At 39.9% G+C, this 144,179-nt stretch overlaps 1 protein-coding gene across 7 annotated transcripts; it reads left to right on the top strand.

Moving 5' to 3' along the window:
* The first annotated feature begins 33,010 nt into the window (after positions 1–33,010).
* Positions 33,011–112,725, top strand: CSNK1G3 (casein kinase 1 gamma 3). 7 transcript variants are annotated; one of them, XM_089491582.1, is made up of 17 exons: positions 33,011–33,061; positions 48,208–48,429; positions 49,613–49,714; positions 51,180–51,254; positions 53,384–53,815; positions 68,089–68,129; positions 73,276–73,345; positions 84,041–84,189; positions 85,872–86,106; positions 87,806–87,891; positions 87,994–88,078; positions 91,594–91,742; positions 93,425–93,520; positions 94,287–94,382; positions 98,839–98,945; positions 100,395–100,418; positions 110,395–112,725. In XM_089491582.1, the coding sequence occupies exons 5-17, from the start codon at positions 53,638–53,640 to the stop codon at positions 110,447–110,449; spliced, it is 1,371 nt and encodes a 456-aa protein (XP_089347708.1). In that variant the 5' UTR covers positions 33,011–33,061; positions 48,208–48,429; positions 49,613–49,714; positions 51,180–51,254; positions 53,384–53,637; the 3' UTR covers positions 110,450–112,725. The 7 variants fall into 7 exon arrangements, with proteins under 7 accessions (XP_089347708.1, XP_089347734.1, XP_089347729.1 ...); XM_089491566.1 differs by lacking the exon at positions 33,011–33,061 and adding an exon at positions 33,253–33,446; XM_089491588.1 differs by lacking the exon at positions 33,011–33,061 and adding an exon at positions 34,371–34,706.
* The last annotated feature ends 31,454 nt before the right edge of the window (positions 112,726–144,179 follow it).

The following is a 144,179-nucleotide window of genomic DNA, read 5'->3' as shown; positions in this document are numbered from 1 at the left end:
ACATAGTGCAGCGAGATGTATTGAATCACCGTTTATCAGATAGGACAAGCTATTTAAGGAAGAGAGGAAGATGGAAAACAGCATCACACAATCCATATCCCTCAACCACAGAATAGCAAGATTTCATCTGATCTAAATAGTTCAGATATTTTCAACAGTTTTGCAGAAGGTGATGAGATTTTTATTATTCGGTGTTGTTGGGGCGGAGGGAGGATGACTGCTTGGAAATTTAGTGAGGTGAGATGGAGCAGGAATAGCAAACTTTGAAAACAGCTGGGATATTTCTTAATTCAGGAGTGAGCCAAACCTAAATCCCAGAGGCTTGTTTCGTCTGACACACTTGTCTTTCTCAGCAGCTGGTTTGGAAGTTATGACTCACATACAGGTCATGCCCAACATAAGATGAGTCACACCAAAAAAAACCCATCCACCTTGTTTTAAAGAATTAGTAGGAGGAGAAAGAAACAGATTGAAAAGGCAGAAGAAGAAGAAGAGAGAGGAAGAGAAGGAGGAAAAGATTGGGTGGGGTATGTGAAGTGTATCTTACATTGCACTTCGAGATTTGTCAAAGGCCTCAAAATGCTGCTAACCTTGCTGATCTGGAAAGAAGGAGAAGGAGGAAGATTAAAAATAAAATATTTATATTCTGATCACATTCTGTTCTAATTGACTGATGACATTCAGATGAATTGGGTGCAAAGATTCTGATACTGAATTATCTGTGCCCAGATTATGATGTGCATTTAATTTATAACTTCACAATTGTTTTTCATTGCAGTACAGTGTGCTCGCTTCATACGAGGGCACTACTTACGCAGTTTTCAGCATATGCTGAAAGCCACGCCAGAAGAAGGTTTGGCACACCCCAGAAGAGGTAATGGTGTGCGTGCCCATGGGGCTTGAATGGAGCTTGAGCATACGCAGAATTCCCGTTATGAGAGGGGATCCAGAACAGGTCCAGTGCGTAAGGGAAGGGCCCACTGTACTTACATTCATGTACTTGGTACACAAAATTGCATTCTTCCAGAATTGTTGTCTAATATTCTTTATATATTCTTCTTACCGTAGATTTGCAGGATTGTGTGCATAGACGTTCTGATAATTTTGATGCACTTCATAACAACGTGGTGGTGGAGCAACGTTGCCCAGTCCTAATGATGTCACAGATGCGTGTGCCCACCCACACAGCGGGCGCCACAGCTGCGCAGCTGCATACACATGCCTGTTAGCAGAAGCGGCATCATAGGGCTGTGTCGGAGCCCTTATGATGGCTCAACAAAGGAGCCGCTCTGAATGTGCATCTGTACAGCCACATGTGGATGCTGCTGTACAGCAATGAGGGGCAGCATTTCACCACCCATGTGTACTGGGCCATAGACAATTATTGTCTGCACTGTTATGTTTTATGGGCAAACATTAAAAGAATGGAAACCGAAACCATATAGTACAGCAACAGAATGGGAACTTGTGTACTAATCAAACAAAACACTTGAAACTGGCCTAATTAAAGCAAGGATGGGCAACTGTGGGCCAATTTTATGTCCCAGACACTACATGGACTATTGAAAAATGAGTCACTTTTCATCCAATTATTAATGATTAGGTTGGATCTATTGGTAGATAAATCTTATATATTGAGCCAGTTAATATGAAAGTTCATATATGAAACATCATTTCCTTTCTCTGTCTAAAAACAAATTGAAACATCCGAGAACCTCTCAGAGAAAGCCCAATTGTTTACTGCAAGAAATAAGAGCTGTTTCAGTTGCTGCTGAGAATAAACCTGGGTTTTAGCTCACTTGCCAAGTATTCCAAGGAAGGACACTCTGTCAATAAGTGGAAATGTATTGCTCTAACTTGCCCATTTTGCAGACCTGGTGTTGTCTTTTCCTGGATTTTTGCCCAGCAATGTTCTCTTTCTGAAAAGCCTTTTCAGTTTTGTATGAATGTGATATCTGACAACAGATGACAATCCCTGACAAGGATTACAGGAAGAATTTGCTTGGGAAGTAGGGAAATATCATCTGTTAAATCCTTCTGTGATTAGTTCTGCTACTGTTTATTAGTATTCTATCACACAGTTTAAGTATGGTACTTTGTGTAGCTACAAGCTCATAGTATTTTAGTATTTTTATATAGTTTTAAACAATGTAAATCTGGTTATCAGTTTTAGTCAGAATTTGGGGCCATATATCCCCATGTCATTAGTGAATGTGTGGAAGGAGAAGTCGGCCTTCAGTTGCTGATTATGCGGTCAAGATTCTTGTGCCTACCTCCACACATAATCGCATACAGTGTAGCACCTTTAATTTTATTAATTCCTCCAATGAGCTTAATGAGAGGCCATTGGTTCTTTTCCTTGTCCACTCATTGCAGCAAGTCATAACTCCATAAATTTCATAGCTCAGTGGGGACTAGATCCTAGGTTTCCCAAGTCCCAGTCCAGTACTTTAACCTTTACTTCATACTGGATCTCAGAGGAATCTTTGTTCATAGACATTGCACTTCATACATGGGTGGGTTCAGGTAGTCTGACAACTTTGTGATTGGTCAGAAGGAGCAATCGTACTGTTCCATGTTCTGTCTGCACACTGCATACAAGTGACAGAATAAACTGGGCTTTTCTGTAAGCACACTTTGGATGTTGTTGTTGTTATTACCACCACCAATGATACTAGGTTACCGATGGGATCACTTTCTCCCACATAATCTATCTCTTATACTTGGGTCCTCTCAGTGATATTTATTTCACTTAGCCAAAACTAGTCTGACAACTGGTATCTAGAGAACATTTTCTTCAGCCACCTCCAGACTGTGGAGTGATATGCCATGGGAGATTCATTGTCTGGATACACTGCCCGAGTTTAAACAGCAGTACACACCAGACTCTTCTGGCAGGCCTATTCAGGGTTTTTTTTAATTTATGAATTTTAAAATATGTATTGGTTGCTTTTAATATGTATTGGTTTCATATGGTCTTTTAACTGGTCTTATGTGTCTAATTTGTTGTTGTTGAGAGGTGGGAAGATAAGGAGGAGGAGGTGCAACATCTGTGCTAGAGGCTGAGAAAAGATGTCACATCACCAGATGGAGACCAAAAGGCAGCTTGTCCATGACTGTTGGAAGAAAGACCTCTCAGTTGTTCACAGTATAGCTTGGTGTTAAGCCCATTTTCATAAAATGTTGTCATATCTGAAAAAGCTGGTAAAGAGAGCTCCAGACTTCCATACAACTTCAGAAAGGATTTTGTTGGGGTGTGAGTATTATAGCAAAAACAACAGCAGAGATTTGAGGAATGTAATAAAAACAATACTTAACAGAAGTCTCAAAAACTGAGGCAAAACAAAATGAATGGCATAGTACAAAATCCTGATATAGCAGCATGGAGAGCAAGATTCAATGAATGCTCCCCAGACCCAGTAGATCCACAAGGCAATTATACCTTTCTAATTAGTTAATACAATCACCTGGTTTACTTAGCTTACTACTATGGTCTACACCTGCCTGCTCACTAGATTCTCATCCAGTCACAACTTATTACCTGGACAGATTTCAGATAGTGTCTAAAATGGTACACTGAGGTGCTGGATCTTTATAATGAAATGAACATCTCAGGAATTCTGCAGGTGATAGTATACCTTTTAGATATAGACAAAGAGATGTGAGTAAACCCTGCCAAAGGTTCTAGAAAGAGAAGGAGGGAAGGAAGAACAAACTCATAGAGCAGTAATGGGAAGGAAGAATTAATATAGTATTAAACAGGAGGCTAATTTTTAAAAACAATCAACAAGCCACTCCATTACTAAAAGAAATTGAAGACATAAAAACGTCTCTTGACATGCAAACTCTCAGAATGCCTCATTGCTTTTTAAAGCATTCCAGAAAATGAATACATATTATGTCTAAGGCCATCACAGATTTGTCTGAAATTGCTCTTGGATATTATTTCTGAATTGGCACCATGAAAAAACAACAAAGGATTTTTTACTAACATCCAAAAACAATTCATCGAATAGATGTTGATGAACTCAAACACAAAAGGCTCAAATACAGATTTATTGAACCTTGTACTTATACCTTGCATTAATGTCAATATTTATAGCCACAGTGATAACTCATGAATACCAGAAAATGCACTGTACCATTATTGCATGTCAGGATATTTGAGCTTACTCATTTATTTAAAATTATTGATGTTGTGGAGAATTCCTCTGTACTATGACTTTTCAAAGCAGAAGATGAGCTAATTTTGTGTGTGTGACTTTTGGAAATTTAACCTGGCCACAAGTTCTCACCAGATGACCTCCCTGCACATAAATTATAAGTAGCATACTGGTGTTAGAAAGAGATGCATGGTTCCTTCTTTATGGTATGAATTTTTACACTTTACTTATGTCTTTGGATGTGAATTTTTAAAATATATGTGGGATTATACAGAGGATCATCCCTCATGTATTTAATTATCATACATTTAAGAATTACCAATGTAGTCCACAAATGTTTATATACAAAAGTAAGTAAAGGATACTATTTTACTAACCAATGCGTTAGAGATGGATCTGTACAGAAGACTAAATGGAAGTAACGTAGGGGTGAAACAAACGATTACGAAAGGGTGGTGTGATGCTGCCCCTGAGAGAGCTGGATTGGGGCTATGGTAACCACAGCCCCAATCTGGACAGTTTCTGCTCCAAATAGGAGCAGAAAAAAGTCTGCTCCTAATTGGGGTGGGGAAAAAACTGCCCCTTCGCCTCTAGAGCCAGCTTTTTGCTGGCTCTTGAGCAAGTGGCATCTGAACTCCACACCCCCAAGCCGACTAGTAGCCAACTTTACCGGGCCATCTGTTTCATCCCTTAGTTTTATAACTACACTCAGTTTCATATGATAGGATAGAAACCAACCAAAACAAGCTTTATTGAGTAAGAAGAGAAGGAGAACAATGCACTTTTAGCACTCATGAGAAGAAACTAAATTAAATATAATTTTTTAAAATACAAAATTAGAGATGCAACTGTTCTATTCAAAGCTCAGCTAATTCACCATAGCTAAGAGTCTAAACAGGTGCATTAACACCAAGTTTATTTTGCTAAAGACAGAAGGAGAGAAATGAAAATATTATTTTGGTAAATCCTTGCCTTTATTTCATTGTTACTATTAGAATACCAAATGTGACAGGAAAATCACATTCTTTACTCTATCAACTCTTGTTTCCAGAAATCCATCTCAGTTACCGATTCTGGATATCATCTTTGCCTACCCTCTCTAGGAAGCGCATGTTTCTAATTGTTGCTATTATTATCCTAAGCCTTGTAAAACATTTATAGAGCTTTGTAAACATCTATTGGGCTTTATGGAATACAGATAAGCAAATTCAAGCTCCAAACGATTTACCTTATAAACTGGAGGGGTTAGAGGAATCTTCACATAATGATAGATAGACTAGACAGACAGACAGACAGACAGACAGATAGAGGACCTCTGTTTGTAGAAAGGACTCTTATCTCCTATCTATTCTTCCATTTGTAGAAAGAACTCTTATCTCCCATTGCAGTACCACTAGGAAATGTAAAAGAATGTTGAAAATAATATAAAAATGTGTTTACATAGCAGCTAATCAAGCAAAATGCTTAGCAATTCACCAGGGCCTTCCAGAACCATATGGCCATGTATAAATTTAAGTCTCAGGCTTCCTTGTCTATATTCAGCATCTTTAGAATAAAGTATTTTTAGAATTTGTCTAGCTCTCTTTGAACTTAGTAAGAAAAAAATGTTAAAAGATTTTTGTAGCTAACCAACCTCAAAGACACAGGAGTAATATCTAGAAGATTTCATGGGCCTACTGCTAAAAATGACTCTTTATGGTGAATCATCTGAGGCATAACAGATACAAGGACTGAAACTGGTACCATCACATCATGAGATTCCAAACCTTCCACCACAACTGCTGAGAAGGACAAAAGAAATGTATGGAAATTCACAAGAATCTGATTATCTATACACTGAGTACTTACAGACATTATGGCTAATTTGTCAGTGGAAGCCATCATGAAAGTAACATGTTCTGACTGCCAGAAAAGGAGAATAGCAGACAGAGACGGGTGGTAGAGAACTTACTCTCCGGATATGAACTTGCAATTGCAGTCCAATTCAAGAGAAATCGAGTTTCATCTGAGTTAATCATGAGCTGCTTATGTAACCCAACTATCTGCACATGGGTTACAACACCACTGGAAGATTGAAGAAAGCTATTAGACATGTATAATGTACTCCTGAGGTGTATTTTTCTCTCATAAGACCAGAGAAATAAATGTTGCTACTGCATCTGGTAGCCTCATGTTTCCACCAGCTTTTGAGCGGCATGCCTAAAATTTCCCATTGCACTGGCAAGAGTGGGACAAAGACAAGGTATGCTATACCAGTGCACGCATTGCCCAGCCAAGCCCTTGGACAGAAGAAAATATTACAAGGGCCAGGCAGCTATTGCAAATTAATATCCTTGTTGCCGTACTCTATCCTGAAGCAGCTAGGGGCTAAGCCAGATCATGCTGCTACCATATCTTCCTGATGGAGGCTCAAAAAATGGGCAGCTTTGGATGCAACTTCAGGTCAGAGTTTTGGGTTGGGATCATCAAAGTTTTGGGCCCTGAAAAGCCCAGAGCTGAGGTGTGCTCTTCAGCCCTGTGACATCTCTCAGCAGGATTTTGAATCTATCATTATTTATATGTTGAAAGTGTTTACGCACCATCCTTTGCCCCCAAAAGGCTCACAGAGAGACAAATGGTTAATTTCAAAGTTCATCCCAGTTTGTTCTGGAGCCAAATGTGGGCTTCTGTTCTGAGTCCTTATCTGGCTCTGAGGATGCATCTGCACTGCAGAAATAATGCATCTGCATTGCAGTTTGACACCACTTTAACTGCCATGGCTCATGCTATGGAATTCAGAGATGTGTAGTTTTGTGAGATATTTAGCCTTCTCTCTCAGAGCTCTGGTGCCACAACATGGCAGTTAAAACAATGACAAACTGCATTATTTCTGCAGTGCAGATGCATCCTGAATTGATGTTAAAGATGCTCCTTGTAATCTGGACTCCAAATTTGTATGTCATGCAAATTATTCTACATTATGCAACATGCTCTAATTTGCATTCTAATTATGCAAATCAGACACATTAATTGTTGCTTGCCTCCCCCACTTCATTTCACATGTCATACAACTGTTTTCAGTTACAACTAATCTGAAAGAAACAGTATAGTGTACTGTTTAAAGCGTTGGACTTGGAGCAGGTAGATCCATCTTCAAATTTCTGCTTACTCATGGCATTATCCATGTGACTATGTGCCACCACTGTGTGTATATGTGTCTTCAAGTTGCCTTTTGACATGATCATCCCATGAATTTCAGAGGGTTTCTCAGGCAAGGAATACTCAGATATGCTTTCATCAGATCCTTCTGAAATATAGTCTACAGTGCCTAGTATCCAATAGCAGTCTCCCATCCAAGTCATAACCAGGGTTGACTCTGCTTAGCTTCCAAGAACAAATGAGATCTGATATGACTGCTATGGAAACTGATTGTTATGGGGGAGAGGTAAACCATATGTTTGTGCATGTGTGTGCGCTGTAACGAAGTATCTTGAAAAGGAGGGCTAAAATAAACAAATTTATTATTATTATTATTATTATTATTAAAATGTGTGTGTATATACAATCAGACCTCCATATTGGCAGGGTTTGGTTTTGCCCCCCCCCCCCATCTACCAAAAAATACAAACCCTCAAGTCCATTACTGTTAATGGATGCCAATGTGCATCACCCTTCATGATAAAGGGGTGGGACCATTCATGGATGCGCCTATCTATGGATGGCTGTTTGCCAGTACAGAAGGCTGACTGTATATACACATACACACATTCTTATTTGTTAGCTTTGATGATGTGCTACTTGAATGATATAGTCTGTGTCACTGTGGTTGATCCTTAAGGTATCATGCTTAGTGACATTACCAGGGTCTTCTCCCTGTGACGTCACAAGGGATCATCCCTGAGTTTCAGGGTCTGGCTCTGAAATCTCCGTGCCTGGGTAATCCTGATCTGGCAACACTAATCATACTCCCAGATTTTCTCTCAGTCATTGATAATAATAATTTTAAATTCGTTATTCCATATCTGTCCTGGAGCCAACAGCAGTTGGGAGCAAGTATTTCACTGGGACTGCAGTATAGTGAGGAAAGAGTTAATCTTCCCTCTCCATACATTATTCTGATCCTGACTGGGCAGCCGTGCCCCAGAGTGTCTTTTTAAGTTATTAAAAGTAAACACATTAATTGCAATCACACAATTAATCTCACATCTTATCTGGCCCCTGTAGAGGTCATGGCCATATCTTACTATCCAAGCACAAAACAGGTTATAGAACCTCATAATTAATAATGTCTTTTTAACATGCTGTCAATAGGTGATAGCTAAGCATATGCCGCTTTCTAAAATCAATGGGGCTTAAATGTGCTTAATTTTTGCTGGGCTTGCCCACATATTTTATGCTCCAAGATAAACTTAGTAGAATACTGTATAAAGAATCATTTGATTATATTTGTTTATTTAGAGTATTTATACTCCTCTCTTCAGTCAAAAAGACTCCTTAGCAGTTTTTGAATTGTTGATATTTCCACCTAAAAAGATAGGAAACAAGGAAAAAGGAGTGGCAGTGTGGGAAGAAATTAAGTCCAGCAGGTACTGGCTTAATGAAGAATAAACTGTTTTCTGAACATGGTTCACAGAAACAGGATGATTTGTCATTTTTAGTTTTATGCATATTTCGCCATTTCCATTAGATTTTGTTATACAAGGACAGTAACAGAATATTAAGAGGACTTTATTTTTGGGTGTTTAAATTAAAAAATGAAGAAAGGGGAGAATACACAATAGCTTATCCATCTTAAATAGTAGTCACAAAAATGACTTGTAGCAATAAGCTAAAGAAAAAAAGCTCATTAGCTTTCCAAACAGAAACAGTGGAGAGGGAAGAGAATGTTCTGTGAACACACACACAGAGCTAAGGATGTGTACTTTTTTGCCTGCAGTCTGTTAGAAACTGCCTATTATATAGTATCCTCTGTAAGATTGCTGCAGTGCATGAAATTAAAATTATGCTGTAAGAGGAAGTACACTAAGGAGAAAACACTGGGGTCAGATACTGCACCAAAACAAAGAATTCAGCAGCCGAATGGCTGAGAAGGTTACAAGCACTTGCAAACCTGGAAGTTTTCTCCATGGTTGTGGGGGTGTATTGAGAATCAACAATACTGAAAATGGCAGGTGCCAAACCACATAAGACTGCAAACATTTCATTTCTAGGAAGGAAGTACACTAGCAAGAGCTTTGAAGATGCCCTGCCGTGTAGTGATTTATGCAGCATATGGTCTCCTGTGGTAATGAAGTACTGAAGTCATTCTTTTCAAAAGCAAAGTATACAGTTCAAAGCAGCACAAACTTTTACCCAGAAAAACACTGCACTGACATATGGGGAAACAGAAGTGATATAGGTGGACAGATGGACAATTTACACTGATTGCACTAGTTTGAATGTAAAAGAGTAAATACAATGCACATTCAATTAAATATCAGTAACGTGGCATGAAATGGAACTGTTGATTTCATAATACAGCACTCTACCAACATTAACAGTACAATCTCCTGCAGGTTTATGCAAAGGCAAGACATTGAATTCAGAATAGGCCCTAGTCCAAGTTAAAAATGCATAGGATTATACCCTATAACTACCTTTATTAAAAATAACTATACAAAATGTATTTTGTAAAAAAAAATGCCTTCACTTTTAGCATTACTAATGGGTTGATCTGATTGGTTTGCATGCCATGAGTACCAAATGAATAAAACAAGAGTTTTGTTGGCAATAACTTCAGACATCCATTAACTGACAGTCTTCAAAGAGCTGTTTGCTAGTAGTCTCCAAACTATAGGTGAAATCAGAAACACAATGTTTACTTGTAGTATTAAACCGAGGGACACAAAGTCAGAGTTTCAGATCAAAATACAACAGTCTTTAAAATGATGAGGTAGGGTAGAGGGGAACAACTCAAAACTATTACACTGTACCACATTGTTCCAATATTGTTGTTGTTAACCGCCCCCAAGTCGATCCCAATTTATTGCAACCCTGTGGATGAGACATCTCAAAGCCCCTCCTGCCTTCCATTGTTCTGCTTAGGTCCTGTAAATTCATACCTGTGACCTCCGTAACTCAGTCTATCCAACTAAATTGCTGTCTTCACCTCTTTTTACCTCCCTCCACCTCCCCTAACTTTATTGTCTTTTCTAATGAGTCATACCTTCTCATGATGTGGCCAAAGTATGGCAGCCTCAGTTTGATCTTGGCTTTCAAGATTTCAGGCTTGATCTGTTCAAGGACCCATCTGTTTGTCTTTTTAGCTGTCCATAGTAGCCTTAACACTCTTCTCCAGCACCACATTTCAGATGAATTTATTTATCCACTTTCTTCACTCTCCAGCACTTGCATCCATACATGGTGATGGGGAATACAGTGCCTTGTACAATTCTAACTTTAGTTCTCAGTTGTGTATCTTTACTCTTTAGTATCTTGTCTAATTCTTTCATCGCTGCCTTTCCCATTCCCAGACTTCTTGACTGCAGTCTCCATTCTGGTCGATGTTTGATCCAAGGCATGGGAACTCTTTTACTATTTAAATTGCCTCACTGTCTAGGTTAAATGTGTGTAAGTCTTCTGTGGTCATTATTTTTTGTTTTCTTTATGTTCAGCATTAAGGCTGCCTTTTCACTTTCTTCTTTAAGTTATTAAACTTCTTTATTAACCTTCTTTAATAGTTGTTCTTGTTGTTGTTGTTATATTCATTTGTATCTCGCTTTCCCCATTTAACAGTCTGGCTGCAGCTCTTTGGACCAGATGAAGTTTTTGAACACTCTCCAAAGGCAACCCCAAGTAGAGCATGTTTCAGTAGTCCAAATGAGATAGCAATAGCAGCTAGCAGCTACATTACTATACTGCCTCATATTGAACTAAGCAATCTCTAAGAGGTTTACAATTCATTTTAGCAACCTCAAAAATGCTAGGCTGAATCGACGCTGGAGCCCCTGGGTGGAATTGGACTCACAACCTTGTGACTGTGCATGAGTGGTTGCAATACCAGCATTTAACCACTGTGCCACCAGGGTTCCCTGATGTAACTAGTTATGTAACTAAGGCATGTACCACCGAGGCCAGACCTGGCGTTTCAAGGAACGGACACAGTTGGTGCACAAGTTTCCAATGTGCAAAAGCACTCCTGGTCACTGTGGAGACATGGGTGTCCAGGTTCAAAGCTGAGTCTAGGAGTACTGCCAAACTGTGACCTTGCCTCTTCAGGGCGGATGTAACCCCATCTAACACAGGCTGGATCCCTATTCCCTGACCTGGCTACTGACTGACCAGGAGCACTTCTGTCTTGTCTGGATTAAGTTTCAGTTTGTTTGCCCTCATCCAGTCCATTGCTGATGACAGACACTGGTTTAGGACTAGGACAACCTCCTTGGATTGAGGTGGAAAGGAGTGGTAGAGTTGAGGAGTCATCTGCATATTGATGGCACCTCACCCCAAAACTACGGACGACCATTCCCAGCAGTTTCATGTATATGTTGAATAGCTTAGGGCACAACAAGAACCCCGAGGGACCCCACAGGTCAATGGCCAGAGGGTTGAGTAGGAGTCCCGTAGCACCACCTTCTGGATTTGCCCCTCCAAAAAGGAATGGAGCCACTATAAAACAGTACCTTCAAGTCCCACTTCAGCGAGGCAGCTCAGAAGGATACCATAGTCGATGAGATTGAAAGCCACTGAGAGGCCCAGTAGAACTAACAGGGATACACACACCTGTCCAGTTTCCTGTGTAGATCTCCACCAAAGCGGCCAAGGCTTTCTTTGTTCCAGAGCCAGGCCTGAAACCAGATTGAAATGGATCTGAATGATCTGTTTCACCCAGAAATCCCTAGAATTAAGAAGCCACCACAGGTTCCAATACCTTGCCCAAAAATGATAAACTGGATATTGGCCATTATCCATTATAGTGGGAATAAGGGATGACTTTTTCAACAAAGGCCTCACAACAACTGTCTCTTTTAGGCAAGTTGGAATGTTGCCTTGTTTAAGTTGCTCCAAGTCTGTGATGCTTTCTGCTAGTAGCACAGCATCATCTACATATCTTAGGAGCTTATCACATGAACTTTAAAACCAGCTTCAGCCTCCCAGGCTGGAGCCAGACGCACAATGGAGGCGGGGATTACTGCATGCTAAATCGCTGCCTAATTGCCGCCTGTTATCAGCCCCGGTCCAAGTCGGGTCCCAGCCGCACTCAGTCAGTACTTTTCAGAAGTTGGAAATGTTTGGGCCCAGGCTGATGGCGAGTGGCAATTAGGCGACGATTTAGCATGCAATAATCCCTGCCTCCATCCTGCATCCTGGCTCCAGCCTGGGAGGCTGGAGCTGGTTTTAAAGTTCATGTGATAAGCTGCTTTGATTGCTGATAGTCCTTCCTCCTATTTTCACTCCAGTTAAGTAGAGTTCCAATATAACAATACATATCAACCCATCTGCATTTCTGATACATACATACAGATTTATAGATATTTATCTCCTGCTGTATCATAATATGTATGAGCTGTCTGGATAAAGGTTTTGATTTTGATTCAAAAGGGGCAAGATGGCAAACAACCAGTTGAGGCCATTCCCTTCAGCATAGTCTTAAAAAAGTACAAAAAGTTAAAAGTACAGAATTTTAAAAATGATGAAAAATAAGCTAAGAAATATTGGACTGTTGGAAAAATGTCAGGAAAAATTATATAATACATGATAATAGCAGCAAGAATTATATATGTGAGACATTGTGAAAAATCCCGACATAAGAGGAATGGTTATTGAAGATATCTGATTTAATAAAAATGGACAAAAACTTTTAGAAGACAATTAGGAACTTTGAAAAAGATTGGGAAATATTAGAATTATTTGTGTCATGGAAGAAAGAGTCTTACAGACAAACAACAAGATAAAATAGATAGAAAAAAAACTATTAAATAACGAATTAGGTAGAGTTTCATGTAAAAAAATACACACAGAGAAAATGGAAAACTATTACAGAAATAACTAATATTGGAAAGGCAGGAAGTCATAATTTTAATAGGAGTCGGTCATTGATACTGTTTTTTGTTAAGTGGTTTTGTTGGTAATAAATGTGTTGACAGGTTAACTAGAGTAGTTTAGACATGTTAGATAAATAATACTGGGAATATAAAAGGTAAAAGGTGACTGTAGAGTTTGTGAGTTATATATGGATATATTAAGGATGCTTGGATGTAAGTGATTGTCTATTAAATGTTGTTAAAATATTATATGTGAGAAAAACAATAAAAAGTATTTTAAAAAGAAAAGAAAAATAAGCTGATACAAACTGATTTGTAGTAGGCTTATTTCAGTGTTAGTATCTTAAAGTGTATCTCAAGGAACAGTGTGTTTCTTTTTAGTAGTAGGTACCCAGACCCAAAAGCCAAGAACTTGTCTCATTATCAGGTTAGCCTATTTACATGAAAAGAAACTGAAGATCTGATCATGTTTGAATTTGCTTTACTAAAAGTCATGTTTTATGTACCCATGCTTCATTTGCAGAATGAACATAAAGAGCAAATCTCCCGTGAGGGCTGTGTATAGCATTTCTTTCTTTTCCCACCCGCAGTCTGGATACCTCTTTGGATATTTACATAATTTAGAACATGTGAGTAAAAATCTGTTTCAAGTTATTTTATTTTGTAGTGCCATCCCCAAGTGACATTATGTTGGGTGGGAAATAACAGAGCACAGACCTATCAAGACATGGAGCTCCAGTTCCCTATGGCTGACATGTGGAAACTGCTGTTTCAAGCTCAAGGCTACAACCCTTTTGTTCCTCAGTGGCTGTGAGAAAGCTAGAATCAGAGGTTTGAAAAGAATTTATCTTTATATCTTGGGCAATTAGAGCCAAAGAATGCACTGCAGCTACATGTCTCCTTGTGCCTTCAGTTTGAAAAAGAAAAATGGAAACGATCAAAGCACTCATATATATTTAAATAAGACACAAAATGTAAAACAACTTCTAAGTAAGTGGCAATTTGTTGTTTTGAATATACTGTACACTTGCAACAGAACAGTGGGTCAGATGTTAAGATGCACACTGTCAACAAATCATTAAATGGGGCCTTAAGAAGCAGAACAAAGGAAAGTGACAGCTGTCTGCATAGGCCTCCTAGGATTAATATTACTGTAATCTAGGTCAATCTCTGGTTCTATTAATTAGCAATGCTCGGAGATGTTTGCCTCTGTCATTACTTATATCATGTGTCAGTTTCCCCAAAACTTACAAAAAGTTAAACAAACGTTTAGAATACATACTAAGTTTTGGAATCAGGATAGCCTACTTCTTTCATTTATTTAAAAAATTCAAATAGTGTCACAAGAATATATAAATTTATTTCTATCTTTTAAAATCAACCTAAATCTTATTTTAGGTCCACCACTCTGTTACTGAAAGCCATCCAATTCCAAATGAACACTGAAGCTGGTACCATTCAGTATAAAGAATATCCTTCAATATTCAATCATATTGAATATTGTTATTAGTATGGATCTTAATTCCTGCAGTTTCTCAGCAATTTGCGAAGACTGAGTGAACATAAAAACATATAAAGCCCTAAATGGCTTGGGCCCAGGGTACTTGGAGAACTGCCTCTCCCCATATAATCCACCCCGCACACTCAGATCGGCTGGGAAGCATTTGCTGAGAGTCCCAGATTCAAAATACGCTACAACATTGTGTAGAGCCTATTCCATCTCAGCTCCTCTGCTCTGGAACGCGCTTCCCAGTGAGCTCCGCTCGGCCACCTCCCTTGACCGGTTCAGGAAGGAACTAAAAACTTTCCTGTTTCAAAAAGCTTTCCCCTAATTCCTTTTCCTGTAGCCTCCTTCCTCCCCCCCCCCCCCCCCGTTATTATTTTTGTTGTTGAACATGCTATGCTAGCTGGATATTGTGATATTGTGAATTGTACTGTGATTTTAATGTATATTTGCTGTTTATTGTGTTTTATCCTGTAACTGATATTGTTGTAACCCACCTTGATCTACGGAAAGGCAGGCTATAAATAAATATTTTATTATTATTTATTATTTAACATGAACTCTACACAACATATTAAATCAAAAGGTTTCTTGTTAACTGAATTATCCCTTGATGGAGTAGAGGTCATTCAAAACAGGGAAACAGGGGATTGTCAAAGGCAGCGCATTTTTTATTATTCTTTGGCCGGTTACAGACCGGCACTTGGGACGTCTGCAGGACGTCCCATTTTAAAAAAGGGGCGTCTCTTCTAGTACGGACTCTGGCCGTATAATATGGCGCCGGTCCACATGGCCGGCGCCATATTTACGTATCGGACGCTGTGCGTCTGAACGTGTCGCGGCGCCTGTGATGTCGCGAATGCGTCCCTGGCGCCTCGCGACGTCACAGAGGCGCCGCAGAAAGAAGCTCCATTTTGGAGCTTCTTTTTTACTCCGTAAGGGAGCCGCGCGGTGTGGCTGCGACGGCTCCCTTACAGAGCAAACGGCGGTGGCAGACCGCCTCAAAGCGGCGGTCTATAACCCGCCCCAGAATAAGCATAATTGGATTTTTAGAATACCAGACTGTTACATAAACACAGGTGCTAGGTTTAGACTCTTCATATATGCAGGACATAGGCCTTGTCTGCATGGGTCAAAGACCTGTTACCTCTCCATTCTGACATCGTCCTATTTGGATGATGCAGGGCCCAAACCTTAGTTCTGGTGTGAGCAGTCTAGATGATGTCCAGCATGTTCCACACCAAAACTGGGGTATAACAGCCTTAGAAAGGTTTAAAATAATATATCTGGATATTGTCTTCTGGAAAGGCCTTGAGTCTTCTGTCCCTGCACTGCAGCAGCTGTTTGCATGTCCACCACTACTATGGCTCACTTTTTTTGAGGTCATAACGACGCATCCAGCCTTCTGCTAATTTCCAAATGCCTTGTTCTGACCTCAGAAGCAAGCAGCCTGTGGTGGCAGCAGAGGAGCTAGGTGGGCAGACAGCTGTGACAATGTGGGAACAGATGGTCAGGTCAGCTGCGAGGCCAGGATTCTCCAGGCTGCCCCAGGAGTATGCTGGCCATTACAGGCAAGGCCCAAGTCACTGTCTATCCTATATTTTCCAACTGAGTTTCAGAGCTCACATTTACTCAAGAAGAAAACTTCAGTCTATAATGAAGGAAGACCTTCATCCAAGACATGGGTGGGTAATTTGGTGGCTTCCAGATGTTGTTAGGCTGCATTTCCAACTGTCTCTCACCTACACAGTCAATGCCCAAACGTGATGGGAACTGCAGTTCAGTCAGACCAGGAAGTCGATACTGTCTGAACCCTTGACCTCAAGTGACAACTAATGAGGATGTTGACCAGGTAGATTGCAGCTGAGAGCAAATCACACAGAGCAAGGATAATCATCTGTATCCCACTAGATATTTTAGGCCTACAATTACCATCTGTGAACATTCTGACCTGCAGCCTCCATTAGCCTATCATCTTCTTGAAGTTGTAGCCTCCCAAAACATCTGACGGCTCACAGTTGCCCACTTTGCCATACAGCAAATAGCACAACACAGGAGGCCTTGCTCCTATCTTAAACAACTTTTCACTTGAACATGATGAACAAAATATAACCTCTCCTCATGAAGTCAAGGTAATAAGGAGGATTCAGAAGTTGAAAAATTGTCTTTTAGGTATAGATCTAATAATTTGCAGCCTTAGAGGCAAGTAGCAAAAGTATGAAATGGACTCAGAAATCCAATAGCTACAAGTCAAGTTGAATCAAAGAGGGGAAATATGATCATTTTGGATTACTTCTACTACATTCAGAGATAGCTTAGGGAATTGCATTAATGTCAATCATAGTGATGAGAAGGATGTGACAATGATTTAGATGGGCAGTCTGGGCGAATTTTTTTCTAAAACACTGAAATACCAACCATATGTTCTGAGCTGGTTTCTTTAGATCTCTAACAGCACTGATTTAAATACATTAAATACTGTCCTGATATTACTGATGCAATATTAGCATCTCTATAATGGTACTGGATAGATAAACAAGTATGGAGAAAGTATCATTGAATCACATGTAAAACAGAAAAGCCTCTGATTCCTTAATGCATATGTAGGAATTGTATGGCTCTTCAGATGTTGTTGGACTGCAATGCCCAGCAGCCTAGCCAGCACAACTAATGATGAGGAGTGTTTGCAGGTGCATCATCCAGACGACTGTACAATTCCCATGCCTGCCTTAGGGTTACACTCAGTAAATACAAAGCAGCTATAATTAATCTTACCAAATTACATTTCTTAGCAGATGGGGAGCTGGCTTCTGGAAATTCTGGAACAAGGAGAGTAGAGTTTATATTCCCTTTGTTCTAAATAGCAGCATATCTTTGAGTTTAGACAGCAAAGGAAGGACATTAGGGAACACTGATTTCTACTAGCTCTAGCTAGCAAAATTTGTTCCTATGTCTTGCGTGCTCCTGGATCTCTCCCGAGTTTCTCCTTTGTAAAGATCAAGTGAAGGCTGATACAGTGCATGTACTCTTAGTTACAGTACACACTATCATAGTTAAGAGTCTTTTATAGTTAACAGATTGTTTAATAGTTAATACCATAAGTGTCTTTAATAGTATTGGAGCAAGAAGACAGTGTAAAGTTTCATCAGGCGCAATTACACAATTTCTCCTCTCTCAAAGCCACATTTTAAGGGCTATATTCTGCCCCAACAGGCAAATTGGCTGGTCAGTGGAGAGTGCTGTTGTTGTTGGCACGCAGAACACTGAAGGATGGCGTTGGTGTGTGTATGTAATGGAGGAAATGTTGTGTAGTTCCACCTGGAAGAACCGTGCTCTGTGACTTCCTGCTCCAGGATCTGTTAATTATTAAAGATGCAGGAGCCCTGTCTTGTACTTAAACTGGCAATCCAGATGAACAGTTATCCCTGCAAATCTTGTCCACATTCAGGAATGATCATGAACCCTATGGTTTAATGTCATGTAGATTCCAGTAAAAAAAAAACAATAACAAAATAAAATCTTGCACAAGATTGCATTTGCACATTCAGGTGCGAGCAGCTAGCAAAAGTGCTTTTTATCAAATATTTGATCTGCCACTTTGCTATTGCAGCAGTCAAATGGGTCCAAGGTAACCTCTAGCCTCGATTATTGTCATGAACTTTACATGGGAGTTTATCACACAGAGGCAAATCTCATGCAGAAATGGGATTTTAAAATCCGCTAAACACCCGCAAATTCAGGTTGTTTTTCAAACGTGTTGGCAGAAAGTGAAATAACGTGACAATAATCCGAACCTAAAGCCAACAAAAAAAACACTCCTTTCATCTTTCGGAATTTCCTGAAATTAAAAAGGAGCAGGTTTTGTCAGCTTTCCAGAAAGGTTATTTTCGTGTCATTTCTCTTTCATCCAAATGTCATCTGAAAAACAACCTGCATTTGCAGGGTATTTCTACTTTCTGTTTGGGTTAACCCCGAACATAATGTAAAAAACAACCTGCAAAAGCAGGTTGTTTTTGCTTTAAATCTAGTTTAAATCTAGTTTCTGCATGGGATTCGTTCCTTGTGATAAACTGCATAGGGTTGCTGTTGAAAATAATCAGCAAAAAAACCATTGGCCCAGAAGGCTATTGTGATTTGTGAGATTACGAGGAAAGATTGTATTATACCACAGCTGATATATTTGTGTATTTACGTGATTAATATTCAATATTTTTCACCCAAAGAGGACTCAAGGTGTTTTATGATTTTACAGAGCAAATGCAATAGCATAAATACAGTAGGTCTGTCATATCGGTGGGCTAGCCATCTGCAGACTTGAGCATCCACAGATCTCGCCTCCCCGTTATTGCCAATTGTGGCATGGCTGCTGGAGTAGCTGCATTCAGATCACTTCCCATTGACTATAATGGTGCTTGAACATACACATTTTTACTCATCCATGGAGGGTGTGTGGGAACCAAACTCACACAGATGGAAAGGGCACACTGTGTAAACTAACAATGTTCTAAAACGCACTGTGGAAACAATCTAGTTTCAGACCACTTTAATTGCCCAGGCTTAATGCTAGGGAATTCTGGGAATCGTAGTTTTGTGAGACATTTAGCCTTCTCTGTCAGAAGAGAGCTTTGGTGCCACAATAAACTACAGTGGGCCCTCCCCTTATGCGGGGATCCATTCCGGATCCCTCCGCGTAAGGGGAAATCAGTGTATGCTGGAGCCCCATTCGAAGTAATGGGGCTCACATCTGTGGTACACAGTGGCAGGGCAGTGTGCATGCGCCACAGGCGCATGCCCCATTAGTTATTGCGGGGCGCATGAGGGGCTCTTCCAGCGTGGCTTTCAGCAAAAGTAAAACGCGGGCGCACTGTAAAGTTCCCAGGATCCCCTAGCACTGAGTCAGGGCAGTTAAAGCAGTCTCAAACTGGATTCTTTCTACAGTGACTTTTGAACCAATAACAAATAGAACATGAGATGAATAAAATGATAAAAAATTAAAACACAATTTAAAACCACATTAATCAAAAGAAAATACAGTACCCATCCAGTTATAAAAGCAAGGTCAGTTGCCAAATGGCCATTTAAACAAAAAGGTCTTTGCCTGCAAGCAGAATGATAACAGGGAGGAACTGTTTTATTTATTAAAATATTTATATCCCACCCTTTTATCATGAGCTCTCAGAGTAGTGTACAAACAAAAATCATCTTAAACAGTATGATGCAATATTGAATTTAAAACAATACAAGTAAAGACTAAAAAGATATTAAACAATATAATAAATTAAAACAGGTTAAAACTATTTTAAACCATGTAAATCTACATTTATCAGTTAATGTCCAAAGGCCTTGCAATGAATTGAAGGCATGAGATAACCAGGCCTTGTGAGGAGGGCTTTTTCCAGTGTAGATGCCACAGCAGAGAAGCTTTCTCCCACGTCCTTCCACAGTGCATTGCTCCCACTGGTGTGAAACAGAGGAGGTTCCTCCAGTATACTAAAATCCTCAGACAGGTACATATAACATTTCTCAACAGGTTGTTCCAGAACTTGGAAAAGGTTGGGAGGGGGCAGACTGAAAGAAAGAGTTTGGGAGATATTCTGCTTTTGAGGGCTTATTTTGTTGGATTCATTTCTAGTGTCATTTCATGACAACCTGTAGAGTTGGGTGTTTGTGTCTATACGGAGAAATTCCCCTTAATTCCTCCCACTACATCCTGTTTACATAATGCAGAGACAAAACCCTGAATTTTCATAATACCTAAACCTGCTTTGGGGCTTCCTCCATCTAATCTGCATTTAAATAAATCACGTTTTGCTTTGGGTTTTTGGCTCTCTTTGCAGTGACAAAAATGACTGCCTTCACTTGTGGTCTCCGAGAGCCACCCAGTGCCACTGATGTAGGCCTGAGTCACTCTGAGGTCAGAACAAGGCAACCAGTGTTGATAATATGGCTGGATGCCTTGTTCTGACTCAGCAGTGGCACTGGGTGACAAATGGGGGCTGAGTGGGAAGACAGTCATCCATCATTCACTGCAAGAGCTGAAAGTCCACAGCAAAAGAGAGCAGATAAGAAGTATTTTCCCAGCACAGCCATGAAATCCACTGGCTGACCTTGCGAAAGCCACATGCTCTCAGCCTCAGGTGAAGGCAATGGCAAAACCTCCTCTGAACCAATCATGCCAAGAAAACCCCTTAGGGTCACCGTAAGTTGGAAATGACTTGAAGGCACATATGACTACAAGAAGTGTATTCAGGGGGAATTAGGGGTCAGAATACTCTGGGGACACCTGTTAAGTATTTCAGAAAGTGAAAACAAGCCTTTGGTTGCCTGGAAAGGATCTCTTAGGTATTATAATTTCCCACATGAAGGTGTTCGAAAATATCTGTCAGATTTCAGGCCCTCCATGCTGCTCCTCCACTACTGAATGCTGCTTTGAATTAGGAAGGGCTTTCTTAGAACTATAGCACATTTTTTTAGCATAAGTAAGGATGGTATTGACTCTATTCACCAGGAACAACTAACTTCACAATTATTACAACACAGACATTTTGGAAACCTTATTTAATCTCCAAATGTATACATTCACCTTCTTCCCCAAGATTTCATAATAAAGGCCCCTGGCCATGTAATCCCCTAGTTATACATCTGTAAAATATCATGCTCTTCCTGTTAGCAAAAAGAAGTAGAGGAGTCTACCTTCTGTGGTAATAAACTAAGCTGCAATGCACAAAGCAGCACTGATTTGATTACTCTTTGATTACTGATTTGATTGTTGGTTATCACCTTTAAAGCCCTACATGGCTTGGGCCCAACCTATCTAAGGGATCGCCTGCTTCCATATAATCTGCCCCGTACACTCAGGTCCTCTGGGAGGAATTTACTACAGCCCTTAAAGACCAGATTGATGGCGACCTCCCAGAGGACATTTTCTGCAGCCGCTCCCAATTTATGGAATGGCCTGCTGGACAAGATCCATCAAATTACCAATCTAGAGAGCTTTTAAAAAGCCATTAAAACGGATCTCTTCCAGCAGGCCTTCCCGGAATAAAATACTCGGCCACAAATAAGACTTCCCTATTTATCGAACTCTGCTCATGGTTATTGTCTGGATTTTAAAATGTTAGTTTTAGTTTTATATTGTTTAATTTTGTTTTAAGGGGGGTACTGTGCATATATGGATGTATTTTGGTCTGTTGTCCGCTGCTTTGATTGCTTGGCACAAAGCGGAATAAAAATAAAATTTTTATTATTTATTATTATTATTATTACCAGTTTAGATCACAGAATCTCGGATAGAACAAACAATCATGAAAAGGAAGGGTGTTGATTGATGTATATTTGAAATAATAAAAAAAGAAGATCTCTCATTTGTGCTCTGTTTTATAATCTGAGCATACTGAGAGTATGAGGTTTATTGTGTTTTCTTGAACAGAATCCAGGATGAGGCACTGGCAAGAATCCAGTCAACAATTAAGCATGCTTAAGTTCCACTGAAATAAAAGGAGCCCAGTAGGGGATATGCTTAACTGTGCACTGGATTGCAGCCATTTGCCATCTATCTAGGACAGATGGGTATTGGTGCTAGGGTTCTTGAGTATGCAAAATGATAAATGAGACTGACTTGGACTCCACCCCCCCCCCCCCCCAAGAAGGTATTTTTTAACCATATATGTATCAGAATTTTTTTAAAAAAAGTATGAAGAATCTTTCAAGAACCATACAATACTACTGTAAGTCAGCCCCATGTATAAGCCGAGGGCAGGTTTGGGGGTCAAAATTATAGATTTTCATATGACCTGTGGATAAATCAAGGGTAAAACCTAGGGGCATATAACAAAGGATCGAAAGAATGAAGCAAAGGAAAACAATGCCAAAGAACTTACAAAATTTCAGCAGGCATAACTGTTTATACTCACACTAAAGGTTGGATGGATTAGAGAAAAGAGGAGGGAACAATGCTTCCAGGACAGATTATACTCTTGCCTTTCATCAGGGGATGCTTCCTTTTTTTAAAATAAGTGTTAAAAGTACAGTCTGCCCTTCCCTTATGCGGGGGATCCGTTCCAGATCCCCCCGCGTAAAGGAAAAAATTCGGATGCTCAAGCCCCATTCAAATGAATGGGGCTCATGCCCATGGAGGTGCGGCAGTGGCGTGCGGGGCGCATGCTTCAGGAGCACGCGCTATTGTTTCCTTCTGGTGCGCGCCTCCCTCACTTCTGTAAAACTATACATTGACCCATGGATAAGTCGACTCAGAGTTTTGGGGTTATTTTTTTACTAAAATTTCTTATACATGAGTATATACAGTAGTTTCCAATTAGTGGCAGTGATGTTTAAAAGTTGTTTAAATTATTTGACAGATGGAAAGTCAATTCAGTATTGCTACAGACAAACCGTCATGAGTTCCTTGTGACAAGAAAACACTAACTCCTACCTCTTTCATTATTTATGTCAAAGAACAGCCATTATCAGATAATTTCACGTTACGTTTTGTCAGCTCTCTTATAGGTTCCTCTCTTCTCAAGGAAAGAATCTCACCTGAGCAAGGAGCATCTAGTGAATGAACCATCTCCAATTCTACCCCAGGCCCTGCCAAAAGGAAGTTCCTCAGGGAATCAATTTAAGTATCCCTCTGTTGATTCCTATTCATGATTTTTCTGGTAGGCAAGAAGGGTGTTTTTCTCCTGAAACCTTTTTATCCCAAGGTGCCACCTTTGACAGAGAAGCAGAATGAGAGGAGTCACAAGAGGCTCAGGCTGTTGGCCTCAATCTGGTCCTCCTGGGAGGCCAATCTGGACTCCTGGGCCGTTCCAGATGGCCATGAGGCCTTTGCCATACCACCATCATTTGGTGATTTCCTAGGTTTTAAAATAGCTTCCCCTCCTATTCTCAAAGGTAAGACGGCTTGGCTACTGGCAATAAGAGCATCAAGCTAAAATATGCTGGTATTTTTGCAGCATTTAGCATTTTTGATCCTGCCCACCACTGGGATGTGGCCCCTAAGAATTTATATGAAACTGAATCCCTCGATCTCTAAAAGGTCTTCACTTTGGCTTTACTAATTTTGACAAACTGCAACTTGCATCAGCCCTATACAGCATAGCCCACTGGGAGTTGCAGTTCAGCTCTGTCTGAAAGGCTGCAACATTCTGACCCCTGCTTTAGGCCAAAGCATCCCTGAACTGGGTCAGTGATACATACATTTACTAAAGCTAGAGAGAATAAGAACTGAGTTCATTTCTCCTAACTAGAACAACAGACAAATCTTCATTTTACTTTCCTCTCAATCCTTGGACACTTTTAGGCTGCATGGTCAACGGAGATGCCTATGACACCCTTCCTATGTCCTGTTACAAACCTGTGTTAGGCTCCTTTTCTGACTCACCTGCATCCACACCTCTCCTTCCTGCCCTCCCTCAGCATGTACATTAACAATATCCTCCAAGAGAATCTTCACAGTTGACTGTTCCTTTGGCTCTTGCTTGCTTAGGATGCCATTGACAGGTAACAGAGCTTGTGCTCACTTGAGCTTGGCTCTCCTTGTGGCTGGGAAGAAAGAAGAAGAGGCATTGCATTTGGGCAACTATTTAACAACTTTCTCTTCTAACAATCATAATTTCAAAGGGACTACAAGAAAAAACAGAACCTTCATATTTTAGCTTTCCTCTGTTACTGTCTGCATCTTACATTCAGTCGGCTACCAGTGCTGAAATAAATCCAGTTTGGAATCTCTACTTTGAAGGGGTTAAAGTACCATGTTCCAAGCAAAATACCCATTGTGTTAGCCTTTCTTCCTAGACTAGGTGCCTGCTATTTCTATAGTGGGCCCTGGACTGATTTCATGATGAAACAGGTAGCGTTTGCAGCAAGGAATTCCACTTAGAAATACGCTAATTTAATCAGCACACGTACAAGTAAAAAATGCATTATATTTGCTTTGTCAATTGCAGCAAATTATCTCTTGTTCACTTGTTTTGGAATGTCCCAGTCAATTTGTATGCATTCTATTATGTCCCTCTTTTTCGTGGACGTCTACACTTTATACACATGTGTTTCACATTAGTCGAGCTGCCCAGACATTGGCCATGATCCAACAAAGCTATGCACATAAGTAGCAAAAAAACACTTATACAGTTAGAGATGAAGCTTGCCTTGCAGCTGTCAGTACATCTGAAGACACTAAGCTTCCCACTCCAGTAGAACAAGTTCTTTCAAGGAGCTTTTGGCTGGCTGCTTGGATGTTGTCCTGCACAGTCCTGCTGTTACCTAAATCATTATACCTCTTTAGGCATTTGCCATTCGGGTATGTTAAATTTTAAAAATTATTTTCTTCAATTTTTTTGCTTCCCAAATACACCAAAGGGGCCCCTAGAAGTGTGTGAAGGGCATTTCCACAATTTTTGACGTGCCTTTTGGAACCTCCAGGGTCTGAAGCAAATGTTTACAAAAGTTTTCCAATTATTTTTGGCCTCAAAATGACTCCTAGGGGCTCAGGGAGGCAAAATTTTATTTATTTATTTATTTATTTGTTTGTTTGTTTATTTATTTATTTATTTGCAGGGGCAGGTGAGGTGGGGTGTGTGTGAGATATTCCAAGATTTCCAGAGCAACTAATGCAGCCTCCTAACCTGCCTGTTGCCCATCCTTGGGCCAGAAATAATAATTTTAAAAAGAGAGCAGGCAGCAGAGTGAAAATACAAACTATGGAGCTCAGATTTATTTTTAAAGGGTGGGAGATTAGGAGTATGTCTATCAAATATGGAATAAACTGTGTAAATGTAGTAATAAATTATAGTTAGCATAGCAACTGATGTGATACTCTTTATTAGAAAAAAGCTAAGAGTGGCTCTCTTGAGTACATCTCTGAGTCACATCCCTCCAATACTTACCCTATTCCTGCTTGTGATACACTGCAAAGCCAAGATGTGATGAGTAAGCAGAAGCAGCAGGAGCAAAACTGCGTGCTGGATATTGACTGTTATGAAGACAGATAGTTGAGCAGCCTGAAATATATTCAGGGCTTATGGTAGATGTATTTCTTATATCATATTTGCATCCAGACTGTATTAAAACACAGAAATTACAAGGGAACAATTCATCCAAGCAAAAAATCCAGATGGAATATGAAGGAATACCAGCCAGCTAAAACAGATTATAAATTGCTTTATGTACCAAAATGGTTAATTCATGTTGCAGTCAGTGTAACATTTTACAATCAGTTTACAAGTAATACTGTCAAAATGCCAGACAACAAATAGTAGAATTACTGGATAAATATGACAATTTCTCTTATTTCTGTTCCTTTTACCTTCATGCAGGAATTATATTAGCAGTGTCCTTCAGCTAGTTGTAAAACTGAAGAACAATTTAGGCTTGATTAAAAATGTGCTTTACATCCTGAAGGGTTTAGATTAAACCATCCCGTAGTCCTGTTACATCGGTGACTGCAATTCTAGAGTAATTTAAATGACACTCCTATGTAGTATACTTCTAGCTGCAATAAAAATCTTCCCTTAAAAACGGAAGGTAACACTCCAGCACCAATAATCATGCCCACATTTCTCTATACCTCTGCTGCTACCCACCAGTCATTATGTTGTACAACAACACTCTCACATAAAGATGGAGAGGAAGAACCAATCACTTTGCTGCAGCAATAGAGAGCCCATGACAGTATAATGGAACCCTGTTAATATCTTTTCCCACACAAAATTCATGGAGCACACTGACAAGAAAAACTCATTGTACCTTTCTTATCAAGGTCCTCTGTGATCCTCTGGCAGGAAAAGCAGCAACTGATATGGCAGTTGACAGGGCTACAAACTCCAAGGTTTTCCCCTGAAGAAAAAAAAGGCCTTCCCAAAGGGCACAGGAAAACAGACACATCTGGATAGGGAAGGATAGACTGTCCTTATTGTAACAGATTACCAGCTCCACTGGGATGTCTGCTTATAAAACCTGTAAGTCTAGATCCAGAAGAAGAACTCAATTCCTATCACTATGCCAGTGATTATACACACAATGTATTTTACTTAATCTGTTTCTAGACTGCTTTCTTAATCTAATGATATCTTCAAGTAGTATGCAACAGACATATTTTTAACAAATGTATATATTAAAATGCAAACTTTAAAATAATCATTTAAAATAATGAGTAGTTAAAGCATTTAAAATCATTTCTCAAATTGGACAACATTGCCCCTTTTGGGAAAGCCTGGGCAAAGAAACCAATCTTTAGCAGCCACCTAAAACCAAAACTACCTCCTGAATAACTGTGGGGAGGGTGATCCGAAATGAAGGCATCACCAGAGAGAAGGCCTACTGTATTTTTGGGTTGCTCCCATGCCTATCTACAGCAAGGGAGCAACAGACAGTACCTCCTCTGATGTCCTTAGCAATCACACAGGTGTATCTTGCAAAAAGTCATCTGGCATTTTTGCCATACTGTGCATACAAATTGCTATGTCAATTTTAATCTTGATATTATTATTATTATTATTGGACAATTATTACTTCACAAAGCAGATGGGGTTGCTAATAATGAGAAACAGCAGCCCAGCTCTCCTGTCTGATGGATCTAACACTCCGCAATCCCTCCTTACCCTGACTCCAGTCAAGATTGGGGTGCCACTGTGACTGGTCTTATGATATGGGATTTCCCTAATTTTGGAGGAAATGTTACAGGAAGAACCCACAATGAAAAAAAAAACAGTAAAAAATGATAGTGAGGGCAAATAAATAAACAATCTTACAACTGTGGAGGAGAGGCTTCTTACCTCTTCTTCTTGTACTTAGCATAGGAAAATATATCCTTCCTTCCTTCCTTCCTTCCTTCCTCTATGCTGCCCATCATACAGTGACGCCAGGACTTGTTTCTTGGGAGATCTTTTCAGAGAAAGGGTTGGACGCTGCCTGATATTACTGATGACCTATTGCCGACCTCACTAAATCAATTAGAATCAAGGTCTCCACCTTTGCAGTAGCAACCTGAAGATTCACAGCAAAATTTTAAAGGCATCAACAGTGGACTGTAAAAAGGACATCAGTTGTGTTAGGACCAGAGCAGACCAGTGTGAAAGAACAGTCCGAGTCCACTCCGGCCACAAGTGGGTTGGGATCGCGCCAACTGCATGGCCCACTCCTAAAGGGCCATGGCCTCAGGACCCAGCCCTCACTGCCAGAAGCCAGATTATCCTGGCTTCTTTTTGCTCTGGTCTAAAAATCTGGAGGGTGGCTTCGGGCTGCTTTGGAAGCATGCAACACTTGAATGGTACACGGTCCTCCAAAGTGGCTGGAAGCCACTTCATTTGGCTCATCTGTTCCAGGCCATAGTTTCCAGTGTCAATGTTAGCCGGTAGTGATACAGCCATCCCTCATCCATGGATTCAAGCTTGAAAATATTCATATATATATGTGTGTGTGTGTGTGTGTATAATTTTTATAATAAATATATAATTTTATATATATACTAGCCATGGATTCAAGTATCCACTTGGTATTGTTCTTATTTCCTACGTTTCATGTGATTCCTTTGAAACACACAAGTAAGTATTATGGTTGTCTTCAACCCATTTTAGCTGGTATATTATATTAACATAAATGATTGTAATGAACGTGCCATGGGCAAATAATTCCAGTCATTGTAATAATTTAGTATAGCAAACAACTCTAGCATTGGTATAGGGATAGACAGCATAACACTGCCCAATGTGGTGGATGGAGGACAAATACCTTTTAATAATTAATAAATGTGCAAGAACAATGAAAGGCCAGTGTATTTTACTTTTTTATTAGCTTTAAAAAAAACACCACAGCACAGAAAAACAGCCAGTACCCCAAACATACGCCTCCCTTAAAATAATTGGCAAAGCAAACAGGTCACCACTGGGAAAAGGAAGAAGCTTTCCAGAAGACAGCCATCTGGCAACCCCACTCTAAAGATGAAAAGACTGTCCTCTGGGAATACCAGAAGGTTAATCTCCCCAGATACATATTCATATTTCTGTGGGAAAGCAATTGGCCTCAACTGCTGAGAACCAATCTATGCTCACTTGGGAGTAAACCCCATTCAACTCAGTGAGTTTTATTTCTCAGCAAATACAATTGGAAGGCAATTTGAAGCAATGAACTTGTGAAAACTGCTTGGGATACATTTATTATTAGCTATACATGCACAGAATTGGGTTAGGGGGCTGTAATCCAGTCTACAGTGTTTATAGACAGTGAAAATCCTTTATCCAGAGTTTGGAATTAAGTTGCAAGTAATGACTTGAGAGTTTTGTAAGGAGACCACAATGCATCTTAAAAGTAATGCAAAGGATGGGAATTAAAGGCTCTTCCAGACTGGTATAAAGAAGTGAGAGTTTTCATGACATTGCTCTGTGGATTTTATTAGCTGTTTTCCCCTCACATTCAGTAGTTTCTGGGTGGGAGGGGGGGCTGTTTATATTGATCCCTAGCATGAACCTGCATCACAAACCCATTTTAAAACCCATAAACAGATAAAATTCCTTCAGAGTTGTAGCATAGCATTCATGGCTTAAAATATTTTTTTTTTAAAAATATATACATTCCAAAAAGCAAAGCTTCATTTTGCCGTTTTATATAAGGGATGCCATTTGACTGCCCCATTATATATAGTGGGACTTGAACATCCACAGATTTTGGTATCCGTGGGGTGAGGGGAGGGTCCTGGAACCAAACATCAGTACTACAGTAGTGCAACATTAAAATAGCATCTTGGCACAATTGTAGGGCAATGGTTCCCAAACTTGGGTCCTCCAGATGTTTTGGACTTCAGTTCCCAGAATTCCTCACTGTTGGCCAAGCTGGATGGAGCTTCTGGGAGCTGAATTCTAAAACACCTGGAAGACCAAAATCACTGTGTAGGGTGTATTTCAGAGGAAGGAACTGGCAAAACTACCTCTGTATTCCTTGCCTAAGAAAACCTTATGAAATTGATGGGGTCGGCATAATGTTGGCAGGGAACTTGAAGGCACATTGACACAAGATGGAGGTGCCATCAACAAGGAAAATGGCCAATTGGATGAAGGTGGACAATGAAGGTCTTTGGATAGCTTCTCCAGACTTTATCACACGGAGGCAAATTGGAGGCAAAATGGTTAAATCCCGTGCAGGAATGAAATTTTAAAATACGCTTTTGCAGGTTGTTTTTCAGATGCGTTGCCATCAATGAGAAATAACGCAACATTAATAAGAATGCAAAGTCAACAAACACACCCTTTTTTACCTTCGGGAAGTTCTGAAAGTAAAAAGGAACAGGTTTTGTTAACTCTGCATTGGGATTAATGTCGCATTATTTCTCATTGATGCAAACGTTGTCTGAAAAACTATCAGCTTTTGCAGGTTATTTTTAATTTATGTTTGGATTAACCCTGAACATCGTGTGAAAAACAACACGCTTTTGTGGTTTTCCCCACACTTTAAATCAAGTTTCTGCAGGGGATCCGTCCTGTGTGATGAACTCCTCCCTCAAGAACTAAGTCAGTGCTTGCCAGCTTCTCCTGGACTTGATGTTATCTCTCTCGTGGTGTTCATAGCTAGTGCTGGCCTCTGCCAGGTTAGGCTGGTGTGCCAATGCTACCAATTCCAGCAAACACTGAGGGGGATTAAGGGAACCCCTGCAACTCCACTTCCACCCCACCATGTCTGTTTCCTTTGGAGGACAGAGCTGAATGTGCCCTCATGACCAGATTTGGGGCCCTAAATTGGTTTGCTGCCTCAGCGGCAATGGAAGATGCTTTGCAACTCCACTCCCAGTCCAGTCAACTTCTGCATGTGAAATGGGGCAGAGGTGCTGACTTGCTTCAGCGAGGAAAAAGTTGGCTTACGGAAATGGATTCTTCTCCTCAAGAGCTCACACGGCAGTCAATCTGTTTGTTTCCTAAGGACTTTATCACACGGACAAAAAAAGACAGGAGCAATATCATCAATATCGCTCAACAGTGTGAAGGTTTTTACACGACGTTGCATGATATCACAATTATGCTGCGATTATCGCAAGAAGAAAGAGGAATTCTAGTGCCACTTTGTATTTGCGGATTTTCCAGTGAATAAAAGGCGGCTCTAGAATTCCTCTTTCTTCATGAGATAATCGCAATGTTCACACTATTGCGCGATATTGATGGGAACATCCTGCTATGCTCCCGTCTTTTTGGTCTGTGTGATAAAAGTCCTATGATGCCCCAAGTGCTTTGAGTGTTGGACTAGAACACTGGGAGGCCTGGGTTCAAATCCCTGCTGTGAACCATAGAGACCTGCTGGGTAGGGTGACCAGATGCCTTAACTGCAAAGGAGGACGAGGCACCACAAAATGTAGGACATTCAAGAAAAATGGAGGGCATTACCCAACAAAAGCTAACAACACTCCTATCAATATAAATCCCTGCTGCTTAGTCATGCTCAAAATGGAGGACATTTTGAAATTTCTCCTGGACAGAAGCTTGAAGTGTAGGGCATGTCCTGGAAAAGGAGGACATCTGGTCACCCTGCTCCTGGGTGACTTAGGGCAAGTCACACTCTCTCAGCCTGAGAGGAAAGCAAAAGCAAACCCTCCCCTCTGAACAAATTCTGCCCAGAAAAATCCCGAGGCAAGGTCAAAATAAGTCAGAAATGACTCGAAAGCACACAACAACAACAACAACAACGAGCCTTTGGATATTTCATTAGAGAAACATGTAAAGAAACCAGGCCTCGAAGTGGGCTGTTGTGTTGCTGCTGTGTGCCTTCAAGTCGACTCTGAGGTATATTAATTAATTAATGTTTAATATAATTTTAACAGTGCTATGTTGATTTATGTAAGGGACAGGGACGTAATTCATATCTATTGTATTGTATTGTTTTGTGTATTTTATTTTGTTCTTATTGTAACCCTCCTTGATTCCTTATTATTATTATTTGTGGAGAGCTGACAGAGATGGGCCAGCCTAGTAACAACCAATAGGATGCGAGCTGGCGACAGCCAATCAAATCGAAGGCTGGAAAAGATAAATACTGTAGTCAGTTAGTGACAGTTGGGAGTCAGATAGGGTTTCAGTTAAGCCCAGAGAGGGACAGTTGTTGTGAGGGTCCCTTGTGTTGTGAGGCAGGGACCCTTGTAGTAAAAGTCCAGAAGTGAGGGGAAATAATACCTTAAAGTAACAGATATATGCAGTATCTTAATAAGCAAAACACTGTTCAAGCCTTCTTTCGAATAAAAGTTTTATTGTTATTAAATTACAAGCTTGTCTGTGCCTGAAATAAATAACTGCACTACTAGGTATTATATGGAAGTATATTCTAAGAGGGGAAAAAACATAAGCCGTTTTGGTGGTTGTCGTGACAATTTCGTGGCAGCAGTCATGGGGTGAAAAGGCCCAGGGCACTGTCATTAGGTTACAGTTGTAAACGGCTTAGACACTGTTGGTTCAGTATGAAGCGGTATATAAATGAAGCTGTTTTGTCATAGAAGAAACTTAGTGGTGGTAATTAAAGTGGTCGTGACAGTATTCTTGGCAAGTTTCTTCACTGCCACACTCTGAGGCTGAGACAGTGTGACTTGCCACCCAGGGATTCGAACCCTGGTCTCCAGAGTCACAGCCAGATGTTCAAACCACTGCCTCCAAGTACTTGGTGCTTCGTTTCAAATGAAAACACACACACACACAAATCACAGCTTAAAAATGACCGGGCACAGAAAAGCATCCTGGCAAGCTATTTAACAGCCCTACTCTCAATGTCATATTGAGGAGGGAGCAAGCTTGTTTTCTGCTGCTCCAGAGACTAAGACCAGGAGCAATGGATGCAAGCTCCAGGGAAAGAGATTCCACCTCAACATTAGGAGGAACTTGCTGACAGTAAGGGCTGATGGACAGTGGAACACTCCTTCCTGGGAGTCTGGTTGAGTCTCCCTCCTTTGAAGTCTTTAAGCAGAGGCTAGATGGACATCTGTCACTCACAGGGGGTGCTTTGATTGAGAGTTCCTGCCTGGCAGAATGGGGTTGGACTGGATGGCCCTTGCGTCTCTGCCAACTCTGCGAGTCTGATTCTCTCTGAGGCACACACTCTCAACATGAGGGGGATGTGCGCCTTTTTAAAACCCTGATTGGCTAGAACCCCCGTCTTTCAAATCAAGGCCAGCCAATAGCAGCCCACCCCCACTGAGCTTTCTCTCTCCGCCCCCGCCCCGTTCTCATCCACAGGCTCCTCCCCTTTCCCGTTGCGTGACACTAATCCCACCCACCCTAAGCCCCGCCCCTTATCTCTTTCCCTGTGCTTGTTGTTTTTTCCCCTCCCCTCCGCCTTTAAGAGAACTCCTCATGGCCGCCGAACCCTGGCTCGTGTCTCCGCCCCTTCGCGGGTGGCCACGCCCCCTTCGCTAGGCCGTCGTAGAAGAGGTGAAGGAAGGAAGGAAGGGACAAGGGAGATCAGATCGCGCGAGCCACTGGAGGAGGAGAAAGAGGTTGCGGTCGCGCTGCTGCTGCTGCTCCTCGCTCAGGTTCTCCGCCATTTGCGAAGAAGCAGGAGGCGGACGAGGAGGAGCTGAGGCAGCATCGCAAGGCCACGCTCCCAGTCGCCGCCGCCGCCGCCGGAGGCTCCTCCTCTTCCCTCTCTCCCCGGCACCAGCGCCACCTTCCTTCCCTTCCCTTCCCTCCTTCCCTTCTCCCGGTTCCTGAAGGAGGCACCTGCGCCCCTCCGCAGCGGGAGACGGACAAGGCCCCAGGCGGCCTCCTCCTCCTCCTCCTCCTCCTGCTCCCCTCTAATTCTGCTTCTTCTTCCAAGGTAGAGCCCTCCGCCTCAGGGAGCGAGGAGAAGGAGCCGGGGGAGGTTTTGCTGAGGAACGGAGGGAAGGTGGAGGAGGAGGAGGAGGAGGAAGCGGGATGCGAGGCTGGCTGGGTGGCGCTCTCTCGCTCCCTCGCTCGCTCTCCTTGACCTCGGGGCACAATGGACGTCGAGGACGGCGGCTGAATGGAGCAGGATTGGGGCCCTCCCCTGGCTGCATGCGCATATATATATATATATATATATATATATATATATGACCCTCTTTCAGCTGCTCCATGGCCGTGGCATTCTGGGAACTGTGGGAACTCGGGCGACAGGGGAGGCAAATCTTTGCATGCTGTGGGAGAGGCGGCATAGAAATAAAACGTTGGTCGTTGTTATTATTATTGTTTACAGAAAGCCCCGCAGTTCCCAGGATGCCACAGCCCCGATCCCAGGGTTAAAGTGGTGGTCAACCCAGGCTGTGCCTTCAGTGCGGTGGGCGCAGGCTTTTCTCGCGAGGGTTGGGGGTGGCTGGTGAGAGGGGGGTATACACAGAGGCCACCCCCGACCCTCGGACTGTGTCTTCACCTGAGAGAAGGACGCCTCTCTAGGAATCTCTAGGCCCTCCAGGGCAACTCTATGGTCAACATCTGACAGACACTGGCCATAAACCCTAGTGGAGTGTCCTCTCTAGGAATAATCTCTAGTGTGTCTTTCAGGGCAACGTTTCGTTAAAGCTGACCATAGAGTTGCACTGGAGGACCTAGATATTCCTAGATAGAACATTAATCAAATCCATGAATAATCAAAGCCTCAGATATGGAGGGATGGGTGTATTGATCTCTCTTGCTCATTTGTTTGTTTGTTGTGTGCCTTTGACACCAGGCGTGTTTTAGTGTCCCATAGCATATATATTAAGCCGGAAACCTCCCTGGGAGCCAAGATGACCAAAGCGAGGCTGTCCTACTTTGGCCACATCATGAGAAATCAGGACTCATTGGAAAGGAAACCCGATAATGCTAGGAAAGGTGGAGGGAAGGAGAGAGAGAGAGGAAGATTTCATGCTAGGTGGATAGACTCCATTGAGGAGATTATGGGCATGGATTTGCAGGATCTAAGCAGAGCAGTGGAGCACAGGGGTCTTGAGGGTGTCTCATCCACAGGGTGGCTGTGGGTCAGGGTCGACTTGAAGGCATTTAATAACAACAACAACAAAGTGTAAGCCAGATCTGGCATCAGGTGGGAGCAGCCACCTTGCTGTACTTTCCTTGCTGGGTGAGTCAGTCTGTTGTTGATGTTGTTGTGCTGATGGTGGAGTAAGGTTTGGTGGCTGTCATTATGGTGGCATTTTTAATTCTTTTTTTTTTGGCCAGTATGCGTAGGGTGATGGAAAGGACTATGTGTGTGTGCATCATAGCATGAGGGTGGAAATCACACACACAAACATAGGTGTACTCTCGCGTGTATTTGTGTTTGTAGGGTGGAAGGTAAAAGGGTGAGGAGCAGGTTCACTCTTTGGCTGCTCTGCCAACCAGAAAAGCAGAAGGGAATTAGTAGCTTAATCTCCTTCCTGTGAGGGACGAGCCTCAGCGGACGGGATTTATTGCCGTGATAAAGGGGATGTGTGTTGCTGTGTGTGGCTGCTGGCCCTCCCTCGCCCCTTCTCCCCGGATACGAAGGTAGGATGGACGGCCTGTTTGGATGGCAGATTCCTCTACTCGAAAACAGGCGGGTTTCCTGTTCTGTTACAGCTGCAGATGCTTGACAACAGCATTGCAACCAATCCTTTTTTTTTAAATCCCATGTTCCCATGTGTCTGGTTTAAAGATTGGTTTATTAAGTAACTGTTTTGGCTGGGAAATTAATACCTGGAACTAGTGTTGGTAGTTAGAACTAGTATGGGTACATTTATTTGGATTCCTTTCTAAAGTTTGCAATGATGTATGCTTTAACTGCACCAGGAGTTTTACCTGAACCTGCCATATTCAGAGTTGTTACTTGCAGTTTTGGTGTGTCATATCTGGATTATTTGGTTGGTCTGATGCCAAGCAATTTAAAATATTTCCTTTCTGTCCAAGAATGTAGAAGTTTTTGGTGCTCAAGAGCTATACCTTTGATTTAATTTTCTGTTATACTTCTTCATTTTCATCAATGGAAAAACATGCCATATATGTCAGACTACAGAAGCATAATAAACCAAATCAGCACATCTTTATTGAATAGCTGCTCTGAGAGCCTTTAGGGCTGAAGGGCAGGGTATAAATACTGTAAATATAAATATAAATAATAGATAACATGATTGTTTACAGAGTGGACACTGGCCTTATTTTCATTAGAGGCTCTTTATGCATCATGTTTTAGCCCCTGTAAATAATAGGTCTGACTTACATACTTGGTGAGAACTGTAGTGTTTAAAGCAGCGATACTCTTTAAATTTTGAAGGTACCTACAAAAAATGTTAACATGTGAAGTTACACTTCAATAAAACTACTGAAGTAGTAGTTTTGCTAAGACTCTAGGTCTTGATTTATGAGGAGATATTAACATGTATAACACTTCAGTATTTTCAGCAGTGTCAAGTGCTTATTGTTCATGCTGCCTTCATAACAGTTGTGTCAAGCTTCTCCTTTTTCTGTTTGTAAAGCAAATCAGATTTAACCAGATTTCTTGCTAGACTGTTAGATAAGGCTGTGTGACAAGTTCTGAACCTCCTTCCTTGTTTTAATACCTGCCATGTAATAACTTGCCAGAAACTTTTAAATAAGACTTTTTTCTTTCTATCAAAGTCTGAAAGACAGTGACATAATTTTGCCTATAATCTCCTACATCAATCAGACCCTGAACCACTTTCAAACTAAAACTAAGGAATTCTGCAGAACAACTTCAGAGGGGCTTTTGGTTTTGTGGCTGCCAGAACCTTTTACTTAAAAAGCAGAGAGTAGGTGTGCTTGGATGTAGCAGTATACCATGCTGCTGGGAAACTCTAGTCATTATGGAGGGGCAGCATTCTGGTATGCACTGAACCAAACATATAAAACAGACTAATATGCAACAGTCTTTATATTCTAGTAGGTATAAATGTAGAGTGTTACAATCATTTGCTTCAATTCCAGATTGTGATTGTGGTGAAGATCTCAGGTGGTTGTAATATAGCTGCATAATAACTTCAGGATTTAGTTGTGATACATCCATCCCCTAGCTATGACACAAAGATAATGGAAACACATTTGATATGCTATAACTAGATTGTCTGATAAAGACTTGTATCTTATCATGATAAAGTCATGCTTACTTTAAGTTACTAGGAGTGGAAGCAGTGGAAAGTAATTGAAATTGCCTTGTAGAAATTGAGATCCTTTTAAGAGATTAATAATGTACAGGTTCACACATTGTTAGAAGAACAGAAATTATGTGACTTAAATTTAAGAAAAACATCTTCATGTTCTGCTTTGATACAGTTCCTGCTTCAAGTTGTCCATATTACGTCAACAGTAGTATATTTCTTTTTTAAAAAACATTCAGCGTGGCTGTTGCCTTGTACTGTATATGTAACTAAAATGTGACAATATTTAGGGTCTTTTTGTTTTACTCAACAGATCACTCAACAGGTGCCTTCTTTCTATGATGCAGGCCAAGCTCCTGTACACATTTATCTGAAGGATATTCCATTGAACTCAGTGGGTTTTACAGTGCCTTTATCTTTCCCATATCTAGAATTGATTTGTATTTAATTGGCATTGTTGCCACTTGAGGTATACAGGATACTCAACACCTAGAAGGTACAAAAGGTTTTGTTGTGACACAAAAATAAATAAAACAGACTAACATCTGTTGGCTGCAAAAGTATCATTCCCTTTTGCGCTGACATATCAAAATATGCTGTGGTGCAACCCTCTGCCTCTAGATGTCATATAAGTACAATAATGGAGTCCACCTGTGTGCAGTTCCATTGCCACATGATCTCATATTAAATAACATGTTTCTGTAAGAGTTGGCCGGAGAGTATTTTTAAACATGGAGATCAAGGAATTACCAAAAGAAGTACAGTGCGCCCGTCTCATACACGGCGCCTTTTACGTGGCTTTCAGCTTACACTGAAAGCTGCACAATGGGATTGCAATGGGGTGTGCCTGTGGCGGGCGCACAGCACATCATGCACAACCCCCATTATTTTCAATGGGGCTTGAGTATATGCACTATTTGCCTTATGCGGAGGGGTCCGGAATGGATCCCCCGCATAAGGCAAGGGTGCATGGTATGAGATAAAGTTGTGCAGAAGTACCTATCAGAACTGACACTTAATTTTTTAAAATTATGAACATTCCCTGGACTGCCACTAAATCCAACATTACAAAATTGAAAAAAAAATAGCTTAGTGGGTTGGTCTTGACTGTCCACCAAAAATCAATGACCAAGTAAGGAGGTCATGAGTTAGAACAGCAAGAGGGTAATGGTAACTCAAAGAACTGACAAGATTTATGGCTCAGATGGTAGAAACTGTATGCTCCACAAAGCTCAGCTTTACAGAAGAGTGGCAAGATGAAACAAACTGATGATGAAACAAGCCTGTATCAAAGCCTATCTGGAATTTACACAAAGGCTTGTGGGAGGTACATCAAACCTGTGGGGAAAGGTGGTCCGATGAGAACAAAACTTTTTTTTTTGGTTTTGCTATGGCATCTTATGTGTGGCACAAGTTGACAGTATACATTGTGCTGAGAATACCATTCCCATAGTAAAGCATGGCAGTTGTTATAATAATAATACATTATATTTCCCGCCTCTCCCTGTGGATCAAGGCAGGATTACATCCGATAAAATAAATACAAATACAAAAATAAATCAATAAAATACAGTGCTACCTCGGGTTACGAAATTAATTCGTTCCGCGGCGCCGTTCGTAACCCGATACATTTCGCAACCCGAAAAGGCTTTCCGTTAGCGCTGGAAAGCCGCTAGCCGCGCTTCGCATTTGAATTTCGCGCCGAAACGCGCCGAAATGAATTTCGTAACCCGAAAAATCTTTCGTTACCCGGAACAGTTTTTTCCAATCTAACTTTTTCGTACCCCGGAAATTTCGTAACGCGATCAATTCGTATCCCGGGGTACCACTGTACTGACATTATTAATAAAATTGCATGACAATCATAGCAAACATGGCAGCCATAATCAAAGGAGTGGAACATTTTATTTAATGAGGTTCCTATACAAGGTTGGGTGGGTAAGCCTGCTGGAAGAGATCCGTCTTAAATGCCTTCTTAAAAACATCTAAGGTGGTAATAAGACGGATCTCTTCTGGTAGGCCGTTCCACAGTTTAGGAGCAGCAGCAGTAAAAGCTCTATGGGAAGTTGTTAATCTAGTCATTTGGTATTCTAATAGATTCTTCCCAGATGTTCTGGGAGTGTGGGGCGGATTATGTAGGGAGAGGCGTTCCTTCAGGTAACTTGGGCCCAAGCCATATAGGGCTTTAAAGATGATAACCAATGCCTTATACTGCGCCTGAAAGCTAATCGGCAGTCAGTGAAGAGACTTTAACACAGGTGTTATGTGGTCAGACCTAGATGTACCAGTGACCAACCTGGTGGCCATATTTTGGACCAATTGAAGCTTCCGAACTTGGTATAAGGGTAGCCCCATGTAGAGCACATTACAGAAATCTAAATGAGAGATTACCAGTGCATGTACCACTGCCTTAAGGTCCTTTTTGTCCAGGTAGGGATGCAGTTGGCATATCAACTGAAGTTGATACAAAGCACTCCTGGCCATCGCATCTACTTGAGATGACAACTGTAGGGACGAGTCCAGGAGCACTCCCAACCTGCGAACTTCGTCCTTTAGGGGAAGTGTGACCCCATCTAGGACTGGTTGACGAATCCCCTTCCCTGGACTTGGGTTATCTATCGAGAATACCTCCGTTTTCTCTGGATTCAGCTTGAGTTTGTTTTCCTTCATCCAGCCCATTATTGACCCAAGACAGGCATCCAAAGGAGAGATGACACCTTTAGTCACTGCAGCAGTCGGAGTCATAGAGAAATAGATTTGGGTGTCATCAGCATAGTGATAACACTGTGCCCCATGTCTCTGGATGATCTCACCCAGCAGATTCATGTAAATGTTGAACAGCATGGGGGACAGAATGGCGCTTTGAGGGACACCAGAAGTCAGCTCTCTTTTAGAAGAGCAGCTGTCTCCCAGCATCACCATCTGGAATCTGCCCAAGAGGTAGGAATGGAGCCACTGAAGTGCAGTGCCTCCAATTCCCAACTCCCTCAGGCGTTCCAGAGGGATATCATGGTTAATGGTATTGAAGGCCGCTGAGATGTCCAAGAGCACCAACAGGGTCACACTTACCCTGTTGATGCCCAGACGGAGATCATCGACTAAGGCGACCATGGCAGTCTCAACTCCATATCCTGCCCTGAAGCCAGTTTGAAATGGATCCAGATAATTGGCTTCCTCCAAGGCAGCTTGAAGTTGGAAGGCAACTGCCCTCTTGATTACTTTGCCCAACAATGGTAAAAGGGAGACCAGTCTATAGTTATTTCTCACCAGAGGGTCAAGGGAGGGTTTTTTCAAGAGCATTTTGACCACCGCTTGTTTTAATGTTGATGGAAATTTACCCTCCCTGAAGGATGCATTGATTATGGATCTTAATAAAAATTTCACTGCACCACCTCCCTGGGTGGTCAACCATGATGGGTGGTTATAGGAATTATTTTCATTAAAATGGGTTGGGAAATTAATCACAATTGAGGCAAGATGGGCGGAGCCAAATGTGGGACAATTGTAGAGTGAAACTTATTTCAGTCTGCAAAGTGCCTTGAACCAGAAGGACATTCATTTTCCTGCACCACAATGATCTTAAGCATACTGCTGAAACAACACTAGATTGCTTTAAAAACAATGTCTTACTGGCTGTATGTTTTGCTGGCAGAGTTAAAGCCCAATTGGGAATATATAGTAAGACTTGAAAGTTCCTGTTCACCAGTCGTCCCCTTTAAACTTGACAGAATAATTTTGTCAAGAATGGGCAAAAATGGTGGGATCTAGATGTGCAAAGCTAACACAGGTTTATCCATGAATAGAAATTATCATTGCTTGCAAAGGTGCATGTACCAAGTATTTACTCAGAGGTGTGCATGATTATAATGTAAAATATATAAAATGGCAAAATCAAGATTAGCTTTTTGGAATTTATATTTTTTAAAAAATAATTTAATACTCTGGATGGTTGAATCCATGGAGAAAGAATCTATGGAAACGGAAGACCAACTGTACCAATTTACATTGCAGAACTCTTGAAGACAATTAGACTGAGAAATGGTAACAGGCCCAAGGCCTTCAAGTGAACTTCACAGTTCATGTATTTGAAAGTAATTTCTCACACTTAATTCCAGTATCTTATCCACAAGATGGTTCATTTAATTGAAGTGTATGAATGTTGATAGTTCTACGTTCACAAAAGAGGAAAGCATCCACCAAATGCATCAAAAGGCGAAACTACATCACAAGATACTGTTGATTGTTTAATAACAATCAAACATATTTCAGGCAAAAAAGTATTATTCAGGAACTATTTACAGAAAATTATCAACAGCATCTTCAAGTGTAGACCCTGTTTGTGGTACACATAGTTGTCTATGGGTACGAAGCAGCATGTAGTTGTGCTAAGAAAAGTACTAGAGAGCCAGAATAGAGATTTCTCTTTCATTACATTGCTGAGAATGACACTATTTCCCTGCCCTCAGGCTTACAATCTAAAGAGACAATACACAAAAGGAGAAGGGAATGGCAGTGGGGAAGGGGGAAAGTCCAGCAGATCTTCTCCCTCTGAGGCCTGGACCATGGCAGATGGACTGGAGGGAGGGCCCTTCTTCTTACTCTGATTAGGTCCAATGGAGCTGGCCTGCCCTTTTCTTCCTCTCGATGGTGGATGGAGGGGGAGGGCTCTTCTTTCAGACAAGGCCTGATGGAGCTGGGTGGCCTTTCTCTCCCTGTGAATGATGGTGGATGGTGGGGAGGGCTTTTCTTTCAGGCAAGCCCTGATGGAGCTAGCTTGCCTTTCTCTCCCTGTGGATGATGGTGGATGGAGGGGAGGGCTGTTCTTTCAGGCAAGCCCTGATGGAGCTGGCTTGCCTTTCTCTCCCTGTGGATGATGGTGGATGGAGGGGAGGGCTCTTCTTTCAGACAAGCCCTGATGGAGCTGGGTTACCTTTCCCTGTGGATGATGGTGGATGCAGGGGAGGGTTCTTCTTTCAGGCAAGCCCTGATGGAGCTGGCTTGCCTTTCTTTCTCTGTGGAGAGACGCCATATTACAACCTGGAATGGTGGGATATGTTCCACATATAATTAAGGAATAAGCTTTAAAGAAGATTTAGGCGGGATACAGACCGCCCAAACAGGGCGATCTATCCACACCTTGTTTTGCTGTGCGAGGAAGCTGCAGTGGACTAACCGTACTGCTCCCTTGCGCAGCAAAAAGAACCCTTAAAAGCGGGTTCTTCTTGTGGTGCGATTGTGATGCTGCAGTGCGCCAATGGCGCACTTGCGGCGTCACAATGATGCGGGGATGTGCAGACGCTAAGAGTCAGTCATGTCAAAATGGAGGTGCCCGTGTGTACAGGGTGCCGCCATTTTGACGCTCTTGTCACGTGCTAGGGGTGAGGCACGTACGGGTGGCCAACCCCTAGCACGTGACGAGGGTGCACTTTAGGCCGGTATGTATAGCGCCTTACTTACTTTTTCTCATTCATTTCAGCTTTGCTGTATGTGCACAGCAACGTATGGAAAGAGTGTTAAGAAATTCATTTATTTTATTAAACTGAGTTAATTGTGTTCCAGGGCAATTCTGTCCCAAATGATACTTTTATTCTGTACTCAGCTTTGCTCTTTTATGAAATTTTACAGGGAATGTTACCTTTGTAACCAATTTTTTTTACATTGCCAAAGATTGGTTAAGGAGGAAAGGAGAAGATAGCTTCACAATTCTTTTTGAATAGTAGCACTTGGAGTCATCTATCTATACTAGTGATTCCCAAACTTCAAACCTCCAAGTGTTTTGGACTTCAATCCCCAGAAGCCCCAGACAACTTAGCAAACAGCCAGGAATTCTAGGAGTTGAAGTCCAGAACATCTGGAGGACATAGGAATCACAGGTGAGAATAATCAGAAGTTTAGGAAAACAAGAAATAATGTGTTGAAAACAAGAATCAAATGAATTATTTATTTATAGAACCTTTTATAGAGAAAAGGTTGTTGGTGTTAACCCTTAGAATTACTAACAGGGAATATATATTTTATTAGCTTGGATTCTGTTGGCATTCAGACTTCTCAAGTTACAAAAGATTCTTTGTTGTTGTTGTTAGCTACCTTTAAGTCATTTCCAACTCATGGTGACTCCATGGAAAAGACATCTCCAAGAATCCCTCTCCTCCACTGCACTGCCCAGATGCTGCAAGCCCTTGCTCACAACCCCCCTGATTGAGTCTTTCCATCTGGTTTGTGGTCTTCCTCTCTTTCTTTTACCCTCTACCTTTCCTAGCATTATTGTTTTTTTCCGAGTGATCCATGCTTTCTCATGTGGCACAAGTATGATAGTCTCAACTTGATCATTTTTGCTTCCAAGGAGAGCCCTGGTCTGATCTGTTCAAAACCCATTTCTTTGTCTTCTTGGCTGTCCAAGGTATCCTAAGTACTCTTCTCTAGCACCACATTTCAAAGGAGTTGATTTTCTTTCTGTCTGCTTCCTTCACTATCCAGCTCTCACATCCGTACATGGTAATTGGGAATACAGTGGCCTGAACCATTCTGACTTTAGCTCTTGGTTGTACAGTGCGCCCCCGTCATATGTGGATGCACTATACGTGGCTTTCAGCATATGCTGAAAGCTGTGTGGCAGTGTGCAGGGCGCAAGGGGCGGCACGTCTCATTTAGATTAATGGGGTGCATGTCTGTGGCCTGTGCTCACTGCCGCACCACCACGCTGCCGCCACATACACAAGCCCCATTACTTTCAATGGGGCTTTAGCATATGCGTTTTTTTTTTTACGTGGGGGGGGGGTCCGGATAAAAAAAGGGCGCACTGTATCTCTTTTCTTTTCAATATCTTTTCCAGTTCTTTCATTGCTGCCCTTCTCATTCCTAGTCTTCCTATTTCTTGACTGCAGTCTCCATTCTGGTCAATCTTTTGTCCTAGATATGGAAATTCTTTAACTAGTTCAATTTCTTCGTTATCTAGATTGAATTTGTGTATTTCTTCTGTAGTCATTATTTTTGTTTTCTTTATGTTCAGCATCAGAACTGCCTTTGAACTTTCATCTTTGACTTACCTTATTAACTGTTCCAATTCCTGAATGTCTTCTGTTAATATGGTGTCATCTTAGGTTGCTAATATTGCTTTCTCTTAACTTCACTCTTCCTTTTTCTGATTCTAATTTTGCTTTTCTTATGATATTTTCAACATATAGGTTAAACAAGTAAGGTGATAGAATGCAGCCTTGCCTTACCCCTTTCCCAATTGGGAACCGCTTTGTTTCTTTGAATTCTGTTCTGACGGTGGCCTCTTGTCCTTGGTACAGATTCCTCATCAGGACTGTCAGATGTAGTGGTGCTCCCATGTCTGAGGGCATTCCATAGCTTTTCGTGATCTATGCAATCAAATGCTTTGATGTAGTCTATAAAGCACATGCTGATACTTTTTTTTTTTAATTCTTTGGTGCGCTCCATTAAACATCACATGTTTGCAATGTGGTCCCTAGTGCTCCTTCCTTTCCTTAACCCCACTTGCACCTCTGGAATTTCTCTCTCCATGTATGGTGGAGTCTATGTTGCAGAATTTTGAGCATTGTTTGGCTCACATGTGAGATTAGTGCTACTGTGCTATAGTTGCTGCAGACTTTTGTATCTCCTTTCCTGTGGATTAGTATGTACCTGTATATTGATTGTTTCCAGTCTGTTGGCCACTGCTTTGTTTTCCATATTTGTTGGTATATTTCAGTTAGCACTAAAGTTGCATCTTTCTGTAGGTACTGTTGCAGTTGAAATGATAACCAGTGATTAGCTATATACACAGTCCTGAGAAAAGAGTGGGATTTAAATAAATATAATAATAATAATAATAATAATAATAATACATATCAAGGTTGTTCATTCATGCATTTATTATTTGACACTCTAGGTAGATAGCAGTTGAATGATAAAGCAGCACTCAAATGAAGTAGACTACTGTATTATCAAATTCTTCAGCTTCAGAAATTCAATAAGGAATTTGAATCTGGAAGACTTAAGTGCAGTAGACTGTAGACTTAAGTAAGGGGGTTATAGGTGAGCATCAAGACTTTCATTTTCTGTCAACAGCTACTACTGGCTTTTCAGATCTGCAGAGTTTGGATATGCAAATTCGATCATTTGTGGATTGCCCCATATTATTAAATGAGGGTAACATGAATGTAGACATGCTGAAGTGTGCACATTCATGTTGCTGTCATCATCATATGGTTTTCCTTGGTAAGTTTTTTCAGGATGCCATTGCCATCCTCTGAAGCTGAGAGAGTGTGACTTGCCCAAGGTCACCTAATGGGGTTTTATTCTCGAGCAGGGAATTGAACCCTGATCACCGTAGTCTTAGTCCAACACTCAAACCACTATACTACACTGGCTCTTCATTTAGTAATATAGGATATGATTATTTGTATTTCTTTGTACCTACGGGTGGTCCCAGAGCTGCAGCCCTATAGGTACAAAGAAGGGCCAGCTGTACTTAGCGGTTTCATTTGTAGGAGTGTACTAAAAACGTACAGAATTTCTAAAGTCCTGCAGCTCTTTTGAAGACTAACATGTTTTTAGATTTTTTTTCCTTCAGATTTCTTTAGCATATATTAACATCAAGATTTAATATATGCGTGTAATGGGAGGAGGCGTTAATTGATTATATTGATATTAATTAGTAGTTCATTTATAGTATTGTATTAAGTGAATGCTTCAATCCAGCATGGAGAGTAAGTTGACAGTATTCCACAAATTGAGCTGATGCACATTCAGATAAGTGTTGCTTTGGGATGCAGATGCTCATGCAAATGTGGATTGCCAATTGTGCACAGTGAGAGCTGGATTAGGACAGAAGTGAACAATCTGAGGAAAAGTACACTTTGAACAAGTCAGAGTGCCTAAAAGTATGTTACTAATGTAAGAAATTGTATATAGCTCAAGTATATATGGATATGAAAACAATTACTTGTTTCCCTGCATGTTTACACAATAAACTCCTGTAGTTTAGCTGATGATGCTGTAATATTGTTTTGCATAGATACTGGTACTTTAATGTTGTTTTGGATGATGGGTTGTTTCCTGGAGTGTGTTAAACACAGGGATCTCTGCAAGTACCCTTGTTTCAAATTTCGTGCTTAGTTTGACATGCATTCTGGTGGATTATAGAAAAAGGTATGTGATGTAGCAAATATGAGATGATCAAAAGCAAGATTGTTTTGCTTTTGTATTGAACCATGGTAGTGTATAATATAAAATAGCCACTGCATTACCTAGAGAGACAAGGCTATGGAAAAAGTGAATGAGATGTTGGAGTTTAGTAAGACTTGAATTTGCTGTTGTTCATAAATTTCAAATATAATTGAACAAATATTTATATTGAGATTGCTTTACAGTGATTAGATTGCTTTGGAGGTTTTAATTGTGGAGGTTTTAATACCAGAAAGCTGAGCAGATGATATACTGTAGTTAGACAAAAGTTAATCTAATCTATTACAGGATCACATTTCACATAGATCAACAAGTAATTTAAGGACTCAGTTTCCTCCTGGGCAGATAAAAATAACCTGCTTTTAAAATTATGTTTTTTCTTGCTTTTCAGAAAAAAATACTCATTTCTGAAAAGCTTATTTATTCACTTTTCAAAGTAACTAATCAGATACCATCTGTGGTCTATTCATCTTAAAATTTTACACTTTTATACAATCATTGTATAATCCTTGTACTTTATAATCCCAAATTAATGTTTTATATCTGTTTTAACTATATTAACTGTATTAATGTTGCTGGACTGCAATTTCCAACAGCCTTAACCAACCTAGACAACGGAGCATGTAGGATGGCAAAAGAGTATATGCATAAGTCCTCCTGAATCGAAGATTGAAACCAACTACTAATAACTGGAAGCATATTTCAGGACAACATAGGTGGTTTACAGACCACCCTTTTGGGGCGGCCTGCACCTGTCTCATTCCCCGCCGGATTGGAGCCTCAGCTGCCACAGCGGCAGCCTCTGAGGCCCCAATCCGCCGCTTTCAAGGCTGCTTCCCCACGACCTGGAAAGGGGTGTCCTTGGGGCTTCATGCCCCAAGGACACCTGACAGCAGAGGGGACGAAGAGAAAGGGGCAGCACAGCCCCTTTCTTATTTGTGTTGCTGGCGCAGCCATGTAAAGGCTGCGCCCAGCGACACAAACCTGGAAGGAGCTCCATTTCGGAGCTCCTTCCGGTGCTGCTGTAAGGGCGCCCCAGGCGCCCTCGCACGGCATCAGGACGTCACTTCCGCGCCGCTTCGTTTGGAGGCGGCACGGTTGTGACGTCCCAATGGCGGTGCCCATGTCTAAGGGGTGCCGCCATTTTGTACGTACTAGGGTTCCTAACCCTAGTACGTACCTATTACGTACTTTTTGCACGTCTGTATCGTGCCATAGTCACAGAAGTCATGATTCACTAGTATATTAACTTATTAATATTGTTATACATATACATTAGTCTAAATCCAGTTGCTAGCTCCAACTAGATTGAACCAACTGAATTGGTGAAACTTTGGTAAGTCAATATTTACCTAAATTCCATTGATTAATTGTGTGTTCTCTTGTTAATGCTAGTAATTTGGGATTAGACAAATTCATTAATGTAATAAAGATTCCATTGACTATTTAAGGTTTAAATGATGGGTGGGCAAAGTGTGGCCCTCAAAACATTGTTGGACTGCAGTTCCCAGTATTCCTTACTGTTGATGAGGCTACCCTTTTCATAAGGAGGGCATGTTGACATTTTCATGACAAAAGCAGACCATGAAGCGATTGCCAGCAACTTTTACTTGGCTTCTCAGGACACACGGTGCTTGTAGAGCCCTTTTCATTTTGGTTCCACTTGTGTTCATACATTGAGCGCAAGCTTTACTTCAAGATAAGGATCCAGATCACAGCCAGTGCCACCAGTCAGGCATCTATCAAACAGAAGGATTAAAATATATTGGAGTTCTTACAGACTGAAGTTAAATTGCGCCAGGACCCAGAGCAAGAACATGGTAAGTTGACTTCTGGGACTACGTTGTCCCAAGTTCTGCTTCCAGGAAATAGTAGTTGGTTTAGATCCTTGATTCAAAGGGCTTATGCCCACACCCCTTTTGCTGATACGTTTCCCTCCTACATGCTCCATTGGCTGTGTTGGTTAGGCTGTGGCCACCTATTCTCCCTTTCTCTCTGGTGGACCATACTTTGTCCACTTCATATTTTTCAGTTTTAAACCCATCCATCTTTAAAAATTTCAAACCTGTAAAACTTAGTATGATCATATTAAAGATTTTTTTTCTCATTGTTTGAACAATTTACAAAATTAAACTTAGCACCAGTATATGAAAGAGTATTAGTATTTTAAGCAGGAAGAATCTGGAGTAATCATGTAATATGCTTAATTTGATAGGTTTTTGTTGATATAAATAAGTAATCTTATATTAGCACATTCCAAAAATTTGTCTAATAGCAACCATGGTTTGTCTTTTGGACTAGGACTCCAGAAGAGCAGGATTTGAATCGCATGGAAACTCACTGGATGGCCTTGGGCAAATCACACACTTTCACCCTTATAAGAAGGAACTTCTTCTGAATAAAGCTTCCCAAGAGAACTCTACGATCGTATTGTCATAACTTGAAGTTGTGTTGAATGCACATAGGAACAACAAAAAATTTGATGAGTGGTTTGAAAATCACAAATCGGACGTGATGTTGAAGGTAATTACCCAAATAATGCAGCAAGATGGTAGTTTTCCTTTGGTCCTCGATGTTTTTGATTTTAGTTTCCATAAACCCCATGGTCAGTGTTCAGGGTTATGGGGACTGAAGTCTAAAATATCAGGAGGGACCAGAGGCTGCTGTAATAGCTACCTTTTTCTGTTCATGCTTGGAATGAAGTGTTAGTCTGTATACTCAGTATGTAGAGTGATCTTGCTATTCCACTTCAACTGTTCTGGCTTCCTCCTGTTCCATTCTGAGGTTTGTAGTTCAATGAGGCCTAAGAGCTCTCTGGTTGAAAATGCTAAATGCCCCCCTCCTTAAACTGCAAATCCCAGAATGCAACAGGAGGCAGCCAGAGCAGTCAAGGTGGAATAGAAGTGCTATAAGAGTGCAGTGTGATAAGGGCTGGCCACATTACTGCACTCTTATAGTGCTGCTCTACTTTCTTTCTATCTCTGTCTCTTTCTCTACTTTTCTTTCTTCACTGTCCAGCTCTCAAATCTGTACAAGATGATGTGAAATACTGTGGTTTTGATGATTAACTTTAATGTTCAGTTGTATATCTTTGCACTTTAGGAGCTTATCTATTTCTTTCATAGCTGCTCTTCCCAATCCAAGTATTCCTCTGGTTTCTTGATTGCAATCTCTGTCTGATTAATGATTGATCCAAGATATGGGAAATCTTTTAACTATTTTGGTTTCCTCCTTGTCTACTTTAAACTTATGTAAATCTTCCATGGTCGTCATTTTTGTTCACTTAGTGGTGAGAGCGTACTCCGTCTAATGTTCAGCAGTAAGTCTACATTTGCACTTTATTTAGTAATTGTTCCAAATCTTTGTTATTTTCTGCTGGTAGTATGGTGTCATTTGTATATTGTTCCTTCCTCCTATCTTTACTCCTCCTCTTTCTGAGTCTAGACCTGCTCTACCTATGATATTTTCTGCATACATATTGAACAAATAGGGTGATAGAATGCAGTCTTGTCTGACTCCCTGTTCGATTGAGAACCATTCTGTTTCCCTGTATTCTGTTCTGATGGTAGCTTCTTGTCCTGAATACAGGTTACACATCAGGGCAATCAAATGTGATGGTACTCCCATTTCTTTAAGGGCAAGTCATAGCGTTTCGTGGTTTATACAAAGGCTGTTGTCTATAAAGCACATACTAATTTTCTTCTAGAATTCCCTGGTACACTCCAGTGTATGCTTGTAATGTGATCTCTGGTGGCTCTTCTTTCCTGCGACCCACCTTGCACTTTGGGAATTTCCAGCTCTGCATATGGTAGGAGTCTTTGTTGCAGAATTTTGAGCATGACTTTGCTTGCATGGGAAATTAATGCAATGGTCCTGTAGTTATTCAGCTTTTTTGTATTTCCTTTTTGGGGGCATGGGAGTCTGTGTTGATTGTTCCTAGTCCGTGGGCCATTTTTGTTTTGTTTTCTATATTTGTTGGTAGATTTTAGTCAGAACTAAAGTAGAATCTGCTTCTGTAGATTGTAGCAGTTCTGTTGGTATGCAATCTCTACCTGGTGAGTTATTCTTCCCAGTTGCTTTGAGTGCAGTTTGACTTCACATTCTAAAAATTGGGGTTCATCTTTATGCTATTTCAAGGGACAGTGTAGCTTAGCAGTTCAGACGCTGTTTCTGACGACAGCAAGGTTGGCAGTGCGAGACCCAAGTACCGCATGATGGAGTGAGCTCTTGTCACTAGTCTCAGCTTCTGCCAACCTATAAGTTCAAAAGAATGTAAAAATGCAAGTAGATAAACAGGTACCATTTTGGTGGAAAGGTAGCAGTGTTCGATGTGCCTCGGTGTTTAATCATGCTGGCCACACGACAGTGGAAGCGTCTTTGACAACGCTGGCTCCCTCGCCTTAGTAACAGAAATGAGCATTGCCCCCTACAGTCAGTCACAAGAGAATCTTGTCAAAGGGGAAACCTCTACCTTTTGTACTGTTATTCTTCCCATGTGTCATTTATTCTATCATCTCTTTTATATATCTCTTCTGTGTATTGTTTCCATAATCTTTTTATTTCTTCTTGGTCATGTATTATGTTCTTCTGTTGTTTAGGAGCCCATACCTATCATTTTCTGTGAAGTGATGCTAAAATTTAAAGTACTGTGATGCTTCCTTTCCTGCAGGACACCAGTAAAGCCTATTTTATAGCTTTATTTGGTACTGCACATAGTGAGGCCAGGTCAAAAGACCCTTATTTTGCTCCTTGTTGGGAGTTGGAGATTTCTAAAACATTAGTGATACTTTGCAGAAGCCACAATAGTTCTTCAGTAGGACCTTTAGGCTTGATACTTTTATCGTTAATAGTGTTATCCAACTGGACTGTGATTATTTATTTATTTATTTAGAGATCTCATTCCAGTTAGATTATATGTCCCAGTCCTCTGGAGTGGAGAGTACATTTTTAATGACAAAATATTTGAATGTGAACAAGGAAGTAGTTAAATGTTAGGCTGTGTAATTTGTTGTAATTTTTTTACTATGAAGAAATAGGGAAATAGAATTTTGGCCAGGTTTTTATGGAGCTTACAATGTGGAACAATGTAATATTTCATGCAGGTTGGGTGAAAATACATTGCTGGTCTAATTCTCAATATTCGCTCACATATTTTATATAAGTATTTGAATGACTAAATTGTAAAACACTGACAGGACCAAGATGAATAATCATAACAGAAATGATCAAACTATCAAAATTCATTGCTAATTTCAAGTGCACTTTCCCCCCAGAATGTTACTGACATTTAAAATGGTATGTGGATTGTCATGGAGGAAAAAGCTATGAATGCTGGAAAATTTTCTTGGGTAAGTTTGACTTGTAAATGTTCTCTTTTGTGTAAAATGTTTATAAAACGTTGGACATTTGGATGATGTAGGGACTCTGCAGTATGCTTGGGGAGTTCAGTTCAGGTTAAAATGTGGATATGGAAGACCAGCTTATTTTGTGGTTAAAAAATGTAAAAGCACAAACAATGGATCTATTCAGCAAGGTACTGAAGTATCCAAAAGGCAGATCTTGATTTTGCCATTTTACACAGGTTGAGTTCCCTTTATCCGGAATTCCAAAATATGAAATATTCCAAAAATCAAAAGTTTTTTCATGGGTGGTGAGATAGTGACATCTTTGCTTCCTGATAGATCAGTGTACACAAACTTTTTTTCATGTACAAAATTATTAAAAATATTGAATATTAGCTGTATTTATAAAATGTACAGTTGGCCCTTCTTATACACAGATTTTTTTATACACAGATTCAAGCATCCACGATTTGGAAATATATATATATATATATATATATATATATATATATATTTCAAATATCAAACCTTGATTTTCCATTTTTTTATAAGGGACACCATTTTGCTGTATCATTATGTTTAATGGGACTTGAGTATCCACGGATTTTGTTATCCACGGAGGATCTTGGAACCAAACCCCAGCATATAACAAGGGTCTACTGTATATGAAAGGAAAAGGAACTTTGTGGTGAGACCTGGGTCCTATCTCCAAGTTATCTTATTATGTACATATATGCAAATATGGGTATTCCAAAATAATAAATAAATAATTCAAAATCTAAAATACACTTGTCCCTCCTTATTCGCCAGGGTTAGGGGCACAAGACCCCTGTGAATATCGAAAAACCACAAATACAGTCAGCCGTGTATTTTTTATACACGGATTCAAGCATACACGGTTTGAAAATGTTTAACAAGGGTCCACTGTAACAAAAACACTGTGTTTTTACCTTAGAGGAGGACACCTCTCTAGGAATCTCTAGGTCCTCCAGGGCAACTCTGTGGTCAACGTCTGACAGACACTGACCATAAAACTGCACTGGAGGAGTACAAATGCCTAGTAGAGTGTTCTCTAGGAATCTCTAGGTCTTTCAGTGCAACTTTTAGTTAAAGTTGACCATAGACCTAGATATTCCTAGAGACAACATATTAATCAAATCCGTGAATAATGAAATCCGCAAATATCAAAGCCACAAATATGGAGGGATGAGTGTACTTCTGGTCCCAAGCATTTTGGTTAAGGGAGACTCAACCTGTATAGGGGACACCATTTTGCTAAAGCATTGTAGCAGTGGTGAACAATGATGTAGCAATTTGAACATCCACAGATTTTGGTAGCCATGGGAGGTTCTGGAAACAAACTCCAGTAGATATCAAGGGCCCATTGCAGTAGTGTTCAACAAAAAGCTGGTGAGACAGTGAAAGCCAGCAGATTTTTGCATTTTAGTATTTAAGGCATTAAATTTGATCTTGGTATATGTTGATGTGGATGGCAATTTTAATCAGCAATGAGGCAATACTATATGGAGCTCAGCAGGTCTTTTGACTATTTTGTGAAAGAGAGAATGTCTTGGCAATATTAGACTAGGTTGAATAGTAAATCGAGGTATCAAACCTTTGCTAATATTGTAGTATTTAAGTACAGTACAGCAATGATTAAATTGTGCAAATTTACAGCGCTTTATAAATAAAATGTAATAATAATAACAACAACAACAATAATAATAAATTGACAATATACAAATTCTCTGATTTTTATGTGAGTTTTTGTGAAACCAATAAACAATTAACATAAACACTGCTAAATTCTATTCTTTGTATGATATACAGTGGGCCCTACACGTTTGCTGGGCTTAGAGGTACAGGACTCCCGTGAAAGTGAAAAAACCACCTGAGAGAATACCTGTCTAGGAATTTCTAGGTGTTCTAGAGCAACTCTGTGGTTAATATCTGCCAGAAAATGACCATGGAATATTAATTAACATATTAATTAACATATTAATCAAATTTGCAAATAATGAGATCCACAAAAGTCAAAGCCATATATGTGAAGGGCCGACTGTACTTTATTTTCTGTTTGCATGTATACTTTCATATTTTTCATGTCACTTAAAAAACTGTTGTTCTTCTTACAGAAGCACTTTAAATACCAATAAATGGTGCAGATAGAAGACCTACTGAGGGTATATTTTGGTTTAATAACTACCACAGAAAAACTCGTTGCGAATGGGATGAATACGCAAGCAGTGACTGCATGCAGCAGCTTCCTAAGTTACAGTAAATAGCTGGAGCACTTAACTAGATATGTTTCCATTTCTACATTACCCCATTTGACTTTGCCTATCTTGATTGGGGAAAGACATTCAAAGTGGAGTACCATAAACTTGATATGGAAAGCAAAAAGAAAGACAAAGACAAACCGGATGATAGAATGGCAAGGCCTAGCGGACGATCAAGTCATAATCCACGAGGCAGCAGCTCATCAAATTCTGGAGTGTTAATGGTTGGACCTAACTTCAGAGTTGGAAAAAAAATTGGCTGTGGCAATTTTGGAGAGCTACGATTAGGTAAGACTCCCTTCATATAAGATTTACCTACCAGTAAAGCGTTTTATACGTCATTATGTATTGCGAAATTTAGTTAATGCCTAATATTAACCTTATATGGTGTGCCCGTGTCATATGCGGGCGCATTATATGCTGCTTTCAGCATACGTTGAAAGTAGCACCGGAAGAAGCAGTGGCGTGCACCAGAAGAAACAATGGTGTGTGCGCCTGTGGTGCACGCGCACCACCGCCACTGCGGGCTGCCACAAGCACAAGCCCCCATTACTTATAATGGGGCTCAAGCATATGTGCTTTTTCTTTTACGTGGGGGGGGGTCTGGAACAGATCCCCCGCATAAAAGAAGGGTACAGTGGACCCTTGTTATACGCTGGGGTTTGGTTCCAAGATCCCCCGTGTATAACAAAATCCGTGTATGCTCAAATCCCATTAAATATAATGACACAGCAAAACGGTGTCCCTAATAAAAAATGGAACATCAAGGTAAATTTATACTTTTTTGGAACATTTTCAAACCGTGTATGCTTGAATCCGTGTATAAAAAATCCGTGTATAAGAAGGGCCGACTGTACTGTATCAAAAGAATTTAGAGGTGTTCATTTAGACAATAGTCTAGCCTACCAGTAGCGTCACTATGCAAAATTAATGTTGGAACATTTTAGTTTGGCTTCTGACATATGTAAATAGTAGAGTAGTGTGATACAGTTTTGCATGCTGTGGATGAATTCATGTCTGAGTTTTGATACTCATCATTGCAGACTGATCCCTGTACTAAACTTTCTCTTGGATTAACCAGTGTAGACTGGTCTTGATTTGTGTGGAGTCCAAGAAATAGAAATGGCCCAGCTTTCTTTACATTCTTGGACTTATGTTGGACTTGGAGGAGGGTATTTGGAGGTAAGCAATCAGGTATCCTCCAGATGCTTTCCTTGGTCTGTAAATTCCACCAGTTCCACCCAGCATGGTTAGTGGCTGGGAATTATGGAAGTTGTAATTCAGAACATCTGGGCAGCAGTGAATTACTTACCACAGCAATAAGCCATTAGTTTCGATAACATGATTCTTGTATACAGTAGGTTAGCTGTTTTTACCTTCTAACTTAATTAACCATTGTTTGTTAAGTCAAGAAAAAATATAAGAGTGAATTCTTTTCTCTCATGTACACGACCCAATCCCTGTGAACCATTGTTTCTTTAAACTATGATTTGCCATCATAATTCCAACTGGGGTTATGATTTAATGTTGGTCCAACTAGCAAGTGAGATCATCTAGTAAACTACAGTGTGAAATAGTAGTTCCCTCTTTCAGATGTAAAGGAAAAATTGTGGTAGAATAAATGACAGTAATAACACTAAAGCTGGTATAGCAAGGGTGCACTAGCTGGTTTATTAACTGAAGATCCAACAACATGAAATATTAGGCACCTGAAATTGATTAATTCATGCCACCCAGGAGAAGCACTATCACATAGATCTTTGCACTATGCTCAGGGCAGGTACTCTCCCCTCCATTTCATCTATGCCTTTCAACCAGAGTAGAACCTCTCTTGCTTTTAGTCCAATTTCTGTTACATTTATCTGTTCTTCCCTGTTGAGAATGACTTCCATTGTTGGGGGAAAAGGTCTCAAGTTTGACATTGCTGTCTTTTAAAAAGAAAATATTTTCTCCTGTTGCTGCCCCAGTGTTGTCCCTTCCATCCTTGGTTTAATTAGAGCTCTAATGGGAAAACAAACTGCTCTTAAACCAGTAAAAGAAAATATATATCTCTTCACTGTGTTTGTTTGGTATGAAACGACATTACATGCAGGTCACTTCTGGGACTGAGAAGTGCTTCATGCCATCTAAAAGGTGCCACTCAAAAGTCTTTTGCAAAGTGTACAAATTGTCTTGAGACACCAATCAGAGCCTTCTGTGCAGTCTACCCAAGCTGGTCCCTCCTACTGTGGAGATATTTTATTCATTATTTTATTTAAGTTATATTGTGCCTTTTTCCAGCATAAGATTCAAGGCAGCTTCCATTTCAGAGCACGTATATGCTAGCTCCAGTCACTGTCACAGTCTGCCAGTGGATCCATATAAGGAACCCCTGGGCACAATGGAAACTCTTTTGAGGATATAATTATGTGGCGAAAGGTTGCTAACACTTGTTCTGTGCTTCCAGCTTTGTGTGTCAATGAAGTGATATGTTTCAATCAGCAAACTGCCAGTTTTGCCCATTATTAAGAGCCATGTAGCAGGAATGTGGTTGCTGTTTTCTAATCCAGGCAGTTTGAAAATATTCTTTGGGCACTATTGCTCCCCACTCCCAAATAGATGATAGTGGGACACATATATAGAGGATTGTTTCAGACTGGTTGCAAACAAATACTAAAATTACCTGGATTAGAATAGAAGAGAACACATTGTTCCTGCATAGAGGATTTTGTACACAAAAGCAAACTGACAGTGAATAGTGAACTAGAAAATCATTATTTGCTGTTGAATAAAATGTGGGCAGTCTGCTAACGGAGGAGGATGCATACTCCTCTTTTCATATTTCTCTCTTCACCTCTTTATATGAAAAGACAATGGCATGAAAAGCTCGTCCATCTAGTTTGGGAAACCATTGGGAGGTTGGGGGCCCTTGGGGCTAGAATTCCGACTTGGGGATCTTGGAAAACTATTGCCTGGAAAAAAAATTGAACTCTTTGCTCCCAGATACCTACCAGTGCAACCTATGGAGAAAAATTTCAGCATGTTTAGCAATTTGAGTCATTTTAGGGCCAGGAAAGGCCTTTTTTCCCCAGCAATGCTTCTAAACTGAACCAGAAGGACTCATGGCAGTAATTTATTCTTCTAGAATATGTCTTGTATTTGCATTGTTGTTTTATCAAAGAATGTAGTTAAATAATTTTATCCTTTATAACAACTTTCTCTATAACCATCTCAATATCTGAGGTTGAAAAGGCCCGTGGTGAGCTTTGTGGTTTAGCATAGTTTTGATTTTACCCTCCTTCAGTCTAAATCAGTATTCAGTATTTGGTGTAGAAATGAAAAGAATATTTGAAAATATTTAGAAAATTATAGAAAAACATGATTGTCGAGTATTGAACAACCCTGATCAGAAGAATCCTGGACTTATGAGTTTGGGACTTATTCTTTGCACTTTGGGTCTTATTCTGCACAAAATTTGCACATAGTTGTGTGCTGAGCACCCCCCCCCCCCCATGCATTAATACTGTTTCCTCTGTAGAAAATGGTGTAACTGGATATTTATTCTGCAGAAAATTCACATTGGTTGATTTTCATAAAATACTGGAGCCCTGGTGGCGCAGTGGTTAAATGCCTGTACTGCAGCCATTCACTCAAAACCACAAGGTTGCGAGTTCAAGACCAGCAAAAGGGCCCAAGCTCGACTCAGGCTTGCATCCTTCCGAGGTCGCTAAAATGAGTACCCAGACTGTTGGGGGCAAATTAGCTTACTTGCTGTTCACCGCTATGATCTTTGGAATAGCGGTATATAATTAAAACAAATTAAATTAATTAATTACTGCATTTTCTATGCAAGAATTATTTTCCACACAGAAAATGTTGTTCTCTGTGCAGAAAATTGTTTTCTATGCAAATCAACCATGTATGAATTTTATACTGAATAAATCCCCAATCACAGCATTTTCTGTACAGAAGCAGTATTTTCTGCATGGAAAATAATATTTCAGTATTGATATTAATTCCTGCACAGAAAATACTGTAAATGTTATCTGAGCAAAACAACCAAGTTTGAATTTTGTACAGAATAAATCCCATATTGTGAACAGTCTTTGAAAAAAGGCATGGTTTTCGAAGATTTTCTTACATCAGGAAGAAAATTGTTGAAATAGCTCATCCTTACAAAAATGTTCATAGATTATTTGGATAACTAAAGTAGATGAGGAAAACTAAAACGATGAAAGGTCTGGATACCATGATCTGTGAGGAGTGGTTTAGGGAGCTGACTGTGTTTAGCCAGGAGAAGAGAAGGTTAAGAGGTGACATGCTAGCAGTGCTAAATGTTTGAAAGAATACCATAAGAGGATGGAGCAAGTTTGTTTTCTGTTGCTCCAGAGACTAGCACACAGAGCATTGGGTTCAAACTACAGGAAAAGAGATCCCATCTCAACAGGAGGAAGATCTTCCTGACAGTAAGAGCTGTTTGACAGTGAAACACACTCCATTGCAGTATGGTTGCATCTCCTTTGGAGGTTTTTAAACAGAGGCTGGATGGCCATCTGTCAGGGGTGCTTTGATTGTGTATTCCTGCATGGCAGGAGGTTGGACTGGATGGGCCTTCTGGTCTCATCCAACTTTAGGATTATGTGATTCTTTGCTACTATGAAGATTGAAATACATAGTTCAAAGTTTTTCATATCTTTGCTCAATCATTAATAAGATTGCAGTCTAGAAATTGGAAGAAGACTAAGCCCTGGAAGGGCCGCTATGAAGGAACTAGACAAGATTCCTAAGTAATAATAATAATAGTATTTATTTATATCCCGCCCAATCACTGGGAATCTGGGTGGCTTACAACAGTAGAGATAAAGCAATAGCAAGAAACAATAAAATAAACATAAAATAATAAACAAATGTAACATAGCAATACATAGCAAAAACAGAATAATAATAATAACAACAGTAATATCGTAACAATTCAGTAATGACAAAAGCCTAACACATACATTCAAATCAATAATTATCAAAAAGAAATCCTCATTTCCAACCCCTCATTCTAAAAAAAATAACAAAGCAGATGCCAATAAACAATGAAATAATAAAGGAAATACGGCACAACAAGTTACAACATTACAGTTAAGAAATTACAATAAAAGATTACAATCTGACACCCTGAAAAAGGGAGAGACTAAAAATTAGCAACAAGATAATGTTCTTCTTAGTATCGCCTGAGGCTTTATGGGCTGATGCCCATGCTGAGTTAGTCCAGGACTGGAGGGGGGCAAGATGTTAGAGGGGCCTCCCTCGCTCAGTCCTTCATTCTCCTCCTGGAAGCTTTGAATGTGCAAGACCTGAGCAGGGCTATTGACATTAAGGGGAGTTGGAGGTTCATTCATAGGGTCACCAAAAATCATAGTTGATGGCAGTTAACAGCAAACAAGGTTCATAAACTGTGATGAATGAAATGGTGCTATTATACACATTTCTTGCTTGTTGGCTTCCCATACACATATGCTGGGCCACTGCAGAATGTTGGACCTTAGACCTTTGGTGTGATCCAGCATGACTGCTGTTAGGTTTTTAATCCTAATATACTAGATAAAAGAAATCCAGCATATTGGGGGTTAAGGCCACAGTTAAGGGATAACATACTGTTTTAAGTCAGGAATTGAGTTTTTCCTGACTACATTTAGAATGCCAGTGTTGCACTTCCTATATATATATATTAAAAAAAAAAAACATTTTCTTTTTTGTGGTCTCTGTGAATCATACAAATGGGTTGTACTGCGCCTGCACAGTGCTGCTTAGAAAACTTCTGGAATCACTGGGCAAAGTTAACTTTGCAACTTTTTGGCAGTAGCTCCGCCCATCCCTTATAAGCCCCCTGCATTCCCACTCTTTCCTCAGTTCCTTCTTTCTGCTGTGTTAGCTGCTTTAGGAACTTCGCTTCTGCTTCTTGCTTCTTTCACTGGAATTTTGACCTAATGGACCATCTTGACCATTCTTGATCTGACCCCCTCCCATGTATTGTTGACCGTTCTGCATGTCAAACGACTTTGCTTAAAGGACTTGATTCAACTCACGATGTCTGGTTAAATCCCCGGGCAGGATCCCCACTCGTTGTGCCTTCTTTGCCTCGGCGAGACTCACAATACCAAGGCTTGTGCCCTGTGTAAATCGCTGACTCCTCAAGCCAGAAAAAAAACGTGACTCCTGTCTCTTGGCTGCCCTGTCTCTTGGCTGCCTCCCGTTCCACTTCGGCATCTGCTGCCTTGGAGTCCATAGCCCAGAGCTCCTCCACTGAGCCAAGTGCCACCACGAGACTCATCAGACACGAGACACATCTCAAGTCGACTCGGGCTCCTTGGACGAGGTCGCCCCTCAAGGGATCATATATTAATTTGAGTGATTCAGTGTCCTGATCCTTCTTCAATTCTTTTCCTTGCTTCGCCCAGGAAAGGTCATACTCAAGCTCCTCCACCTTTTGCAGACCATTTCTTTTCTCTTTTCTTTGTCTGAGTTCTAGTCCCTTCCTCCTTACCCCTCACACCTCTGTTTCATGGGGTCTCTACATACTCCCTTCCCCCATTTTCCCTCACTTCTTATCAGTTTGTTTACTGTGTGGTTTTCCCCCCCTTTTTGGCTGGGTTGGGGTAATGAGGAAGGTTAAAGCAAAATCGAAAGCTCCATCAATCTCCAAACTCTTACTTTCTAGGCAAGGTTGTTCAGAAAGAGATATGAGCAGTGGTCCCCATACTTTTTCAGGCTACCACCCCCTTTCCTCTCGGGTCTCAACCCTAGTGCCCCTCCATGCCTATTTCTTGGTATTAGGTCCACTGTTCTACTGGGGGGGGGGGGGGAGAGAAAACAAAGATTCTTAAGCAAGGGAAGTGGCTGCTTTGGGGTAATTTTGCAAATGAAATACAGTCACCCCTTGGAACTCGCAGGGGATCCGTCCCCCCCACGAGTTCCAAATGTTGTGCATATTCAAGCTCCATGGACTTGAATGGGGCACGTGCATGCAGGGCGCACACCATGGGTGAACGCCCTATTAAGGTTAATGATGGTTGCCCCTGCATGGATTTCAAGTCCGTGGACTTGGATGGGAACTGTAAATGAAATCCTGCTTGCCATGAAACCCCACTGGGTGACCCTGGGCGTGTCACACTCTCACAGCTACAGGGGAAGGCAATAGCAAACCCCCTCTGAAGAAATTTTTCAAGAAAACTCCATGATAGGTTCTCCTTAGGGTCACCCTGAGTCAAAACAACTTGAAGGCACACAACAACAATTGCTGCTAACGGGCTCAAGTTTAAAAGAGAACCTGAATACATTTGCATTTGGGGGAAGGAAGGTGAGGCTGGGGAGTGGCTTGGGAAAGTGAAAGAGGGAGGCTTTTTTATGGAAGGAACAACATTGTCCGAAAGGCAGGCAAGCTCAGCAGGATTTCCACCTGAGGAAGGAAGGGCTGCCTGCCCATGCCAAGAAATATTCCCGCAGCTGCCCTCCTCCTCCACCTCCTGCAGGCTTCTCCTGGCAAAGGGAGGGAGAGGGGGATAAAAGGGAGGGGGCAGGAAAAGGAAACCCCAAGAGTTGCCAGAGCATGGACAGTATCCAGTGCAAAGGGGAAAAGAGGAAGAGCCTGCCTATTCCCTTCTGCCCTGGCTAGCTGGCTTGAACAAAAAGAAGAGCACATGCCTGCCCCCCCCCCCCCCGACACACACTTTTCCTTTTGCCTTGCAACCAGCTGGTGTCTGGGAAAAGGTGGGCATGGCAAGTATTTTAGTTTTGAAAGAGGGAAAAGAGCAAGGGAAGGACAGAGTTCTTTTGCTCTGTTCCAAGGTGAGGCAAAGCTGGAGGAGCCATGCTAGGTCTCTTGCCTCTAAGCCTGAACAGACATGGTTTGTTTCCCACAGCTCTCCATTCGGCATCCCTCTGTCCTGTCCCAGAATGGTGTACAAAAGAAGTTTCGTGCAATTAGGGTTGCCATAATTCTCTTCCACAAAACCTCAGATGCAAGTCTACGGCCTGTTACAGACTGCCAAAATAAAGCTGCTTCGGGTCTCTTTGGAGGTATGCTGTTTAAATGATGCATGGATCCTAAGAGTCTGGAGGCCACACCAAAGCCACACTCCATTCCTAAGCACTGGAGTGCAGCTTTGGTGCAGCTTTCGGATTCTTAGGATGCATGCATCATTTAAACAGCATACCTCCAAAGAGACCTGAAGCAGCTTTATTTTGGCAGTCTATAACAGGCCAATGAAAACTTATGCTATAACTTTTTTCACACAGTTAGTCTCAAAGGTGCTACAAGATCCCTTAGCATACTGATATTCCAGACTAACATGATTTATGGTTGAATCTGCACTGCAGAATTAATGCAGTTTGACATCACTTTAACTGCCATGGCTCAGTGCTATGAAATTCTGGGGTTTGTAGTTTGTTGTCACACCAGAGCTCCCTGAGATAGGCTACATAGTTCACAAAACTACAAATCCCAGATTTCCATAGTATTGTGCCATGGCAGTTAAAGCAGTGTTGAACTGCATTATTTCTGTAATGCAAATTAAACCTGTCTCTCTGATTTCTAGCCACTTGAAAGAGAACTTAACAAATGTGCCCCCCCTTCTATGAAGGGAGGGAGGGAGGGGAGGGAGAAACGCTCCCAAATGAGACCAAGAGGTACTCCTACTCTAGGAATCATATCCAGGGGTTGGCATGCTGGCCAGTCCACACAACAAAGCACAATAACATCCAAAATCCACAGATCTGCCAAAGGAGGGGACAGGTATTTTCACACAGGAGAGAGAGAGAAGGAAGGTTTCTCATTGTGTTGTTAATGGACTTATTTGCAAATTTTATTTCCTGGACTTCATTGTTTGTCTTCCATAGCCCATATACCCGCCCCCTTTCCCCCAAACATGCACACACACATTTCTATTGGGGAGGGAAATGGAAAAAAGAGGAGTTCCAGCCCGTTAGCATTCATCTAAGAGGGATGAGGTTTTCTGGACCTTAAGAAAGGGTCCTTCCCTTTTTCAAACACACACACACAAATATTTCTATGTGGGTGGTGGTGGTGGAGGAGGGAAGAGCAGCTCCAGTCTCAAGCAAGCAAACAGTTCCACCATGCTTGCAGCATTGCCACACACTTACTGGGAAACAAGAAAGCCTCCTTGCTGCTCCAAGTCTCTGCTCGCCTCCTTTCTCTTCTCACCTCTGGGCTCTGGGTCTGGTACACCTGTGTAGTACCCCCAGAGCCTCAAGGGCAGGGTCTGGACAAGTCTTTTCCTGAGGTTTCACTCCTGTCTTCAGGAATCCGAGACAGACTGCTTTTCAAAGACTTCAGTCTCAGACTTTTACGGTTTTTTAGCATCAATGGCAACCCTACTTCCAACCCCCATCCCACAGTTCCCTGCCACCCTCTCCCCCCCTCAGCACCCCCTGCTGCTCTTTTTCCTCTCAGCACCCCCCCCCCCCCTCCCGGAGCTTTCTAATGCTCCCGGGGGCACTATCACCCACTTCAGGGACCACTGGATTAGAGTATTCCTTGTCAACTCCTGTGGAAGCTGCAAGGACACTAGGGAAACTGTGAAAGTGAATGAATGTACATATGAGAGTGCTTGGGAGCAGAGAAATGGATCTTCGGAACTGATTCTGCTAGGCTCCCAAAACTTCAGCCACCACCAACACCTCCAGTGACTACCTAAAGGCTTCTTTGTTCATTTCTCCTTTCCTTGGGCCCCATCCAGCCTCTGCCTGTCTTCCCAGGCCAGAAGCTTTGTCTTACCCCTCTACTTGCAAGTGGGAGCTCTTGGCTGGCTAGCCAGGAGGATGGAAATGGCAGCATAGGGCAGCAGTGAGCCCAGGTGCATGCTTTGTTCCAGTAGCTCGCAGAAAATGGTGTGTTTGCACCATTCCTTGGCCAACTGGCTGGTCTGAGTTGCTATTCATTCAGGAGCGGAGCCAACAAGGCCACTTCCCCTCTTCCTGTGGGGGGCTCCAGCCAGAGACAGATGACAGTTGTGGTCTCGGATAAGAAGTGCTGCCGGCTTCTGCCACTACTAGAAGACTATAGCAGATGCTGGCTTTCCTTTGGCCACTATGCACATATGGCACACTGGACTGAGTGAGTATGCTGGTTGAGGCTGCAGCAGCATTTCATACCAAGAATCAGGTGGCGGAAGAAGAAGTGGTGGCTCAGGATGGGCCCCATCAGAGGCCATTGTCCAGTGAGCTTCCCTAGTCGTTGTCTTCACTTTCTCAGGCAGAGCGACTGCTACAAGCAATCTCTTCACCTTTTTCTTTTCCTGCAAGACAGAAATGGTTAGGGAAGGAGAAGAGGAGGCAGGGGGATCAGAGCCTCCAAGTCTCACACCTCCCCCTAGGGTTCTGTCCCCATAATTAGAGAACTGCTGGGCTCAAGTTACGGGCCACCAAACTGTTCCATTTTCAACAGGCTCTTAGAGAGACATGTGTATTAAGATGGATGGACAATGAAACAGCCAAATCTTATCTGACCAGACAAGGCTGTCTTTACTCCTTATCCCTATACAAGGAGGCTCACCTTTTGCTTTTCTTGACAGAGGATAATCTCTTCTCCATATCAGCCCAACACATTCAGACTCCCTGAATATGGATGCAGATTTCCTCAACAGGCACAAACTATATCTGGGGGAATAGGCCTTAGACATAACCATCTTCCACCAAATACAGTTGCAGTTTGGTTATCTGCGAGTAGATCTATTTGCCTCAGACACAAGCAGAAAACTTCTCAGGTACTTCATCAGAATTCATTCCCTGAGGGCTGAAGTCCAGAACGTCTTCAAAATGACCAAGCCTCCAAGTCTTCTATATACCTTTCCCTCAATACATCCAATTTCCAAAGTACTCAGGAAAATCCATCAGGAGACAACATCAGTGGTTCATATAGCATCTCTCCAGCCCCATAGATTTTGATCCTCCCATCTGTTAGCCACTCATTTTACCTTCCTTTTGCTCATCTTTGAGAAAAATAGTCGCATAAATTGGATGTTAAGTGGGCTCTCAAAATCTATATTAGATGCACTAGGTTTTTAGGAGGCGAGAAGCACTTTTTACTTCCTCTCTACCTGGTGGTGCAGTGGTTAAATGCTAGTACTGCAGCCATAGCTTTATGCGTTTGATCCCGCAGGGCTCCAGGTTGATTCAGCCTTCCATCGTTTTATAGGTTGTTAAAATGAATACTCAGCTTGTTGGAGACAATTAGCCAACACATTGTAAACTGCTTAGAGTCCTTAGTTTTCTATGAATATGTATAAAAATGTACCTACTTCTTTCAGAGGAAAGGTTTCTCCATCTACTCTGACACACTGGATCAAGGCTTTGATCTTCTTAGCTTATGAGTCCCTTGGTCTTCCTAAGCCACAACATGTCACTACTCACTCTACCAGGTCAGCAGCTACCTCTGCAGCCTTCTCAACGAACACCCCCGTGGAGGAAATTTGTAGGTTTCACCTTCCACTTTTATCAGATCTTGCAATTGGATTAATTTATCTTGGCTCATGCATCCTTTGGCATGCTATTTCTCATTAATTATTTTCTCTTCCCACCATTCCTGCCAAGGATTGGTTAGGCTAGGGAAATTCTCTTTCCTGGATGTCTCTTCTACACTGGTTGAGAATGACTCATTGGAAAACGTACCATGAAAATCTCTTTAGCCAAAGAGAAAGAACCATCCAGCCCCAGATTGTACTTCTTTTTCTTTTGGGGATATTAGAATCACATCCCCCCGCTCTCTCTCTCGGCTTTGCTAAAAATGGAAGAGAATTGGCTTTGCTAAGAACTGAAGCTAGGGATCAGGATATAGAATCACTCAAATTAACATATAGTGTATTCCCATCTGCGGGGGTTCGATTCTTGCACCCTCCTAATGGATGAAAAAAATGCACATACTCAAGCCCTGTTATGGTCACAGGTCGTGGCGTGTGTGAAGCCACATTAGTATGCATGCACTGCCATTAACAATAATGGGTTAGGGTGCTCTGTGGGTGTTCAAGTCACCTTGCCTAAGTGGTGCCTAGAATTAACCCTTTCCTGGCTCCTTCTCCTTGGCTGGAATGAGTCTTTATGCCAGGTTCTCCAGTGTGTCATTCTGACTATAACCAGTCTACTGGCAGCCATAACATGTCACTTCTAGTTTACATATTCATAGTTTTGTCAGGAAATGATGTGGAAAATTCTCTTACAGCACTATATAACATTGGCTGGGATAAAAAAGCATTCTAATGGCACACATGCATAGACTCTTGGGACATTATTTGTCCCGGTTGTTTTTGTCCTTCAAAAACTCAACATGGCACTTATCTGATTTCTGGGAATTTGCCTACAACTGTTCACATGACAGTACAGTAGAAAGTCAGCATTGTAGGTCTAGATCTATGTGATTTCTGCAAGAACTCTGAGGACTAAAGTGTCCTGTCTCATTATAGGAGGGATTAAATATTTTTTTTTCTGCTTCATAAGATTGCTCCTGCTTCCACTGACATACACATTTATTGTCACACACAGTTTTATCAAAAACAAATTTTTTGATGCTAGCTATACTGGACAAACAGTATCATATTACTCAATAATATTGGTAGTCAGGACTTGTAGCTGCTTCCTAACAGTGGTTGTGGAAACAACAGGCAGATTAGAACCTTGTTACTAGCCAATGGGAGCGAAGCCAGGAAAAGGTGGGAGATGCTCCTAGGAGTGAGTAAGAGGGAGGAGCAGGTTTGCTTCTCACAGTGAAGAATTGGTGGGATAGTGGCCATCACCGTGACATATTGGTGACAGTGGTAGCACACAGTGAAAAAGAGTGAAACGTTTTAAGAAATGTTGGTATCGCCATGTTGAAACTGTCACAGTGGTCCTTTAGGATGGAAGACACTGACATGACAGAAAAATGTGGGATCAAAGTATCTATGTCACTGAGCAAGTAATGTGGGATCAAAGTATCTATGTCACTGAGCAAGTAATGTGGGATCAAAGTATCTATGTCACTGAGCAAGTAATAGTGAGAGTTCCATCTTTTTATGGGCCCTTCTCCCCATAAAAATCCCATCTAAATCGAGACAGTTAAGAAATATCCACATAACATTGTGTAAATCCTGAAAGCAACACATTTCTCTAGTTCTGGTGTTTTAAAATGAAACAACTTATTTGTAGGACAAGGCACATGTCAGTTGTGTGTTAAAGTTAAGTGCTGATAATTTACTTTGGAAATGCCTAGTTTAGTTTTGCAAGTAATTCATTTAGTTAACCAACATCCTTGATTATTACTACTATAGTTCTGTCTTTTCATGTGAAACTTTTTATGTAACAGTTAATCTAGGATTTTCAGCTGTTAGCAATTCTAACAATTTCTTCCTACAGTACCTAAAATAAGTAAAATAGAATTTGTTGACACTTCCACTTTCTGCAATATTAAATATTGGGGGAGATAAAATTGCTTATAGGCTTTTCCCTCCCCTTCTTAGTTTAAGCAGATATCTGTATACCCTTGAATGCTTCTCTTCCCTTCCACTTCAGATCTCAATTAGAAATCAATTCAATTCTTTCGAAAAAATTTATGTTGAGCTACATTGATACAAGTTGAGGTTAAAAACTTCAAATGTGACTGTATGTTTTAAACAGCACAACCTAAAGCTGTAGAACCATTGGGTATGTTTACTTTCTTAGTATTATATTGTGCATATTGAAATGACTATTTTGTAATTAGAACAGAAGTTGAGCATTAGAGTAATTAGTTAAGATTGTTGTGATGGTCTTTTTTTACAGTGCTTCTAAGGCTTGCATAGCTAATTTGTGCGTATAGTAAGATGAACACACATACTCAAGTGGGACATAAAGGTCAAAAGCTTGCATAGCTAATCATGGTATATTAATAAGAATACTGATCACTCAGTGTAATAATAACTTATCAATAAGCCTTGGATGTTAAATAGTTTGTCCAGTAACAAAAGCGGCAAGTAGTCTCTACTAGTTCACCCTTCATTAAAATCCTCCATCTCATCTGTTTGGGTTTTCAATCCTTATGACAGAAGAGGTGGCTACAAAGACAAAGGGATGGACAGGAAAGCCCCATTTCATGAATAATATTCCATTTATGGAAATGAAATTAGGGTCTGTTTTTTTGGGTTTTTTTGGTCATGCACTGCAATTTTTAAATGACCTTATTTCTTTATCTTGAGTTGATAGCTGCCATGAGCACAGGTTAAATGAGTTTTTTGAACTTCAAATAAATGTGTTTTAAAATACAATATATTTCAAATACTGAAGGAATGAGAAAAACAAAAACCTCTTTTTAGGTACAAAAGTTTGTGTTAACCTGCAAGCTACTAGACCCCAGTTTTCTTAAGTTACTTTTACTCACCTTCAAGTGTGAGGGACCTGCGTCTCTTCAGATGTTGCTTTATTATGCTTTCCCCCCCATAACAATAAAGAATAGAGTGTCTTCAGTAAAGGAACTAGTACTGCATATTTTCATGACCTGTTTATGTAAGCAGCTTGTTTTAGACTACAGATGTATGAAGTCTGACATTCCTGTCTTTTTGTCTTTCAAGGAAAAAATTTATATACAAATGAATATGTGGCAATTAAGCTGGTAAGTTGACTCTAGATAATATTTGCAATGCATACTCATCCTTCTTTTAATTGTTCAGCGATATTTGAAGTAAAATAATTGCTAAACATTTATCTGTTGTGGGATTGTACATTTTGTAGAATTGTAGTGGGATAGGAGAAATGGGCTGTCTTGTCACTAGAATATCTACCTCTTCATTCTGAATCATAGAAAAATCTTGAAACTTATATGGATTGTTAAAACAAATTGTTAAAACAAAAATCTGAATTTCACTCCTGGTTATGAAACTAACAAAATGAATTCTAACAGGGAGAAATGTAAGGTACTGCACTTTGGCCAAATATAAAATAAAATAAAATAACCCGAAATGCATAGATATAGGATGGGGGACACCTGGCTTAACAAGACTACATGTGAAAGGGATCTAGAGGTCCTAGTAGACCACAGATTGAACATGAGTTAACAATGCAATCCGGCAGCTAAAACAGCCAACATGATTTTAGGCTGCATCAATAGACGTATAGTGTCTAGATCAAGAGAATTAATTGTGCCACTCTATTCTGCTTTAGTCAGGCCTCACCTTGGAATGCTGTGTCCAGTTCTGGGCACAACAATTCAAGAAGGATGTTGACAAGCTGGAGTGTGTCCACAAGAGGGCAACCAAAATGGCGAAGGGTCTTGAAACCAAGCCCTATGAAGAAAGACTTGGGGAGCTGGGTATGTTTAGCCTGGGGAAGAGTTGGTTAAGAGGCGATATGATAGCCCTGTTTAAATATTTGAAGGGATATCATATTGAGGATGGAGCAAACCTGTTTTCTGCTGCTCCAAAGAGTAGGACCCAGAACAATGGATGCAAGCTACAGGAAAAAAGATTCCACCTAAACATTAGGAAGAACGTCCTGATAGTAACAGCTGCTCAACAGTAGAATATGGTCCTTTGGAGAGTGGTGGATTCTCCTTCTTAGGAGACGCTGGATGGCTATCTGTTGGGAGTGCTTTGATTATGAGTTCCAGCATGGCAGGGGTTGGATTGGATGGCCTTTTGGTCTTTTCCTACTCTGATTCTATGTGGTCAGATCAGTGCTAAAGAACATGAACAGTGTGTTACATTTAGATAATTGGTAACTGGCTCAAATATTTGGTCCCTTGGGTCAGTTCTGTGAGCAATATGTTTTCAAAGTTATGATCTGAATACCTGAATTTTTAAAAAGTGTGAGAGAAACTTAGAAGCAACCACTTATTTTGGGAAACTAGCAACCACCCTTTTGGGAAACTAGTTTCACCTCCTTGCTGTGTTTCCATGGCACTATTTAACTCAGGCTTCAGTAGCTTGATAACTACATAAGTGCAATGGTGGAAATGATAGCTCTGCTGTTGATAACTACAGTCCTTTGACTGATACATTTTACCAAACTATATTTTTTGGTATACTGTTTATCATTAGAAGTCACAATGTGGCCTTTGAGGAGTTAAGCTACTGGCATCCATCATTTTGTCTTTCAGTGTGTCTGTTCATTCTCTTCCTCCTTTATTTAAATATACTTGTAGTGACATGATCCCAAAGTATGAGTAAGGATGCATCAAGGTACTCTTAACACCACCTCATTACCGTTATCAGGGAGCCAAATCCCTAGAAAATGAATTATATCCCTAATCTCTGACCAACTGTAGAAGAAAGGTAGCAATAGCAATAGCAAGTAAATTTCTTATCATTGCACTTAAGCACTCCCTAGCAGTTTACAGTGTGTAAGCTGATTGCCCCCAACAAGCTCAGTACTCATTTTAGCGGCCTCGGAAGGATGCTAGGCTGAGTCAATCAATCTTTATTAATGCTTAAGCCAAAGGCCATTCGCATGATAAAATATAAAACCAATGACAGCAATTCAGAATTATAAAATACTCCATCAAATAACATTCAAATTTAATACATAATATACTTCCAGTCAATTAAATAAGACAACGTTAAAAAACCACTTCAAGGTTTAGATAAGATCATCCACCTAACAATCGTTAAAACGTTTAAAAAAAAAACAACTTCAAAGTTTAGATAAGGTCATCCCCCTGACAATCAACTGCAATGTCTGCTATTACCCTTGCCCGAATTTTGATTGCTGCTGAGGCAAAGAGTGAAACCTTATAAGTTACCTTAGAATCAATATCAGACAAGAGATAATAAATCTTTTCGGAAATGGTATTAGACTGTAAATTGGACAGAATAGATCCCATAAATTTAGTTCTTGGACCAGTATATAGTGAGCAAAAAAACAAATAATGAGGCAAATCCTCGATTTCTGGGGCTCCACAAATACATAAACGAGAATCCTTAGGTGTATGTGAATATCTGCCATCAATCATGGCTGAGGGCATTGTTTGAAAGCGGAGAGCTGTAAAAGCCTGTCTTAAGTTTTAGAAATGTAAGATTCCCTAGGTAAACAGCCAGCTAGGCTGAGTCAGTCATGAGCCCCTGGCTGGAATTGAACTCACAACCTTGTGGTTTGTGAGTTAGTGGCTGCAGTACGGGCATATAACCACTGTGCTACCAGGGTAGATACCAAGTGACAATACTAGTAGTGATACCTACTTGTAGGAAGGATGCAATCATGTCTATGTTTTTGTTATCCCCCTATTGTGCATATGTATACATATGCACATACACAATTTTTAAAGACTGCAGTATGCACTCTGTTGTAACCAGAAAAAGAGACTTTTTCTTAGGTATCAAAAAGAGTCTTGGTGGCGCAGTGGTTAAATGCCAGTACTGCAGCCATTCACAAACCACAAGATTTTGTGTTCAATTACAGCCAGAGGCTCAGGGTCAACTCAGCCTGGCATCCTTCCGAGGTCGCTAAAATGAGTACCCAGCTTGTTGGGGGCAATTAGCTTACACATTGTAAACTGCTTAAGTGCACTGAGAAGCAGTAGATAAATGTACTTGCTATTGCTATTGTTTGCTATAAAGCATTTATAGTATCTTGCAAATTAAACTTTTCTAGTTTGTGCTTGAGGTGGGAGCAGAGCAAAATACATCACTTGATATGGACATTTCCCAATACTGATCTGTCCCTGTTGCATGAAAATATGTTTCTGCTTTTCAATGTTACAACTATGAAATTAAAAAAACGAAAACTGATGGGCCAAAAGTGTAGCCCTCCTTTCTAGCTAGGTAGTTATCTGAACATTTTAACCAGAGTACTTGTTCAAATATTTAGTCTTGCTACTGTACACACAACTGGGTGTCATTTCAAGGGTGGCATTATGAAGTTTTATTGATATTTCTTGCTTTTTCTGGCAAACCTGTTAAACCAGTATTGATACAACAAGAGCATAACAAACAGTATGTGAACTGTTTGTATATTTTGTAATATGAACACATAGTATTGTATGTTTTACAGAATTAAATTATAATTATATTAAATATCGACACACTGTAGATTTTTCATTGTTGAAACTCAGTATTATTTCAGTAATATTTCAGTACTCTTAGTTCACAAAGTGCTGACATCAGTTAGGTTTAATTTTATGGTCTAAATTAACATACTTAGAGGAGTGTTGTTGTTGTTGTTGTTGTTGTTGTTGTTTGGTTTGGTTTGGCTAAACTTTACGTTATATTTTCAAATTGCCTATTACTGCTCAGATAGTTGGTAATAGTGGAGTTTTGGCAGTTTATCAAGGGCTGCAGCATTTCTCCAAGCAGTTTACAGCAAAAGGGTGCACCACCATTACACATTTTTGCACTTTGTTATTGTTTTGTAGAGGTACATTCATAATTAATATATGAAACTGCATATACATAGGTGATAAAAATAATTTTTTAGTTGTCACATAAATATCTAAATAGATTCTTTAGATCATGGATGGAAAACCCACTTTCAGCCCTCAAAGAGCTTGCCTGCTTTCTTTTTACTCTTTTTGTGCAATTTTCAAGTGAGTTTTACCCCAAACCTGTACGTATCATTCTCCAGATGTGTGAAAATATTTACTGAAGTCTTGTATGCCAGCTTCCTGGTTTATGAGTCTCAAAGCTTTTTGATCCTGTGATCTTTTTTCTGTGCTGCTGATCTTGACAGTTTTTGTAGTTTTCCTCTGAATGGGGGTATCTCTAAAGTCTTAGATTTGGATCATGGTCATGGAGAATTTTGTGCATTCCCTTTCTTGCTATAATACAGGATAAAACCACTGGCAGATTTCTTCTTCCCCAAGTATTGTTTAGTTTTGATTTGGAAGAAGATTTGATGGACTCAGCTATAAAGTGAAATTCAATCTCTACCCACACTTTCAGAAAAAAATTGGGAAATTGTGCCTTTTGGAACTGTAGCCTTTTCCTGTTCAGAGACTCAAAGAACAGCACAAAATGAATCCTCTGTATACAGTTCTCCCCCTCCTTTTTCCCCCCGCAGGGGATCTGTTCTGGACCTCCTCGCAAAAATGGAATTTTGCTTATATAAGCCCCATTGGCTTGAACATTGGCGCGTGTCACGGGAGCACACTCACATGTGCCCCATTGTTTCCCCCTCCATTCATCCCTCGCGCATAGGTGAGGGACATGAGTTTCAGAACCATGAGAAAGGAAGGAGGACTATACACTAAATTTTTTCAGACATATTTGAGTTTCTTATTTTGAGAGACACTCAAATAGCTGTTGAGAGACACTCAAATAGGGGTTATATCTCTTTGAGCAGTTCCCAGTGCAGACTGGAAATTGCCTGTGTGTCTAGACACATGCTTCAGCCTGTTCCCTGGCTGCATGTGTGCTTTTAGAGGTGAAGATTGTTTTACTCTTGTAACCACTCCATTGAGACATTCTCTTTGTTTTTAAATATTGTCTGTGAAATCCTGCTGTTCCTTCTGTGTATTTTGCATATATGTGATGATTAGTGAAACAGTTGTTTTGAAATGAAGAGTTCTATATGTAGATAGCATAAAAAATGAAATGAGAACTGAACATGACTGTATTATCTGTCTTGTCGTAACATGATAAATAGCTTCTGATAAAAAGTGTTTTATGGGATGGAAAGCATATACCAATTGAAGAAGCTTTTCTTCACAGTCAATTTTAATTGGAAACACAGTTTCAATTAGTTTTTATTAATACATTATAGGTGTTAAATTAATGTGAACATTTCACTGAGATCTTGGGTTTCAAAATTTAAAATCTTGGTCTCTTCAGGAGCCAATGAAATCAAGAGCACCACAGCTGCACTTGGAATACAGATTCTACAAGCAATTAGGATCTGGAGGTAAGTATAATTTATCAAATTGTAGATGACTATGAACTATTAGTAAGAAACAATTGCTTAGTTTGGTGTGTGAATGCTTATAAAGGGAATGTTTAGTTATTGTACCAGACATTGGTATGCTTAATGTCACTGGTATATAATAGTAACTACAGTTACTTGCTGCAAAGGCTAAGAGCCCAACTTCTCATTTCACTGCTGATGTGTGAAATCTCACCCATTGTCCTATTTTCTGTTAAACCATTAGCCCAACTGCTTTTGCTCCTGCTAGTGTTCAACATATCTGCTTCTTTTTGAGGTATTTAGAAGATTATTTTTCAGAGAGAAACCAAATGCCAGGGGAAAATTAAGCATTTTCTTCACATAACTTACTGCTGGAGTGTTTTTCAATGGAACAGGGCTACTGGGCTTTAAATGCATGTTGCTGCACTGTGCTTTGTAGTTTTTGTGAATAATATCATAGTAGAAAGAGCAGGATGCAATGTAATTTTATTAGGTAGCTGTTGCTGATAAAGAAACTTGGATTGCTGGCCATGAACAGAACAAATATAAACCTTATATGTTATTTTACATATGTACATTGTGTCTAGCACTGAGAAAATCATAGTCACAAGGAACATAGAATAAGTACGTATTTATAGGGAATTCATAATTCCTGCAACCTTAAATATCATAGGAGAATGAAAATAGTTGAGAATTATAAACTGAGAAGTGTCTCACAACTTTGTAAATTCTGATGCTTCTCAGAAATCATATGAGGTAGATAAGCCAAATCCTGACAGTTTCTGCTCTCAGTTTCTGCTCTCTTTTGGAACAAATGTCATTGATTTCCCCCTGATTTCTATTTAGTTTTGCCAAACAAATATCTTGCAACATTTTTCAGTATTGTCTCTTCAGTGTCTTTAATTATAGCACTGACATTAGTGAGAAATAGGAATGATTTGATTATCATGAAACTTCAAAATATGGCTATGGTTTCCATAATATGAACACACAGATGTTTGATGTAGTTTCTGCCGTCTTCATTGTATGCTGTTAAAAATCTGAGATGACAACATAAATTACATATAACTGATGAAAAGTTCAAAAACTAGTCCTAACCTGTTTTCTAGATGGAAGATGGACATGTTTGAGATGCAGCATGATTCAGATTGTTTATATTTCTGATACAGGGTAAACTCATTGCCACATGACTTACAGATATAGTATCTCATAAACAAACTTACTACCATCTGCTTCTTTTTCATGGTCTCTGTAACTCACAATGGGTTTGCTTTTGCAGTTCATCATTCAGAACTTTCTAGAGCTGAGAAATGAGTGTTTTGACAGTAGCACTGCCTTCCTCAGTGTACAGGATTAGCACAATTCCTGCTCAATTCCTCAATTCCTTTTTGTCTGACACTGCAGCAACATCAAATAAAATTCTTTGTAGTTTTTCTAATTTTTTTCTGTTTTCAGACTGATCTTTCCCTTGACAATGAACTTGGTTTGATAGGACTTCTCTCTTCTAAACATTTTGGCATTGTTCTTCCCTTCATCTTCATTGGTTGTGACTTGGCTTGAATTGACTCTTCTCTTACTTTTAGCTGTTTATGATCTTTACTGCCTCATTTAAGAGTTGTTTGTCCTGTGATAGCAAGATCCTGGAAAAGGACAGCCATTCCAAGTGCTTCTTGTGCTTGGCTGAGGAGCACAACATAGGGGCCTATTTGCATTGTGAAGCATTCACCACTCAGGCATGTACCAATCTTCTCAGCTAAAGGCTCTCCTTTGGAAGAAAGCCCTTCAGGCCACTGACTGTGCTGCCAAGAAGAGCCTTTGTATTTGACCTCAGTTGGCATTTGGAACTGAGGACACCATTATAGATCTCCGTGGAGGGTTTGTTGATGCAGCAAACGGGAAACCTGGTATAGAAAACAGGACATGGAAAGGGACAGGTCCTATCAGTACAGGATTAGGTCTCTATGTCATTATTATAAGAGGTCCCCTTCTAGGGACTCTAGCTACTACCATGAATATACAGTGTGCCTGCGTTACACACAGCTTTCAGCATATGCTGAAAGTTGCGCAGGAACATGTGGGGCACAAGGGGCGACGCGTCCCAGGTCAATGAATAGAGTTTGAGCATGCACAGTATTTGGCTTAAGCAGGGGGTGAGTGGTCCAGAATGGATTCCTCACGTAAGCCAAGGGCAGACTGTACTTAAAATTACCATGCTTGTGATGCTCTACAGCTTCCTGTCATAGTCACTATCATTACCAGACGTCGGTACTGACAGCCATGGTTTCTAGATCGCCATGATTGGCTCAGCACTTACTTCCTCTGATTTCCAGCACTCTCCAGCCCAAAGTGATATCCTCATTGAACTCACAAGGTGTAACACCTGTTTGGAACTAAGACCTGTGTATCCAGCACAATAACCTGAATTTCTAAGATCTGTCAGTGAGTCAAATGAATCCTCTATAACCTCTGATGGTCCTGCCTTTGTTGCTCCTGAAGCAGTTGTGGGGGATCATGACCTGGTCTCACCAGCGGATGACATCTGATTGTTTGCAGACCAGAAGCACCACATGGGTGAAGCTCTCAAGCTTGAAGTCAAGCAGCCTGAACCTTTGGTTTCTGATCTTTTCTATGGATATATATAGGGTCAGGCCCCAGTTTCTGTTTTGATTCTGCTGTTGCCTTATCTTATTGAAATTGCAGGAAGTTTTGGTCAACCCTGTCCTAGATTCCCTCCACCTATAGGAAGATTAAGAGCACGTACAAGATCCTTGAAATTGGCTGTGATTGGTTCTTTATGTATTCTAAACCAAATTCCATTATTATTGATGTGCCACAGTCAAAATCATCTCAAAAACAGCAGTCCTCTCCAGCAGATAAAGAGTTCCAAAAACTAGATGCTATGTCACAGAAGTTTTACTCTGCAGCAGTGCTCTCCACACCCCGGAGATCACCAGTTCTGAAGCTTGCATGGGAGCTTACCAATAGTTCATGTGGGAGACGATTTCATCCTACTTGGAGAGGCTTCCAAGTGAAGACATTCCTGCCCAAGGTAGTTTCTGCCTCCCACATTATCCAGGGCACTATGTTCCTTTTTTTGATGCCAAATCTTGCTTCAGATCTGGAATGTTATCTCCATTTGCTAGTGGTCAAATGGGCACTTACATTTTATGTGGACCAGATAGCCCCTTTCCACTTTTTATTTGTTATTAAAGTTCCAAGAAGCATTCTCCAGTTTCACTGCAACATTTTTAAGTGAGTTTCTGCCATTATTCAACTGGCTTGTTGTTGTCATTATTGTGTGCCTTCAAGTCATTTCTGACTTATGGCAGACCCTGTCTCAGGGTTTTCTGTGTTTTAGAGTACAGTCCATCCTTGTCATACATGGGGGGGATCTGTTCCGGACACCCCACGTAAGACAAAAAATTCGGAACCTCAAGTCTCGTTTGTATGAATGGGGCGCATTCCCACATCGGGGAATGTGCCTCATTCATTCAATGGGGGCTTACCGTCTGTGTGACCTTGAGTCTGTGTATAGCAAGCCCATGTATGGTGCAGTCACGCTGTATATAGCTCACCTAAGGTCACCCAATGGATTTCCATGGCTGATCCTCAATACCATTTCTTCACTTCATACATAGGAATCATATGAAATTGATCCCTCCATATCAAGGGCCGATCACTAGTACCATCTTCTTGCTCCATATCAACAAAACACTCCAAATGGAGGAAACGGAGGATGTGGTTGCTCCCTCCATACCAAGGGCCAGTAGCAATAGCAAGTACATTTATACTGCTTACCAGTGTATTAGGCAGTTTACAAAGTGTAAGCTAATTTCCCCCAACAAGCTGTGTACTCATTTTAGTGACCTATGGAAGGATGCCAATTTTCACCCTCCATATGGTGGAAATAAAGGAAGTGGTTGGTCCCTTCATACCAAGGTCCTCTTGTTCTTGTTCCCTCCATACCAAGGACTGGTTCGTGGTACCATGTTCTCACTCCATACAGAGGAAACAAGAGATGGGTGGTTTGGAGACCCCACTCCATGGTATCTCTGTCAAATTCCAGCACACTGGTCTTTTAAATCCCAATGCTTGACACCATTTTATATGTGACGGTTGTCTCACCAGCTGCCACTAGCTGAAGTATCTTTAATAACAGTTGTTCATATTACTTTTGCTAGTGATTTAATATACTTGGTAGCATGTTCAAGGTTTTCTGTAAAGTTACTTCAGTTATCTCCTTGTTGAAGACAAAGAAAACATCCCTATGGCATGTTTTCTGTATTGTTAGATGCTGCATTGTAGCTGCAACAGGGGAACCATGAAGAGTAGCCTGTGGACTGGGACTTCAACCAAGATAAAACAATTTTTCTTCTTAAATTTGTACTGAATTTGCATGTTTTACCTCTCCATCACCAAAATGTTCCTGATGCAAAAACATGGAGACTTCTTGAGGAATCCATTGTTCCCTGCCTACAAAGAGGCCTGTGATCTCACTGGAATAGAGACATACTGGATTGCAAAAGAGGAGTCCCTATTGAAATGCAAATGAACTTTAAATTTCATGGACTTTGAAAATCTCTATTGCTGCATGGCCAGAAGGAGGAGGAGCCTGCCTGCACAAACTATATCCTCCCCAGCATACCATCTTTACTAAGGACTGAAACAACATGCAGGCATCTGACTAACACCTCCAATTGTTTTTTTTTTTTTCCTCCTCCTATCTGGTTTGTAAAATCTTGCCTGATGAAGAAGCCCATGGAGCTTCAAAAGCTTACAACAAGTATATTGTGTGTTTTGGTTGGCTAATAAAGGTGTCACTGATGGATTTTTGTTTGCACAAAGAAAAGTACTTTGTTTATATTCAGAACGTATTACTGGATTTTTCTTAGTGGGTTGTTCTCATGCTTATGTTACAGTGTACTAATTACTTCAGTGGTTACAAATTTACTACTTTCCCTTACAAATTGTATTTACATTCCTTCACTGTCTTGATTCACACAGAACTTATAACCATCTTCCTTAGCTGCTGACAGTGTAACAACATGTTACTTGTTACACTGTCATTATACAGTACACAGCTCAGCTCTCTCAGGTTAGTTCTCTTTTACATTGCTCCTCAGGTGATTTCTAATATTTTCCCCAGCCTTCTCAGCTGTGCATCTTTTAGGATGCTGGCACACTCTCTAATACTGGACTTCTCCTGTTCCTTCTAGAATTCTTTTCCTGATCTGGGAGTTTCAATCCCATCCAGACGGAACCCCTTAATCCTAACTGCATATTCTGGCACTTCTTAAAAAAAAAAAAAAACCTCCTGCCTCAGCAGGCTTTGACACACTTTCCGTCTATATCCCTGGTTCCTCCTCCTTTTATACTTGCTCCTGAGAGCAGCCCCCACCTTTTCCAGCCTGATTCTTATTGGCTGACCCCAGCATTCTATTCTGTCTGTGTTTCTCCATGGACGTCATCCTTCTATACTGAATGCCTAACATCATTACCTTCCTCTCACTCCTTTCAGAGGGGATGGAATGGGTTTCTCCTTCTACACCAGTGGTGTCCAAACTGTGCTATTTAAGGGATTTTGGACTTCAGCTCCCAGAATCCCAGACTATTGGCCAATATGGCTGAGGCTTCTAGGAGCTGAAGTCCAAAATCTCTTAAAGGGCACAGTTTGGGGACCACTGCTCTACATTGAGGGCTGATTGTCAGGACCAGCTTCGCAATATGAAGAAAAGAGAAGAAGTGATTTATCCCTCTTTACCAAGTGAGGGATGATTGTTGGTGCCATTTTCTCATTCTACAGAGAGGAAACAGAAGAGGTTGTTGGTCCCTCTATACTGAGGGGAGATTATTGGTACCAACTTCTCACTCCATACAGAGGAAGTGTAACAGGTCAGTCTACTGCACTTAGGGCCAGTCATTTGATGCCTTCTTCTTTCTCCATACAGAGGAAGTAGAGGAAGTGATTGGTCCCTCCATACTGAAGGGCTATTGTTGGTACCATTCCTCTCACTTCATACAGAGGAGACACAACGTGCCAGACTCTCTGTACTGAGAGCTGATCATTGATACCATCTTCTCTCTCTATACAGAGGAAACATAAGAAGTGATTTGCTCCTCATACAGAAGAGACACAACAGATTGGTCTCTTCATATTGAGGGCCAATATTTCAATAATTCAATACCTTCTTTTCTCTCCAGAAGAATGGTTCGTCCCACTGTACTGAGGGCAGATAATTGGTACCATATTCATATTGGCAACACAACAGATTGGTCCCTCTGTACTGGGGGTCGATTATTAGTAACATCTTTCATTTTGTGCAGATAAAGCAGAAGAAAATTTCAGCCTTTGCATACTAAGGGCTGATTGTTTATTCCATTTCTCACCACATATGGTCCCTCTGTACGGAACTGTACTGTACTGATAATTGGTAACATCTTCTCACTCCATACAGAAAAAAATTAATAGTATATAATAATAATAATATAATAATAATAATAATAATAATAATAACAATAGGATTTATTTATATGCCACCCAATCACTGGGAATCCAGGCGGCTTACAACAGGTAGGATAATAGACGGTTCCCTGCCCTCAGGCTTACAATCTAAAAAGACACGACACAAAAGGAGAAGGGAATGGTGGGGGGGGAGGGAGGGGATCAGATCCAGCATTCTTCTCTCCCTCTGAGGCCTGGACCAAGGCAGATGGACTGGAGGGAGGGCTCTTTTTCTTAATCGAGGCCAGGCCCGATGGCATTGGGCCTGTCCTTTCGCTCCCTCTAAAGCCAGAAGATGACAGTTGGAAGGAGGGAGGGAAGGGCTCTTCCTCTTCAGGCCCAATGTCATTGGGCCTGCCCTTTCACTCTCTCTAAAGCCAGAAGATGACAGTTGGAAGGAGGGAGGGAAGGGCTCTTCCTCTTCAGGCCTGATGGCGTTGGGCCTGTCCTTTCGCTCCCTCTAAGGCCAGAAGATGACAGTTGAAAGGAGGGAGGGGAGGGCTCTTCCTCTTCATATACTAAAGGCTGATTTGACAACACAATCTTCTCTCTTCATATGGGGACAGAAACAAAAATGCCGGTACTTCTGTCCTGTCATTGGTACCATTCTGTCATTTCATAATGGAGGAAACATAACAGTTTGGTCCCTCCGTACCAAATGTTTATCATGGGTATCATATTCTAATCAGAGTAAGAAATCGATTCTTCCATGCTTGGTTATCTCAGTCTTTTCTGTTTTTCTGCTCGATATAGAGAACATGTAATGAGACATCAATCACTCAATACTGAGGGCCAGGTGTTGGTACCTTTCTCTAGTTCCATATGGACCATGTTCTGATGCATGGATAATTTTCAATGGAGGGACATGAGAATATTCTAAGACATTTCCCTTCTCCAGGGCATTATTTCAGGGGTATGGCCGTGCTTCTGCTAACTGTCACCTTGGTCCCTGGTATGGGTCTATGTGTTTTCAACTTCAGACTCTGCTGTTCCATCCATTTCTACTCAAGTAGTAGTTGATCAGAATTCTCTAATTTTTCTGCCAGTGTTCAGCACTGACTCAGGCAACAGGCACCTATTGGTACTTATGGAAAATTTGATGAGTTCTGGAATTGGCTCGATACTGCAGCACCAGAAACCCAGGTCAATTACTGTTGCTGCTGCCCATTTCAAGATCTCTTGGAGGACTTACTCTGCTCCAGTTGACACAAGGGTAAACCATCTAGTTGTCATGCAATGAAAGGTTACTTTGCTGCCTCCTTGTTCTCATGGATTGCTGACAATGGAGCATGCGTAAGTATTTATCAGAGCTCTCTATGGGAGAGAGTTTCTCCGTCAAGGAAGTCCTCCCCCCATGTTCATAAGCTGTTTGTGTTGAATGTTTATGTTGAACAGTTATGGTTAATATTAGATGGTTATAAACATAATATTGTTGGGTGTATATATATGTATCAGAGAAATGGGAGATGTAGTGATAGAATAATCCAGACACTGTTTGGTACCTTGTTAAAGATAATTGCCTAGGTGAGGAATGCAGATGTGTGGAAGATGATGCTTCCCCTGGCAGAATACTATATATGTCAAGGCAAATGACACAAACTGTGTCTTCTGTTTCTAAAGTAAGGAAAGTTACTTTTATGTGTAAAGCATGCTTATAGTGCATTTTTCAGTTTTTCTGACCCCCCCCCCCCCCCATGGCTTTAAAAATTCTGGAAAATTTTCATCTCTAGTGTTTACCTTGTGCCCGTTGTGCTTTTCGTTACAGAATAGAAAAGATTGTGTTAGTTTACAATGGATGTTGAAAAACTGTGTAAATTTTAAATTGGGTTTCAGTTTAGAATGTTTGAGAAAAATTGATTAGTTCTATCTGCATAACTTTATTTGAATTATCTATTTACTACATTGTGATTTATGTACTCTAGATGCTATGTGTCATAATTAGCTGTGGAGTGGGATTCTGTCTGGGAGCCATATTTGGGGCAGTCATGTTTGTCTCTTCATTAATGCCAGAAGATGTGAATTCATTTACAATAACTGTTCTACTAATATGCCTTATATTGATTGGCAAAAAAGAGATAAGTAATAGGGACCAGCAAAACATTTATTCTTTTATTTTAAAGCAGTATCCCAAACTTTGATTCTCCAGGTGTTTTGGACTTCAGCTCACAGAATTCCTGACTGTTGGCCAAACTCACCAGCTCTTCTGGGAATTGAAATCTAAAACACTTGGAGGACCAAAGTTTGGGAACCACTGATTTAAAGCATTTATTTTCTGTTGATGCCCAGTAGGTTATCTTATTCTTCAAAGTAGTTGAGTCAGAGCAATTTTAAGTCTGCCCTACCCAGAGAGATCCTTTGGTGGGAAAAATGGCATTGATGTTAGAGGTATGTTTTGATAGATTTGGTTTGAATCAGCTGATGAAATGCACTGTGAATTGCTTACTCTTATGCTCCACAAGTAAAGTTTGTGAGGTTTAGAAATGTGCATACTTTTCATTTTATTGTAGCAAATAGAAGATGATGAACTATAGTCTGCCCTTCATATCCATGGGGGATCCATTCTGGACTCCCTTGCAGATAAGGAAAAATGGGGGACCTTGAGTCCCATTGCCCTTAATGGCAGGCGCAACATGCACACCCATTAAAAGCAATGGGGCTTGCCATCCACAGATGTTTAAATCCGCAGATGGCAAGCCTGCGGATATTAAGAGCTCACTGTATTCTAAATAAGGACACTTGGGCAAAATGCTGGAAATTCTAGCTTGCTGAGGTAAATTTCTTAGTAGTAATATTCCATTGCTTGGTCATCAGTTATATTAGAGCAGCGGTTCCCAAGCGTACTCTTCCCAGGTGTTCCAGGTGCATAAAAAGTTGACAGGATGGCCTGTTACAGACTGCCAAAATAAAGCTGCTTCGGGTCTCTTTGGAGATATGCTATTTAAATGATGCATGGGTCCTAAGAGTCCGGAGGTCGCACCAAAGCCACACTCCATTCCTAAGCACTGGAGTGCAGCTTTGGTGCAGCTTCCGGATTCTTAGGACCCATGCATCATTTAAATAGCACATCTCCAAAGAGACCCGAAGCAGCTTTATTTTGGCAGTCTCATAAAAGGGGGATTTTTTAAAAGATCAATATGAAGCTTGTATACATGTGTTATTATTTTGCATCCAAGTTACTGTGCTTAATTTCTGACATAAATAATTATAATACCTTAATTTAAATCTGCATAAAGTAAGTTCTGCTACAACATGTGTTTTTACAGTGCAAATGGCCAATAACACGATTAGGTAATAGAGGAATACTATTTGCAAAACACAAACTCTTAGTTGGCTATAGCACGATTCCATCTTGAGCATTTAAAATTGTTACTTCTCCACATCTCAGCTGTTAAGTGGCAATCCCATATTGTCTTATCTTAGCCAATCGATTTGTCAGCTGTGTGGGTTTGAGAATTAAGTGAGGTGGATGGAAGGAGGGAAAGGGCACATTTGCAAGCCAGAAATGAGATTTTAAACCAGGACAGGAATGAGTGAGTTGCATATAAAGAGAAGGTGATGGGAGCGATTGCAAGGGATAAGATTTTAAGTTGAGATAGGAGTAAGTGAAGTGGATGTGAGGAGGAGGAGGAGGGAGCATTTGTAAGAGATAAGATTTTAAGTTGAGATAGGAATAAGTGGGGTGGATGTGAGGAGGAGGAGGGAGCATTTGTAAGGGATAAGAGTTTAAGTTGAGACGAGTGAGTGGGGTGGATGTAGGGAGGGATGAACATTTGCAAGGGATAAGATTTTAAGTCAGGACTGAAGGGAGGTAGATGGAAGGAGGGTGAGAGAGTGGTTGTGCCAGGGATAAAATTCTAAACTGGGACAGGAGTGAGTGAGGTGAATGGAAGGAGACGTGGGGATGTTTGTGAAGGATGCGCCTTTAAGACGGGACAGGAGTGTGTATGTGTGTGTTTGTACAACATATGATTACCACAGTAAGCTGAGGTTTGTTTGTTCCAGGATGCTGCAAGTGTTATTAGTTATTTAAAGTACTGGAGGGGGGGTTCTCTCCATTTTTTGTTGAGGAGGGTTACCGAGACTTGGGGTGTACGTTGCCCACTTCTGCCATAAATACCTATCCTCATGTTTTTCAGTGTTAAGAATTGAACATAATCCATGAGTGTTAAAATTATTATTTTTTATTTTGCCAGATGGAATACCTCAGGTTTACTATTTTGGCCCTTGTGGCAAGTATAATGCCATGGTGCTGGAACTACTGGGACCTAGTTTGGAAGATTTATTTGATTTGTGTGATAGGACTTTTTCTCTGAAAACTGTTCTTATGATAGCCATACAGTTGGTGAGTATGCTGTTTCCTATATTGCCTTCCATACACTGTTAGAATTTTCTTTAACAAATGCAGATTCAAAGAGTATGCTACTTGTTCGCTTACAATCTATTAAGGAGGGTTGTTCTCCACTATATTATTGTGCAACTCATATTTATAAATAGTCAGTGTAGTGTATTGCTTTGTACGTTGGACTGTGAATCTGGAGACCATGGTTTAAACCTTCACTCAGCCATGGAAACCCAGTGGGTAACATTAAGCAAGTCAGACTCTCTCAGCCTCAGAGGAAGGCAAAAGCAAGCCCCCTCTGAAAAAAAAATCTTGCCATGAAAAACCTGTGATAGGGATTGCCCTAAATTGGAACTCACTTGAAGGAACACAGAAACAATAAATTTATAAATGATTGAAGGTAACAAGCTGAATCTAGACATCCCACATGCTGAACCTATACTTTTCACTGATTACTCCATGTCAGTTGAAAATGTATTCTAGAGAACTGGAGGATTTTCAGATCAGGGTTGGAGGAAGTGTGTGTATGTGTGAGGGGGGGGGGATCAGTTGGATCAGCAGCCCTTTGGAGAATGGATCTCTTCTGTTTGTGGGAGAGCTACTTGGGATTTAAGCCCAAATATCAGTAAACCTATAAATAAGTAAAATGGTACAGTGAAATCTGTTTTAAAGCACTTTGAAAGATACTCTTTAAGATAGGCAAAATTGTAAATTTTATGGCTCTGCCTATTCATGGAAGGGTCCAAATGGCCATTTAGACAACTGATCCTATCCTCCCCTTGTTGGCCATTGGAAGCCCTTCCTGAGCATTACTCTCTTTAAGTTCAGTTCAGTTCATCTTTATTTCAGTCATAGACCAGCACAGGTAAAAAGGGGATACAGAATAAAAGCAAGGTAAAAACAAGGTTAAAAACACAGGTTAAAAACAGTATTTAAAATATTCTTTTAAAATCCAGTGTGGCAGGGCAAGATTGCTATTAGCCTACTTCAGAGGTCATTACTCTCTTGAGGCATGAGTCATTTAGCAGTTCCTACATGCTTCAAGTTAGTCTTTATTACATATTTTCTGAAAACTTGCTTTAAATAAACTGCAGTTTTCAAGCTGCTGCATTCTCCTACCTGTACCCATTTCTCTACTTAAGTAGTGCAGGTGCAGATTTGCAGAATATTCACAAGTCTATTTGTAACCCTACAGTCACTTAATGTAGAAGGAAGTGCTGCAGTTTGGAGGTAAGCAAGTTGAATTCTTACCACATGTACGTAATTTTAACTTCAAAAGGCATAGGATATATTTTTTAAAGATTTCAATTCTTTTTCTATGAGATGAGAATTAAGCATGGTCATATTTTTTTTTCAGTATTTGAAAGCTTAACAGTGGCTTCTCAATATGAAACATTAATTGACAGCAGCAGAATACAAAACAATGCTCATTTTTATAGAGACATTTAAAAAACCCTACTATATTCATTTGCTGGACATATAATACTCCTTACTTTTGCACTTTCAACCAAAATAAAATTTAACATGGTGAAAATCTCGATTTTTAATTTGCCCGAGGAAAAATTTTGTTCCTTCAGGACAGGAAAAAATAGAGCAGTGGTTGCTTTTATTTGTTCTGCTACCATAGGTCTCATTTAAAAAAAAACACAAACAAACCCAAACCTTTCTTTCATTTTATTTAATAGATTTCCCGAATGGAATATGTTCATTCAAAGAACTTAATATACAGAGATGTAAAACCTGAAAACTTCTTAATAGGACGACCAGGAAACAAAACTCAACAAATTATTCATATAATAGATTTTGGTTTGGCAAAAGAATATATAGATCCAGAGACAAAGAAGCACATACCATACCGAGAACACAAAAGCCTTACAGGAACTGCTAGATATATGAGTATAAATACACATTTAGGAAAAGGTATGTATTGATTTTTAGAACACAAACTTAGCAGCTTCGTTAAGATTTATGTGACCAGTTTTTGCTTATCAATAATCACATTTTCAGACTCTAGTTTTATTGAAAACGCTTGGCTTCTCAGACATTATATGTTCATTTTATTGTGTGCCCTTAATGATTATTACATTTTGAGCTCCAAAGTATTCATCCCAGTGAGTGCTCAGCTTTGAAAAACTTATAACTTTGAAACCTTTTATATATGACTATTCATTGTCATTTCATTTTGGGATATTGCATAGTGAAATTTAATAATTGATCTCTTATGATGCAGTGATTGGCACCAGTAATTAAACCAAGTAACTTGTATTACTGCTAGTGGATTTGTTGTCTTCATATTGCTGTGTCAGTGCTTTCATTTCTTCTGGTAAAAAAGTTTATGGAACAGTAATGAGACCCTGGCACCCTACTGCCAACTTGGTCAGCATTATTTAGAATTCAGAGAGGTGGTACAAAATGATTAAAACTATAAGCTATTGTATGGAAGAAGAATAGGGACTTTCCAAATGAAGCATGTACAGTTGGCCTTCAGTTGTCACAGGGGATCCGTTCCAGACCCCCCCCCCCCCCTTGTGAAAATAATTAAAGCCCTATAGGCTTGAAAGGAGTACGAATGTGCGCAGGCCATGCACCAGGGGTGTGCCCCATTGAAAATTATGGCGGTCACCCTTCTATGAATATTGAAGACTGCGGACCTCAAGTCCTCAAGAAAGGAGGGGTGACTGTATTTTGTAAACTTCCAAAAATTTGTTGAATAGCAGAGTAAAGTCAAATAAATAAAAAGTGCTACAAGTAGTTACTTCAAGATGTGTTTGAAAAAGAAAAACAATGAAGGCCAGGACTAATAGCATTCTAATTGGTTCAAGTGTAGGATCATGGAGCAGGTTAATAGTTAGATTTATTGGTCAGTATATTAAATATCACTTGGACAACTTTTCCTGGCTGGTGGTTAATTGTATGGTCATTATATATTATAGTGAATATTCTCTCTCTCTCTCTCTCTCTCTCGCTGCCTATCTATCTATCGATCAATCTATCTATCGATCGATCAATCAATTGATCTATCTCACATGTTCTGTTTTTCAATTACAAATCTCAAAGGGGCTCACAGCACTTATAAATGTAAAGTAGATATACACCAGTGCACAAATTATGGCCCTTTAGAAATTATTTTACTGCATCTTACATCATCACACACCATTGACCAAGTTGCCTTGGGGTAGTGGGCTAGAGTTGGCTAGGACTAATGCCAAACAACATTTTAGAGGGCCACAATTTTGTGCACTTTTTTGCTTTAGTATTTTTTTTCATTACAGGGCAAAAACACAGGGCCATCCTAAGCAACTGTTTTCTAATTAAATGCATAATGGAAGTTTTAGGTAGAGATGTTTGAAGAGCACGTGAAGAGTATTTTAACTGAAGATGGCTGTTATTAGTAATATGGACACCACTTTTTAGGTGTTCAAGGAATTTTTAAATAGGTTTTATAGTAGAAAAATTATTTTCTGTATTACAGACTTTTAGCTGTAACCATACTCAAGAAAAAGCTTAAAATATAAAATATAAACAGTTTTATAATAGTATATATTATATATATTATCAGTTTAACTTCATACCAGTTCATAACTTTAGTCGCTTAAATATCTTCAATTTATTTTTTCAGAGCAAAGCAGAAGAGATGATTTGGAAGCATTAGGTCATATGTTCATGTATTTTTTAAGAGGCAGCCTTCCATGGCAAGGCTTAAAGGTAGTGTGTGTTAATTTTTTGAATTCATCATATTTTCTCAAATACTGTCACTGTTTTATGAAATGTTTCTGAACTAATCAGTTTTTGTATATTTGAATTTAGGCAGATACATTGAAAGAACGGTATCAGAAAATTGGAGACACAAAGAGAGCAACTCCCATAGAAGTACTATGTGAAAACTTCCCAGGTAATCAGTATGTTACAAAGGACAGAATAAAGAGAGACAAATAGCCAGTTTCAAGTTGGTGACTAGCTTATACTCCAAAGTGCTTGCACACATTTTTTTCATGTTTCGTCACTTCCATCCTGATCTTCATATTAAAAAGGAAAATTAGAAATATGTACTATTGAGATGAAATAAAAAACTTGTTAAAAGAAGTGTGAACAGTCAAATGATAATTAAAGCCAAAATGGAGTTACAGCTAGATAAATGTAAGTATACAATTTGTTCAATTTATAGCCCTGCTTTTCCCCCCCAAGAGAGTATACATGGAAATTGTTTTAATTTCCAAACATGGTGAGATTATGAAGAAAGGCCAAAGGGTTAGAGAAATGTAAATATAAAATTTCGTCACATTTGCTTCTTCCCTGATAGTTAATTTACAAAAAGCTAAGATAGTGAGCCAGCTCATACTTAGGCCTGTTACAGACTGCCAAAATAAAGCTGCTTCGGGTCTCTTTGGAGGTATGCTATTTAAATGATGCAGAGTCCGGAGGTCGCGCCAAAGTCACACTCCATTCCTAAGCACTGGAGTGCAGCTTTGGTGCAGCTTCCAGATTCTTAGGATGCATGCATCAATTAAACAGCATGCCTCCAAAGAGACCCGAAGCAGCTTTATTTTGGCAGTCTGTAACAGGCCTTAGTGTAAGACATGATTTTTGCCTTTTGCATAACCCTCTTCTCATTGTGAGCAAACCAGAATAGAAAACTTGGGCAAAAAAATGAAATATACAAAGTTATTAACAGTTAAATACATCATTATTTTCATTTGCATATGAAATGTATCATAACTAGGCAGTTATGCAGTTTATAGCCATTTCATATAGTTTCATATGTTTATCAAATACAGTGGACCCTTGCTTTACGCGGGGGATCTGTTCCGGACCCTCCCATGTAAAGCAAAAAATGCATAAGCCTGAGCCCCATTATATCCAATGGGGCTCATGCTCGTTGTGAGGCCACGCACATCATTCGCAAGCCCCATTGGATATAATGAGGCTCGTGGTCGCCACGCGGCAATGCACGCGCGCGGTGCACTTGCCTGTTTCCCAGGCAACTTTACCATATGCTGAAAGCTGCCTATAAGTATGGCACGGGCTCACTGTACATAATTGCTTTACTTTTAGCACAACGATAATTAAAAATAGCCCAGTGTTAAGAGTTAGGAACTGTGTGGATGTGTGCCATGGGAAAAGCTTTCCAAACTATAATGCAGGAAAGTGTTTATTATTAGGGATGACGAACAGAATGTGGGTCCATTGTTATGCTGCTACAGAATCAAAGAAAATGTGATAGACAAGGGACTCTAGAAAGTAAACATTTTTATAATGGAAATATTTGAGATACTTATAATATTACACTTCTCAATATATCACCTCTTGTGGTAAATCACAAGTGCTGTTATTTGGGAGTGAGTCAGCCTTGGAAAGCATCTGGGTGGCTAAGTCACACACTCTCAGCCCCAGGAAATTCCGTGATAGTAGTTCACCTTAGAGTTGCCATGAGGCAGAAATGAAGGTGCACAATAACAATATAATAATAATAATAATAATAATAATAATAATTGTTATTTGTATTCTGCTTTTTCACAAAGGAATCAAAGTGGATTCCAACAGTATAAATAAAACATCAAACAATTAAAAATTACAATTTTAAAATCCAAAACCCCCAACCCTCCCCCCAGTGATAAAAACAGTGATCTGCCTATAAAAAAAGCTTAAACATGAAAATATTTAAAACTATCAAGTAGGAATACATTAAAATTTTTGGCAGATTAGCACAAGAAATGAATCTTCATCTAGAGGAGAGGGGGCGGGGTGATGATATCAGTCAATTTCGTGTCGGTATCAATAGAGAGGGGAGGCAAGTTGATGAATCTAACCTAGTCTGGGAAGGCCTGCTGGAAGAGATCAGTCTTAATAGCCTTTTTAAAGGCTTCCAAGGTAGTAATATGGCAGATCTTGTCCGGCAGGTCATTCCAGAACTTGGGAGCGGTTGATGAGAAGGTCCTCTGGTTCACCGCTGAAAAACTGATCTTAGATTGTAGCAGATTATTTTAAGTACACTTAGAGTTAGTTATTTTCTCTATTGCTACTGTGAATGCTCACTTACCGTATGTACTCGACTATAAGTCGACCTCATATACAAGTCGAGGACAGGTTTGGGGGCCAAAATAATGGATTTTGATATGACCTGTGGATAAGTTGAGGGCAAAACTTAGGGGTATGTAACAAAGGATGTAAAGGATAATGAATGATGTCAAAGAAATTCTGGCAGGAATAACTGGGCTCACCCTCTTTTTTCCCTTTCGACCCTGGACCGATGTAAACTAATTTTCTCCTTTTCCTTGCCCTTGACATGTGTATTTTATTGTTTTCCTGTTCCCGTTTTTTTGTAGTAATGTTTTTAACTGTTATGTTGAATTTTTATCCTGTATTGAAATGTTTTAAAAATTTGTAAGCCGCCCTGATCATATCTATGGAAGGGCGGGGTAGAAATAAAATTTATTATTATTATTATTATTATTATTATTATTATTATTATTAAAGGCTGGATGGATGAGAGAATAGAGGGGATCCATGGTTACAATGACCCGTGGATAAGTCGACCCAGGTTTTTTGACTAAAAAATTTAGTCAACATTTTTTGACTAAAATTTCTAGATTTATACATGAATATATACAGTAGACATCTAAGTAAGCTTTCACAGTAATTATAGAGAAGATCTTCAACTTTTAATTTATATTCTGCTCTTTGATGATGTAAAGTTTAAAATGGTATGTTTTTAAAATATAGAAATTGAAGAGAAATGCAGTAGCAGTTCTGTCACAACTATCCTTACTGTCTTTGAGTTGTATATGTAAGAGTTCTGAAAAGGTACCTTTTTAGTGACTTTTCAGATTTTTATTCCCCAATGGAAAAGTGCTGGGGAAGGGAGGGATTCCTGATGTGCACATTGTGTAGTGAGATTCTCATTCATTGCATTTATGGCACTTGATATCTGCTCTTGGCAGACCTAACACATGCAGCTGTTATAAATAAATGTATTCTAGTGAGACTAAGTGGAAGCAACCAGATCATAGGAAGTGCACCAGTGAAAAGAATGTACAGTAGATTACGCTATTGAGAAGGATGTACTAACATGTAAGCCTTACACTGTCCCCTTTATATGCCACATTGATAGTACAGATAAACAGAATGCATGTCAATTTAATTTTGAAGAATAACTAATGGAAAAATTTCATTGCTTCATGTAAACCAGGTTACTTTTACTTTTTTTTACCCCAGAACCTCTATGTAAATATGAATTGTCAAAATTTAGTCTCCATTTGTAAACCAAATTACACTTCATAAACATAATTTCACTTTATGTGGAAGTTAGCTAAATTAACAATTGAAGTTATTTGATCATTTCTTATCTTGATATATTTGTATTTTTTAACAATTATTTAACAATTATTTAACATTTCTTTCTTCATGTAGAAGAAATGGCTACATATCTTCGTTATGTGAGAAGATTAGATTTTTTTGAAAAACCAGACTATGACTACTTAAGAAAGCTCTTCACGGATTTATTTGATCGGAAGGGCTATATGTTTGATTATGAATATGACTGGATTGGTAAACAGCTGGTAAGTACAGTATAGTCAGTTGTCTTTATGTGTCCATTATACTAGCTTGGGCCTGTTACAGATTGCCAAAATAAAGCTGCTTCGGGTCTCTTTGGAGGTATGCTGTTTAAATGATGCATGGGTCCTAAGAGTCCGGAGGTCGCACCAAAGCCACATCCATTCCTAAGCACCGGAATGCAGCTTTTGGTGCAGCTTCCAGATTCTTAGCATGCATGCATCATTTAAACAGCATACCTCCAAAGAGAACCAAAGCAGCTTTATTTTGGCAGTCTGTAACAGGCCTTAGAGACTATATATCTACAATATAGCAAATGTAGTACAAAATTGTAGAAAAGCCTCCATTGTAACTTTTATTACTCCTCAGTCTTTTCCAAACTCTTTGACAGATGTTCATAGGCCCTTTCTTTATGCCTTTGAGAGGAATAATAGGGTTATTTTTGAGTGCACGGAGGACACTGTTTACTCTTTAAACAGGACTGCAGCATTAGGAACTTTAAAGTTTATATCCTGTTCCACATTCCATTGTAAGTATCTGACTTAAGCCTTTATGTTTTGTTCATATGATTTAATCAGTTAAGCTAAACATTGAATCTTAAATACATAGTCCTGAAGATTAAGAACATGTGAGCCTATCAAATACATACACTTAATCCTATAAAATAACCAGAAATTGCCAATATATTCAATCCATTAATTTTACATCTAATTAAATGGCAAGTGAGACTTGCTAACAATCAGATGCCACTTTTTGCAGTAGTACAAAACTTTCAGACTTCTTGAGTAGACCATTACCCGGAGTAACTATCTATGTCTTTCTTTCTGAGTGTATTCTAGTAAAATGTAGTATTTTATTTGGTGACAGCAATATAAACTATTTAATAAAATAATATAGATTGAATATCCCTATATGCCTTATTTTAAAAAAATAATTTTGTGCATGAAACAAAGTTTGTTTACATGGAACTATCCAAGAGGAAAATACTCCACCTGTATCTGCATTAAATGTTGAATAGGGGCTTCTGGGTTAGTAGAAGAGATAGCTTGAAATGCAATTAAGTTAAGCTCAAGTCAAATGGTTTACTAGTTTTCATCTCTGTTTGTGGAGCTGTGGGCTTGGTGGGCAACCATGGTCCTCCAGAAGTTTTTCAGCTACAGCTCTCATAATCCCTCACCATTGGTTATGTTTGCCATGGCTGATATAGACTAAATCATTTGGAGGGCCATAGTTTCCTACTTCTGATACATGCTAATGCTTGGGGTGAAACAGAAGTGCAAAAAAAGTGGTTTCTAGCCACTTTGAAGGCGTGTTGATTAGACGACACATGCCTCTAAAGTGGTTGGAAGCCATGCCAAAGCCGCACTGTGATCCTTTGGATCAGAGCAAAAAGAAACTCAGATAATCTGACTATTCTGGGCCCCTGCATCCATGACCCGCCTTGGGAGAGGGCCATGTGGTTGGCAGGGTTCAGACCCTCTTCTGGCCAGAGCAGACTTGGGCCGCTCTTTCCTGCCCATCTGCTTAGGGCCTTACTTGCTCAAGGTTTCAGGTGAGTGTGTCACATTCAGATGCATGCTATGAAAACTTAAAGTAACCTTCTAGTCAGTTTTTAATTAAGAAATGTTCGTAAATTTTGAAATCTATTGTTTGGCTACAAATATTTATTATAATGTATTGTATGCAGCCTACTCCAGTGGGTTCAATCCATTCAGATCCTGCAATATCTTCCAACAGAGAAGCACATCCACACAGAGATAAGATGCAACAATCTAAAAATCAGGTATGTGATCCACTATTGTGTCACAGCTTTCTGTTAAAATTGTTTTGCTGTTGTTTGTTGTAGCAGTACAATAAAAGTGCTCTCTTGCTTTTTGCTGTTCCTGGGTTATTGGTGTTACCAAAAATTCTCTGATTTCTGAGTTAGTTTTCTATGCAACGTGGAGTGTTCTAATACTCTGCTTTCAAAAATTTCATTTTCCACATTCATTTTGTACAGAAAAATCAAAAGTTTGTTACTGTTGAAATTAATACATTAAATTTGTCCTCTCTTGCAACTATGAAGTTTTAAAAAATCAGGCAGATTTTATTTTTTTATTTAAACAGTAGTTGTACCTGTGGCAAAATTGGTATTAGTTAAGTGTGCATGACATGGAAGTATGGAAGTTCTTCATTTTCTTTCTTGTACTCCTCTTTGATAAATCTGGGTATGTTTTGTGTTTGTTTTTAGAAAGAGTAGCACATCCCATCCTATCCTATCCTATCCTATCCTATCCCATCCCAAGTGACCCCTGAATATTCCTGTTCTGCATGGGGCTTCATGTTTGAAGTTTTTGTTTATTCCAGGAACTCCTTTATATTAAAACTTGAAACATGTCTTTCTGCATTCAGGTACATATGTACACATATTGCTACCTGTGTATAAGTACCCCCATGTTCCTGTAGAATTTATGTAGAATAAAGTTGATTAGCAGCATGATGTGTTTAATATGTTCTGGGTTCTTATTCCTCCTCTTCCATGCATGCTTAATGCATTATATAACTGGCAGTCGACAGACCACAGGGCAGCTTGGGACCCCCATCAGGCCAATCCCCATCACCTGAGAGCTCACCTAGCAGCTGACAGACATGGTGGCTCGGTACAGGTATTTTCTGTTCTTTGCATGACTATTTCCACATCTTGGAGGCATATGGCATGTTTTGTTTTTTCTTTAAAATGTACTTTGTAACTATATCTGTAACCATGTCTCTCTTATTGTAATAGCCATACTAAAAAAAGTCACACAAAATTGACTTTGTTTCTACGAATGCTTGTAGAAGATCAGCCATCTGGATTTTAAAGAAAAGATGTCGTCATGGATGCTTGGTTAACTATTAAACTCTGGAATTAGTAGTGGTAATAGAAATCGCATTACCATTGAGGCCAAAAGAATAGTTACTATTATGGTTTTAATAGAAAAACAGATGACCCAAGATAATAGCTGTACAATATTGTGATACTCAAATATTCGTATTTGGGTAATGTGTTATTTAGGTATGATTTTGTTATTTTTGTTTTCATGACATTCAGGTGGAAATACATTCAGATTTTTAATATATGACTCATCAGGAAATTCTTTAACAACAGTAGGAAGCTTCATATCCCATGTACTGTGCTTGTGTGATGGTCCACCTCTCCTAGGGATGGGCTATTGAATAGTGGCCAGGGGCTAGTTTCCCCCCTCACCTCCATATGGCCTGCATCCCTGCCTGAGCACACCAAATTACTTATTTTTCCTCTGTTTCCCTTCCAAAAATGGTGACCAGAAATTATGCTGTGTTCCTTCCTGTCGTGATTGTGGACTTCTGCATACATTGGGGAGGGTGGGGGCTTGCAGTGAGAATGTCTAGTTGTTTTTGCCCACTGCTTGCACTACAAATTATTTTTGGTGGAAGCCTGGGTGTGGTGGACCTTGGGTGCCAAAAACTGCAGTCTAGAGGCTTAACTTCCCTTTTTCCTGCTGTATCCCAAATATGTATATACTCATGTATAAGTCTATAAATTTTAGTCAAAAAATTGACTAAAACCTGAGTCAACTTATCTACAGGTCAGTGTAAGTACTGTACTTTAACTCTTATTAAAAAGGAACCATTCCCTGATGAAAAACAAGAGCATAATCTTTCCTGGAAGCATTGACCCTCCCCCTTCTATTCTCTCATCCATCCAGCCTTTAGTATGAGCACAAACAGCTGGAATTTTGTAAGTTGTTTGGCATTGTTTTCCTTGCTTCATCCTTTAGATCTTTTGTTACATGCCCCTAAGTTTTACCTTTGACTTTTACATGAGTCATATCAAAATCCATAATTTTGGCTCCAAAACCTACCCTTGACTTATACATGAGGTCGCCTTATAGTTGAGTATATACAGTAATTGTTATCTGTCTCCTTGCTGGTCTTTGGTAAGCAGATAGGTGGAGAATACTTGGACTACATCCTCTGCTCCAATATGTAATTGATGCCCATTGTTTGAAGCACCAAGTGCTAATTATTTTCGTAGGTGGTACATATATGGCATTGTTCTTCTGTGAGCATGAGACTGCTGTGGCCTGTGTTCCTGGCACATGTGGGCATGTAGAGGTATTTACCTTCAGAGCAGTGAGATAGGTTGTCTCTCTGCAGTGTGATTGGTAACGAAGTGCTGCTACTAGCCCCTATATTACATTGCTGTAGCAGACTGGAGCATGGAACTGTACACTTTTAAACATAAACTGTATCCCTGTCCCTGCAGATTGTGAGGAACTAGAGATTCTCATTGATGAGGAAAGAGCAGTATGATCTAAATAATGTGTTCACTCTTGGAGATGGAGGGAGAGAATGTACTGTTCCTTCAAAATGATTTTTCTAACAGTAAGGAAATTAGCCTGTCTTACTAGGTTTGTCAGTTATAAAGTAACTGAAAATAACTTAAAATGGAAAGCTTTGACTTTGTAGTATCAAAATAGTTCTCATTTGGACCCGTACAGGCCAAAATAAAGCTGCTTCTGGTCACTTTGGAGGTATGCTGTTTAAATGATGCATGTTCCCCTAAGAGGCCAGAAGCTGTGTTAAAGCTGTGGTCCAATCCTTTGGCATGGCTTCTGGCCTCTTAAGACGCATGCATCATTTAAACAGCATTCCTTCAAAGTGTCCTGAAGCAGCTTTATTTTGGCCTGTCTGTACGGGCCCATTTGTCTATAATTTAAGTAGGTCTAAAATTTATAAAGCAGTCCAGTGGTAGAGGTTATAGTTTGGTTTTGTTCTTTGTGTTTTGGTTTTTTAAAAAAATCTTTCAGAAATGTGGTTATAGAACTTTGGGAAATCTGACCTCAGTTTTATTCTCCATCTTCAACCTCCATTAAAGAAAATGAACTATTCATGTTGTGGAGACAGATTAGCTTACTCTCTAAGAATGGTTGACTTGTCAAAATATCTTTCCTACTGTCTATTTTCTCTCTTACTTTCTGGAAGCAACTTATTGTTCATTGTTGTATTTCACAAGCTGGCCTCCTCCATTCCTGCTTTACAAAAATTTGTCTTAGTTTCTGAAAATGTCAACTGAATAGCACTAATGAATTGTCTCTTTCACAGTCTTACATTGCAGTAACTTGAAACACTTATAAAAGGTCTCTTTAATCTGTTTTTGTTTTCCCTCAAGTTAATTACCCAGAAGTCATATTGCTTAATGTAGGAAGATTTCAGTTTGCTCAGGCTCTCAAACTATTTTTGTAAATTCTGTTTTAAAGTTGTCTTCAGGCTGTCAGTCCCCCCCCCCCCCCCCGGCCACCAAGGTTCTAGGGTCAACTTGATTTGGAAAAATAATTTGTCTATTGAGCAGTATTTAAAGACCTATGTTATTCATCTTTCTTTTGTTCCATGGCATGTACTGTAAAATATGTGGCAGTAAATTATGTGAACGTGTTGTTCACGTGTTGCTGCTGTTGTGTGCCTTCAAGTTGTTTCTGACTTGTGGTGACCCTAAGGTAATCCTGTCATGAGGTTTTCTGCAGCAGAGAATGTATGACTCCCTCAAGATCACCCAGTGGTTTTCCATAGCTGAGTGAGGAAATGAAGCCTGATCTCTTGAGCTGTCGAGTACTCTAACTACTACAGCACACTGGCTGTCGCCTAAGTGTTAACAAAGGGCTATTTAGTTGTGCAGGGTGCTTTAAAACTTGAGATAAGTATGGTTTTGTATAGTTCCTTTTGGGAAAGGGAGTAGCCAGCATCATACTTAAATCTAAACACAGACATACAACTCTACCTTTTCAAAACCAAAGGTTTTGTTACAAGATTTATCTGAAGTTCTTTAAAGTGGTATTTTTGTGTCACCGATGAATGGCTTACTATGGCCTCAAGCAGAGGAGGCAAAAGGAGTGGCTGGAGACCACTCCTGCACTAATCACTGTGGGACTGTGGTAACCGCACATGCCCGGTCCCGATTTAGGCCGCTGCTGTGTTCCTGAACTGGGCCGCCCAAAAGGAGCTGTTTTTCCCACTCTTTTTTGGCCCAGCTGTTCCAGGTTTTGGCAGACTCAGAGTGGCTTCTGGCCATGTTCAGGGTGTGTGTCGTGTAAATGCCACACCCCCAACACAGCCTAACAGTGGCCCTTTTGGCCCATCTGTGAAGGTGTGAGGCATTTTTTGCATATTCTTGAAATATGCAAAACATGAAATGAAACAAAAAATGATGTCCACACGATCTTACCCAGCTTTATGCTCAAAATATTTTCCAAATCTTTGTAGCTTTGGCAGACATGTAGCAAGCCAAGATTTTCATGCAGCAGAAAAAATGGTACCTATTTTTTCTTACATGGAGAAACTGGATTTAAACTCCCATCAGCCCTAGTAGTGAGTTTGAAGTTGAAGGACATGTGAAGGGTGCTAATGCTGTTACTTCTTGCTTGTCATTACATTTATCCTAGGTGCATATTCTTACAGAAATTACACTTTACAGGACAGCCTACACTGTGCAGTCAGTTTAAAGTAGTGGATCCCAAACTTTGATCCTCCAGATATTTTGGACTTTAGCTCCCAGAAGCTCCAGCCAACTTGGACAGTAGTGAGGATTTCTGAGGGCTAAAGTTCAAAACATCTGGAGGACCAAAGTTTGGGAACAACTGATCTAAAGCTTGCTTCATAGTAACCCTTCATCATTGTTTCTTAAAGTTGAAATGTGCTGTGTAGCTACCTGTTTTGCATATGACAAGATCTTATTCTCATATAATAGCTGTTATGGTTTATGGCAAATTGCAATTAGATCTAAATATGATAGTATTTCACATACAGTGTAATTTTATGCATATTATTCAAAAGTCTGTTTTTATTCATTGGAACTTAACACCCTGGTTAGTGTGTGCAGGATTACAACATTACCCCTCCCCTTTCAGTCGTCACTTTTTTGTAGACGGCTTTTTCTACAAGCAGTTGGAGAAAGATTAACATTAGAAATGCATGAGGCTTGGATAGAAATATAGTTATAAACAAAAATAATATTAACGTACTAATCACAGCTCTTTGATGTGCTGTCAAATACTGTAGCAAATCCAAACATTTATAAATTTTTGGAAATACTTGTACTTGCAGGTTGTTAGTTCAACAAATGGAGAGCTCAACACAGATGATCCTACTGCAGGCCGTTCAAATGCACCTATCACAGCCCCTACGGAAGTAGAAATAATGGATGAAACCAAGTATGTATTGACATAAATTAAATAATGTCTATATTGAAAGTATATATTAAGATGTTGATACTACAAGTTACTATTTGATCCCTGCTGTTTTTGTTCTTAGTTGTAATAAGCAAGTGATATAACAGCTTCAGTTTGAACTTCTAAAAAGGGGTAAAAGAGTACGGAAAAAAATGAAGTTTCTGTCATTTGTGAGAAAAATATTTTCTTTCTGGAAATACAGAATGTTCCAAACAAGGGTAGCTTCTACCTCCCAAGGAAGAAGTGCTAATCTCATGTAAGCTTCGCATAGCACTATAATACCTTGCCCTGTATATTTTTACCAACTGTACACACTTTTACCAATTGTGACTTACACAGGATTCCATAGTAACAAGAACAACGTATGATTATGGAATGGATTTTTTGTTGCTGAAAATTGGCAGTATCACTTGATGTATTGATGCCACTCCATTTTGTGAGCTGTCTAAAATAGAGTTGTTCCCAGAATGACATATAAAGGAAGACTAGAATGTCTGCATGAAAGCTTTCAAAATGACCTCTCTGGAAAGGCAGTAACAGTAAAGGCTATCTGGAAACGGGTCTCTTAGACCCAGTAGTTTGGCCACTCCTGTTCTCTGCTTTCCAGATGTTTTGGAATGCAGAACCTGGGATTCTTGATCATTGGCTAGGCTGGTTGGCTGGGAATTAGGGGGCTTAAAGTATAAAATATTGGAGGTCACAAAGTTTGAGGAGGCTGTCATTGAGCAGTTTCTTTCCTCCTTGAGTCTAAGGCACCCAACCTACCAAGGAAATATGGGGCATCTGTTTATGTCCTCCCTGTACTTATCTAGCTCGATCACTCTCTACAGGGCAGATCACTCAGAATCTGTATTTGCAAGGGGTGATAGTGGGTTAAAAACAAGGCTATTTTGAAACAGCAGTTTGGTGGAGTACATCCTATCTTAAAAACTCATGGGGAAATATTTATCTAATTTGACTAGCAGTGGTAGCTGATAGCTTTGATGTCAGTGGGATGGTAAATCTGTTCCAGGTTTTAAGTTGTCATTATAAAGAAGTTACCTGTGTCGCTTGAACATACATTAGACATAGGATTCAGCACCTTGGATAGCTCTATTAACCTCAGACTGAAACCTAAAAGAGATTTATTGGCTCACTGATATCAGAAGCACCAGCTTCTGCTTGTGAAAAATGAGCAACGTGCTACAATCACTATAAATTGGCTAGAAAGGTCTTTAAGCTACAGTCTTAAGCATGATTTAGAAGTAGTTTAATAACTCCAGTAGCAACATTTGTTTGTTCTGATTGCTTCATATTAATTTCATTGATATTTGCTAATTATGGCCTTCGTATCTTGTTGCCTTTTTCAGCATTGTATATATTTGCAAAATGCTGCTTTTTGTGATGTATAGCATTCTGATTCATTTCTCTCTTGTATTTTCTTTGTATTAGCTGCCAGAAAGTATTGAACATGTGGTGAGTTTTAAAGGACAGGCAGGCAGAAATGGCTCCAGAGCATTTAAAAATAAAATAGTTCTCTAGAGCAAATGATTGGGAAAGAAAAAAGCAATGATTCTAATGTTCTTAATTGTTATCTTTATTAATTATTTATCTTTAAAAAAGATAATAGCTTCTTTAGGAACACTTTTGCCTGCTTCAGTTCTTGTTTGTTTTGAAGTGATGTGATCTTCGTGCATTGTTATTTAGTACATCTAAATTTATTCTTTAATGTCAGTGCAGTTAATATGCAGCTTTTTATACATTGATATGCCATTTTAAGGGGAAAGTAACACTTACAGGTGTTCAAACTTCTGCCATAATGTCTTAACACCATAAATAAAGCATTTGAATTGTTGCTCAATAATAGCAAATATTAACACATTTAACTAAGGTATTGATGTAATAATATCACAGTCTTGTACAAAAATTGCTTCTGTTAAATCTAGACTTCCATACATTTCTGGAAAGAATGATAAAATTGAAAACAGTCTGTGGGCAAGGTTACTTTTAATTACATTCACTTGTTGTAAGTAACTTTTTAACAAGATAAGTAAATAGTAGATTTTTTTAAAAGGTAGAACTTTCCAACATCCTTACCTTTATAATTTCTTTATTGTGACAGTTTTTACCCTGCTGTTTTCCCAAAGATACCCAGTTTAGAAAGATAATAATAAAACATTATCTGCCTCTAGGGAGTCTAAATACCCTAAAGGTATGAGATCCCATTTTATTTTGGAAGCTAAGCAGGTTCAACTCTGGTTAGTACTTGAATGGGAGATCACCAATGAATAACAGGTACTGTAGGCTGTTTAAGATGAAGAAACTGGCAAAATCATCCCTGAATAGTAATTTTCCAAGAAAACACCATGAAATTCATGGGGCTATCATAAATTGGCAGGCAACTTGAAAGAATGTGTACACACGCACACACACACACCTACCTGCCTCTATGCTTGCAATTAAAAAAATGTGTGCTACAGAAAGGAGGGATTCCTAAACAATAAAAAATATCAGGATATGTCACAGAATAAGCCTAAAAATCATTGCTAATGATCAAAGAATGCTGTGCAAAAATGTACATTTAATAACCTTCAGAATGTCATTATACTTAATTCATCCCAAATAACAGTAAGGAAGGCCTTCCATAGTATAGTACAGTGCGCCTGCTCCATATGTAGGCGCGCACCATACACGGCTTCCTGTTTACATGGAAGCCGCATCACCATTAAATGAATGGCGCGTGCGCTGCGCCACTTCACACACAAGCCCCAGTATCGAATGGGGCTTGAGCCTATGCGGGATTTGCCTTAGGTGGGGTGTGTATCTGGAACGGATCCCCCGCATAAGGCAAGGCTCCACTGTATTACCACAGAGAAGGCTTATGCTATGTTTCTGTCACAGTAAATTCAAGTGATAGTACATTGCAGCTTCTGAGTCAATTTCAAGTGTGGTCTTTCAAAGAAAACATTACAGTAATCCTTCATCAAGTTATCTATGCATGATGGTGCCAAGGTTTATTCCTATGCATATAAGTTATATCTACCCTTGGTGTTTCTTGCCATTGAGATTATCTGAGTCGTACTATCTAAGATAGATCCAGGAACACACAAAAGCTATTTCTATATTTTATGGGAAATGTAACTCTGACCAGAACTAGTTAATGTTCCAGATATGTTCCTAGGAAGTGGTTACTACTATCTTACCAGAATTCAGTCTTGATAAATGCATTATAACACTCAAGCAGCAGTTTGGACTGTGTTACACCTTATCTTCATTCAGATATAACAGAGGAATAAAGCTGGGTATCCTCAGAACACTGCTGGCACCTCACCCCAAATTAAGGTCTAACATCAATGTAGGATATCTTCATTGAAGCCATAACATCACATACCTTGACAACATCACATACCAACATTATATACCTTGACAAAATGACACAGTTACCTTAATAAAGCTGCAGAGTAAGCACAGCACTCAGTTACTCCATAGTCATGGATTTAATAAGTCTATCCCACCTAGAATTGAGAAGAACACATGCTTAACTGTTTCTCCAAATGCTACAGTAGGTAGAATATCTGGACTTTTACAAATTGTTCTTACAAAAATATCTTCTACATCAGGGGTAGGCAACCTTTTTGAGCCGGGGGCCGGGTTGCTGTCCCTCAGACAACTGGGGGGGCAAAGCCAAAAAATAAATAATTATTTTTTTAAATAAATATATAAATAAACCAGGACAAGTGTAGGACAAAATTTTCAAACGGAAGACACTTTTTTTAAAAAAATGGAGGACACGCAAAAAAATTTGCTGATTTTTAAAAAAATGTTAATATAAATGCATATTTCTGAGGCTTCTATAGACAATTGCCCCCCAAAGGCCCCGGCGGCAATCGGTGGCAGGACCGGGCCGGGGCTGGTCCCAAGGCCTCGCCGGGCTGCATCCGGCCCGCGGGCCGCAGGTTGCCTACCCCTGTTCTACATGTTACACTTGTTCCGTATGTTTGCTTTTCTCGAATGGCTCTTTATTTCCATGTTGCTATTGCTGGGATAAAACATTGATACTACATTTGTATAGAGACAGAAATACCTATGGAAACAGTAGCTGGAATAATTGCTATTGCTATTGTAATGGTCCATTACACTTGCAATTGCATCTCTCCCCCCCCCCCCCCCGGGCCATACTGTGGTGGCAAAGAAAGGCAGATGGTTGTTGTCAGGAGGCAAAGATCACTAGATCCAAACAACATATTTTGCCAGTCTCTATTTTCCCATGAGATGGAGGTTGGGTGGGTTGGGTTGGGTTATAGAATCATGGAACTGGAAGGGACCCTGATGGCCATCTAGTCTGATGCTCTCCCATGCAGTAATACACAGCTGAAACATTCCTGAGAGATGGCCATGCAGTCATTCTCTGAGACAGTCTGTTGAACAGTTCTTATGGCAGGAAGTTCCATATAATGTTTAGGTGGACTCTCTTTTCCTGCAATTTGAATCCATTGCTCCAAGTCCTAGTCTCCGGAACAGCAGAGAACAAGTTTGCTCCAACTTCTGCATCATGTCACCTATCAATATTCTCTTCTCTAAACAAAACATACCCTGTCCCCAAGCCTCATAGGGCTTTGTTTACTGACCTTTTACCATCTTGCTCATCCACCACTGGCTTTCAGAGCTATGTGAAGGCTTTCATGGCCAGCGTCCATAGTTTTCTGTGGGTTTTCTGGGCTATGTGGCCATGTTCTGGAAGAATGTATTCCTGACATTTCACCTGCATCTGTGGCTGTCATCTTCAAAGGGTGACATCCAGAACGCGGCCACATAACCCGTAAAACCCACAGAAAACTCAGACTATGCTTTTAGAAATCTGGCTTGAATAATCACCACACCACAAGATTCATCTCTTATGTGGTGTGCAAACATTGGAGTAATAAGGCTGCTTGAAGTTGATAGCTTTCTCCTTCTGTTGTTGAATTTGTCTGCCTTTCCTTATTGTTGCTGTGACTGTGGTATTTTTTGCCCTCTATCTCTGCCTCTAACAGCAATTATGCTGGCAGGCTTACCAAGGAGATTATATGCCAGTGTAAATTTAGAATCATAGAGTTGGAAGAGACCTAATTTCCTGCCATGCAGGAATGCACAATCAAAGCACTAGTAATAGATGGCCATCCAGGCTCTGTTTCAAAACCTCCAAAGAAATAGACTCTACCGCACTCTGACGCAGTGTGTTCCACTATCAACCAGCTCTTAACTGTCAGGAAATTCTTCCTAATGTTGAGGTGAAATCTCTTTTCCTGTAGTTTGCATCCATTGCTCCATGTTCTAGTCTCTGGAGCAGCAGAAAACAAGTGTGTGCCATCCTCAATGTGACACCCCTTCAGATACTTAAGTAGGCCTATCTTATCACCTCTTAACTGTCTCCTCTTCAGGCTAAACATACCCATCTCCCTAAGTCTTTCATTATAAGGCATGGTTTCCAGACCCTAGTTCTGGAGCAGCAGAAACAAGCTTGCTCCACCCTCAAGATGACATACATTCAGATATTTAAACAGTGCTATCATATCACCTCTTAACCTTCTCTTCTCCAGGCTAAACATACCCAGCTCCCTAAGTTGCTCCTTATAAGGCATGGTTTCCAGACCTTTCACCATTTCCAGGTGAAGAGGAGCCATTGCTGGGCACCTAATAGTTGCATTGTCTAGCCCATATTTTACTGGCTTGTTTGCAAGAATATTGTGTGGGGCCTTGTCAAAGACATTACTGAAATCAAGATATACTACATCCAGTAGATTTTCTTACTATAGTACAGTCAGAAATATCAGTGATGGAATTTGTCTTGCCAACATAACAAAAATTCTTTGGAAATAGATGTATTTGAACAGCCAAAACTGAGACAGTTATGCTTCTTAAGTATAGTGGTCCCTTGGCTTATGCAGGGGATCCGTTCCGGACCCCCCCCCCCATGTAAGCCAAAAACGCGTAAGCTCGAGTCCATTCGATTGACTGGGGCTTGTGCTTGCGGCGTGGGAGAGTGCATGTACTGCGTGTGTGCTCACCATTCACTCTCCAGTCGCGCAGCTTCTGCGTAAGCTGGAAGCCGCATGTGGGGCACCTGCCTATAGCGTGGGCACACTGTATATTCCGTTTAACCTCAGTGCTCTTGACTGTTTCATCTAGAATATGTGAAACTTAATAAACTTTGCTAAACATCTTTGATTTACCAAGTGACTTGTAAATTTTCATATGGATACAAGTTTCACCTTAAAAATGCATCTTATAGTAGGAAGGACACTATTTGCTGCTGACACATTGTAACCCTTGCCATATTAGCTCCCTTTTCTCTCTGTCCCTTTCCAGAACCATTCTGGAAAACAGCATATTCACAATATCCTTGTGCCTTCCAGAATGTGTTTTTTGCCTTGACTATTTCTCCAGTAGCATAGGTAAAATCTGAGTAAGGGGCTCGACAGACCGTTCCTTTCCTAGTCAGATTGGGGCCGCAGCAACCTCACACCGCAGTTCTGATCTGGCCTTTTGAGGATATTGTGAATATGTTGTTTTGAGGGGGCAAAAAGGAACTGCAAAAGCGACATGGCTATATGGTGCTCCTTCGGCGCTGCATCGTATGGACTCAGCATCAGAGAAGCATCATGATTCTGCGTGTCATGTGAAGCGGCGCACGGCATCATGGAGCCCTGGGGGCAGAGTCAGGGCTTGTGTCATCTGGACGCGATGCCCTCACTCTATCCCCAGGCCGGCCTTTCAGGCCGGTCTGTATAGGGCCATAATCTCATATACTTGGTTTGCAGCATCTTTTGTTGCTTCCTTTTTAAAGCATGCTCATGCCCCTAATTCTTTACATACTTGATAGTTACAGTGATCATACTATTCAAGGGAGTAGGAATAGAGGCTTTGTTGAAAGTTATACTGGTTTATGGAGTCAAAATGGCGGACAAAACCACCCTGTGCTTTTCAATCATAAATTCAATGCATGTGAAAAGAAAAAGCTCTAGAGAACAAATGGCCAAAGTTCCTATAAACCAGAATTAAAAGTCTGTAAAATAGAACTGGGAAACGGTAAAGTATAGATGTTTTGTATAAGTGCAGTATGGTAAAGTGAAAGTTAAAGTTGCTGGAGGAATGAGAATGTGACATTTCCTTTCCAATATGTAAGGTTTCAGATTGAACAAGATTTGATAGTTTCCTTGGTAGCTATATAGTACAGAGGTTGTTTTAAATAGGCTACCTAGTTAGCAGCTCAGATAAATACAGTTGTCCTTCCATATTTGCTAGGGCTAGGGGAACAAGACTCCCGTGAATATGGAAAAACCGCAAATAACAAAAACACTGTTTTTACCTGAGAGGACACCTCTCTAGGAATCTCTGGGTCCTCCAGTGCAACTCTGTGGTCAATGTCCAACATACACTGACCATAGAATGGCACTGGAGTAGCTACAAATGGTCTTTCAGTGCAACCTTTAGTTAAAGTTGACCACAAAGTTGCACTGGAGGACCTAGACAGTCCTAGAGAGAACATATTAATGAAATCTGTGAATAATCAAATCCGCAAATATCAAATCCGCAAATATGGAGGGATGACTGTTAATCATTTGCTTTGCCTACCAATTCTCTCTCAAATGATGCTCCTATAATGAAGTCTGAAAATTGTTTCCACTAGTCAGTTTTGTTTTGAAACATTTTATAGCCTCCAGTACATTAGATTCCTGTAAACATAAATACCTCGTGAGTCTCTATGTACAGTTTATACATATACATCTCTTGTCCCAAATAGATAGTGAAATGTCTGTCTCACAAGAAAAAGATACAATAGACCATTTGGAAATAGAAATTGCAAATAGTACTTGTGGAAAGGAGGCCCTCTAGTGACCATTCAGTATAGGACATGTCATTGGACTTGTTCTTCATCTGGAAGGAGAGATTTTTAAAGCCACAAAGCAGCTTGTAATGTTTATAAAAAATGTCTGCCCAAAGAAACAGAAATAAAATTATTAGGCATTTACTAATGTTATTATTTTCTTCAATTCAAGCAACAGTAAAATGCTTTGTTAATAGACCCCATTTAAAAATAATTCAGGAGATCAAGTTTTTGGAAGAGATAGTTTACAGCTATTCAGTACTTTGTCTTGGAACATTATTGTCCTTTAAGTATAATCAAGAGATTGGTGGGGAGCAAAGTTTGCAGATGTGTAGTGCCAACACATTAAAGTCACAGTTAAAGAAAACAAACATTGTTAAAGAAAATTTGTTAACAATTAATAAGAAAAATTAATTTGCTAAATTGTAAAACAAAAATCAGTAAAAATATAAGTAAATGGCCCCCAAATTTTATTATCTGAAACACAACAAATCAAAGTAATGAAAAGTTCATCATTCATTAAAAAATGCTGCTGTTGTATTAGCAATTCAGACAAATTCAAAAATTGAAGGTCCAGAAGTTTATAAATTAATGATAACAAGTTAATTTTGTCAAGTTATTTCCAAGCTTGGATCGATGATGGGATCACACCATTTCCTCCTATAACATTTTTATACTGTTCGATGATTGCTTCATCTAACTTAAATTCTGTGAGCTAAATCACAATAGAGAATGTACACTGGAGAGGGAGAGGTGTCCACATAAACAATCATTTAGCACTAGAAATTACCAAGGATTTGTTGCAGTGGGGCAGGGTGAATTATATGAGAGGCACAAACACTCACTCTGCACCTATGCAACAAATTGCAAATTGGAAATTTCTAGTGCTAAATTATTGTTTATGTGAACACCTCTCCCCCTCCAGTGTACATTCTCTATTGTGGTTCAGCTCACAGAATTCTTTTTCATGTGCCATAGCATGCAATCTTTCTCAGTTAGGCATCATAAAAGGGTAGAATGTGCCTTGCAAAAATATTCACCTTCTGTTTTGAATTCTCTTCATCTTGTTGTATTACAACTGGGCAGAGAAATGAATTTAATTGCTATTGTTATCACTTGGTATATACCAGTTACTCAATAGCGTGAAGATGCAAAATATTTTTTTTATTATGACATAAGTATTAAGTTTAAAAAGCCCCAAAGTTCTAGCATATGAAATATGGGAAAGTTAGTAAGTGTGCATGCACATGTATGCATGTGTACATGAAGACTTCTACAAGGTTCTGTATCTCTACAGTGCTTACATGCCTTACATTTATCTGACCTTTCCAACAACTATATGAATGGGATGGGAGAGATAGTTTGAAGTTTAGGAGTGAAGTTTTATTAGTAAGTTCTCCTCCATTTAATTCAGGAGAAGCAGTTCTGTTTTTGCAGAATGTTTGGAGACCATTAACAGATGAGCACTAACAGAATTAAACTGAATCCAGACAAGGCAGAGGTTATAATGGCTACAGATCTTCAAATTCCAGAGATGGGATTTGGATTGATCATCATCTTCAGTAATGTATATCTGAATGAGTCCATTCTGAATGTGCTTTCATTCCATTTCTCTAAAGCAGAGAGAGTGTGTCTTGCCCAAGTCACCAAATGCCGTTTCCATGGCTGGGCAGGGATTTCAACTGGTCTCCTGGAAAGTCTTAGTTCTACATTCAAACCACTACATTGTGCCAGTTCTCATTTTAAATTACAATGGAACCTCGCCTTATGCAGGGGATTCATTTCGGACCACCCTGCGTAAGGTGAATTCCGCCTATGCTTGAGCCCCATTATAATGAATGGGGCTCGTAAATGCAACAGCGCAGCATGCGTGTGCGATGGCTGCGTGCACCATAGAAAGTATTACAGCACAGCTTCCGTGTAAATTACAGTGTGCCCGCATCATATGCGGGTGTGCTATACACAGTTTTCAGCATATGGTGAAAGCTGCGTGGAGCGCAAGGGGCAGCACATCCCATTGTGACTAATGGGGTGTGCGCCTATGGCATGTGCGCACCTCCGCATGCACGAGCCCCATTCAGTTAAATAGATTTTGAGCATGCGCAGTGTTTGCTTTATGCAGGGGAGTCTGGAACGGATCCCCCGTGTAAAGCAAGGGTAGACTGTACATCACTATTATTACCTTTATTTTGTAGTCTTCTAATGTGCTTTTATATTGTAGTAGCAGTTGAAGCATTTTCTTAAAACAGGAATAAGCAAACTACACAAGACTGTGGACCCATGAGATTTTGTTACTGCCTTCTCTGTTGTGATCTCTAGGGACCATGGGAGGCAATTTTTTACGTTAATTTTAAAAACAAACAAAAAAACCCCTAAAATTTGGCTGTTTTGGACCCTATAGACTATTTTACACATAACATTTTTTTTCATACAGAGTAAGCCAAAGGCTGTGGGGAGCATTTTTGTTGTTGTTAACTTTTTAATGCCAAATGTTTTAAGGGGGGGGGGGGTATCCTTGGGTGACTCAAAAACAGCTTGAGGGCCACATGTGACTTTATGTCTGTTGTAAAGACAGGGGTGTGGTGTCCACTGCATACAGTCTTTTGCTTTGTTTCTTTGCTGGAGCAGTACTCATCCCATACTGAACTCTCTGATACTGGTACAGACCACTTCTCTTCACTATTTGTCCACCCTGTGTTGCACTGTCAGCATTCAACTTTTGCTGATGTTACTGAGGCCATTAAACAGCAAAAGAAGCCAAGCAAATTACATACAGTACAGTGGGCCCTCCCCTTATGCCAGGATCCATTCTGGATCCCTCCGCGTAAGGGGAAATCAGCGTAATGGGAAGTAATGGGGCTCGCACTTGCACCACAGACACGTGCCCCGTTAGTTCTTCTGGGGTGCACGACAGGTTCTTCTGGCGTGGCTTTCAGCTCATGTTGGAAGCTGCATATGGCGCACCCATGTAAAACACGGGCGCACTGTGTTACAAGATGAATCCAGAAATATAAACCACTGATTCCACCTGCCTTTCCTAGTTTAAAAAACACATGCTGTTCTAACAACCTTCTAAAATCTAAAAGAAACAGATTTGATATAGTTAATTATCTTCTAAATATTCAATGGTACATTCTACCGTTGAAACTACATTCAAATAACACACCACTATTTCCAAGAAAAGACAGGTTATTTATGTATTTACTTTATTGAATGCATGCACCACCTTTCCCCCATAATAGGATCAAAGGCCAAATCCAAAATTTCACCTTTATATCTGAACAGTCACGTATTTATGTATGATTTATTTGTGTTTAATGAAACAAGTATATAGGACAATGTTCTGTGTTCTGTTTGTTGATGATGTTCCATAACCTTTCACCACTGCATGTAGATATACTGTATGCATCTAATGGCATTAATTAGAAATCTGCTTTATTATTTGATTTGCCGTGTTAATGCAGTTTAGCATTTTTGAGTGGCTAAAACTCCTTATATCTTTGTATTTATTCCAGATTGATAGTCTGTATTAAGTATGATTCATTCCTTCTGTTCATTAAGACAATTTTTATTTTACAATTGCAGGTGCTGTTGTTTTTTCAAGCGAAGGAAAAGGAAAACCATTCAGCGTCACAAATGACTTTGGAAAACAGCAGATAATGGGGAATTATTTACTTGCTCATCTGCTATATCATGAATACTCATCTCCAGTGACCACATGTTTTTCTGACACCCCTCTTTCAGAGAAGGTCCTCACACTTACTTTGATTTGGTGGTTCAACATACTTCAGTTTGAATCATCTCTCCTGGAAGCTTTAACACTGTATCAACATGATCACTAAGTTCCTTGGACCAGTATGGAAAAATGCTGCTCTTTCCTCAGCAAAATTAAACTTAGATAACATTAGCAGCGATTGGCTGAAGACCAGATATTTTACAAACCTGGCATGTGCTGCGGTTTTTGTGATGCCATGTTGAAGTTAGTTTATCTTCGAGAGAACAATGGAAATCAAAAGAAGTACTCAAGCATTTAAAATATATCTTGCTTTAAGATTTTGTCAATATCTGCATTGATTTCCCCCCTACCATTTCTTCAGTGGTACTACATTCACAAATTGTCACTATTAAATCCTGTCAGAAATAAGGTACAGTCACTGAGTGGTGGTACTAAAGCAGAAGCATGATGAGGTGTTACCTGATGGCTGAAGGCCAAATGCTGTGCTTTCTAGGGGAAGAGGTGGATCATTATTAGTAAAATCTGGGTTTCAATATCTGCTTTTGTTGTGCCTCTAAATAAGATGCAGTGTAGTAGAAGTGGCAATAGTGATTGTACAGAAATACAAAATGTTTGTATAATGCAAGCTGTGCTTCCAGTTATGTATGACTCCAATGCTGAACTTGAACAGAAGTTCATTTCTAAAACACCACACTACAAGACGATAACTGAAAATGATTAGTAGATTGGGAAATCTGGATTTTTGTCATTAAATGCTAGTGATGAGTGACAACTTTAAAGAGTAAAGGTCTGGATGTGCCATGTAACAAATGTAGGTCTGTTTGTAAATCTGATGTAAAAAGAAAGAAAGAAATGGAAGTGGGTTGGATGTAATGCTGCCTTTAATGAGTGCTGGTTTGTAGTTTCTGATCACTGCTGCAGGTTTCTGGAATTTTATTTCACTTTGGTGAAATATTAAAACACTAAGATACAGCTGATTGGATTGGTCAGGTACTTTCCCCATAGCTCCTTGAAGTGCCTGAATTGTGAACAAATAAACTGTTCAGTAGAAAAGGCAGCACTTTCCTTTTTTTTGCCCTCCCTCTGATTGCTTCATTTAAAGCCATAATGAGACAGAGGTGTGCTTTTGTCATGTTTAGCTGCGAGTATCATGATGAGCTGGAGTAAAAGAAGGAAAATGGCTGGACTGATTTGTTGACCAAAACTCAAATTGTGTATGACTTCTTTTAAAAAGAGCCTCCTAGAGCTAACTTTTAATAACTTTTGTCTATCAGTGCATGCCTTTTGGCATTCTTATTTATTTTTAATATCTTGTAGTAACATTCAAAATGTGTATTAAAATCGATAAATGCACACCTTTTGAAATCATTACTGCATTTCCAGGGAATTGTTTTGTAATTTATTTTTTTCCTTAACAGCCAAAAGTTCAGTGCATTGTCTTTGAATTAAGTGCACATGTGAACACATTGTGCAAATCTGGTCATTGTTAGTCACTGTTGCTGTTAACGACTTTCGTAAATCTTTGCTCTAAAAGCTTGAACCTGGCCTATAAAAACAAAGACTACATGACTTGGTCTAAAGCTTTCACTCTGCCTGTTTGTATTATTGATAATGTCTTAAATTCTCAAGGAGACTGATGATTATTTTAATTTGAGCTGAGGTGGTAGGTGGTTAGCTTGGACATCCTAATGTGAACACTTAATTGTAGTGTTTGACCAAATTTCTTTTTCCATAATATTTGTAAATACATGCGGTATCGTTCTTATCACCCACCTCTTCAGTTTCATTTTCAAGGTTTTCTTTGGCCTGTACAGTGTTTATATGATCTCAATTCCTTACACATAACAGTGTGTATATTAATCCAGTTATGGACTTGAAGATTAAAATCTATAAAACCTGTTTGTTTACTGCAAAGACCAGAATCTAGACATTGCTATTCAGCAATATTTTAAGTGCTTCATTTCAGTGCTAAGAAGAATTGTCCTCATCACACACAACTGGTCAATAGTAAGTTATACAGTTACATTCAGGTTAAACCAACGTTTGCATTTATATGCTTTTCCCCTGTCTAAACTAATAAAATCAACGTTGCCTGAATGTCTGAATAATAAACCAAATCCCTGTTTAAAAATATGTAACGGATGAAGAAGAAAAAATAAAGGTAGTTTTTTTTATTTCTGTCTGTCATCTTTTCAGTGATACGGCACTGGTAGAAATAAGTGAGAGGTGGCTTGTAGTTAGTTTTAACTGTCAATTTAATTTTAACTTAACAACTATACTAACATGTAAGATATTAACAAATTTCAGAATGCTATAGCATTGTGCATTGAAGAGGCTGGATCTAAAATATTTCTGTCTCCAAAATTGAATTCATTATATTGACCTTAATATTGGGGGAGAAAACAAATTTCAGACACTCCTTCTGAAAAGGCTAGTACAGTGCGTCCTCGCCTTACGCGGGGGATCCATTCCGGATCCCTCCGCGTAAGGTGAATTCCGCCTATGCTCGAGCCCCATCGGAAACAATGGGGCTCATGCGCGGGGCGCGCGGGGCGCAATGGGCGCACGCGCCCATTCAATTGAATGGGACGCGCCGCCCCTTCCTCCCCGCACGCGCGCCGTGGCTTGAGCGCGTATGCTCAAGGCTGCATATGACGCGCCCGCGTATGGCGCGGGCGCACTGTAAAACACGATGCATTTGCAATAGTATTTCTGTATATAATAAGCTTGTGTTGATCATACTCAATGTTAGAAATAGAATAGCACCCAGTGTTAGACATGTAATTGTGAGGTCATTCTGTCATGTAAGTTCAGGTATAGACACTGAGTTGCCTCTGCACTTTGCTAAAAATACTGAAAGTACTATTAAAGAGTTTCAAATTAGATGTTGAGTAATGTATCTAAACTAGAGTTGCACAGTTTTTCTCATCAAAGTGAATGTAAACTATTTTCCATACATTGTGGCCTTTTAATGCTTTCCTCTCAATCTAACAGTAATGAGTTGCATTTGCTCACTGAGGCACACACTATACCCATACTTGCTCAACAATATATAAAATATATGGATATTTTATATTTAAATTCATTATTCAAGCAATCTTTTACAATTAATTGACTTGAGAAGTTTGTGGATGTGTGTGTGTGTATTTCAACACATAGTTTCATAGTTCTTTGACAATGTTCCCCATGACATTTTTGCAAACAAGCTAGTAAAGGTGGGCTAGACAATGCAACTGTTAAATGGATTTGTAATTGGTTGATGAGTTGAACCCAAAGGGTGCTCAGCAATGGCTCCTCTTCATCTTGGGAGAAGTGACTAGTGGGATGCCACAGTTTCTGCCCTGGGCCCAATGCTATTCAATATTTTTATCAACAACTTGAATGAAAGAATAGGGGACATGTTTATCAAGTCTGCAGATGACACCAAATTAGGAGGCGTGGCACCCCAGAGGACAGGATCAAAATTCTGAATGATCTTAATAGATTAAAAACCTAGGCCAAAGCTAACAGAATGAATTTCAACATGGAGAAATGTAAAGTACTATATTTAGGACAGAAAAATGAAATGCATAGATATAGGATGAGGGACACCTTGCTTAACGAGACTACGTGTGAAAAGGATCTAGGAGTCCTAGTAGACCACAAGTTGATCATGAGTCAACAGTGTGATGTGGCAGCTAAAAAGGCCAACACAATTTTAGGGTGCATCAATAGAGGTATAGTGTCCAGATCAAAGGAAGTAATATATTCTGCTTTGGTCAGGCCTCACCTGGAATACTGCGTCCAGTTCTGGGCACCACAATTCAAAAAGGATGTTGAGAAGCTGGAGCATGTCCAGAGGAGGGTGGCTACAATGGTCTGGAAATGATGCCCTATGAGGAACAACTTAGGGAGCTGAGTTTATTTAACCTGGAGAAGAGACAGTTAAGGGGTGATATGATAGCCCTGTTTAAATATTTGAAGGGATGTCATATTGAGTATGGAGGAAGCTTGTTTTCTCTTGCTTGAGAGAATAGGACCTGGAACAATGGATGCAAGCTTCAGAAAAAGAGATTCCACCTCAACATTAGGAGAACCTCCTGACAATAAGGGTTTAAGGAACAATCCACAACACTTGGGGTTATTCCCTCATGCCAGCTTTGACAGGCAGGATCCTCAAAATCTAGCTTGCCATTAACATTGCTTCCAACCCCTCCCAACTTTTCATTGAAAGAAAAATGTTTCAAAATTACACAGGGATTTCAAAGCTTGCTTTGAAGGACAAGTGGGACCGTTACAAAATGTTGCTGTGAGAATTGTTACTGTTCACGATGTTAACCAATCAACCTTGCCCTTCTGGGATGCTGTGTTTCATTTACTTTCTCGATTTTCCTCCTGGAAATAATAAGTCGGTGTTCAGTATACACTGAGCATACTCATTTTTTCATTTTGGACTGCTTTCTTAGAATTTGTTTGAAGTGGAGGTGGGGTATTTTGTTGCCTACCAGACTATCCCATCAACATTAGCCAGCATAGCCAGTGATGATAAATTGTAGGAGTCAAACAATTCCTAGAATGTTACAATTTACTCAACCCTGATTCAGAAAAAAAAAATTCTAAGAAGGAAAACCCAAATAAGAACTGAGCATGCTCAATACAGAATATTCAGATTTAAATGTAGTCTTTAAAAATAACATTCTTGCTACATAACAATCCAAATACAGTCCTCCCTCTGTTTTCACGGTTTTGGAACCAACATCCCTTGCTTATGCGCAAGGGACGAATGGAGGGGGAATTAATGAGGTGCATGCCTGAGGCGCGCACGCATGCGCTCCTGCAGCCAATGGGGCTTGAATATAGGCAAAATTCTGCTTTCGCGAGGGGGTCTGGAACCCCATGAAAAAAGAGGGGCAACTCTAGTGAAATTAAGATCCCAAGCAATAAGAAAGGCAAAGAAAGTTTAGCAGAACACATAGAACTTTAGGCTTTTCCATAAGAAATTATTGTGGGTCAAAATTCAGTTTGTAGAGAGTGAATTCCAGTTCAGGTTTTCTAGATATTGATCGATGCTTGAGAGGAAGGATAAATAAAAGCACTAACCGTTGCCTTTACATGCCAAATGTTAGTATTATTTAAATTTGTGGATGCTAATGCTTCTCTGGGTTGGTGAGAGTAGGAATCCACACAATTTGGCTTTCTCCCATCATCACCCAGAGGAAAGCAGGAAGACCATCTAGATGTCTGCACTACACTCTTATAGTACTGCTATTCCACCTCAACTGCTCTGGCTGCCTCCTTTTGTTTTCTGGGATTTGCAGTTTAAGGATGGGCATTTAGAATTCTCAGCCAGAGAGCTCTTAGGCCTCACTGAACTACAAACCACAAAATGCAACAGGAGGCAGCCAGAGCAATAAAAATGGAATAACAGCATTATAAGAGTGTAGTGCGGCAGTGGCATCCCTAGGGTTGGTTTCACCCCCTCCCCCCAATTGACCTCCTGTTTCATACCAAAGAAAATCTTTAGCAGTGCTGTTTTGCACTGTTACTCATAAATTGTAATTCCCATATACCACTGAGTGTAATGCTAATAGTTGTGACATAAACAACTAGCAAAATTAAAAGTATACAGTCATCCCTCTGTTCTCGTGGTCTTCGGATCCGCATCCCTTGCATATGCGTGAGGGACAAACGGAGGGAGAATGAATGGGGCACGTGCTTGCAGCTATATTCAAGCCAATGGCTTGAATATAGGCGAAACCCCGTTTTTGCGAGGGGGTCCGGAACAGATCACCCATGAAAAAGGAGGGGCAACTGTACCTTCAAATTACAATAGCATATGCACAACCTAAATGCATTTACATATGCATATTGAAGAGCTGGTTAAAATGTGATGCTTTTAAAGAAAATGTTAAAAATTAAAAATTCAATTTTAATTTTTTTAATTTCTGGGGCCTCTTTCTCCTCCACATTGTGATAGAGCAGGTGCCTTCCTTGGAATGTTTTTTGGGGTCTACTTATTCCTTTTCAAGATTCTGTAGAGGAAAGGGACTGTAGGTCTCTTCTAGATCTGAAATTCACTGATTCCTTCATTGTGTACAAGCATTTTCACAGGGAAACACTGTGCTCCATTTGGGATGTGTGGTAGCAGGGCAATTTCCTTGTGTCCCAGGATCTAGCGGAAGCATATCTACACATTTCTATCATCAGGATGAGCAAGAGATTCCTCAGATTAATTAAGTTCACAGCTGTTTTCAGATATGTGCTCTTCCGTTCCATCTGGCTATCACCATGATGGTATTTACCACAGTGTTAGTGACCTTAGTGGCTCACCTGAGATTGCAGGACATATGCATGTAGTCATGTCTGGACGATATCTTGCTGAGAGTCAGGTCCATTCACAGTGCTTGGCAGGATCTCTAAGTAACAGTGAATTGTTCACAGTCTCATGGGTTTTTGATAAACACCAAGAAAAGCCAGCTGGTTCTGCTTCAATCTATCACTCACCTAAAGGCCTTGATAGTTATGGCCATGGTGTAACTCTGGGGTGGATACCTGTCCAGAAAGAACACTCAAATACCAGTGTGAGCTCTGGGGTATATTAGCTCAAAGGTAGCAAAGCTTCATGGCCGGGTTACTTAACCAAGGAACCAATCTCCATGTATATCAAGTCCAGAGACACGAAGAAATCCAGAGACAGGTTTCTAATCAAGTAATGAGTTTTATTTTAAAAGGGGAAATCCAATAACCATACACCACACACAACCACACATGCTCACAAGGACTAAAGAATTCAAAGATGTTAAGTTGGAACAGTAGGATGAACTAAAGGAAGTACTGTACCTGAATGGATAGCCGCTCCACTTGTTGCAGGTCTGGAGATTAAATGGGAGTTCATGTCTGAGCCGAATGGGTTCGCAAGCAAGAGAGGGGTTAGCTAAGCAAACTGACAGCATGTATGCCTATTACTAAACTAAGCCGAAGAAACAATGGAAGGGCACCAATATTTATAGGGAATTTCAACCCTGGGACAAAATTCAACATTATAGAAAAAGGTGAAATGGTGGTGCTTTCTTTGAAATGGGTTTGGATCACTTTGAAGTTGGTTTTCTGAGGTGGTGGCAATGGGGTGTGAATGGGAGTGATGGGTGCTCATTTCTGGGGCAAGAAGGATTAGCGCGCAGGACTACCGGAGTTGTTGACTCCTTGGTGTCAGCATTTCTCACTTCCTCTAAAGTATCTGGGAAAAACAAAGCCCCAGTGACTCCTAATGATAGCCCATGTGTGATGGAGGAATTCTAGTAACGACACAGAAAACAAGTGTGTTCCATCCTCAATGTGACACCCCTTCAGATACTTAAGTAGGGCTATCTTACTTACTTGCTAATTAGCTTACTTGCTGTTCACCGCTATGATCTTTGGAATAGCGGTATATAAATAAAACAAATTATTATTAAATTATTATCTTATCACCTCTTAACCATCTCCTCTTCAGGCTAAACATACCCAGCTCTCTAAGTCTTTCCTTATAAGGCATGATTTCCAGACCCTTCACCATTTTGGTTGCCCTCCTCTGGACATGCTCCAGCTTCTCAACATCCTTTTTGAATTGTGGTGCCCAGAACTGGAAACTTTATTCCAGGTGAGGCCTGACCAAAGTGGAGTGGAATGGCACTATTACTTCCTTTGATCTAGACACTATACTTCTGTTGATTCAGCCTAAAATTGGATTGGCCTTTTTAGCTGCCCCATCACACTGTTGACACACGTTCAACTTGTGGTTCACTAGGACTAATGAATTAGTCAAATAGCTTGTAGCACCACTTGATTTCTGCTTCTTACCCACTACTATTTTGCCTCAGACATATTTTGGTTGGAGAAATCAAAAGGGCATGCTACCTTGTTAGCTTATAGTGAATGGTGATGTAAGGGATGGTTGCACCAATCCATGGGGATGAACTGTAAGTATGAAAAAAAAAATTCAGCCAATAGGATTAGTCTTAGTGCTGTTGTAGGTGTGCACCTGATGTTGCTCTAGTTAAACATCACTGCAATTTTGACATAGGCACAACCATTTTAATGTTCAGCGCTAGTTCCATATTATGCCATGGAGCATCCTTCAGAAGGGATGTTATCTATAAAGAGGGGAAAGTGTCCATGGAACATAAATCCTGAATTCAACCTTAAATGTTTTAAAGCAAGATGGAAAGCAGTTTATATACCAACTTTTGCATCTGTACATGGAAACTCCTGCTTTTTGTTTTACCCTGTTGATAAAAATATAAATTTTGATTATTCTAAATTTATTATTTGTATAGTATAGCATTCACTTAGGTAAGCACCCTGTATGCCAGTCGAAGATGAACATCTTGTGGTAAATGTCCTAGCTACTGTAAAAATAATATAGGTTAGGCTTTGAAAATTCTTACTTTTCCATAACATACTGGGTGGCTTGCAAAGAACTAGGAAACAGCAGTAATGAAGGAAGCAGTTTTGCTGTCTGGGAAATGGATCAATAGAAAATGGGAGGATGATCACTTAGCCTACTGGAAAAGCAATTGCATGGAGCTAAATCCAATTGTTAATCACAACTGGAATAGACCAGTGAATCAATGTCACTCACATAAATTGTGATTCACCAAGTTCCCACTGATTCAGTGGAGGTACTCTGCTTGGCACTAAATAATTGGATTGTAGGCTGTTGTGCCTAAGTTATATATTATGTCCTGTACACAGTGTTCTAGCTTCTTTTGTTTATAAACATAGTTTTATTGCAAATGCATAAATAATGATTAGTACTTCAAAATCTAGTGAACACTTATCTATTTTATTTTTGAGCCAGCTAAGTTGCTGCTGCCAAGGGCAAAGAATCTGTCCAAATCTGTAAGATTTGCAGATAAATAGCTAATAATTTATATTTGGATATCTGGAGCTGACGTAAGACTGAAAGACAGTGGTGGCTGGTAGCTTTCCTCTCAGTGGTTACTGAATCCATTTTGGAGCTTGTATGAACTTTAAAGGAGCTAGCTATCCTAGGTTCTGATCCTATCTAGATTGTAGGTTTCAACACTTTGGATGCCTCTAGTAAAGCTCAGACTAAGAGCAGATTCACCTCACTAACATGAAAGCCACCAGCTTCCACTTCTGAGAAAAATACAATAACAAAGGAGAATAATTACATGGAATATAGATTGTAGTGAAAAAAACAATTTATTTACTTTTGTTAGATGTCACCTCTTTTTCTTTTGAATAAGCCACAGGTTTTGGTTATGCTATGCCAGATCCACTATAGATGTCTGAATACAGTCTCCCCTCAGTTTTCACGGGGGATCCATTCTGCTCACCACCCTCGCGAAAACAGAAATCTGCCAATATTCAAGCCCTACTGGCTTGAATAGCGGTGCCCCCCTGCAGGCACCCTCAGATGTGCGCCATGGGCATGTGCCCCATATTAAGTCCCTCCATTTGCCTCTCACAAGTAAGTGAGGGACACAGATTCAAAGTCCACACAAATGGAGGGACAACTGTATATTCATGGCATAGTCCATCTGTTTAACAGAGTTTGCCTTCCTATCCTAAGCTTCCCTAAATGAAACTAATGCATTTTCTTTCTGTCCAATATTTTTCTGTTCTAAAGGTACTATAAAAATGTGTTGGGTAAACTGAATACTAAATATAAAGAGGCATAGCTATACTGAAGGCAACCACACTGTACCATCCTTCATACTGGGGATGTGATGTATAGCCACCTTTTAAATGGTGATTTGGTGTCTACCTGCAAAATTGTATGATTTTATTCCAGTATGTTCTGAAAGATTATATTTAGTTTTAGCTTTATATTTTGATTATCAGATCCTGGAACAGATGGTCTTTGCTCCTAGTTTAAACCAGAGTGTGGAATCACTGTAAATATGTAGAAAGTGCTTCTTCTGATCAAGGACAGCATAAACCTTGAAGTAGCTGCAGTGGTACTTTAAATATGTTCAATTAATTGGTTTGATATGAGTCACAAAAATATTAGAAGTAGCAGAAAATATCCTTACCATATAACTGGAAGAACAGACATAGAAATTGACCACAGCTTCGTTACTCTTGAATATACAATAAATTGCAACAAATTGTTGAATCCCCCTCCCCCATTTATGTTTTTGCACATGATACAGAAAAGGAGAATTTCTTAAACAATTAAATACATTTGTTTACAGCCTAAATACTTATAATTCTGGAAAGATATTTTTGTATGTCTCTAGATCATGGGTTCCCAACCTTTTTGACTTGCTGAATCCTTATTTCTATGGCAGAGCTCCTAAGTGGCCTACCCTATGTCTTACAAGTTAATGGTGTTTAGGAGTATATATAAGAATATATTCTTAGTCTTTAATTTCCTTCAATTTTTATATCTTTCATTTTTCTGGAGTGGCTGCAGAACACCTGGGAAGTACATGCGGAGCCCTAAGGGCTCCTCAGAGCACAGTTTGGGAACCCCTGCTCTAGGTTGTTTGGAACATTTTGAATTGGTTATTTAGAACATACATATGTGGTAATGGTCATGGAAGAAAAGGAGAAAAAGGAGGACATGCAGATTTCTAGATGAACCACACGAAACAACTCATGAAAACTCTTGAGTTGTACTATCAGTACCAGAATGTCAAGGAGACTAAGTTCTGGAGCAAATAGACTATCCCTTTGTGCCTCTGTCCAGGCGGCTTCAGAGAGTGGCGTTTTGATACCACATGCTTTGAAGACATCCGGAAACCAGCTGCAAACTGCCTGGCTGCCCACATGTTGGCCGGCTTCCAGGCATCTTGAGGCCGTGGCTAAAGCCAGCTTTTCTGCAGCCAAAAAAGTATCAGTTTAAAACTGCTCCTTTTTAAGCCAGTGCCTCAGCAGATTGGGGCCACTGTGTGTGGCTGCCATGGCCCCAATCTGGCTTCAGGGCCTATTTTGACCCTCTGTCTCTTTTCTCCATGTAACTAAGGAAGTTGGTCCAATACTAAACAAGTGCATATTGTCAGAAATGGAATGGTTAAGGGTGAGCAAACTGAAGCACCTCCTTCTCCTCTGATGGAGAAAAGTTGGTTACTCTACCTTGCCATGATGTTCTTCCTGCAGACTGAGACACAGCCAGAGCAGGTAGAGGCTGCAGCTCTTTAGCAATCTAGCTCTCCAGTCCTATGGAGAAATGTCAGATGGGGGAAATGTTCTCACTGACACTGAAGGATGAAGCAAGTTCTCTCACCTCCACTTTCTGTTCTATTATATTATTGTGTGTGTGTGTATGTATTGTGTGCTTTCATGTCATTTTCTGACTTACAGTGATCCCAAGGTGACCCTAGCATGGGTTTTTCTTGGCAAGATTTGTTCAGAGGCAGTTTGCCTTTGTTTTCCTCCAAAACTGAGAAAGTGTGACTTGCTCAAGGTCACCCGGTGGGTTTCCATGGCTGAGTGGAGATTCAAACCCTGGTCTCCACAGTCATAGTCTAATATTCCAGAGTCATAGACCACTGGTGCTCTCTCTACGTTTTTAAAATTGTAGCATCTAAGTATTGTCATTTTAATTTGTTTCTACTATGAATGGTCTGGCTATGGCAAATACAGGTACAAATATACAGGGATCAGTACCCCAAAATAGGGTACTGTAGGCTGTATTCCGAAGAGTTCAATAGCAAACTGAACCAGAGCCTTCCTTGCCTAAGAAAACCCTATGTGGCCACCATAAATTGACCAGTGACCTGAAGGCAGTTACATTACATTTCACTATGTTAAAACTAGGTGGTAGATATTCTGGAAGGCCTGAGCAAACAATAAAGGTATTTGCGTGACATCTAAGAGAGATCAAATTTCTTTCTCTGTAGCCTCTCACAAAGGATGTTCCATGAATGGTCATAACTAATAAAGATTTCTATCAGAGGTCCTTTCAAACCATCATAGCACTCTGATTTTACTTTAATTGCCATGGCTACAGCTACAGCTTCTGGAATCCTGGGTTTTCTAGTTTGGTGAGATACTAGAGCTTTCTGACTGAGATTACTAAATATTCCATGAAACTATAAAACTAAAATTTGCATAGAATGCAATCATGGATGTTGAAGTGGATTCATAGCATTATAATTATGTAGTGTGAAAGGGTCATTGTGAGTTCAACTTCAGAAGTAGGAAGGACATGGAGGCTTCTCTGACGAAGACCCTTTCAGGAAAGCTCCTGAAGGAAACAAGTAATATAACTCTTTCAGATGCTTTAATCTAAAAATGCAAGCCTTGAAAATCATTACAATTTACGTTCTTTTAATTGGTTATGATTTTCAACAACAATTTTTACAATGTTTATCTGAATGGTTAAACGCCAACTATGTTAACTTTTAAAATTAATTATTGATGTTTTACGTAGAATCATAGAATCATAGAATCATAGAGTTGGAAGAGACCACTAGGGCCATCCAGTCCAACCCCCTGCCATGCAGGAAATCCAATTCAAAGCATCCCCGACAGATGGCCATCCAGCCTCTGTTTAAAGACCTCCAAGGAAGGAGACTCTATCACCCTCCGAGGGAGTGCATTCCACTGTCGAACAGCCCTTACTGTCAGGAAGTTCCTCCTAATGTTCAGGTGGAATCTCTTTTCCTGTAGCTTGCATCCATTGTTCCGGGTCCTGTTCTCTGGAGCAGCAGAAAACAAGCTTGCTCCCTCTTCAATATGACATCCTTTCAAATATTTAAACAGGGCTATCATATCACCTCTTAACCTTCTTTTCTCCAGGCTAAACATCCCCAGCTCCCTAAGTCGTTCCTCATAGGGCATGGTTTCCAGACCCTTCACCATTTTTGTCGCCCTCCTTTGGACACACTCCAGTTTCTCAATGTCCTTTTTGAATTGTGGTTCCCAGAACTGGACACAATATTCTAGGTGGGGCCTGACCAGAGCAGAATACAGTGGCACTATTACTTCTCTTGATCTAGACACTATCTATTGATGCAGCCTAAAATAGCATTGGCCTTTTTAGCTGCCGCATCACACTGTTCACTCATGTTCAACTTGTGGTCTACTTGGACTCCTAGATCCCTTTCACACGTAGTTTCATTCAGCCAGGTGTCACCCATCCTATATCTGTGCATTTTATTTTTCCGCCCTAAGTGCAATACCTTACATTTTTCTGTGTTGAATTTCATTTTGTTAGCTTTGGCCCAGCTTTCTAGTCTATTCAGGTCATTTTGAATCTTGATCCTGTCCTCTGGGGTATTAGCTATTCCCCCTAATTTGGTGTCATCTGCAAATTTGATAAGTATGCTCCCAATTCTGTCATCCAGGTCATTGATAAAGATGTTAAATATCACTGGGCCCAGGACAGAGCCCTGTGGGACCCCACTGGTCACTTCTCTCCAGGATGAAAAGGAGCCATTGTTGAGCACCCTTTGGGTTCGGCCGGTCAACCAATTACAGATCCATTTAACAGTTCCTTTGTCTAGCCCACATTTTACAAGCTTGTTTGCAAGAATGTCATGGGAAACCTTGTCAAAGGCCTTACTGAAATCAAGATATACTATATCCACAGCATTCCCTTCATCTACCAAGCTGGTAATTTTATCAAAGAAAGAGATTAGGTTTGTCTGGCATGACTTGTTTCTCTGAAACCCATGTTGACTTTTTGTGATTATGGCATTGCCTTCTAGATGTTCACAGACTCTCTGTTTAATGATCTGCTCCAGAATCTTTCCTGGTATTGATGTCAGACTAACTGGACGATAATTGTTGGGATCCTCTTTTTTCCCCTTTTTGAAGATGGGGACAACGTTTGCCCTCCTCCAGTCAGCTGGGATCTCTCCTGTTCTCCAGGAGTTTTCAAAGATTATTGCCAATGGCTCCGATATTACATTTGCCAGTTCTTTTAATACCCTTGGATGGAGTTCATCTGGTCCCGGAGACTTAAATTCATTTAGATTAATAAGGTGTTCCTCTACTATCTCTTTACTTATTCTGTGCTGAAATTCCCCTATTCTGTCCTCTGCTCCATTATCCTCAGGTTGAGCACCCTTTGCCTTTTCTGAGAAGACTGAGGCAAAGAAGGTGTTGAGTAATTCTGCCTTTTCTCTGTCTTCTGTTAGCATTTTGCCATCTTCTCCACGCAGTGACCCTACTGTTTCCTTCTTCTTCCTTTTGCTGCGGACATATCCAAAAAAGCCCTTTTTATTGTTCTTAACCTCTCTAGCAAGCTTTTTAGTTTTAATTTATTACTTTTGGAGGAGAACTTGGGGTGGTTGGCCAGTCTTTAGTATTTCTAATAATGTAAAATGATTTTTAAGTGAGCAATTGAACACTGAACAATGTTATTAATAATTTGCCTAACAAACCATTTTTATAATATTTACATTAAAAATTTAAATTATCTCAAACATTAGCATTCCAAAGCTCTGCTGAAATATTTAATTCTTTAGAAGGAAATGTGGGCACTTTCAATGATATTCAGAATTAGAAACACAGGTCCAAAACACACTGCAGAAATAATCCAGTTTGAGACCACTTTAACTGCCCTGGCTCAGTACTAGGGAATCCAAGGAATTGTAGTTTATTGTGGCACCAGAGCTCTCTGACAGAGAAAGCTCGATGTCTCATAAAACTACATTTCTCAGAATTCCCCAGCATTGAGCCAGGGCAGTTAAAGCAGTCTCAAATTGGATTATTTCTGCAGTGTGTTCAGGACAACAGTCAATGAATTACTTAAGAATGTGCAACAATTTTGTCCTTGTAACTCGGGGGTGGAGTACCTAGGGCTTTCTAAGTGTTACTAAACTACCATGCCATTATCCCTCACCATGCGTCATGCTGAGACTGAACACCACTGGAAGCCACAGGTTCTCTGAGTCCTTCTATAAGTATTCCCAGTGATCAGACGTAATTTCCATTTCTGAACTTTTGAGAATCTGTCAGCTCTATGTACAACTTTTTGAGGGAGTTGATTTGGTTATTACCAAAGCATGAATAATACTTATTGGCAAGATACAAGACTAGAGGAACCTTAAAGTCTGTTCCAGAGTTTGTATCTCCTTTCTGTCCCATTTCCATGCCTGTACAAATTAACTTGAATCTCTTCTCATTAACAGAATCCATCCTTTATCTGTGAGTAGGTCAACTATTAGTTTTGCCACTTGATGGCAGTGTTGGCTATGTATTTCAACCAGATGCATCTTTTTCTTACTGCCTGGTTAAAAGCTGGCCATGTGAGAAGATTGATAGCAATGCAAATGTATTTATAACCACTAGAGATAGTCACCTTCCACCCCAATTAGCCCCTGAATTGATTTAGTGAGGAAAAAACATTTATTACTGAACTGCCCTAAAGATTTGTGTGGCATTATTTCAGTAGGGGTTGGGGGAGTATTTTTACAGAAGAAGACTTTACATGCCTAGATAAGTTTAAAACCATAGTGTGGCAAATAAGAAATAATATATATAAGGCAGAAGACCAACTTGCTGAATTAAATGCCTCAATTAGACAAAAATACTTACAAGAAATTTTCAGAATACACTTAACATATTTCCATTTCATCCGTATGTGTATGTTTTTTAAAAAGAGATTTATTCATGAGGAGTAGCTCAATATGGAAGCACTGATGTACCAAAAAAAAAGTCTTTCTGCAAGCTAGCAGAAATCAATTATGGTTTTGAAGTGAAGTCTGCTTCTTAAATAAGCTCCCCTTGTGAGTGCTGAACCATATCTTGGATGTTTAGAATGGCAACTTTTCTCTCTTTGCAGGAGGAGAAAACGTCAACAATCCTATAAACATGCTGGCAGCACAGTTACCCGTGTAAGAGTTCAAAGCAGGAGGGGGAGGTCAGTTGAAAGATTTACCACTTACTTGGTGAAATGCTAAAGCTGAATTTACAAGGCGTGACAGTCTTTGGACTTGTAGTTAGAAAGAAGGAACACCTCCCTCCCCATCCCTTCAGAAGCAAGCATGGGCAAGTTTAGGGTGGATTCATTTAACTTTTTATTGCTGGTGAAAAATGCTGTTTACCTAAGGCTCGTCTCCTCTTAGCTAACATTGGATCGATATCATAAAAAGCTATTTTCCAGCTGTAATGTAAATAAGCTGTCTTGCTTGAGATAAGAAGTTCAGCATGAACAAACAAGAATTGCAAACAATTTCATTTTACTGTAGCATAAAGTCCATAAAGTCACATTAGTGTAAAATCCAAATGGCACATCAAGCTCTAGTGTGTGTGATAGGGAAGCTTTTCTCATATGTTCCTTTCACCATGATGGCTTAAAGGACTCATTTAAAATTGCTTTTGGTCTCTATTGATCTTAGTGTGAGAAGAACTCCAGAGGACATTACAACTCAAAAGGACAAAACAGCATTACCAATCCAAGCCTAATTTGTGAAATACATTTATTCCAGCTTAGGTTGGGAGTGTTGCTGTCTTTTGCATATTGATTCCTATTGTTGTTGCTGCTGCTGCTTTTGTTTGCTGCTTTGAATTGGCCCCAACTCATGGTGACCCTCTGAATGAGACTCCTCAAAGACTCCCTAGGCTCCACTGCTCTGTGCTTGGGTCCTGCAAATTCATACCCATGATGTCCTTAATAGAGTCCATTCATGTAGCATGTGATCTTCCTCTCTTTCTAAATTGCTATCCAGATTTTAAAAGCAAGAAAAACAAAATGCAAAAATTGACCCATATTTTGCATTTGAAATTTTACTTTCATGTTCAAGTATTTTAGACTTGCTAGCATCTGTTGAAGGTTACTTCAGTAGGCCTTTGGCATCCGCTGGGATCTGGTAACAGGACCTCCTATGGATGCCAAACTGTGGATGCTCAAGTCCCATTAAATACAATAGCATATTAAATTATGTTCCTTATATAAAATAGCAAAGTCAAGGCTTGCATTTTTGGATTTTTTTATTTCAGAGGAATATTTTCAAGCTGTGGATGATTGAATCCTTAGATGCAAAATCTATGTGTAAGGAGGGCCAACTGTGTATTGGTGGACATTTACAATTGCAAACCTCCTCTGAACAAATCTTGCCAAGAAAACACCATGATAGGTTCTCTTAGGGTCTCCACAAGTTGGAAATCACTTGAAAACACAAAATGACAACAAGAAGATGTGAATTATCCTAAGTACTATCCTCTCTAAAATATGTTTGTCCAATGTTCAATATTATTTCAAATGTGAAATAAGTACTATTGCTTGCCAGTTATCAGACACTATTAAATACAAAAATAACATTTCATATCAGTTTTCAAATTTCATTTGTCAACTATTTAATGTTAAAATCAAATGTATTTGGATGTCACATACCGGTATCAGATATTTGCTCCATAATTGGCAGCGACACCTACAATATTTGGAGCATTTTCAACATCAGAATCTACAAGGCAGAAATTACTGGAATCAAATTCTTTTCAGTTCTCATGCCAGTACTGTTGACCATATGATTATGCTCTTGTGAGGAAATATTTCATGCTAATCTGGGAAGGACATGGTGATTGTTGGACAGTTACAAAAATTGGTAACTTTTTCAATCCATCCGCCTTAGCCAATGTGAAGACAGCTTACAAGATAAATCAAGGAAAATTTAGATTTTATAAATGATCCTATGACTAGAGTATAGTGTCATCTTCTATTATCATGGGTAATTATTTCCATGTCCATGGGAAAGAAGAGCTTGCAACAAATATACCACTATCATTTGCTATTATTACAAACATGGTAGTAAAGAGTGTGTGTTACTAGTTTCTTTATACTATTAATTTAATTTTTTCAAGATTTATTGGCTTCTGTTGGATACCCTTTTGTCTGAATTATCTAGAAACATTAAACATTAAGCAATAGCTTTCATGAAATTTGCACTACTGTTGAATGCACATTGTGCATAAATCTTACTTAGACTGGACTCCAAATGTCAGTGCTATGTCTGATTTTTTAAAAAAAACACCGTTATGTGGTTGATGTAGTATATGACTAAAAATATTTTGTTTATAATGAAATTGTCATTGATTTACAACACTGGTGGAGAATCAATAGAAACTCAGTAAGTCAACATCTATGTAACTTCTATTAATGCAATTGATCTATGTAGTTTCGATTAACAACTGTTTTTTGGCTATGGAAAGATGCTTTATGTGTCAGATGAAAAGGGTTGAATCTGAGACCAGGGGTGTCACTGTGTGGGTGTGGACCACATCAGGTAATACCCAGAAACCTTGTTCAGCCCTCCTCCCCTTTTGGGGCAAGAAGGGCAAATGAACACCTTTGCCTGCTGCTCTGGCCTCAGGCTTCCTCCCAGGAAGAAAGCCCAGGACTGGAGGAGGAGGAGAGGCACACTGCACTACTGCCTGCTGCTCCAGCCCTGGGCTTCCTTCCCAGGAGAAAGCCTTGGGCTGGAGGAGCATACACTTTTGGTTGCCACTCTCCATCTTGCACCAGTTGACACCTGGCATGGGGTCATCGCTGCCTGAGACCAGATGCATGTTAAAACAACATTGCAACACAGGTGTTGCATGGATAGATTTTAAAACACACACAAAAAAATGAAGGAGACATCTATTATTTCTATGAAGTATATTCAGTGTGATCAAAGGGCACTATGGCTACACTGTTAGTCCTGCTTTTATCAACACTGCAACCAGGGTGTACTTGTTAGGTTTGGACATTTGCAAGGGAAAAGCCATGTAAGTAGTCCTGACTGGACAGAGCTCCATCTCCCATGAAAGCTTATATGCATAGACATCTCTATGCATGGGGTCCCTCCCCTTAGATATCCCCTTTAGATAATGCATGGTTGGCAGAGGCAGAGCAGACCTGTGCAACTCCTCTGCCCTGCATTTCCCTGAACTCATGGGGTGCCTTTCATATAGATAACATGAAAGAGGATATTCTTTTGTCTGGCCACATGTATGAAAATATTGATGGATCAGTTAAGAACTGAAGCCACTGACTGAAGGGAAGACAGGACAAATGAAGCGAGAATATCATTAGTACTTTTCCATAGCATTAAGTGAGTTTGGTATCACATCCTGATGAATTATGCCCACAAACCATTGCGAATGCTAGGTAACACTCATGAATCAGTTCATCTCTAATGCCAAAATTTCCAGAATTCAAGTTGCATGGATAAAAACAATAACAAAAATTAAAACATGGTTTAATGACAACACTTAACATTATCATATTAATGGAAATGAGTCAGCCTGGTTCTTCTTTATCTTTGGATCAAGTAGGATTTCAGTATCATTTAAAAACAGAGAAAAATTATTTGTAAACCTTTTTGCAATGAATTTTGGCTGACTTCTTGGAAAGGATGAACTGCTCTATTTTCTGTCATATCCTAATGCATTTGCTTGTCGCAGATGACTTACATGTCTTGTTGAATGAACTTAGTCATAACCTGGATAAGTGGGATTATACTGTCATCAGACTGAGGAATGGAGCTGGCCAATTACGTCTAGTCAATTGAACTGGAGCCTTGTGGTACTTGGGGAATAGCTGTTAATAAAGTAAGGAAGAAAAGTGACAATGAAATGTGAGTAACTTATATCATTTATATGCAAAAACAAAAACAAACAAAACAGTCATTTAATGAAATAAACACTAAACTGGTGAAGCTTAAAATAAATGGGTGGGTATGTGTATCTGATTTTAATCATATGTCACTGATTTTAATGTAAAATAAATGATAAATTATAACTTCAAAAATTAAAAAATTAAAAGTTGTTCCAGAGTCCACTGCAATTACCCACCCCTGTTGTAAAACTACATAGCAGATATTAACTAAATTGACTGCAGGAAATACATGTATTATTATTTATATTGTATAAATGGGTTTTTTAAATGATGAAAACATGGAATTGATTAAGTACAGAAATACATATCTTAAAATAAGATTGAGGTATAAAGATTTAAGTGCTTGTGTTGTGATTACATGTGTATTATGTGTGTGTGTATTATTTTATTAAGAAGTTTTCTTATTGTTGGATTCAAAATGTTGGAAGACTTTATAAAGTCTTTATCAAGTATATAGGGAAGCAGTAGCAACATCTAAGTGATTCAAAGATTAACAGCAAGGAAAAATATAGGTTGAAATCTAATGCTGTAATTTCTTCCAACAGAACTCCTTCTGTCAGCAAAATGGAATGATGTACAGTTTCAAAACCAGCTTTGGAGAACTGAGAAAACCTCTGGCTATTTTCTTTTCTCTTTTTTCCCCTAAGAGAACAGCTATTTTTCCTGTCTTATCTCTTGTTTTGAGTTAGCTGGCATGAAGCCCAGGCACAAACTTTAAGGTGGTGCATTTAATATTTCCCATTTTGTTGCACAGACAGCATCTTCTAGACTCATGGATTTTAGCACATATTAACACTGAAGGTTCACATGCAGGGTCTGAAGTGGTAAAATTATTGTTATTGACCGAATTCCCATTACGGCAAAGTTTTGGGAAGCACAGAAGGCTCTGGCAAGACATAGGGAAAGAATATCCCATGTCATTATTTATTTATTAGTCTGTAAGTCATATTAGTGCTAAAATGGTGATTCCCAACCTTTAATCATGCATTGTTTTGGACCTCAGATCCCAGAAACCCAAACCAATTTGGCCAACGGTCAGGAATTATGAGAGCTGAGTTGAACACATCTGGAGGACAAAAAGTTGGAAACCACTGGATGTAGAAGAAGATTAGTCAACTACTGAAGAAAATAGAATAATTACCTACCAAAATTATTGATGCAGTGAACGGAATTCAAATTTTGTAGATAAATCACAACTGGGACCATAGAAGAAAAAAACTTCCTATAGAGGTACAGGTGTGTTTTATTGCTGCTGCTGCTATTGTTGTTATTGTTGTGTGCGCACTGAAATTATTTCCAACTTCTGGCAATCCTAAGGTGAACTCATCATAGGTTTTTCTTCACAAGATTTTTTGCAGAGGACGTTTGTTGTTGCCTTCCTCAGAGCCTGAGATCATGTCACTTGCCCAAAGTCAACCCAGTGGGTTTAATGGCTAAGCTGAGAATCAAACCCTGGTCTCCAGAGTTGTAGTCCAACACTCAAACCACTATGTCATAGTGGCTTTACTGAAAGTCAAACAAGAACTAACTCAGAGCATCTGATAGGAACAAAACATATACAGCATGATACTATTTTTCAAACTGCCATGACAACATTCCATGGGACCCTGCAATTTACAGTTTAGAGAGGGGTATTGGATAAAGTCAAACATGTCATTTACAACAAAACAGAGAGGGAGTGAGAGAAGAGACAGCACAAAAATATTTATGTTTGAGGATGAAATAATTCATACAAAGGATGAAAATCTGCATATTGGGCCTTCTGTTGATGAAACAGTAGTATTGGATGTTTTGTTATTTCATGTACTTTTACTTCTGATAGTTGACTAAAGAGTGTCTAGGTGCAAATGTGCATCTTGGTTTTAGTCATCTAGTTGAGAGGAAAAATATCTTTATGGATAAAAGACAGAATATTATATATTTATGAGAGAATGATAGTTACTTGTTGAAAAGTGTGGGCAAACATCATGGATTTTACTCCATGACATTTGTATAAGTAGCAAATCAAAAAGAGTGGCCATTACAGGAAAGCAGGGTGGGTGGGGTGAATAATGGAAATTCAAGGACCAGTATACAGTGAAAAGGAAAGATTTCAGATGGTTATTATTCAGCATTACTTAAATCCAGAATTACATTCTGCTAACGAAAATACTTGTTCAAGAGCAGGTTACTTTTTGTTTCTCCCAGTGTATGTTCACGGTGATGTTTATCACACTATACTCTTAAAGTGCTACTATTCCACTTTGACTCCTCTAGCTGCCTCCTGTTGCATTCTGGGATTGGCAGTTTTAAGGAGGGGTATTTAGAATTCTCAGGCAGAGAATTCTAAATACCCCTCCTTAAAACTGCAAATCCCAGAATGCAACAGGAGGCAGCTAGAGGAGTCAAAGTGGAATAGTAGCACTTTAAGAATATAGTGTGATAAACATCGGTGTTAAAAGATAAAAGATTTGACTACTTGTAATACATTTACATCAGTAATCAGACGCAATTATAGGAACAACATAAAAGCAATATTCTTGTGTTACATATGACCAATTTACTGGTAGCCAAGAAAAAGTTTTACTAAGGTTGTTTTGTCCCACTTTAAAAAGTGACAATTTTGTGTAATTATTTATTGCTGACTTGGAATGGGTCCAAAACACACTGCAGAAATAATCCAGTTTGTGACTGCTTTACTGCCCTGACTGAATGCTAGGGAATTCTGGGAACTGTAGTTTTGTGAGACATTGAACTTTCTCTGTCAGAGAGCTCTGGTGTCACAAGAAACTACAATTCCCAAGATTCCCTAGAAGTGAGCCAGGGTAGTTAAAGTCAAACTGAATCTTCCTCCAACGTGTTTTGGACCGAAGTCAGCAATAAATAATTACATAAAACTGTGGCTTTTAAAACATGGGACAAAACAAGAAAAACTCTCAAGCTAACATCTAGGGAAAAAATTCAGGAAAAAAATTAGCCTTGGAAACTAGCAAAACATTAATCCATGGAAGTTAATTCTCTTAATTAAATTAAATTATGTGCAATCTGGAAGAAGAGAGAGACGAATTTTTAAAATATAATTTTACAAACTATGGAACTAATTTTTAACAAATTGGACAAGAATCCTTGAAAAACGTCAGCTCAGTGAAAAATTTGTTGTGTCTGCACTTTTCTACAAGCATAAAAATGTACTGCCTCATCAACAGGGTGACCAGATGTCATAACTGCAAAGAAGGACAATGTGGTAGCATCACTAGGAGAGTGCGGGAGGTGTGGACCACACCGGGTGACACCACAGAAGGGGCGATAACACCCGGTGAGTGCCCCCCACCTCACTGCTTTCTGCCATGGTGCATGGCAGGGAGGTAGAATAATAATAATAATATTTATTTGTATACCGCCCTATGGCAGGCCTGGCATCCCCTCGTTCCTGTCCTGCATGGCTTTACTTTAGAGTAGAGCCTAAGTGAGACAGGGAGGGAGAAGGTTTGGCACCCTCCCTGTCCTTCTCCCATAAGGCTTTACTTTAGAGTAAAGTCATGTGGGGCAGGGAGGGAGAGGGTCTGGCAACCCCCATGCCTTCCTTGCCTGGCTTTACTCTGAAGTAAAGCCACATGGGCAGGGAGTTGGGAGTGGGCCCTTTTGGCTCTGTCCCTGAACCACACCCTTGCACTGAGTGACACTCCGGTGCGGAACGTTGCTGGGACAACATACTGCAAAATGTAGGACATTCAAGAAAAATGTAAGGCATTACAAAATAAAAGCTAAACACACTAATATGAATATAAATTCATTTCAGATGGTTTGGTTGCAGCTGTATTACACATATTGGATTTTATTGTGTACTCAAACTTATTTTTCTGATAAACTTATCTTGGTAAAAATGTCTCGTTGGCTTGCAATATACAGTGCGGCCGCATTACACACGGGCACGCCATATGCGGCTTTGAGCTTACGTGCTCAAGCTGTGGGGAGTGCACAGGGCACCAGATGCAGCATGTCCCATTCAGATTAATGGGGTTTGCGCCCATGGTGTGCGCATGCTGCAGCGCTGTCACACTGCCGCACCGTGCGCACGAGCCCCATTCAAGTGAATGGGACTCCAGCATAGGCGGAATTCACCTTTCGCGGGGGGTCTGGAATGGATCCCCCTCGTAAAGCAAGGGTCCACTGTACTTATAGAACTCTGAGCAAGGCAAAGTTTTAAAACTGTACTTTACTAGAAAGAAACCCTTGATTGAATCTACATTTAAATTATTACCTTTTATTTATCCCTTGTGCTGAATTTATTTGCATTGTGTCCTGGCAGTGAAAAGAAATATTCTGCCATTTTAAATAATTCTTTTTTTTTTTTTTTAAATTTTTTATGCAAGTTTACATCAATAAACATAACTTAAATTATATATCCACTCAATTATATTATATGATCTTTCAATTACCTTGAATATAATACTACATCAACCAGTCCATAAATAAAAATAAACTTGAGTTTCTTTCTTTCCTATCTTCATTTAAATAAATATTGCATTTCTTCCATCCAGATGAGTTCCTTTCCAATGACTTGTGATAAGGTTCTTTCCGTTTATTGTCGCTGTTCCTCCGATAGATGAATCTTCCACTTTCTGGGTTCCATCATTGTCTACAAATCATATTTTTGGTCTTTCTATTTTGAACCTTCCTATTTCCTCTTCTTTACTAATTTATTCCAATAATTGTTTTTATTTTTCTCCTTACCAAATACAATCTTATTTACTGTCTTAAATTATTTTACATGCATTAATTGCTGACTTCTTCAGTCTGAGTCAATTATTGAACTCTATTATGCATAAAATTAAAATTAAACATTGAAATATAACTCATCATCTACATACATCTTTCCCATAAATAAATCGGCCAAACCAGAATCTATCTCGTTTTGTTTCTATTTGACAATTTTAACCATTTTCTAATGTTACTGATATCTTCCCATAGTACCACCATGGTTTCCATTCTGACTCCCATTTGCTTATAGACTTAGGAGTCGACATACTGCTGATCTTACTTTTCAAAGAAAGAAAAATAAATACATGTACATTCAACTTTATCACATGCTTTTGTAGTATGTATAGGAGAGGAGTTTTTGAATTTATTATTAATAATGCTTATTGGTTTCTAATGTTAATATATGACTCTCCTCCCTTAATAAATCCAGCTTCATTTGTATTTATATGAATACCAAATTTGTTGTTGTTAGCTGCCCTTGAGTCAACACCAATTCATGGCAATCCTGTGGATGAGACCTCTTCAAAGTCCTCCTGTCCTTCTCTGCTCTGCCTAGGTTCTGCAAATTCATATTTGTGACCTTCTTAATAAAGTCTGTCCATATAGCTTGCATTCTTCTGCTCTTTCTATAGCGCGCTTGCGTTATACGTGGATGCACTATATGTGGCTTTCAGCATACGCTGAAAACTGTGAGGGAGCCACGTCGGAGTGCGTGGGGCACATGGGGTGGCACGTGCGCACCTCTGCGCCACCACGCAGCAGCCGCACGCACGAGCCCCATTACTTTCAATGGGGCTCGAGCATATGCATTTTTTTACGCTGGGGGGGGGGGTCCAGAACGGATCCCCCGTGTAAAAAAAGGGCGGACTGTACTTTCCTTCATTTTTCCTAGCATTATTGTCTTTTCTAATGAGGCATGCATTCTCATAATATGGCCAAAGTACAACAGCCTCAGATTGATCATCTTGGTTTCTAGTGAGATTTCAGGCTTGATCTGTTCAAGGACACATTTGTTTGCCCTCTTGATTGTCCACGGTATCCTTAGCACTCTTCTCCAGCAACACATCTCAAATGAATTTATTTTCTTCTTATCCAATATCTTCACTGTCCAGCTCTTGCACCCATACATGGTGATGGTGAAAACATTGGCTTGGACAATTCTAACTTTAGTGCTCAGTTAATATATTTTCACTTTTAAAGATCTTTTCTAGCATGTTCATGGCTGCTCCCAGGTGTGCTTCAGCAGTTGCTTTTCCAAGCTGGAAAGCTCCTGACTTTGGAAAGCGGCCTCTGAAGCATGTCTGGGACCTGGGATGCATCCAGGCTGTACTCGGCCAGTGGAATCAATGGCAAATTATGTGTGATAATTCCTACCTGCATCCTGTGTCCTGGCTGCATCCCGTTAGGGTGCAGTCAGGTTAAATGTGTGAATGATAAGCTCCTTAGTGTGGTGTCAAGGGGGTTTGGAGTGGATAGGAGGACCAGAAAGATCATACTTGGCCCATCCTGTATTACTACTACTACTACTTTAATTAATATCCCACTTTTTTCTGATAATGGGACTCAAAGCCACTACCAACATATTTAAAACAATATTAATATATGGGTAAACTATATCAATGAGAAGTTTTTTGGGGGGTTTTCAGGCTTTGTTCTAGAACATGGCCACATAGACCAAAAACCCCACAAAAAACTATGGATGCCGGCCATGAAAGCCTTCGACTTCACATGTATCAATGAGCTTTTCATTCCAGTAATTTTTAAGAAGTGCTCATTATTCTATAAATCTATTTTCTTGCTAGAGATATTACTATCTTCTTCTAATGTAAACTGATCAACCACACACCACATTTATTTTAAAGAGTGTTGGAGTGGGATAATTGTTAAAGAAAATGGACTGCAGAAATTTCTGATGCAACAATTGCCAATACAACTTAGTAGTGATGCAACCCTTAACTATTGGGCTTTTAAAGAATAAAACATCCCTGTATAGCATCCAAGACACATCTCTTTCACATATAGATTAAAAGAACTGAGAAATCTATTTAGTATAAGGTATTATAAAATATGAAAGACTAATATTTAATTATAAAATTGTAGTTGGTTAAAATAAGAATGCTAGTCCTATTATGATATAAAATCCTCTGAGTGAATTATATGTAGTATATAATGCAATAAGTTTAATTTTTAACAAATGAGAATTTTTAAAAACAATGCTAGGTAGTCCATCTTAACTGTGATTATTGCTGATGGACCACTGGTCGACTCCTTCTTCTGTTGTTTATTTTGTACAAAGGAGTAGAAAAATGGTTTTTCATACACTGTGATAACAAGAATTTTTAATATTTAAAGCAGTACATCAATTTCACCACTGTAAGCTTCAGGACTCTCCAATTATAAATACATTTTTGACAAACCTTCAACACTAAAGCTGAATTGGCACATATTTTTGTGGCAGTGATCAGCTCTGAGTGAGCTGAGTGTTTTGGCAGGAGGTGGTTGGGTGGAGGAGAGTTGTTTTAAATTGGAATTTGGAGCAATAGTAATAGTAAACATCATATTCACTACTTAAAAGAGGATCAATTCATTTAGTGAGCCTTAACACAATGCACATTGTTTTCAGTTTAAGTGCTTATGTAAGTGAGATCACATGTGACTGAATACTGTAAATAGACAGATAAAATAAAATTTCACAATGGGATTTCTTGAATCAGCAATCAGTCCTTCAGATATCATGTGGTGATTTTTTTCTTGCAGGCATGTCAGTTTGCACCATGACACAATAACAACATTTTTTTTTACCCACCTCACCCTGTGGACTGAGGCAGGGAATGACAATAGACAACACAACACATATCACCAGTTAAAAGCACGTATAAAACCAATACCCTATTAAAATCCATCAATAAATACTTTAAAAACCATATAAAAATAATTTGGATAGACCTGCCTGTCACCTCATGACTGTCCTGCAAGGCCATGGTAATTTTGACAAGCCCTATTCAATCTATTCTTTTTTATTTTCTTCAGTCCAGAAATAATGTTGATCCCACCCCCCCACCCGCAAATGCATGGATTTAAAAATATATATATGTATCTGTTTCAAAACAACTGGAAGGGGTTTCTTTTTTTCCTCCACAAGCTTTTAAAAAGTTTCACTCAACATGCAATGTGACATGCACTTCAACATAAATTGCATGTGGACCTCAACATAAATTGTGCCATCTACTCCCAAAATGAGGAAGAGTACTGCTGATCAGCTGTCGTTCCCAAGCCACTGAAATGATGGAAATCAAAAGAAGGAAATTCTATTTGATTCCAAGAGTAAAGAGGGAATTTTACAATCTGCTACTGTCGTGTTGGATGTAGGACTCAGTGTGCAAAAGAACGTGGTATTTTGAAAACTAAATACAGATGGTGCAATCATAGGCATTAAGTCTGATGTCATAATTATAAGTTGTAAGTAAAGCATTTCCAAAGTATTTCTGATACTGATCTCTATTATTGCACTTGACACAGTCACTGAGTATGAGTCAGCAAACACTTTCAGTGGGAAAGGAAATGACATTTTCTATGGTGTCTGAAAGTTACAAGGCCTTTAATCTATTCACTGATCTTGGAGGATGATGTCATTTTATCAGAATCAAGCTCCCTTGAACATGAAAGGTTTGTGCACCATCTGTATGAGAAGACTTCAAAGGATATCAGTCATGCCTGATATGAGCATTTCTGGATTACAGGATCTTAATCGCTTGGAAAAAAATCACACCAAGTCATTATGATTTACAGGAATACCTCCGTTAACAAACCCTTTAACAAAGAACCTCCTTTTTACAAACCTCCCTTTTGTCATGGCCACCCAGGCCCCCTTTTCTTCCTTGTCCTCTGTCTAGCTAGAAGATTTTAACAGCAACAGTATTGGGAGGATGGCAAAGGAGGGCTGAAGAAACTTTCAGTGTTGTCATCCAAAAGTTTTCCTGCAGTAAACAATGCAATAAAATTTCAGCTGGGAAAGAGAGGGATTCTGCTTTAACTGATCCTACTATAGCTTGTGTATCTGCCTACATGTTTCTACCCAGTATGTTTTAAAAAGTATAGATCTATTATAAGTTCCAAGATGGAAATCATAAGAAAGTGAAGACTGGTGGAGGAAAAGAGGGGGAGAAATTCTTGGATGCATTTTGGAAGAAACTTTCAAGTGGTTACTAAAAGGTTCAAAATATTTTTGTTTAGTTATGTAAGTTTGACCTAACCTGGTTATTTCATTTCAAGTGTGCATATTGCTAGTTATGAATAAAAAGTGTACCAAATATGTTGAACAGTTCTTTTTTTCTTGATTCAGGAACCTCTTCCTATATTTTCCACATTTCTACCTCTGGTACAAAAGTTTTTGTTAAGGAAGGAATGCCCAGAACATATCTATGTTTATTAACTGAGGTGTGCATGTGTGTGTTTGTGTCTTCAGATAGTCTGTTGTTCTATGGCAACCCCATGAATTGCAGAGGTGTAATAGCACCTAAATTTTTCCTAATGCAAAAGCATGGAGGCTTTTTGAGATATTTAGTATTCTATGCCTAAGAAAGGGGTTTGTGGTCTCACAAAGGACTGAGACTTCCTGGATCTCATAGGAAGTACCTTTTTTGTTTTTTTAATATAATTTAAATTTCCTGGACTTTAAAATGCTCGTCTCCCAGTACCATGTGGCCAGAAGGAGGAGCGGCCTACCTGCTTACATATCTCTTCATACTCAGAACAGAACTACCAACATATTGACAAAATGCAGACCTGTGAATAACATTGTCAGTTTTTCCCCCCTCCTGTATGATTTTTAATACCTTTGCCTGATGAAGAAACCAGTGGAGCTTTGAAAACTTGCAACATATATTTTATTAATTTTGGTTAGCCCAATAAAGGTATCATTGTTTGGGGGATTTTGGATGTTATTATACTTTGCTACATGGCCAACAGAGCCACCACTGGATATGTTTCCTATATCATATCATAGGCTATAGTGAAGTTTTGTTTAGTTCACAGGAAAAGTGTTCTTTTTCTAACCTACGTTATGACTGGCATTTAGGGAGAAATACATTTTTCATCACTGATAAGTAGACACCCAGTATCTCATAATGTATTGAAAGCAGTGCTCCATGGACAGAAACAGGGGCATCACTAGGACAGTGCGGGTTGTGTGGGCTGCACCAGGTGACTCTCTAAGGGCAGAGGTGACACCACTGTTCCCCAAACATATGCCTTTAAGCAGAAACAGGCTGTGGGCTTTGCATATGTCTAAAATGCTGAAGAGATGGTGTGAGTGGGGCAAGGCCCAGTGGCAGAAAAAAGGAGAGGCCCCAGTTATTTTTTAAAATACATTTAAATTTTGTTTTAAAACATCACATTTTCCCAAATTTTCACTTTAAAGACATGAAACTATGTACATATAAATACATTTAGGTTATGCATATGATAGTGTAATTTAAAGGTATAATTTTAATTTTACTATTTTTATGTCATAATTATTACCATTACAGTCAGTGATATATGGGAATTACAATTTGTGAGTAACATTAGTACAAAAAACTTTACTAAGGATTCTGTAGGGTGTCGTATGGGAGGAGGTCAATGAGAGGGTGACACCATGAGTTCCACATGAGATGACGCCAACCTTAGTGACACCACTGACAGCAAATGCATGAACTGTCAAGAATAAACAAGTTCCTATTGTGTTGCACAAACCAGTATGTACATTGGAAGAGTAAATAGACTTACAAAAAAGTAGATAACACTGTAATTTGAAATGAAACATATCTAATGACAATGACTTTGAAATAATAGCATGTCTTTTGGACTGGAAAATTAAAAATGTTTAATCCTAATTACTACGCAACAATTATAAACAGTGATCAATTGTGATTACCATAGACAATTACTCCTTTTTGCAGTTCCCACTTGTTAGAAATTACAATAAGCTCCAATTTAGACATTAAAACATAACCTATAAGCTGTTGTGTATATTTTGCATGCATCTCTTCCCTTTATTTTCTCTAGAAGGTTCATATACAGAAAATTTGGACTCAAACTGCCCAGCTGCTCATTACATTCCTGAGGGGTGCCCACTGTTCATTACATTACTGATGAGTGGGGGAGAAGAGCCGTCTTACCCCCACCTCCCCAAAAACAACAACCGTTCGTCTCTGACTGGGCTCTGCCCTTCAGAACAGCCAGTGGCCCTAGTTAGCCTCGACCTGCCAGAGGGCTCAAAGGCCTCGATCCTATGTCTCCCAAAGAGACACTGGGGTCGAGGTTCCACTGCAGGAAGGGATCCTGTCAGCCTGCACCTTCCCCCTGCCATTGAGCCCTGGTGGCGCAGTCCCATATTGACACAACATGAAATTCAGATGCCCAGATTTGAAGAACTGTACTATGGCAACCTTAGATGTATAGAGAGGAGTTATTCTAGGAGGCAGTTCTAAGCCTCCTGGGCAACAAGGAATAATAATAATAATAATAATAATAATAATAATAATAATAATAATATGCTTTATTTATAACCCGCCTTTTCACAACGAATCAAGGTGGGTTACAGCATCAAAAGATATAAAATACAGTAAGAATAGATATCAAATTCCTTTAAAACAAATCCCCTTCCCCTACCCCCCAACCCAATTATAAAACAAAACAAATTATAAAAGCAATTACAATGTCAAATAATCCTCAATGAATAGAATCAGCTAAATTAAGGAACAGATTGAGACAGGGGAGTCCATATTCGCAGGGCAGGCGGGGTGTCTTGCTGGGGGAAGGGTGGCTAATTTGGAAAGGCCTGCCGGAAGAGATCCATCATTATGGCCTTCTGGAAGGCCGTCAGAGTGATAATCCAGTGGATCTCCTCCAGCAGGTCATTCCATAGCCTAGGAGCAGCAGTGGAAAAGGAAGAGTCAGACAAAGAGAGGGAAGAATCTCCTGAGGGGACAGGAGATCGTCAGACCAACAGATGCATTGTGGATTAGATTTTTGTAGACAAGAAGTAGTGACCTGGAGTTGTGGAATAGGCAGAATATACAGAAAAACATCAGTAAATAAAGTAGATGTGCCCCTGGGCATTCACTCTTTAATAGAAAAATTGGTACCAGAGGCAGATATAACATGCAAAGAATACAGACAGATTCTTACACCATAAAGAAAAAAGGCATATATTCACATATGCATATGTGAAATGAAATAACCAGGTCAGAGGAGCACAGTGGGACCTCAGTATCCGCGGATTTGAGCATCCATGGACAGCAAGCCTGCATTGTCTCCAATAGTGGCATGTGCACACAGGCATGCTACCATTGGGGACAACTGCACTGAAGTATTCCCTCCCTCCCTCCCCTCTCCTGCCCTATCCAAGGCTCCTGCCCTGAGCTTGGCTTCAGGGGTGGGTTGGAGGCCCATTGGCTGGAGGGAGCCAGAGCTGGCCATGGGGCTTGGGTTAGGGATTAAGGACACCTGGGACAGAACCTCAAGGCCCAGAGACCCAAGCCCAGCCCCATCTCCAGCTCCCTTTGGCTGATGAGGCTCCAGCCTCCACCTTTGAACTGTCCCTGAAGCCAAGCCTGGGTCAGGAAGGAAGGAGAGAGAGAGAGGGAGGGAGGGAGGAAGGAAGGAAGGAAGGAAGGAAGGAAAGGGAGAGAATGGTAGGTAGGAAGGAGGGAAGGTAGAGGGAGGGAGGGAGGACTTCACTGCATTTGTTCCTAATGATGGCATAGGCATGGTGCTGTGCCGCCATTAGAGACAATGGGACTTGTGCATCCATGGATTCTGTTTTTTGTGGGGTAGGGCAGGGTCCAGAATGGATCCCTCATGGATATTACATAAGTACACAAAAGCATCCTGAACCTTCTTATGAGAAGCTGATGGCTTCTTCCAAAATGCACCCAGGAACGACTTAGAATCATAGACTCATAGCAATAGCAAGTACATTTCTATACCACTTATCAGTGCACTTAAGCACTCCCTAAGTGGTTTACAATATGTAAGCTAATTGCCCCCAACAAACTGGGTATTCAGTTTAGCGACCTCTGAACGATGCAAGCCTGGGACAAGCTTGAGCCCTTGGCTGGTATTGAACTCACAACCTTGCAGTTTGTGAGTGAGTGGCTGCAGTAGAACTCATAGACTCATAGTACTGGAAGAGACCCGGCTGAGGTCCGCTTGGCAGCCTGTTTCTGCTGCACATCAGAGGAACCTTATAAAGCTTTTCAAAAGCTTTGGAAGGATCCTTCTACCTCAAGTCCATTGCCCAACTCATTTGTTATTTCCCTCAGAGAAATCTTTCCGAGGTCACCCTGCCTTCAGGAGTGTGGGTCTTGCCTGCTGCTAGAAATGAATGATGCCAGCAAGTCAGTCACTGAAAATATAAAGTTGTGAGTCAAAGTGAGTCAGTGCATCATCTATTGCCGAGCTGAGTCCAATTCAAGTCAATGAAGTGACTTAAGTCTGAGTCAATTGACTCGAGTCTACATCACTGCCAAAAGTTGAGCTGATGTCAGCTGACAGACCTAACAGAAGCCAGCTGATAGAAGCTTGGTGGATACTTGTGGAATGAAGCAAGAGCGTGTCTGTGCATGAAAGGAGATTGTCTGGTAAAGTGGATAGAGCCAGTATAAGCGATCCTTTATGGATATTGGCTGGGATGTGCTTGGTGTGTGAATGTGTAGTGGAAAATGTGGTCGAGGTGACTGTGGATGTATGGGTGTACCCAGGCTCTAGCAGAAGTTGGAGTCTGGAGCAAGTGTGACTGGGGCTAACAAGGTGGCAGAGGTTGCCTTCCAGATACGGAATGTGTGAGATGAATTCGTGGATATTCGTGGGTGGAAACCATTGTATATTGGCAGGTGGTAGCTTTGCATGAAGCCTCCAGACAGAAGCTAATATAGTGGGCTCTTCCTTTACGTGGGAGATCCGTTTCGGACCCCCCTGTGTAAGGAGAATTCCACATATGCTCAAGCCGCATTGAAGATAATGGGGCTCATGCACATGGTGATGTGCACACCATTACCCTTTCCAGATGCGCTGAGGCTTCTTCCAGCGTGGACCTCCAGCGTATGCTGGAGTCTGCATAAGGCACACTCGCGTATAACACAGGCGCACTGTAGATGTGTTTGAGATGAAGCTGGCAGTTGACAGTGGATGAATCAGACCATTTAGTTTGTTTGATTCTCTTTTCCAGGGAGGAAAAGATTTATCTAAAGGTATGATGTTCAGAGGCTTCTGAGGCAGCCATCTTGCTGAATCAAAGCAGCTGTGGGACTGTTCAGTGTCTAAGTGTGAGACTTCATGGAAAACCATCATGGTATGCTAGAGGTTCTATGA

The sequence above is a fragment of the Sceloporus occidentalis genome, unplaced genomic scaffold (genome assembly GCF_023333645.1).
Source record: "Sceloporus occidentalis isolate IW3139 unplaced genomic scaffold, rSceOcc1.0.p SCAF_1, whole genome shotgun sequence".
NCBI classification, from domain to species: Eukaryota; Metazoa; Chordata; class Lepidosauria; order Squamata; family Phrynosomatidae; genus Sceloporus; species Sceloporus occidentalis.
Note: the sequence above shows the minus strand (reverse complement) of the source record. Positions and strands in the feature narration are given on the sequence as shown.

Coding starts and splice junctions, on each gene's coding strand:
- CSNK1G3 (XM_089491582.1), top strand. CDS start 53,638: ATGGAAAGCAAAAAGAAAGACAAAGACAAACCGGATGATAGAATGGCA. Junction 91,743..93,424: donor ACTGGATTGGTAAACAGCTG/GTAAGTACAGTA, acceptor TATTGTATGCAG/CCTACTCCAGTGGGTTCAAT. Junction 93,521..94,286: donor TGCAACAATCTAAAAATCAG/GTATGTGATCCA, acceptor TATAACTGGCAG/TCGACAGACCACAGGGCAGC.